The sequence below is a fragment of the Pithys albifrons genome, chromosome 28 (assembly GCF_047495875.1).
Source record: "Pithys albifrons albifrons isolate INPA30051 chromosome 28, PitAlb_v1, whole genome shotgun sequence".
In the NCBI taxonomy this organism is placed as follows: domain Eukaryota; kingdom Metazoa; phylum Chordata; class Aves; order Passeriformes; family Thamnophilidae; genus Pithys; species Pithys albifrons.
Genome location: NC_092485.1, coordinates 291841 through 418493, shown reverse-complemented (window position 1 = coordinate 418493; position 126653 = coordinate 291841). Strand labels below are relative to the sequence as shown.

The 126653-nt window shown below is 52.6% G+C and overlaps 2 protein-coding genes across 2 annotated transcripts; both read right to left on the bottom strand.

Annotated features, from left to right (window-relative positions):
* Positions 1–5414: 5414 nt before the first annotated feature.
* Positions 5415–66288, bottom strand: PKP1 (plakophilin 1). Its single transcript, XM_071578910.1, has 14 exons — positions 65885–66288; positions 55703–55803; positions 41420–41841; positions 32458–32602; positions 29908–30115; positions 28101–28278; positions 24697–24811; positions 23396–23551; positions 23116–23292; positions 20559–20712; positions 19877–20063; positions 12799–12883; positions 9680–9771; positions 5415–8638 (listed from the first exon to the last, which is right to left on the bottom strand). The coding sequence occupies exons 1-13, from the start codon at positions 66084–66086 to the stop codon at positions 9700–9702; spliced, it is 2202 nt and encodes a 733-aa protein (XP_071435011.1). The 5' UTR covers positions 66087–66288; the 3' UTR covers positions 5415–8638; positions 9680–9699.
* A 17929-nt stretch (positions 66289–84217) lies between these two features.
* IGFN1 (immunoglobulin like and fibronectin type III domain containing 1) lies at positions 84218–116621 on the bottom strand. Its single transcript, XM_071578660.1, has 25 exons — positions 116568–116621; positions 116037–116159; positions 114014–114153; positions 113168–113267; positions 112375–112422; positions 111187–111232; positions 109076–109250; positions 108423–108536; positions 107666–107837; positions 105940–106212; positions 102515–103843; positions 101375–102145; positions 99626–101296; positions 98610–98734; positions 97360–97501; positions 96516–96812; positions 94678–94977; positions 93629–93802; positions 92617–92745; positions 91250–91552; positions 89606–89694; positions 88222–88417; positions 86644–86943; positions 85379–85705; positions 84218–84594 (listed from the first exon to the last, which is right to left on the bottom strand). The coding sequence occupies exons 1-25, from the start codon at positions 116584–116586 to the stop codon at positions 84581–84583; spliced, it is 7377 nt and encodes a 2458-aa protein (XP_071434761.1). The 5' UTR covers positions 116587–116621; the 3' UTR covers positions 84218–84580.
* Between the last annotated feature and the right edge of the window lie 10032 nt (positions 116622–126653).

Below are 126653 nucleotides of genomic sequence, written 5' to 3'. Positions count from 1 at the left end.
AACCTTCAGCCTTCTCTCATAGTGAAAAGCTTATCCCCCAAAAAGGAGTTTCAGGGGCGTGTTCTCTTCTGAGAAGAGAAACTGGTGAATTTTCTTACAGGGAAAAGTTATGGGGACACAAAAGGTTCATGATCCTGGAGAGTGAGTGATGACAACACATCTGCATCTTAGATCCTTGCACTGCAGCTTTCTCTTGAGTGAAAAGCATATTTGTTAATTAGGAGACCCTTATCTCCCTAATGGAAGTTTAACTGGTGCGTTCTCTTCCAACAAGTGACACAGATGAAGTTTCTTCCAGAGAAATTGTATGAGGACACAAAATCTTATTGCTCTTGGAGAGTGAGAGAAGACAACACCTGCATCTGAGATCCCTGGCCTCCAACTCTCTCTCTGGGTTAAAAGCATAATCATTTATTACAAGAAGATTATTTTACAGGTTACATTTTAGTGGCTGAATTCTCTGCGAGAAGTAAAACTGTTATGGGTCTAAGTGGCCTAAATTTGGGCTCTGGAGTCTGGCCTAGGCTGAAGCTGTCAGGTGACCTGAGCTGGGCTGAGCCAACAGCTGACCCGAGCCGGGCTGAGCCAACAGCTGAGCTGAGCTGGGCTGAGCCAACAGCTGACCCTTCCAGCCAGTAACTTTGTACTCCATCCCACACTATGACATCATCTCCAGGGCAGCAGGAACCAGTGTGGGAGTGGTTAAGGCAGTGGCTTCTCAGCCTCCTCTTGGGAGGACACACGATGCTGTCCCAGGGGGGATGGAGAGGACCAGGCCCACCACTGGCTCACAGGGGATCTCAGGAAAGTAAAATGTGTTGTTCTGGGTCTCTCCTTTCTGCTTGAGTTTGTCTCCCTGGGGAATGAGTTTATTTTTAAGTAATGTGGAGTTAGGACAGTAGAATTTGTGTGTTTGTTACGAAGTGGGGAACTTGTTGTTGAGACTTGTGTGAGTGAATATTTGTACTCTCTTCTCATTGTCTCTTCCTTTCTATAAAAATATATGTAGTTTTAGTATAAACGTGGTTTGAAGTTTCTTTTTCCTTTCCCCTCTCTGTTCCTCCCTTTCCCTGGTGTCAGGAGGGAGCCTTTTCTCTCTCTGCTGGGGGGGTTGGCAGTTGCTGATCTCAAACCAAGACAAAAACAGATGATGTTTTGTCCAGAGAAAAGTTATGAGGACACAAAAAGGTTCTTGTTCTTGGAGAGTGAGAGAACATAACCCCAACCCTTGGGCTCTCAGGTGCCAATGATGCACCTTCCCTGAAACTCCAAAAGCAGGAAGCCCTTTGTGTCCTGGCACCTTTTGTCTGGGAAGAAATCTTGGTCTGTCTTGGATTCTTGTCTGAAAAATGTCCCCATTCATGACAAGGAACGGTTGAACTTTGTGCCAAGATCAAAGGTGGCAGCCTTGGGCTCTCGATGCCAACGATGCAGCTCCCCTAGCACTCCATAAGCAGCAAGGCCTCTGTGTCCTGGCACCTTTTGTCTGGGAGGAATCTTTGTCTGTCTTCAATTCTTGGCTGAAAAATGGCAATTTCCCAGACCCACTTTCCATTGAGAAAATATTCTCACTTCCTGTGCTGTCTGGTCTTTCAGCACTGGTCTCTGCTTGTCCCATCCCAGGGCAAAGCTCAGCATTCTGCTCCCTGTCCATGAGTACCCTCAGGCTCATCCTACCTCCTTCCTGCCTGCTGGAGTCCTGACAGTCACCACCAACCTGTCCCTCCATCCATCCCCATCACCCACGACGAATTCTGGGCCCGGCCTCACCCCTTGTTTAACTTCAGCTCCCGGGAATGGGCATGGAAGTGGGAGCTCTGTGGGCACCAACTGCCCTCTGGTGGGTATGACCCACCATCTCACGCTCTGCCTTTCTTTGGGTGCCTCTCTGCGGGTTCTGCTTCCTGCTGTGCCCAGCCAGGTGTGGCTCTGACTCATCTGCAGCTCCGGGACGTGCCACGGCCCCGTTGCTGTTCCCACGGTGCCCGAGCCCTGCAGGGATGATGCTGCTTCACCCCGGAGCTCCTGGTTGGAGGCTCCAGGGGCAGGAGGGCTCCAGGGGCAGGAGGGCTCCGGGAACGGGAGGGCTCCGGGGGCAGGAGGGCTCCGGGGGCAGGAGGGCTCCAGGGACGGGAGGGCTCCGGGGACGGGAGGGCTGCGGGGGCGGGAGGGCTCCGGGGGCGGAAGGGCTCCGGGGGCGGGAGGGTTCGGGGGACACGAGGGCTCCGGGGGCGGGAGGGCTCCGGGGGCGGGAGGGCTCCGGGGGCAGGAGGGCTCCGGGGACAGGAGGGCTCCAGGGGCAGGAAGGCTCCGGGGGGGCAGGAGGGCTCCGGGGGCAGGAGGGCTGGGGGGGTGGGAGGCCATGGGGAAGGGATTTGCTCCCTGTACCAAGGAGTCATCTCTTCCAACAGAATGAACACTCCCTGCACCATCTCCTCCTTCTCCCCTCTCTCCTGGCTCCTTAAACTCTCTCCTTCAATGCAATGTCTATGTTGCTCCTGGGTTACCCTTGGGAAAAACAAAAGCAAAAAATATTTGGGGTTGGCACTTCCAGTTTCTCATTGCACAGATGAGAAGGACAGAAGTCATTTAGGAGATGTGCCACTGCCTGGGAAATTCAGTCTGATTGAAACCCTGCCAGTGACTCTGCTCCTGCCCTTTCCAGTGCCTTTCCCCCTCCTGGATGTGTCTTCTCTCATGAAAGGAGACAAGAATCAGTTTTCATCACGGGTAAAACGTGCTAAAGAAAAGCTGAGGGTGAGACTCAGAGGCATTCAGACAATCTCCAGTTTTATCCTTTACATTTTTGGAGCATTTCTTTCAGTCCTGCTTTTCCTGTTCTGCCAGGAGTGCTCCCTGTTGATTGAAGCAGGAGTTACCTGTACTGTGAGATGAAGAGGCTTCCCAGAGAAAGAATAGGAAACACGAGTCAGAAAGCAACGAGAGGCACAAAGCAAATCCCTGCTGCCCTTCATCACACACACTGCTCTGGGTGTATGATGACTGAAACTTGGCACCCAGAAGCAGTTACAGTTATTGCCTGAGATCAGAGCTGTTGGGTAAGATCTGCAGGGCACTTGTGAGGCTTTTTGTGCAGAGAAGTGCCAGGGAAAGGCAGGAGGAACTCTTGTTCTCTGGGAAACTATTTGGGGTTTGCAGTGCCAGGACTTTCCAATAGATTTATGGTCTCTGAGAATTTCTACCTGCTTTTTTCCCATCACATTCCCTTGGGAAGCCAGAGAGGCCTCTGCACCAAGGTGGTTATTCACTGCAGCCCAGGCTGGGGGGTTTGGGCTTGTTTTCCCCCCACTTGCAGAAATGCAGCCAAGGCAGATCTCCTGCAAGTCTTGTGCTGCAGTGTGGGGGTCTGGAGCCACTGCCCCAGCCTCTCTCAGCTTTGGGACATCTGAGATGTCAGCCAAGACCTGGATGACTGACCAAAGTGTTAATCAGAACCAAACCTGCTGCCTGAAAAATGACTGTCAGCAACCCTCACCCTCCCAGTGACATTCCCTAGTACCCTGCAAGGATCCTACAGTCCTCTTCCTTGTGCTGAAGTGCCTTCTTGGACATCAGCAGCTGGGATGAGGAAGTTGGGAACATCAGGGGCCTCATTTCTGTTCCAGGGGTCTCATTTCTGCCCCAGGGAGTTCATTTCTGCCCCAGGGAGCTCATTTCTGCCCCAGGGAGCTCATTTCTGCCCCAGGGAGTTCATTTCTGCCCCAGGGAGCTCATTTCTCCCCCAGGGATCTCATTTCTGCCCCAGGGAGTTCATTTCTGCCCCAGGGAGCTCATTTCTGCCCCAGGGAGCTCATTTCTGCCCCAGGGAGTTCATTTCTGCCCCAGGGAGCTCATTTCTCCCCCAGGGAGCTCATTTCTGCCCCGGGGAGCTCATTTCTCCCCCAGGGATCTCATTTCTGCTCCGGGGATCTCATTTCTGCCCCAGGGAGCTCATTTCTGCCCCAGGGAGCTCATTTCTGCCATCAAGCACAGAGGTGAGGGCAGAAGGGAGGGAATTACATCAAAACCTCTTGCCAATGTTTTTTGGCATGAGATGATCAAGTTGCAGAGAGCTGTGATGGGGGTCTGAGCTAGAAAAGCACCTGTGGGGCTCAGCTGGGGCTCACCAGTGGATGCCACTTCCTGATCAACTGCACAGTTTCCTTTAAGTGGGAAATGTTGCTCTGAGTGTCACTATTCCCTTCACCCTGATGACAAAGAAGAGCTCCAAGGTTTTCCTGCATCCCAGCAGTGCAAGAAGAGACCTCCTGGTGTTGGATGGAAGACTCATGGTGCTGTTCTGGGAGTGCCTCATGGGGGTCCCTCAAAAGGCTTTCCTGAGACAAAGCCAAGCTTGGAAAGCACCGAGAAAGGACGTGTGACAACTCCCCTGGTGAGTGAGACTCAATCCACAGGGACAGGTAACTGTGGGGAAATACAAATGAGGTCTGTGGAACAGAGGAGCACAAAGTCAGCCACGTTACAGAGGAGTAACTGAGTCACTGTCTCGTGTGGAGCTCCTCCTGGCTGGGCCCCTGCAGCAGAGATGCCCTGGGGTGTGGGGGCACGAGGGCTGGGGGGCTCTGGGCTGGGGGTGCCACGCAAATCACAGAACCACAGAACATGCCAAGTTGGAAAGGACCCCTGAGGATCACTGAGTGCAACTCTTAGCCCTGCACGGGCCCATCCCTCTAATCCTGTGGTGGTCCCTTCTGGATTTGCTCCAGCTGATGTTCTTTCTGTACCAGGGACTCCAGAGCTGAAAAGGATTAAGAGCCAAGTATGTAGCTGTGTATCTGCTCCACTGCTGAGCAGCTCTTCATTTCCCAGCTGGGAACATCAATGACATGTCCTGCCCTCCTTCAGTGTCCAGAGAACCTGCTCAGGGACACACAGGTAGGACTCACCTGCTTTAGTTTTGGGTACTCAAGATCTTTGCGAGACCTGGTAAAAGGCAACTTGCTCTTGTGGCCTGTCCTTTATCTGACCTTCCTTAGATGTGCCTTCAGGTGTGGCTTGGTCCTGAAGAAGCTGCAGGATGGACATCACAATATATATGTGACATTTAATCCTCCCAAGGACTTGTGGATACCTCCTCCTTAATGGACTTTCCTAAGACAGTTCTCCAGCCACTGATACCCACTACAACTCCCCCTGGGCTGTGCCAGGGCCTGGGGGCAGTTTTAGGAAGGGCTGATCATGGTTACCAATACAGTTCAGCTTCTCAAGTGCCTCTGGGCCTGCCCAAAGCTGGTTAAGATGCCTTTGTGTGTAATCCTTTGGTGCTCAGCCCCCTTTCAACCAGCTGAGCTGCTCCTGGAGAGCAGCTCTGAGCCTTCCCACCAGATGCTTAATCCTTTCCCACCACTGGCAGAGACAACTGCAACAAAACCATTCACAAAGGGAAGCTTGAAGAAATTCCAGCAATTTTTATTGATTTCAGCTTTTCCAATGAAGCAAATACATACAGTACAGCCAAAACAAAACTCTGATACATTATTCTCACATACCTCTATCTTACAGAATACACTGTATAGCTCTGGACCTGAGGCTGAATTGGTCTCAAAGTGGTGTCTGGTCAGAGAGGAATTAAACTGCCTACTGCCTTCTACTCATCCATCAGGCTTCTGAAATGCTGGGGTGGGTTGGATTGCACAGACACAAAACAAAGCATTTCTAAGAAAACAGACCAAAAAAAAAAAGCTCTGCTACGCCCAGGACAAACAAGAGTGGTATTTATTTACATGGCTGTGTGTCCTGTGCACAAATCAGGCCCCAAGAGCTCTTGTTTCTGCTGCTGCTTGTGGTCCTTCCCTCCTCAGAAATCCTCCCTGTCTCCAACCAGAGTGTGTGTCACAGCCCTGCCCCTGTCCCTGTTACTGGGGGGGTGCCCAAGAGCCCCACCCTGGCTCTCAAAGGAGCAAGAATCAGGAAATCAGCTCATCAAAGAGGATGCCACAGTTAAAAACACGCCTTTAAGAAGCAAAACCTCTCTGGAATGAAAAAAAATTGTACTGGAGGTGGAAAGAGCATTAATTTGTGATGGAAGGAACCTCACTGAGCTCCCAAAAGTGCTGGTTCTGCACCTGCAGTAAGTCTGATTTCCCTTTCTCTTCTCACAATTGGGCATCAAAGTCGCTTCAGTGACTTGGGTGGAGTCTGGAGTGCAGATTTTCAACAGAGAGCTGAGAGGAAAACAGAGCTGGGAATCAGAGACAGTTCTGGGAAAGGAAACTGCAAAGCAGCCCTGGGGTGGCAGAGCAGTTGCAGCTCCTGCAGCCAACCAGTGTCTCGAGTTAGCTCTGCCTGAGGTATGAGAGCAGTAAAAACCAGCATCATGGAACCCATTCTGCTGGAAGGAACCTCTCTGGTGTGCCCAGCTCAAGGCAGGGACAATGTCAAAGCCAGGTGAGATTGCTCAGGGCTGTGCCCAGTCATGTTTGGAAGATCTCTGAGGCTGGAGACAGATTTTATTTTTATCATTTTATTGGCTTTGGAAAAACAACTGCAACCATTTTTTTTCTTGTAATAAAGTTTATGTGAATAAATGTGTATCTGTCTCTTGAAGTCCAAGACTTACTAATGAAATCTCCAGTGCCTGTAAATTTAATTGTGAGCTGACAATCATGTAGCTCCATCTCCTTGTGCCTTATACAGTGATTCAGTAACTGCACCACAGGGGAAGCAGCAGCAGAGGTTGAAAACAAAACCTAAATTAGACAGAATTTCCCCAAGATCCTGTTGTTCCAATTGGTTTTACAGAGAAAACCATCAACTCCCAGGACTCCTGTTGAACATGTAATTACAGGAACAAATCTGAATGGGAAATTGCACCCAACACACTTTTACAGCCAAACTGAAACAATCCAGGGGATGCTGCAACTGGTTTGGACATCCCAAGTCTTGGGTTCTGCTGAAAACATTTGGAACTGTGCATTTGGGAACACACATCCAGCAGGGGCCTGCCCACACTGCTGTGCTGCTCTTTAAACACCCCTGAAACTGTCCTACCTGGTTCTCCTGGTTCTAACTCTCCACTTCAAAGGTGCTTCCCCCTCCTCTCTCACTTGGCTGCAGAAAGCCCTCGACAGAACGTGGGTGGGGGCAAAGAGCTGCTGCTCATCCAAGTGCACAGGATGAAGCCACACTTTGCAGTCCAAGATTAAAACCAGCAGGAAGGTGGTCTCCCTCTGGGGACATGTGCTCCCTGTGCTCTAGAGGGGTGACCAACAATTGCCACCTTGTTTTCTTAGCTCTGGGGCTGTGTCAGAGCAGACCTGAACCTCTTGGGTGGTTCTTCCCTCGGCACAAGTCACCCTGTGGGTGTGAGCAGGGAGGTGCTGCTTCCCACCAGTCCAGGGGTCTGACTCTTGCCAAAAATGGGACTGGTTTTCCACTTCTTGGCTCATTATCCATCCTTCCCAAGCACCTCCTGAGCCCCCTGATCTTTGAAAAGGAGAGTCCTGTGCCCCTGCACTGCTTGAAGAAGAAGAGCCAGCACAAGGACCATGGGTGTGGGACAGGCAGCAGACACACCCTCAGCTGCTCCTTTCCCCCTGGATCTGAGCTGAGGCCCCTCCAGGGACAGGCAGAGGATATTTTCCTTCTGGAGTGAGGAAGATCATAAGGATTGGGTTGCCCTAAAAGAGGCTCAGCAGTGCCCTATCACAGCCTCAGCATCCCAGGGAGGTTCATGCAGTCAGAGATCCTGAGAAATAAAACACTTGCACACCTTGTGCCACACGAGTGCCCCCACTTCTCTGCATGTTATTTCCTTACACTGATGAACAAAACCAGACCATGATTCAAAGGGGCCACATCCCTCGTTTTTCATTCCCATGTGGCTGTCAGTGAACCACTTTGCCCATCCCTCTCAGCTCCTCAAATGCCAAGTTTGTCCAGGTGCACTCATTCTGTTGAGTTGTTCTGGTGCTCAGAGTGGATCAGGACCCAGGAATGTCCCTGCTCTGCAGATGTGTTGCAATTGTCCCCTTGCATTCAGCTTCAGAGAAGGGTTACTGAGACCCAGAGAGAACTTGCAGACATCAATTTACTTCTTGAGACAAAGAGTTCATGTGACAGGAAAGAAAATCCTAATAACTACCAGAGAAAAAAATTCTAAGCAGAGCAGAAACCAAATGTTGTGAATAACCAGCCTTGACAAGAAGAGCATCACTGTGTGTATCTGTTCATGTGCAATGGAGGAACTCAACTTAAACTCAACATTTTCTTTTGTATTTGTGGATACAAACAGGTGATGGAAGGGGTGTAGCAGGGCAGGATTTGGTGCATGTACTGGGTGGAATGGGAATAAAACTCTGCCAAGGGGTTGAACTGCACAGTCTGGGGAGGAGGGTGAGGGGCTAAGCCTGGGGAAGGGCAGCTCTTGGCGTGTGCCCCCAGCACACACAGACACACTCTGGGCCAAAAAAATAATTATGGACATCAAGAAAGTGTATAAAAGTCCCTTCTCCCGCTAAAAAGAAGAAAATGCTTAAAAATATCAGTATCATCCACATGAAATCCACGTGGTTAGTTTGCTTTACAGCTGAGTTAAACTCAGAGACACTCTACATCTTTTAACTTCCTAAGTAATCGTGGGAGGGTTGTCTTCCTGGACATGAACCAATTCCAAATTCTGAAATGGAAAAAAACCACAAAGAAAGAAACGAAAACCTGGAGAATTAAAACGTCCAACAAATCTTTTCATTACATTAAATCCCAACTTTTAACCTTCTTTGCTTGGCCTGCACCCATTTCTTTATTTTTGGCTGCCCATAACTTTTCACCCTGGACTTCCATGATCCACAGAGTCTCAGTGGAAACAGAATCCCAGAATGGAGGGGACCCACAAGGGTCGTCGAGTCCAACTCTACGTCCCAACAGAGCAAGAAGTGAAATCCCTGCCTGGGCAGAGGGGGAAAAATGGGCTGTGGCACCGTTTTCTCTTGCACCAGGACTCTGCTGAGTTTGTTTACAAGGAGCATGTCAGGGAAAGAAGCAAATAATTCACTCCTGGATAATCTCCCCCACCATCAAAGAGGCAACTGGTGTTTGCAAAGTGCTTAAAGCTTTTCCCTTCAGTGGGAATTATGAGTGAAAAATGCCTCTGGGATTCAACCCTCATTTCACAGTGAATATGAAGCCATAATGATGCCCCCAAAATTCTGCCCATGATTTCTCTATCCTGGTGTTTCTCTGTTGGGAGTTTGCAGCTGACAGCACATAATGCCCAATTTTGACATGGCACTTGCAGGTGGATTAAGGGCTCAAATAGTCCCTAAAGCCACAGCATGGGCTGGAATTAATTGCACATTATCCAGATAACTCTCCCCAAAGCTCAGGAATGAGAGCTCTGACAGGGAGAATCCTGTGAGAAGCCTCACCTGGGGCGACTTGGAAAAATGCAACAATCAGTTGCTGTTTGGCAAAGCAAGTGGGAGGCACAGCCAGGGGCAGCATCTGTGCTGGGCATCTCTGAAATGCACAGCTGGGGAGCACCTCCCCTGAGGGTGGGGACAGCACAGCTCCTGACCTTCCAGCACACAAGAGCTTTGCAAACTGGGCTGAGAAGGTTTGGGATGAAAATCCCCCAAACACACTTCAGGGGTGACTAAAGAGAGCAAAGAGCTCAGAGGACTCCTATGCTCAAATCCCCCCATGAGGGCTCCATTCTTACCTGCAGTGCATGGAGAGCTCCTAAAATCTGGAGGAGAGAGTCCTGAAGGTCGTTCCAGCTAAAGATCCCATCATGTTCTTGTCAAACCCTTGCTGAAAAAGCAGGAACATAAGAAGTGTAGTGAGTGCATAACAGTTGGCACTGAAGTTACCCAACTTCAGCCCCTGGCCTGCCCTTAAGGGTGTGCTTCCTTCTCAACTAGTCTCTCTGTCAGCCCTCTGTGTCCTCCTGGCATGTCACCTTTACTGATGGACATCACAGAGCAGTTTGGGTTGGAAGGGACCTTAAAGACCATCTCATTGCACCCCTTGCCATGGGCAGGGACACCTTCCACTAGACCCAGCTGCTCTTCCTTGCATTGCTTTTCATTGACCAAGAGCTGGACTTCTCCAGGCTTTGTTGGAGGAAACCTTTATTTAATCACTCACTGAGGATGATTTTCTTTGTTCCTCATCCTGAACAAGCAGCACAAGCACATGCAGGATGCATGGCCCCTTGCACACTGCCATCCTTCTCCTCTGATGTCTTGGTGGACATCTGTGTGAACACCAGAGTGACTCAGCCACATCACAAGGAGTTGGGACAGTTGGCAGAGCCTGGTGCAAGGCTGCACCAGCCCCTGTGCAGAAAGTCCCTAACTGTTAATATGAGATTCATATTTGGGTGCTCCCTGCCCTCCTGCCCCCAGGAACTCTCCTCTGGGGACAGCACTCCCTCTTTAATTTGGCCTTTTGCTCTCTGCAGATGCTCCTGAGTTGGGAAAATCCAGGATGTTCAAAGAAAGCCACGGGAAGCTGGGAGGTGAGAGCTGGGAGGGGGAAGCTGGGAGGTGGAAGCTGGGAACTGGGAGCTGAGGGCTGGGAACTGGGAGCTGGGAGCTGGGAACTGGGAGCTGGGAGCTGGGAACTGGGAGCTGGGAGCTGGGAACTGGGAACTGGGAGCTGAGAGCTGGGAACTGGGAGCTGGGAGCTGGGAACTGGGAACTGGGAGCTGAGAGCTGGGAACTGGGAGCTGGGAGCTGGGAACTGGGAACTGGGAGCTGAGAGCTGGGAACTGGGAGCTGGGAGCTGGGAACTGGGAACTGGGAGCTGAGAGCTGGGAACTGAGAGCTGAGGGCTGGGAACTGGGAGCTGGGAGCTGGGAACTAGGAGCTGAGGGCTGGGAACTGGGAGCTGGGAGCTGGGAACTGGGAGCTGGGAACTGGGAACTGGGAGCTGAGAGCTGGGAACTGAGAGCTGGGAACTGGGAGCTGAGGGCTGGGAACTGGGAGCTGAGGGCTGGGAACTGGGAGCTGAGGGCTGAGAGCTGGGAGCTGAGAGCTGAGGGCTGGGAACTGGGAGCTGAGAGCTGGGAACTGGGAGCTGAGAGCTGGGAACTGAGAGCTGAGGGCTGGGAACTGGGAGCTGGGAGCTGGGAACTGGGAGCTGGGAGCTGGAAACTGGGAGCTGAGAGCTGAGAGCTGGGAACTGGGAACTGGGAGCTGGGAGCTGGGAACTGGGAGCTGAGAGCTGGGAACTGGGAGCTGGGAGCTGGGAACTGGGAGCTGAGAGCTGGGAACTGAGAGCTGAGAGCTGGGAACTGGGAACTGGGAGCTGGGAACTGGGAGCTGAGAGCTGGGAACTGGGAGCTGAGAGCTGAGAGCTGGGAACTGGGAACTGGGAGCTGGGAGCTGGGAACTGGGAGCTGAGAGCTGAGAGCTGGGAACTGGGAACTGGGAGCTGAGAGCTGGGAACTGGGAACTGGGAGCTGAGGGCTGGGAACTGGGAGCTGGGAGCTGAGAGCTGAGAGCTGAGGGCTGGGAACTGGGAACTGGGAGCTGAGAGCTGGGAACTGGGAGCAGAGAGCTGGGAACTGGGAGCTGGGAGCTGGGAGCTGGGAACTGGGAGCTGAGAGCTGGGAACTGAGAGCTGAGAGCTGGGAGCTGGGAACTGGGAGCTGAGGGCTGGGAACTGGGAGCTGAGAGCTGAGAACTGGGAGCTGAGAGCTGGGAACTGGGAGCTGGGAGCTGGGAACTGGGAGCTGAGAGCTGGGAACTGAGAGCTGAGGGCTGGGAACTGGGAGCTGAGAGCTGGGAACTGGGAGCTGAGGGCTGGGAACTGGGAGCTGAGAGCTGGGAACTGGGAGCTGAGGGCTGGGAACTGGGAGCTGAGAGCTGGGAACTGAGAGCTGAGGGCTGGGAACTGGGAGCTGAGAGCTGGGAACTGGGAGCTGAGGGCTGGGAACTGGGAGCTGAGGGCTGGGAACTGGGAACTGGGAGCTGAGAGCTGAGAGCTGAGAGCTGAGGGCTGGGAACTGGGAGCTGGGAGCTGGGAACTGGGAGCTGGGAACTGGGAGCTGAGAGCTGAGAGCTGGGAACTGAGAGCTGAGGGCTGGGAACTGGGAGCTGGGAACTGGGAGCTGGGAGCTGAGAGCTGGGAACTGGGAACTGGGAGCTGAGGGCTGGGAACTGGGAGCTGGGAGCTGGGAACTGGGAGCTGAGAGCTGGGGGCTGGGAACTGGGAGCTGAGGATTTGGACATGGGAGCTGAGGGCTGGGAACTGGGAAATGGTAGCTGGGAATTGGTAGCTGGGAGCTGGAAGCTGAGGGTTTGGAGCTGGGAATTAGGAGCTGGCTCAGTGCCTGTCTCACTCTGCACTTTCACAGCTTCTCTTGCAGGAAGCAAAACAAATCCTGAAGGATTGTCTTGGTTTAAAAGCTCACCCTGAGTGCAGGGGTGATGTGACCACAGGGTAGGGTTATGGACACAGGAGAAAATGGAGGGAAAGAGAGAAGGAACCTTGTCAGGGATCTGCTGGGACACCCCACATGATGGGCTGCAATGAAGGAATCTCCTCAACTAGTGCAAAATGGCCAGGGCTGCCCCAGCCCATAGCGAGGTGGCAGAGCCCACCTAAACCAGCAGCAGCCCCAGGGAGGAGGGTGCAGAACACAGGCACACCACCCTCTCTTAGCCCCTAAAATCAGCTGCCTCCTCAGATCTCAGGTGGGTGCCAAAGTGCTGGGAGCATCGTGGTCCTCCCCACAGCCCCTGAGGACTGATGGCCTCTGCAAACCCACCAGCTCCAACAAGTGAGCCAAGACCAGGGTTGTGCTGTCCCCTCAAGCAGAAGGGCTCTTACCTGCTTGAGCACACTCTGGAGCTCCCTGTTGGACCACAGGTCTGTCAGGAGGAGACGAGCGGCCTCGGCTGCCTTTGGACAGGAGCTGGGAAGGGGAAAGCAAAGCCAGTGAATGATGGCAGGGCAGGGGCCAGAGACCCCCAGGCACTGCTGGCACAGCCCCAGGCACTGCTGGCACTGACCCCCAGGCACTGCTGGCACAGCCCCCCAGGCACTGCTGGCACAGCCCCAGGCACTGCTGGCAGAGACCCCCAGGCACTGCTGGCACTGACCCCCAGGCACTGCTGGCACTGACCCCCAGGCACTGCTGGTAGAGACCCCCAGGCACTGCTGGCACTGACCCCCAGGCACTGATGGCACTGACCCCCAGGTACTGCTGGCAGAGACCCCCAGGCACTGCTGGCAGAGACCCCCAGGCACTGCTGGCACAGCCCCAGGCACTGCTGGCACTGACCCCCAGGCACTGCTGGCAGAGACCCCCAGGCACTGCTGGCACTGACCCCCAGGCACTGCTGGCAGAGACCCCCAGGCACTGCTGGCACTGACCCCCAGGCACTGCTGGCAGAGACCCCCAGGCACTGCTGGCACAGCCCCAGGCACTGCTGGCACAGCCCCCCAGGCACTGATGGCAGGGACCCCCAGGCACTGCTGGCACTGACCCCCAGGCACTGCTGGCAGAGACCCCCAGGCACTGCTGGCACTGACCCCCAGGCACTGCTGGCAGAGACCCCCAGGCACTGCTGGCACAGCCCCAGGTACTGCTGGCAGGGACCCCCAGGCACTGCTGGCAGAGACCCCCAGGCACTGCTGGCAGGGACCCCCAGGCACTGCTGGCAGGGACCCCCAGGCACTGCTGGCACAGCCCCAGGCACTGCTGGCACAGCCCCCCAGGCACTGCTGGCACAGCCCCAGGCACTGCTGGCACAGCCCCAGGCACTGCTGGCAGAGACTCCCAGGCACTGCTGGCACAGACCCCCAGCCACTGCTGGCACAGCCCCAGGCACTGCTGGCACAGCCCCAGGCACTGCTGGCACTGACCCCCAGGTACTGCTGGCAGAGACCCCCAGGTACTGCTGGTACTGACCCCCAGGCACTGCTGGCACTGACCCCCAGGCACTGCTGGCAGAGACCCCCAGGTACTGCTGGTACTGACCCCCAGGCACTGCTGGCACTGACCCCCAGGCACTGCTGGCAGAGACCCCCAGGCACTGCTGTCAGGGACCCCCAGGCACTGCTGGCAGGGACCCCCAGGCACTGCTGGCACTGACCCCCAGGCACTGCTGACAGAGACCCCCAGGCACTGCTGGCAGAGACTCCCAGGCACTGCTGGCACTGACCCCCAGGCACTGCTGGCAGAGACCCCCAGGCACTGCTGGCACTGACCCCCAGGCACTGCTGACAGGGACCCCCAGGCACTGCTGGCAGAGACCCCCAGGCACTGCTGGCACGGACCCCCAGGCACTGCTGGCACTGACCCCCAGGCACTGATGGCAGAGACCCCCAGGCACTGTTGGCACTGACCCCCAGGCACTGCTGGCAGGGACCCCCAGGCACTGCTGGCACGGACCCCCAGGCACTGCTGGCACAGCCCCCCAGGCACTGCTGGCAGGGACCCCCAGGCACTGCTGGCAGAGACCCCCAGGCACTGCTGGCACAGCTCCCCAGGCACTGCTGGCAGGGACCCCCAGGCACTGCTGACAGGGACCCCCAGGCACTGCTGGCAGGGACCCCCAGGCACTGCTGTCAGGCCATTGCAGCTGAAGCCTGGCCAGACACAGCTGAGGACTATCCAAAATCCCTCTCTCAGCAATATCATGTCCTAATGACCTCTGGGACCACAACAGGATGAATGAAAGAGAGGGGAGGATCTGAGTGGGAAAATGAGCATTAAACTGAGCTGGAGGAGTGTTTGTGGAGTGTGGAGTTTGAGAGTGAAAGAGAAGGGCAGTGGTGCCAAGCCTTCTGCAGGGGCAGCGTGGGTTGATCTCCTGGGAGGGCAGCAGAGCAGAGAGAGGGCTCTGTGTGCCTGGGGAGGACCAAGGCATGGGAGCGTTTGCAACAACAACGTCTGCAACCAAAAGTCCTTACTCAGCACGAGTTAACAGATACTCCCTCACATAACAACTCCGAAACCGTGAGTCATAGCAGGGCCTTTCATGATTTTGGAACATTTCAGAGGACAGCCCAGATCCAAAGCTCCCTGCTGGCTCCTATCGCTGCTCCTCATCTCCTGGGCCTCATCCTGCTCTGTGTTCAGTGTCTCAGGCAGGGGGATGGAGAGGTGCAAAGCCAGGCTCAAGGCCCTCCCACTGGGACAGAGCTGCTCCAAACAGGCTGTCCTCAAACAGTCCTCACCAGGCTACAAGACTGGGGTCAGGAGGGACCTCAGGCAGCACCCTTGGAATGTGAGAGGGTAGGGATGTCACCACAGCCAGGAAATTTGGGGCACTCCTCTGACATGCACAGTAGTTGTTACCAAAGAAAGGATCTGACCAAGGAACTTGGTCAGAAAGTTCAGGGGGGTTGTGCAGCTCGTGGTGGGCACAACCAGAAACCCAAAGCTGTGCTTTGGGACAGAAAAATCAGGTTTTCTTGGAACGTTTCTTCTCTGGTTATGACCATCCTATGCTGTGTCACCAGAATGACTGTATTTTAAAATACTTTTTGGGCTGAATTAACCCAGTAAACCCAAGGGTGTCTCTGATTGGATGGTCAGTGCATGCCCTGGATATTCTCTTTCAAGGGTATGTTGTTTCATGGAGTTTCTCTCTTTCTAAAGCAGAGCAATTTTCTTTTATTTTTTTAAATAATCCCCTTCCAATGATGCTAAATATGTCCTTTGCACCATTATGTCTCCAGAGCACCTCTGAAAAGGTCTTTAGTTTCCAAACCAAAACTGGCACCCCCTGGTGCCTGAGCCATTTACAGAAGGATTTCTGAGCAGTTCATTGGAAGGACTGAAGCAAACTCTGTTCCACAGAGTTCAGGTGTAAAGAGATTAAGCCAGAGCTGCTGGAGCTGAGATGACAATTTGGTGGGGAAATAATGGATCCTGACCAAAAATGCTGGAATAGTGTGACTGGAGCAGTGGGAAACATGGAGCAGAATGTCAAGGATGGCTGAGCTGGGGGAAAAAATTCTGAATGGGAAGTTGCCTGAAAATCACTGTTGATTTTAGGGATAAATTGGGGTTTTTTTACAAATAGAATTATTCATAAAAAACTGTGAAAAGACAAAAAGGAACAAGTTTTCTGGTGGCAGCTGGAGGAGTCATCAAAAAAACAAAGCACAAACAAGAACTTCACCAGGAGGAGATAGTGGGGATTGGAGAGGAACATAAAGGGAACAAAAAGCACAAGAATTTTGTACATAAATCTCAAGGAATGGGGGGAAATCATTTTCCTCAAGGGGCAAAATTATAAAGAACTCATGCATGTCACAGATCATGCCAAGGAATTCCTGGAAGAAGGATTTCTGTTTATAAAACTGATATCAAGCTGCAGACTTTGGAGGAAATGGGAAGGAGGAGATGAGTGGGTGAGAATTCCCTTCCACAGGAAAGAATAAAGGGAAGGTCTAAGTGTCTTGAAAGATTAATTTTGGTAAAATGCTGAGGTGGAATTAAAATCTGAAATAAAATTTTGCAATAGAAAAGGAGTGGAAAATGAAGGAATAAAGAGAAATAGAAATAAGGCCACACAAGAAAGGGATTGTGAGGTGAAGTGCAAATCTGATGCTCAAAACTCCAGGGACACATTTTAGAAAAAAAGCTTTGAGTGCAGCCAGGAGAAAAAAGTTGTAATTTCACCAGTGACATAAATTTGCTTGATAATGAGCAGAAAAATCCTTTTCAGACAGTTGGAGAAGAAAGGAGAAAAGGAAATCAGACATCACAATAAACCAGGTAGAGTAGTTTGGGTTTTGGAAATAAAAACAACAAAAAGAAGGAAGTATTCAGTATATGGGCAACTTGAGTTAAAGATAAGAAAGAGGGAATGAGCACCATCAACACAAGGAACCCCAGGCCACAGATGGAGCAACTGCAGGATACAGAGACAACTCCTTAAGTGGGTCGCTCAGGAAGGAGAAGAAACCACATCTATCCAATAAACTGCTGAGCCATTCATGCCTTTCACTCAGAATTCAGCTACAACAAACACGAGGAGAAGGAAATGTGGCAAGAGAGGAGATGGTGGGAAGGGAAAAGATCCGCAGTTTCCTTGTTTGTGACGTGGAATCTCTTTCTAAAATGTGAATATAAAATGGTTTGAGCAAGTTAAACTCATGTTTTACAGCTTGAAATGCCATGAGAGACCAGGCCAGAAGTACAGGGAAGGGTTTGTTGGGTGGCACAAGAAACAAGTGGCAGGGAGGGACCCACCAACCCCCAGGTGAAGGGGCAGGAAAAGGTGTTCCCAGAAAAACTGAGGCAGGGAAAACTGTGCAAAATAACAACACGGTGCAGCTTGTCCTTGTCCTTGGTTTGGTCACCACTGGGATCTCCTCTGTTATTCTCTGTTCTCTGCTGGCTGTGGGGCTGGGAAGAAGGAGGAGGATGATGATGATGTGGGACTTTCCACCTGGGGAGTCTGGGCTCTTCTCCCAGCCCCAACAGAGGTGTTAAATCTACTTATTGCCATTAGGGAGAGGGTGAGGCTCTTTCTGATACAGGACTGGACAAATCCCACCTCAGTTTCTCTTGTTTATCTTCACACAAGACAGTGGGAAAGTCTGAACAAAGGGCTCTCTCCATCTGCTCTGTGGCAACAATCTCATATAAAATGGTTTGAATATGTCAGATTATTGTTCTTTTTTTTTCCTAAGAATTGAACAGCATAAAAATCTTTGAGGGCAGAAAAAATGAGTCATGGAGGAAAAGGACCAACTCAGGTTTTGGATACTGAAAGAACTGGGGAGTTCCTCAGGAGGAATGTGGGGTACAGAGAGCAGGGCCATGCAGAAGACATCTCCAGGGTTTGGTAACTCCTCACAGTTCAGTGAGTCACTGCCAGCAAAGCTGTTCACAGGCAGGACAATTAGATGAGCCCAAGCCCAGTTGTGCAACGTTGTGCTGAACTGGTAAATTAGCTGACAACTTGTCTGAGGGCTCCAAAGCGGGACTTTAGGCAGAACTAAACACCATTAAGACACAGAAGACTTAGAAGAGGGCGGGGTTGCACATTAATTGGGCTTGTTGGAGAGTGGAAGCCCATAAAAGACTGATGCTCCTTGGCCCAGGCCCAAACCAAACAAGGAGACCACGTCTGGTGGCTGAGAGGCTCCTGCTGCCAGGAAAGAAGTGGTGGGTTGGAAGTGGTTTATCAGAGGATGATGAAGGCATGCAAATGTCTTTTCAGAGCAGAAAACAATAGGTCACCTGGAGAAGGTATTTTCAAACAAAGGCAGAAGGGAGGAGAGATGAAAGTCTAGGGAGGAGAATACGTGGTCAAAGATAATGCCAGTTCAACACCAGTTTGCCCAGAAGGGAACACAGAGCTTGGAAAGGCTCAGCAAACCTGAGCACAGGGTTATAGGGAGTGTGGACAACAAACAGCACAGTTACCACCACAATCCAGCCCCAGCCCTAAACCAGAAAGTGGCAATACACGTTGAGATTGCTCAGTTGTTGTAAAATGTGTGAGTAGAGCAGGGAAGGTACTTTAAAAACTCAGGTTTATGTACCCTCCCAGGTGCACCCTGAGGGGGATGTCTCAGAGGAAACATGAGCACATCTGAGCAAAAATACTAAGCACAGTCCTTGTGAACCTGTGGTGTTGGAGTTCAGACCTGACCTTCATGATAAGGGTTGCAGGAGGCCACGAGCAGGAAGCTCAGAAATCACTGACATCCCCTGTCCTGAGGGATGGAATTTCCATAAATCGGAGAATCATGGAATGGTTTGGGTTGGAAGGGACCTTAAAGCTCGTCCAGTCCCACCCCCTGCCATGGGCAGGGACACCTCCCACCAGCCCAAGTTGCTCCAAGCCCCATCCAACCTGGCCTGGGACACTTCCAGGGATGGGGAGCCACAGCTTCTCTGGGCAACCTGTGCCAGGGCTCATCCCTGTCCCAGGTGTGATGGGATTGATCCTTGGCTTCCTCAGTAACCAGGTGGAATTAGCTAAGTGGACATTACATGAGTATTCCACACGTGTTTTCCACGTAACAGAGGAGGAGGGGAGATAGGAAGTTGTTTAGTCTTCCTGCTTCTGGCAAAGCTTGGAGGAGCAGGAGGAACCAGAGGGTCCCTTGTTTCAGTTGGTTTCCTCGTGACTCGTGGTGTAGCACTGAGACTATCTCGGCCACTTTCCCTCCTTTCTCAATTTTTTGACTGTGTTTGTCTGTTTTGTGTTTGGTTTTTTTTGTTTTTGTCCCTCCTTGTTCCTTGTTACCTGCTCCCTCTTCCCTTTTCCCCTGGGGGGGCCCAAATGGTATGTACAAATGGCACATGTGGTTGTAGATGTTAGAAAATATAATTTCTGTTCTAATTCAGTTCGGTTTCCTTTGAGGTTCTTGCTTCTCTTTTCAGGTTTTTTTTTCCCCCTTTGCTGGGAAGACTTTGGGAGGGAGGGAGGGAGGGAGGGAGGAGGGCAGTTCTGGCTTGGCAGGGGCGGTTGGGCTAAGCCTGACAACAGGGAAGAATTTCTTCCCAATATCCAGTATAAACCTCTCCTCTGTCAGTTTGAAGCCACTCCCCTTTGTCCTGTCACTACCTGCTTGTGTAGAAAGTCACTCTCCCTCTTCTCTTTAAGTTCTATAAGTACTATTTTTGAATAGTGCTATTTTTATTTCTTCAGCTCTTTTTAGAGTTTCCTAAAATTTAACCAGAAAATTTCCCAAGGCCCCTCTACAGATCCCTCCCTGGATGGCTCCTGCCTGGTTCCAAGAAACTGGCACTGAGGATTCCTGTCCACCAACACCCTGGGTATATCTGTCTCGTTTTACAAGCCCTGGGCAAGAATGATGCTTTCCTGTGGCTCTGGAGGGTGTTGGGAAGGCTCTGGGACTGACCTGCCTCGGCACAGACTGTGTGAACTCAGAAGTGTCTGCACATGCCCCTTTCCTGCCCCAAACTCACCCGTTTCTGCACAGGCTCACTACATTATTGAGCATGTTGCTTGTCAAGTAGGACTTTCCCAAGTGGGGGTTGGACATGATGAGGTTCCTCAGAGTGTAACAGGCTGATGTCATGATCTCGCTGTAGCTGGTGGTGTTCCCAGACTGGAACGACAGGAGACGGGACACATCTGGGAGCACCTGGTGAGCTAAAGAGGTGGAGGAATGATCCAATCAGCAACTCACCAAAACCTCTCACAACAGAACAACTCTATTCAGCACGAGAAGGGGGTGTTATCTCCGCAAGGAAGCACTGATGGTATTGGACATAACGGCCAGAGTTGATTATTTTCATGACCAAATGAGGGCTGCAGGCCTTTGGAAGGGCAATTTTGTTGGTCATGGGCAGTCAGGCCCAACTCAGTTCCCCAAACACTGTCATCCTTAGGATCCTGCAGACCTATTGCTGTCTGTAAAACATACCCTGTGCTTGCAGAGACTCCAGGATGACACATTGTGCTGGCTCAGCCTCAAGGCATCACTGCTCACTGTCTTTTGGGCCACCAAAATCTGACACTGCTCTGCCCAGTTTTGCAGCTTGGCTAAGCCTTCCTATGGGGTTCAGAAAACCAGATGGGCAGATACCACAGAGCCAGAAACTGGGCATGGTCCTGGTGGACTCCACTGCGGTGGTAAAGACTTACCCATGGTTTTGTGGAGAACAGGATGTCGGGACATGTTGCTGAGCAGAGAAGCCCCAGAGCGGACCACGTCGGAGCTGTTGGACTGGAGGAGCCGTGCAATGCGTGGCAGTCCCTTCTCCTTCAGGCCAATCAACTGGCTCATGGCATTGGACATCTGGGAGAGAGAACAGAGATGCCTCAGGACTCCTCATGCCTGGAGGACACAACAGGAATGATGTGCCGGGCTGGAGAAATACGACTCTGCTATAAAATAGGCATCTATTAAACCTTCTCCTGCTGCCATAATCCAACTTACTTTGTTAGTTACTCCTTTTCTCTACATTTATGTGAGCCTGGGGAAAAGGAGGCTCAGGGAGGACCTTCTCACTCTCTGCAACTCCCTGACACAAGGAGGGAGCTGGGGAGGATCAGGCTCTGCTCCCATGGAACAAGGGACAGGACAAGAGGAAAATGGCCTCAAGCTGTGCCAGGGGAGGTTTTAATTGGATATCAGGAAAAATTCCTTTCATGAAAGGGTGGTCAGGCCCTGGCACAGCTGCCCAGGGCAGTGGTGGTGTCACCACCCCTGGAAGTGTTCAAAAAACCTGCAGATGCAGCACGTGGGGATACAGTGGAGTTGTGAACATGGCAGTGCTGGGTTCAGTGTTGTTCTTGATGATCTTAGAGGGCTTTTCTACCTTCAGTGATTCCATGTCATTTGGAAAACCACCCTCATCTTCTGTGATACAACTGGTAATCTTTCTGGACACCAGGTGGGAGCAGTTGATCGTCCAACTGATATTCCCAAAAGCTGGAGGAGTTTTTCCTTCGTGCCCACATTGCCCTTGTCCTTCACAAGAGCCCTGCAGCTCTGCCATGCCACAGGTAACAGGCTGTGCTGGAGTAGGAACACTAATGGATGCCCTTAAAAGCACTTTGATGACCAAAAATACTCATCTTAGACCCTGACCTCATGCCTGCTTATGTGCCTCTGGAAGATCTCAGGATGCAGCCAAATGCAAAGGAGCTGAAGCTCATTGCCTGAGTAATCACCCTCCTATTGACAGTTTAAATGAAACTTCTCAGACACTGCCCCACCAGAAAGGCTGCTGGAGATTGTTGCACCACCAGTGACACATGCCCATCAACAGTGACATGGGAATGGAGAGAACAGGCTGGAAAACAACCCTCTTCTGGTGGGCTGAGAGCCAATTTCCTTCTCATGCTCCAGGAGGCACCTGTGCCTTGCTGCAGACTCACCCCAGGAGGACTGGGATGTGGAAGGCAGAGCTGAAGGAGGTTGAGAGCCATCTCCTATGAGCTACAGGATCCCAGCAAGCTCTGCAAGCTTATCCCCAGCTTCCCTTTGCATCAAGTGACAGCAAACCCAGCAACACACCCGAACTCCAGCTCTGAGCTGCAATAAGACCCTTGAAAGGAGGAGCCAGTTCTGCACATCCAAATTTCAGCCATTCCATCCCAAGAAGGCTGAATTAAGTTACTTCAGCACTTTCACAGCTGGGCTTTGTTTGTTTTACCCCCTGCCCAAAAGACCTCCTTGTGCAATGAAGTTGATTGTTGAAAGGCTTTTCATGTCCACAGAGCACAGAACTCCAGTCCCATTTCTCTGATCAGCTCTACCCAATCTGGGACAGCCTCTCTCCACCTCCTGTTTAATTAAACTGCAAAGAAATCAAGGCTTCTGAAGTATTTCACATGGAAATACTTGTCAAAAAAAGCTTCCAGGAGCTGGCAGGTGAATGCTGCCCCAGCAGTGAAGGCTCCTCCCGTGAGTCACTCCGTGTTTCGGGGTGGAACACTTCACACATGTGACACACCTCTCCTACGAATGGAATCATTATCTCTTTATCTCCCCATCCATCTTATTTAAATTGGAACTGATGGAGTTGGGCACAAACAGACAAGTCAGGGTTTGCCCACGTGAAGGCAGCCTGAGAGGACATGCCCGTGGCAGCGACGTAGGGGCACAGCAGAGCTGCTGTCGTGACATGTCACCTGCGCCTGCAATACCCCTGGCGTCACACCACCCCTGTCACCTCCACACTGCCATGCCCACGGGTGAGGACATCTGTCAGAGCCACTTTACAAGTGAGGACAAGCCACAAATCCACAGCACAACCCACCCTTCAATTAGAGCCACCTCCCACTTGGAGAACACGCAGAGACAGTGGCACACGTGGCCCTTCTCCCCCCTTCAGTGACATCTGGCCACATGTGCACATCTGGGCACATCCTCACTGCTGGCCTGGGGGCAACGTGCCAATTCCAGCAGTATGACCAACAGACTGTGGAAAACCTGGAAAGCAGTGTATGGATATGGGATAGACTCTGGGGGTGTCCATTAGAGACCTCCATGAGATGCTATTTTTGGAATGAATGAATATCCTACTGGAGCATCCACTGGCCATGACGCCCTGAGGTTTAAGGAGGACATTTCCCTTTGTGATGGCTATAAAATGATGCTGATCAGTGATCTCAGAGATCTTTTCCAGCCTTCCTGGTTCTGTGGCTTTGTGAAAGCACTGCCACATTGGGCAGAGGAGAGAGGAAAGCTCACCAGCCCTCGGCTTGCAGTGAGGTTCTGCAGAGCTCCAGCACAAGCTTCCAGGGTCGCATCCTTCTTGCTCTGCTCCATCAGGGCCAGGTAGGTGCGGATGGCATCAGAGTGGTAGAGCCAGCTGGGTCCTTTGGGTTTAAAATCCTCCTCGGGAAGGGGGACACCGTACTCATCATTCTACAAAGAGAGAAGAAACTGGAAGCTCAGCTCCTGCCCTTCCCTTGCAGCCCTTGCCTGGGGCTGACCATCCCATTCCCAGTCCTTCTGTGGCACATCTTACCTCCATTTTCCCACTCCTGCTGTTGAAACAGCCTGTGAGAGTTTTGTCCATGTAAACGCTCCGGGCCATGTGGTTGAGTTGGGTGTATTTGTTGGGCACCTCGGCATCCAGGCGGTAGGAGAGGTTGTGCAGGATGCAGATGCAGTTCTCCACAGACTGAATCACCCCCAGAATAAAAAATCAAACATCACATTAGGCAGAAAAACGCAGAGCAGCCCCTGCTGTAGCTCCAGAGAGGGCATGGGGAGTGCCATAATCAGCTTGTTTTAGCTGTTGCAGCACTTGTGCTCCTGATCCTGCCTCAGGAAGCCACGGATGGGAAGGAAGAGGAGGTGGGATGGGCATGAAGGAAGGCCACAGAGCCCAGATGCTGCAGTGTGGATCTCAGTGAGGTGACTGACTCAGGGAACCTTGTTAGGTGTCACTGCCACAGACGAGTTGGCAAACAGGAAAAGAGTGTGAGGGTGGTTAGAGCAAACTACAAAGAGCCAAATCTTGCAAGTCCTCCTCTTGCCATAGTCAGCTTTCAGTGACTTTATCCAAGTCACAGCTACAGATCAGGTGACATTTTTTACCCAGAACCTGCTTTTAGGCCTCCTTTACCTGGGTGTCAGAGTGCCCAATGGAAAGAGCAAGGGAGAATCTGAACTGGATACCCATCACCAACAGCAAAACACGTGGTTGCATTTCCAAAGGCTTGTGCTCTCTATGTGCTGCTGGAAAAGGTCTTCTTGAAAAGGCCATCCACAAAAGAGGATCTGAGACAATCTGAAATAATTTTGGCACTTTCCTGGACATTGAGGACTTTTGGGTGTTGAAGTCCTGAAAATGTGGCCATAAACACTATTTTAGCCAAGACAAATGTTGTTCACACACAGCAATGAGGGTCATGGTCAGGGGACTGGCAGAAAAATGCCAGTTCCTGATTCCACCCTGAGTGTGATGCCAATCAAGGGATTATACACTTGAGTCCTGCTGGATGGAGAGATGTGGTGGTGGGAAGAGCAAAGAGATGGAGATTAGGATACTGGAAGAATCCCAAGGTGGGAAGGGAAGGGAGGAAAACATTGGGGGCTCAGAAGCCAAAGTATTTTGGTGTGTCTTTGTGTTTGGCAATGGAATTTTGTAAACCCAGCTCTGCTTCAGACCCAGAGGATTTGTAATCTTACAACAGAACCCACTGGGGCTTAGAAGGAGCAGAGCAGCCATAGAGTCCCCTCTTCTGCTCATTTGAAAGGGATTTTGAGATATTAACTGTGAGGCTGAACTGCAGCAAACAGCTCTGGGTGAGCAGCTGGTACCTTGTCATCGGGTCGGTTGGAAGCCACGCAGTTCTGGGCATAAGTCATGACAGAATCAATCAAACCAGGGTAATTCCTCATGGTCTGGCGCCCCATGTCTGCAGAACTCAGGTTCCTGAAGGCAGTCACCGAGGAGCATGTCAGGAGAGAAGGACAGAGGGTTAGTTGGGCTCTGCTCTGGCTGTGGCTGTCCCTGAATTCAAGGATTTTTCTGCAGATTCAGCAGGGCTGATGTCCTGCTCTCATTCTGGAGGCCTTCTGGAGGCCTGTGCTGCTGCACAGCCCTCCTGTTGCTCTGTAAGAAGGATTTAATCTGGGAAAATGTCCTGTTAAGGAGTTCTGCATAGAAGACACTCTCCTAATGAGAGTAATCAGCAGGATTTTGCCTTGGAGGCTGTGCCTGTACCATGACACCAACACGGGGCCTCCTGCCAAAGGGAGGACTGGCTAAAGACCACCTGAGATTGTTGTGGTCACCAGGAAGGTGGATCTGGTTGTAAGCACAGAGCTACCAGGGCCACCAGCAACGTCTGAGCTGGGTGCAGGGCAGAGACACTGGGGAGCACCAACAGCTCTGACCAGAGGGACTGGCCAGTTTGTGAAGTTGTAGTGGATTCCTTGGCATTGGTGGCTGCCAGGACAGGGTTTTTTTCCAGTAATAGGAAATGGGGTTTGCTTGTTTTGCTGTGTTTTTTTTTCTCCAGTGTTTTCTTGCCTTGTAGCTTGCAAATGAAAAACAAAGAGAGCCTGGCAGTGGCTGTGACATATTCACTCCAGGCCTTCCAGAACTGGATTTGATGTTCACTGTGCTTTGCAGCCTCCTCATTAACATGAATTCATCTGCAATCCAGAAATGCTTGAGCAGCAATGGCTCGAGCCCAGGGCAAAGCCAGGGCTGTTCTCATCTCTGTTACGACGTGGCAGGGCAGTGAGTCACAGCCAGGCTGGCTCACCTCTCGGAGCAGGAGCTCCAGACTCCACTGCCCAGCTTTCCTCGCTCCCCAGTCCAGCTCCCTGTGGCCTTCTGAGCTCCCTCTCTGACCTGAGTTTTCATCAAGAGGTTGGAAGGTGTGGGAAACCTCAGGAGACAGAGTCTGCCTTGAGTTAAAATCCACAGGAAGCTCCTTTTACAAGCTGTCACCACACCCCTTCCCTCATTTTACTGGGATATTTTATGGCATTGGTGGGTTGAGAGGTAAAGTCAAGCATGAGGCATCCCACACATCCCAACCTGCAACTGCCTGGGCAAGGTGCCCTCCAGGACAGGGAAGGGAGCAGCACCCACTGGGTGCCAGGGAGCAGCACCCACTGTGTGTCAGGGAGCAGCACCCACTGTCAGGGAGCAGCACCCACTGTCAGGGAGCAGAACCCACTGTGTGTCAGGGAGCAGCACCCACTGCGTGTCAGGGAGCAGCACCCACTGGGTGTCAGGGAGCAGCACCCACTGTGTGTCAGGGAGCAGCACCCACTGTCAGGGAGCAGCACCCACTGGGTGTCAGGGAGCAGCACCCACTGGGTGTCAGGGAGCAGCACCCACTGTCAGGGAGCAGCACCCACTGCGTGTCAGGGAGCAGCACCCACTGTCAGGGAGCAGCACCCACTGCGTGTCAGGGAGCAGCACCCACTGTGTGTCAGGGAGCAGCACCCACTGTGTGCCAGGGAGCAGCACCCACTGTGTGTCAGGGAGCAGCACCCACTGTCAGGGAGCAGCACCCACTGTCAGGGAGCAGAACCCACTGTGTGTCAGGGAGCAGCACCCACTGTCAGGGAGCAGCACCCACTGTCAGGGAGCAGCACCCACTGTGTGTCAGGGAGCAGCACCCACTGTCAGGGAGCAGCACCCACTGTGTGTCAGGGAGCAGCACCCACTGCATGTCAGGGAGCAGCACCCACTGTGTGCCAGGGAGCAGCACCCACTGTGTGTCAGGGAGCAGCACCCACTGTCAGGGAGCAGCACCCACTGTGTGCCAGGGAGCAGCACCCACTGTGTGCCAGGGAGCAGCACCCACTGTCAGGGAGCAGCACCCACTGTGTGCCAGGGAGCAGCACCCACTGTCAGGGAGCAGCACCCACTGCACGTCAGGGAGCAGCACCCACTGTGTGTCAGGGAGCAGCACCCACTGGGTGTCAGGGAGCAGCACCCACTGTGTGCCAGGGAGCAGCACCCACTGTCAGGGAGCAGCACCCACTGTGTGTCAGGGAGCAGCACCCACTGTCAGGGAGCAGCACCCACTGCCAGGGAGCAGCACCCACTGTCAGGGAGCAGCATCCACTGTCAGGGAGCAGCACCCACTGTCAGGGAGCAGCACCCACTGTGTGTCAGGGAGCAGCACCCACTGTCAGGGAGCAGCACCCACTCTGTGCCAGGGAGCAGCACCCACTGTCAGGGAGCAGCACCCACTGTGTGTCAGGGAGCAGCACCCACTGTCAGGGAGCAGCACCCACTGGGTGTCAGGGAGCAGCACCCACTGCGTGTCAGGGAGCAGCACCCACTCTGTGCCAGGGAGCAGCACCCACTGTCAGGGAGCAGCACCCACTGTGTGTCAGGGAGCAGCACCCACTGGGTGCCAGACCCGGTTCCCAGCCCCAGCAGCCGATGGTGTCCCGTCTCTAGAGGGCCCCGCTGCCTTCCCCAGCTCGTTTCCCAGGCAGGCGCAGCTCCCGCGGGTCTGGGAAGGGCGAGGCCGGGGCTGCGCTCCCCGCGGCAGGGCTGCCCTGCATCAAAGTGCCTCATTACACAGGGGAGGTTCTCCCTCCCCGCTTGTTGCCACTGAGATGAGGAGCTGCCAATCCAAGTGGAGGAGGATGGTGGGAGAAGCAGCAAGTCGGGGCGAAGATTGTCTGCAAAAGGGCTCTGGCTTTGCTGTGGAAAAAATAAACTACTCTGGGCTCAGTCTGTGCCTTCTGTTTTGGAGCTGAGCTGCCTGATGGAAAGAGCCAGGAGAAGTCCAGGGTGTTGGGACTGATCTGTGCTAAACCAGTTATAAAAATAAGTAGGGAAATGCTTGTTTTTCCCACAGAGAAGAGTCTCTTTTTTGTCACCTAACACCCGAACCGGTGTGTTTCCCAGCAAAGGAAATTTTCCCCCTGGAAGCCTCAAAAAATCTAAAGGTAAAACGTGCCCAATTTCCTGGTCTCAGCTGAACACTGACAGGTTTCAGTATTGCATGAAGCAACTTAGTTTCTTTTGAGAAGAGATTTAGCAAGAACAATGTTAAAAAAAAAAGCTACTCCCATAGTATTTTACATGTAATTTTTTTCTGCACTTTCTCTGAGGTTAACTTTCTCAAGGAGAGGATCTAATTAACACAATTGCAGTGAGCAGCTTATTGTTAGAGGATTTAGAGGGCTTCATCTTTTGCCAGTAGACACAAGCTGCAGTAGGTCCATGCTTGGTGACTCACCTCAAACACCCTGTGGCATTGAAGAACACCTCTGGGTCAATAATTTCCCGTGTCCTGTTGCAGCTGCCATCAGACCAGCCAGAGAAAGGGATGATAACACAGTCTGTCAGCACAGGCAGGGCCTCTTGTATCAATTCTTCTTTTAATTCATCAGTGGAGGAGAGGTTCCAGAGCAATCCTAGGGTGGAGAGGAGAGACAAGCTCAAGCAGAGGGTCACCATGCACTAGACACTTCCTTTAGGGCAGAGTGAATTCCAGCAGCAAAGTCCTGCCTCACCCCACCCCTCTTTGAGCTGAGGGGGCAGAGGCTGCCCTGAACCCAGGCTCTGCCCATCTCTGTGAGAGACAGGCAGGAAATGGGCATCTAAACACCCTCCCTCCTCCCAAAGTTGGTGTTTATTGCCATTAGGTGGCAAGGGAAGGGCATCTCTCCAGGGATCTCCTACGGCCTTGCACATGAGACCTCAGGCATGGCTGAGGGTGATCTGCATCAAAAACCTCACATCAAGTCCTCAAGGAAAGGTGAGACATTAGAGAACCTGCCCAACCATTCTGGGGTTCCCATCACCCTTGAGTTTCCCTGTGAACAGCTCAGTGGCCAGGGCTGCAGGAAGGCATGGGAATGGCAGGATGACCACAACTGGGGGGGAAACCTGGGGCAGGGGCTTCCCCAGGGGGCACTTTGGAAGTGAGGAACCCTTATGGAGTACTGAAGGGCCAGCACCACCTCTGCCTTCTGATTTAGGTCACCATTTGGTGCAACAGGAACATAAAACACCCTCTCTGTGTTCACCCAGTAGTGGCCAAGCCCTCCACCGTTTTAACCAGACTGACAGATGATTTAGATGATTTAGTTCTTTCACCAGCTGATTTCCAAATATAGTTGGGCTATTTTTGAACCCTTGGGGTAGGACAGCCCAAGTGTGTGGAGCTCTTCTCCCTGTTGCAGGATTTTCCCATTTGAAAGCCCAAAACCTCTCGACTGTCTTATTCACAGGATTGCAGGAAAAGGCATCTTTAAGATCAAGCCCAGTAAACCATCTCAAATCATCTCTGTGCTCCAGCAGCGCCTCGGCTGCGGGGCTGGAGCGCCGTGGGGCACCAGCAGTGAGGGGCTGGGTGCTGCTCGGGCTGGGGGCTGGGTGCTGCTGGGGTTTGGGTGCTGCTGGGGGCTGGGTGCTGCTGGGGGCTGGGACTTGGGTGCTACTGGGGGCTGGGTGCTGCTGAGGGCTGGGGTTTGGGTGCTGCTGAGGGCTGGGGTTTGGGTGCTGCTGAGAGCTGGGTGCTGCTGAGGGCTGGGTGCTGCTGGGTTTTGGGTGCTGCTGGGGGCTGGGTGCTGCTGGGGTTTGGGTCCTACTGGGGGCTGGGTGCTGCTGGGGGCTGGGTGCTGCTGGGGTTTGGGTGCTGCTGGGGGCTGGGTGCTGCTGAGAGCTGGGTGCTGCTGAGGGCTGGGTGCTGCTGGGTTTTGGGTGCTGCTGGGGGCTGGGTGCTGCTGGGGTTTGGGTCCTGCTGGGGGCTGGGTGCTGCTGGGGGCTGGGTGCTGCTGGGTTTTGGGTGCTGCTGGGGGCTGGGTGCTGCTGGGGTTTGGGTCCTGCTGGGGGCTGGGTGCTGCTGGGGGCTGGGTGCTGCTGGGGTTTGGGTGCTGCTGAGGGCTGGGTGCTGCTGGGGGCTGGGTCCTGCTGGGGGCTGGGTGCTGCTGGGGGCTGGGTCCTGCTGGGGGCTGGGTGCTGCTGGGGGCTGGGTGCTGCTGGGGTTTGGGTGCTGCTGGGGGCTGGGTGCTGCTGGGGGCTGCCCATCTGGCGGGTACCTGTCAGCTGTTTCTGGATCTCGGTGTTGCCCGTCCTGCGCAGGAGGCTCACGCACTCCCTTATCCCGTTCTGCCGCCGCGTCTCGATCTTGTTGGTGGGGTTCTTGAAGACCAGGTTGCGCAGGGCACCCGCCGCCGCCCGCTGCACGTTCTGGTTCGTGCTGCGCAGCAGCTCCACCAGCTTGGCGATGCCCCCCAGCCGATAGACCTGTGCCAGAAGAGACAGGCCGCCATCAGGGGTGGCACAGGGACACCTGGCAGTGCCACAGCGGTGCAGGGAGTCACGGGGCACCTACCCAGGGGAGCTAGAGAAGCAGAGATGGCAAGGAAGGATGGCCAGAGATGGCATGTCACAGACTCACAGACTCACAGATGATGCTGAGCTGGGAGGGACCCAGAAGGATCAGCGAGTCCAAACCTCGGCCCTGCACAGGACCATCCCCCAGAGCATCATCCAAACACTCCTGGAGCTCTGGCAGCCTTGGGGCTCTGCCCACTGCCCTGGGGAGCCTGGTCAGTGGCCACCACCCTCTGGGGGAAGAATCTTTCCCTGAGATCCAACCCAACTCTGCCTTGGCACAGCTCCAGCCATTGCCTGGGTGCTGTCCCTGGTCCCCACAGAGCAGAGCTCAGTGTCTTCCCCTCCTCTGCCCCTGCCAAGGAAGTTGTACCTGCAATGAGGTCTCCCCTCAGTCTCCTCTTCTCCAGCTGAACACACCAAGTGCCCTCAGTGTCCTCACACGCTGCCCCTCCAGGCCCTGAACCATCTTCACTGCTCTCCTTTGGACACTCTCTAACAGCTCAACCTCTTCCTTACATTGTATCACCCCAATCTGCCTCAACATTGCAGGTAAGGCTGCCCCAGTGCAGAGCAGAGAACAACAATCCCCTCCCTCACCCAGCTGGTGATGCTGGGCCTGGTACCCCCAGGACAGGTGGTTCAAGCCACAGGTCATGAGCACAAAGCTGCTGGCCTGGAGGCTGGAGCTTAAGGCTTAAATTCTAGAAGTGGATGTGTCTGAGCAGTGGCCATGGACAGAGCCCTTTGGTGATGTAAATGTGCTCCCACGAACTTTCACCAGTCTCCACAGTTTGCATCAGGTGAAAATGTTGCTCTGCCCACCTGCAGAGGCCATTTATAGCTGTGTAATGACATGCTGTGGGAATTTATCTGCCTCCTGGAATCCTGGGCTGAGCTTAGAGGGCTGGTCATCCCCACCCTCGAGCTCAGGCCCTCTGGCTGCTCCAGCACTGAGAGTGCTGTAAGCCCAGACCTGCAGGACACCACACACTTGACAGGGAGGTTGGAAGAAAAATTCCTCCAGTTGAGCTCTCCAAAGTGATGAGTATTCCTGCTGCAGGGTGCCCTTTGTCCCAGGACATGATCCTGCCTGGAGCCCCTCCTGGCACAAACCAACCCCACTGACAATAGATAATGAAGACAAGTGTGTGCTCAGGTGACTCACAGACCTGCTCTGACACATCTTTCTGGGAAAACTTGGGACAGGCCAGTGCTCAGTGTGCTCTCAACAGGAATGAAGGGTGTGGCCACCCCACGAACAGCCACCTTAATGTGGGTTGGGGTACCTGCACTCAACTCAGACACAGCAAGGGCACAGGGGCACAGCCTCACATGTGCCAGCACATCCAGCTCTGCTGTTGTGCCAGGCAAGGGACAACCACCCCTACAGGGTTGGCATCTTGATAAACCCATGTTTGCATGGCTGCAGACACACCAGGGTGGGGAGGGCAGTCTTGCTGCAGCAGATCCATCCCTCAGGCTGCCTCCTTTGCTGCACGTGGGCAAAGTACTTGAAGGACAAGTGCATAAGAAGAATAATCTGTGCTGTAAGGAGGATGTCTGATCAAATATAGAATGATGGAATGGTTTGGGTTGGAAGGGACTGTAAAGCTCATTGAGTTCCACCCCCTGTTGTAGAGCAGGGATATCTTCCACTAGCCCAGGTTGCTCCAAGCCCCTTCCACCCTGGCCTTGGACACGTCCAGGGGTGGGGCAGCCACCACTATGGTTGTACACAGTATCTTGTACCCAATCACTAATTAATCCATTGGCTCAGGTGTCTGAAAATGGCTGCAGAGTCACTGAGGAAAATCCCAGTGGGATTTAGGGCAGCTTCGTCTGGTTCTGACACTGCAGCTCTGAGACAGCAAAAGGTTTATGTGAAATGGGAGCAGTTGCACACAGAAGACATTGGGTGGCTGCTTCCATATTGCAGATCCCATCAACTTGTGCCACAGCAGCTTCTGGTGATAATGGGAACACAATCCCTCTGCTGCCCTTGCTATAATCCTGCCCAACTGCTCCTGTGAGAAAGTGGCCACTAATAGTTGGAAAGTTGAACAATCTACTTAACTAATTCCTGAGTGTGTCTAATGAGGTGTAAGGCTCCTTGTGGGTCCCTTCCAACTCAGAACACTCTGTGATTCTGAAATTCATGAAAGTCTGGGGAACATGTGAATTCTTGGTACTGAGGAAAGCCAGTCCCACCCACCTCTTGTGCCAGCAGAGCCCAGGAGGAGTTTGCTCACCTCTTGCTTGGCAGACTCATCCTGGAAGCAGGTGTGCTGGAGGAAGTAAGCACCCATGGCCTGGTATTTGTCATCAGAGGAGCACAGGAGTTGTATGGCTTTCTGGATGGTCATTGTCCCGGCGTCTATCTCGTCCCCACAGATCCTGTGTGGGAGAGGAACATTGGTTGGGTGCTCAAGAGAGCTACACCAGCACTGGGAGTTATTGGAGTGAATCAGTGATAAAATGGACAATCATAGAATCACAGAATCATAGAATGGATTGGGTTGGAAAAGACCTCCAAGATCATCAAGTCCAACCCTTGGTCCAACTCCAGTCCCTTTACCAGATCATGGCACTCAGTGCCACGGCCAAGCTCAGTTGAAAAACCTCCAGGGATGGGGAATCCACCCCCTCTCTGGGCAGCCCATTCCAATGCCTGAGCACTCTCTCTGCAAAGAATTTTTTCTGATCTCCAACTTCAATTTCCCCTGGCAGAGCTTGAGCCCATCGTGCCCCCTTGTCCTATTGCTGAGTGCCTGGGAGAAGAGACCAACCCCCACCTGGCCAGAACTTCCCTTCAGGCAGTTCCAGACAGTGCTGAGGTCACCTCTGAGCCTCCTCTTCTCCAGGCTGAACACCCCCAGCTCCCTCAGCCTCTCCCCATAGGGCTTGTGCTCCAGTCCCTTCTCCAGCCTTGTTGCTCTCCTTCTCTGGACCTGCTCCAGCCCCTCAATGTCCTTTCTGAACTGAGGGGCCCAGAACTGAACACAACACTCAAGGTGTGGCCTCCCCAAGGCAGACAATGTTATCACACGCCACATAAAGCACACAGAGCATTTCTGACTCAAAAGAAGAAAGGGCAAAAGATGGAAAGGACACAGTGGAGGCCACTGAGAGTAATAAATTACAGATCCAGTTTACCCAGAAGTGAAGGAGGCAGAAAATGAAAGCTCAGTTGTGGCACTGGATGCCTGGTCATGTCTAAAGGGGAAGGTTTAATGAACCAAACTAACATTTGTTGTTCCTCAAATAAAAGAATGAGTGGACAGGAGCAAAACCATCAACCAGGTTATTAGGCCAATGTAATGTGGGCAGTTGGTTTTCCCAGTGTCTGATCCTTTGATGTGAGATGTGGTGGAAGTAAAAAGTGAGAGCAGTTGATGGTCTTGGAGGCCTGAGAGATCCCTTAGGAAAAGGCAACAGGCACAGTTGATGGAAGGGACAAACAGTGAGTTTATGAAGTGCTAATAACAGCCCTGACACATCCTGCTCCCAGGATATGTTCACACTGTGGGCTCCAAGCTCTGCACAAAGGTTGAGCACTGCCACCATCCCTTGTTGGACATAAAGAATGTGCCTGCAGACTCCAGAGGAAGGATGTGATACCTTTGGCTTGGGCCAGGACTGGAACCTTGGAAGAAATACAAGCACTGAAAGGTTTGTCCACTTATTTAGAAATATGAAGGCTCTGCTCTTTTTGGCTTGTACTTATTTAGCATCATCTGTGTCAGTTTTACCTGGAGATTGGGGAACCAGTTCCTGTTTGAGCCACATTTATTTACTGATATATAAATTTTGCTCCATGGGAGAGACAATGTAGAGGGACTGATGATCCTCAGATAACCAACAGACTAAAACAACATGGTGCTCTTGAATAAGCTCTTTAAATGAACCCATTACATTTGAAGTATTACATATCATAGTGAGGGAGTAGCACTCCTAGGCCTGGGATGTGGAATCACTGTGCCAAAGAGATGGTGAGAAGAAAGGTCTAGAAAGGACTCCCAAACATGGTCACCACCACCCCCAGCAAGTTACAACAAGATAAAATATTGTAACTTTAAGAATCTAAAGGTTCCATCCCACACAGCACATTCCAGTGAATAACACCCACAATTCCACAGCAAATTCCATACAAAATATGAAAAGCCAACAGTGAGGCTGTGGCATGGCAGGGCACCACCAGGGACTCAGCTCCACTGGCATAAGCTGCCCCCAGTTTTCATTACTCATTTAAGCACCTGTGGAGCCAATGGAGAGGATCAGGATCTTCCAAAAACCAGCTTGCCTTTGTGTCTTAGACATTTTTCCCAGGGCAGGGAGACCGCCCTCTGGAGGCATCTCTGCCTCTCTTGGAATGCAGGAGTGATACACAACAGCCTTGGCTTGGACCTTAAGTATTCAGTGTCTAAGGCTGGATGAACTTCATTCCACTTTGATTTCTACACCGACAGTAAAACCTCCCTTCATCACAGGGCTTTGCTTCAGTTTGAACCTCCATCAAAACCTGGCACCAAGAAACTGCCATTAAACTGGCAACAAGGAGGCACAAAACTGCAGAGGCAAAGTTTAAACCAGAAATTATGGAGCCTCAGAAACCTTTGGTTTGGATCCAGGACCTTGTGATCATCTCTCAGTTTTTGAGAGATGATAGAGTTGAGATTCTGATGGATCCTGCACCAGAGGAACTTCTCTTTTGAGAGTTGGGACCTGGGCTGGCAGTGTTTGGAGGGAGGAAAATCAGTAAAAATACCAGCTCAGTGGCCATGTAATCATGGGGATTTTTTCCCCTTTATATTTTTAAAATCAGGTGCATTTTTTAGTGAGAAAGAAGGAACTCCACACGGTCCAGCTACTCAAAGAAGGCAATTTTCTTCACACCCACTCCATTAGAGGGCCAAACCCTTCTTCAGCAGGAAAAAACTAGGGATGCACTTGTGGGGAAAGATGGAGAAGGTTTCATTTTCCCTGCTGGTGGATCAGCAACAGAAGTTCCAGCGGGTGAGCAGCCAGGCTTGGTCGTGCCCTTCAAGAAGCAGTGACTTCTCCCAGCTGAGAACATTCTCATCCTGGCAAAGCCCAGCTAGAGGGATATTGTTCATCAGCCAGTCAGGGATGTTCCTGACCAGATCTACACTGTGGGAACAACACCCTGCCCAAGGCTGTGGCTGTCTCTAGCCTGGGCCAATGTGCCTGGTAGGAAGAGCTCCAAAGGTTGTTCTTCCACAAGAAAGAAGCAACGAGAACAGGGGGAGACCTCAATTAGAAATGGTTCAAAGGAGACAAAGAAGGTGATCAGACTCTGGAATGGAAGATAAACAAATACTGCAAAGGATCAGTATCACAGAAAGGCAAATTCCCTCACGTTGCAGGTTGGTTTGTGTTGATCAAATCCAGATCTCCATCCTGGTTGTTGAGGCTGCACATCCCAGAAGAGGAAGAAGCCAGAAAACTCTTAACAAATTCCATTGTTCATTAATAAAATCCGAGTGAAGACACTCAAAGCAGAGTATTCAGCACATCCAACCCCGTGCTCCAAGAGAAACAGCAATGCCCATCTCTGGGACATGGCACTGAGGGTTTGACACCACTGAAAGCTCAGCTGGAACTTCCTCTCCAGCTTTGCTGCATGAGGAGACACCGGGGAGATGGGCACAGAGTGGCACTGAGCAGGGGACGAGCAGGGGTGGGGACCCTGCCAGGACAGCATCACACATCTCCTCAGCAATGCTCTGGGTGCCAACACAGCACAGGCAAGCTCACATCACAGGGAAACTACTGTGAAATGGCCATTTTTAGAGGTATTTTATCCCAGATAAGAACAAACCAAAATGAAGGTGCCTTTCATCCTGCTCTGTTCTGCTTTCATGAAGTGGCATAGCCCTGGAGAATTAATGTCTTGATGTTAATCACCTTTATTGATCCCCAAAAACAGGAGATTGATCAAAAAACACTCCCAGGAGCTTTTCAATAGTAGTTTCAATAACCTCAGGATGTTTTCACTCTCTGTTGTATTTCCAGGGAGAACGAGCTCAGCTGGGGAGTGAATGGCTGTGGGACACACTTACTGTCCCTGAACTTCAGCCATGGAGCACAGAGGCAGCTCAGCTGGGGACAAATCCCTGTCCCCACAGACAAACAGAAATGTCAGAGACCCCAAAGGGTTCCCCCAGTCTTTACTGCCTCCCCCTGAGCTGCCAGCCAAGGTATCCCAGACCTCTAACAGAGCAGCACCAAAACATCCCACACTTCCAGGTGCCTTGAGAGGCACTTGCTTTCACATGATCTCTGACGAGAGGTTTTAGGCTCTTTCTCCCAGAGAACTCCAGAGGGAAATGTGGATACATCTGGAAAGGAGGCCAAAGGTGCATGTGGGATTGTAGGTGTCCATTAACGGCTCCTGATCTGTATCAGCAACCCTTAAGCTGAGGAATGTCTGCAGACACCCCAGCTCACCTCTTCATCTTCCCAAACGAGAACAGCCTGACCCCTTCACCAGGGCTGGGGTTAGTCTGGTGTCTCACTCATGTCTCCATCTCAGACACCTGGAGCTCCCCTGAAGTCAACAAGGGCACTGACTTTGTTAGAGGGTAACTTGGTTACTGACCACCAAATTCAGCTCCACTGGTCCTCTGCAAGGGCCCCTCAGCCCTCAGCTCAGACACAGGGACGTCCTAAAGTGCTGGAACCAGCAGATCCCTGCCCAGGCTCCTGCAGGGCCACAACCTGCACAGCCACAGTCCAGGCTGGCCCAGGGCTGGCAGTGCCATGGGGCACCTCAAGCACAACATGCAACACATCTACAAACAGAACCAACACAGCGTCAGCTGGTGGTAGACACAGTTCTCTTGTACCTCAGGTTCCAGCTGGAGCAGGACAAAGACTCTAAAGCTTCTAGGAGGCATTAAACACCACGTCCTTTATGACCTCTTCTCGTTATCTGTGCCTGATGACCAAGCAAGAGGGAGACATTTTTTTCCTGACTGGGCATAAATGACATAAATAGAATTGCAACATGTAATTTAGCTGAAAGCTGCCGAGCTCAGGGTGACACCCTGTCACTTGGAGCAGGTTGCAAGTCCCACCCATCAGAGGAAGTGGTTAAAAATGAGCAAATATGGGTAGTCTTCACCAGCTGCTGAAATCACTGTTGCTGAGTCTGCAGATCTGAGGGATGTCACAAGAACCCAAAACAGGATGGGTTCTGGGGGAATGAGGGAGAAGCTGGGCACTGAGAAGACTCTCTCCAGCTCCATCAGATACCTGGGGTCACTCCAGAGGGCTCTATTTTGGCAACATGTGATTTCTGCTCATTGGGAGCTGCACTTGGGCAGGAGTCACCTGAGAAACCCATGGATGGACATGTGAGCCCAGGACAAAGATACTGAGTTTGGAAATGTAGATCTACATATGACACAGTGTTTGCAAAGGCTTGGGACCCTCAGTGATTATAGAGAAGTATGTCTGGAATCACAGAATCATTTAGGGTGGAAAAGACTTCTGGGATCAAGTCCATCCTGTGTCAAATCCCCACCTTGCCCCCCAGCTCAGAGCACTGAGTGCCACATCCAGTTGTTCCTTAGACACCTCCAGGGGTGGGGACTTCATTACCTCCCTGTGCAGCCCCTTTCAATGTTTAACAAACCTGTCCATGAAGAAATTCAAGGAAGGAACATCAGAAGGTCCCTCTCTGCTCACTGAGGCAGGATCATAACAATAGGACAATACACTTCAGGAGGAGTTTTCTCCAGGCAAGCCAAGAGTGCTCAACCTCCTGATGTGGCAAACTGTGCAAAACTCAAATGTCATCACCAGAGCCAGTGCTGTGGGATGAGTAAAACCCTATGTCATGGTTTAGTTTATCTGAGAATCAGAGAATGGCTTTTCCTGAAAAACATTGAGGTGTTGACCTGCTCCTCAGCCAGCTGGAGGAAAGATGACTTCTTCACAGGTGCTGCTGGAAGAGGAAGGACTCTCTGAGAGATAATCATCAAAGAAACTTCTCTCCCATGTCTCACACAGCCAAAGCCTGCTCAATAAACAGCAGCAGTCACACAGTCAAGAAGAGTTCCAGAAATGAGAGAACTTTGTTACCAAATGCAGAGGGACTGTTCAGGGCACTATTTGACACTGGTCAAACACTTGTCACACGCTCAGTATTTTGGTATCTCACTCCCTGAGAACACCCAAACACTCGTTTTTCATCTCACACCATCCAAGGAGATCAGATCCATAGCAGAGGACACCTGAGAAGCACCACTCTTGAATCAGCCCTGACACTGCACGGGCACTGCATTGCAGGGGAGTTTTGTGTGGCAGACAGACCCAGTGGATTGTAGGTGCCACCATAATCACTCTCACAGCACTGGAAATCACCCCCTGGATCTCCTCAGAAGGCATGGAAAGCCTCCAGCCCTTCCCTGGCTCATGCAGTGGATTGCAAACATTCAGACCAGACATCCACCCACACAGGAGATCTAAAGCATGAACACTGAACACGAAATTATCCCTGTTGCAAAGGAACAAATTCCACCTGGAGAATGTCTGGGAGAGAAGGACAGAGCCCCAAACTGGGAACTGCAGCAGCTGTGACCCTGCTGAGCATGCACTGGTTCATAATGGGGTTACCTACAAGCAAAGCTCTCCTTGCTCCAAGATCAGGTGACCCAAATGAAGACAGAGATCTCCCAGTGGAGAATCCTCCAAACACAACATTCCTACACAGCAAAGAGAGCCCAGACATGGTCCTAACCCACCTCTGGAGGCCCCTTCTCAACCAAAGCACACTGCAGGGCAAGGGTAACAGTCACCTGCCAGACACTTTCTAAGAGCTAATGGTCTTCTAAGTGAATAATTTCTCCAGAGTCCAACTCCTTCCTGCGTTTCCAAAGATTTAAGGACAACTGCTGCCAACCTCGTGCCCTTTGAGCAGAAATCCTTGTACCAGCTGCCCTCAGCACCAGTCCAGCTCTGCAGAGTCTCAGGTGGAGCAAGGGGTGTGCCCCAGCCAGATCAGATTTGCTCACGGGACACAGCCCCAGCTGAGCCTACACGACTCAGAGCCGCCATTTCCACATCAGAACCAGTTCTGCCAGATGGGCCATGCCCCAAGCCAGGAGAAGGACAGAAATAGGGCCACTCCCTAACCAAGGGGCATCCAGAGCTGGAGAAGATTCCTCTCACAACAGCAGTTCTCTTCCTCAGAAAACACCATCACTCTTCAAGTGGCCTTTCCAAAGCAGTGACCACAACCGCGGGCTCGCCGTGGACAGAACCTGTCTCTGACTGACTTCTCCAAAGCCCAGGAGAAGGCAGCTGCAGGCCTGTGTTTAGTCATCCTGCCACTCCTCCCACTACACTTTCATGCTCTTTAGTCATAAATTCCCTAGAACAAGTTATTTCCAGCTTATGGAACGTCCCTCTTTCCTGTTCCAGGGGATTTGCAAAGCTGCTCCCAGCAGCAGGTCAGTGCCACCAGTGCTCTGGGGTGGCCAGGGCTAATTTTGCACGTGTTGAACGAGAACTGGGCACACGGGCAGCCAAGGTTTGGTGATACCACACTGTTGGGTGGGTGACATTTCTTGGCACACACACTGTGGGACACACTTCTGCTCAGTGCAAAACCAGGGAGGCTTAGACAGAGAATCACAGACTGTTCTGAGTTGGAAGGGACCCACAAGGACCATCGAGTCCAACTCTTAAGTCAATGGCCCAAACAGGGGTTTGAACCCGTGACCTTGGCATTATTACAACCAAGTTTTGACCAACTGAGCCCATCTCAGAGCTGAGAGATCTGGAACATTCAGACGTGGAAAAGAGCCTGATTTTGGTGACAAACTGAGGACTGTGAGGGGGTTTTCTCAGTATCTATGTCATTCCTTGGGGCAACAGCTTGACACTTTCTGGCCTTTGGTGGGAGTTATGACAAAGCCTGTGAGACCTGTTAAATAGGCTCACACTTCTCCTGCAGTGTGCAAATCCTCTCTGGGACCAGGGACCACCAGGAATGAGCTTGAGACCTTCTAAGGTTTGCATGACAAGCTGTCACGTCTGTCTGGGGGTTGTGACAATTTCTGGGTTGCTGCAGAGCAAGCCCTGCGTGATGGTCATGCAGCACAGGCAGTGCAGGAGCCCCTGGAAAGGCTTGTTGGGAGCTGCAGACCCTCTTTCTCCAGCCCAGGAGAACAACCTTGCACTGCAGGGTTTTGCAGTTCAAAACATGCACACCATAGTCTTCCAAGACTAAGAATTCCAAGATTGTGGTTTGTGCAGACCAAGGCTGCAGCAGGACGTGGTTGGTGCTCTGGAGCTGGAGGCAGCTCAGCCATCAGCGTTGGGGCACCTTTCAACCAACGCCCCTGTAACACCCCCCAAAAGGCTGATTTTTGATGGGAGCATTGCACTGGTACATCCTTGGGAGTGTCTGAGCTCTGTGGAGTGTTTTACTTGCTCTGTTGTTGTAGGCAACATCTACAAGAAGGGATCTGATGCTGAGACACGTTGGACCATCCTCCACCCTTACATACTTCCTAACCCAAATGGGACTGGATGCTCTGGACAGGAAGGAATTAACTGCTTCCACTGACTTCTCTTTCCTGACCAGGCAAATTATTCCAATTAGGATTTTTATCTCAATTGTCGACTCTGTTTTTTTTCTGGAACCCAAATCAGACCTTTTGGGCAGAAGAGCACAGGTTGAATGAAAAGAAAAGAAGTAAATGCCACCACTCTGGAGGTTCTCAGCTCTGTTGAGTCAGATCCTCAGCAACCAACTCCTTCAAAACCAGCTGATTTTTTAAAGATATGTTTCCTGCCCAGGTGAAGCAGTCTGATGGCCAGGAGAGGCACCCAGACTGCCCGCCAGGCTTTCTGCTCTTCACCTCCCCACCCTCATCCTGCAAAGACCGCAGAGACTGAGAGATCATCTCTCCCAACATCCCAGAGATACAGCAGAGCCAGTTATATTGGTCTCCCAGTCATATTGCTTTCCCACTCGTATTGATTTCCCTCCACAGCCCAGGAGGAGACACAAACCCTTTGAGACGTGACTCATGTGACCCACTTTGCTGCTGGCCGCGATCCAGCCCGGGGCACACAGCTGGGCGCTCTCCAGTGGCTACCAAGCAGCCTAAGGTGGCTGGCACTGCTGGACAGCCCTCCCCACCACATCTCCACTCGCCCAGACCGCAGCAAACTTACTTGGAGCCGGACTGAGCCTGCCCATAAACCGCGTCCTGCTTACAGCTCATCACGGGCTGGGCATACACCACGTCGGGCTTGTTGCTGGAGGGGCAGGAGAGCGCCCGCGCTGGCATCTTTTTACTCGTCCTGGTGGTTCCTTGCTGGGTGCTGCAGCTGCTGTAGATGCTCTGGCGGTTCAGGGTGGTCTTGTGCTCGGCTCTGCCCCCGACCTGGCTCTTCCTGAGCGTGCCCCGAGGGGGTTCGCAGTACAGGTCGGGCTCGCTGCGGCTGCTCTTGATGTTCTGCACGAAGCAGTAGTCGCTGCCGGCGCGGGGGCCGCACACAGCCTTGCCGTAGTGTTTGCTGCCCCAGCCCTCCATCTGGCTGTAGGAGCTGTAGCGCCTGTTCTCCACGTCTCGCTTCAGGGTCCCGTTGTAGAGCTGGACAGAAGGAAAAAGGGGACACGGAGCGGTCAGCGGGGTCGCCAAGGACACGCCCCTCCCTGCCCAGGCGGTGGCTACAGAATCCCCACAACTCCCTGGAAGGGACCTGTGGGGTTGGATGGACAGGAGGCTGAACATGAGCCAGCACTGTGTGCCCAGGTGTGCCCAGGTGTACCCAGGTGGCCAAGAAGGCCAATGGGATCCTGGCCCAGGGCAGTGACCCTTCCCCTGTACTCAGAACTGGTGAGGCCACACCGTGAGTGTTGTGTTCAGTTCTGGGCCCCTCAGTTGAGGAAAGAGATTGAGGGGCTGGAGCGGGGCCAGAGAAGAGCAACGAGGCTGGAGAAGGGACTGGATGTGGCACTGAGTGTCCTCTGAAACACCTCCAGGGACAGAGAATCCAACATGGCTTGATCCAACCCCACTGGGATCACCAGCCCAGGGCACAGAGTGTCAGAGTGATCCCAGTGGGGTTGGATCAAGGGTTGGACTTGATGATCTCCGAGGTCTCTTGCAACCCAACTGAGAAGAGCAATGAGACTGGAGAAGGGACTGGAGCACAAGTGCTGTGGGGAGAGGCTGAGGGAGCTGGGGGTGTTCAGGCTGGAGAAGAGGAGGCTCAGAGGTGACCTCAGCACTGTCTGGAACTCCCTGATAGGAGGTTGTAGCCAGGTGGGGATTGGTTTCTCCTCTCAGGAAACCAACAGAAGGACAAGAGGGCATGGGCTTAGCTCTGTCAGGGGAAGTTCAGATTGGATATCAGAAATAAATTCTTCACAGAGAGAGTGCTCAGGCATTGGAATGGGCCCAGAGAGGGAGTGGATTCTCCATCCCTGGAGGTTTTTAAGTTGAGACTGGACATGGCACTGAGTGCCATGATCTGGTGATCACAGTGGGACTGGATCGAGGGTTAGACTTGATGACCTCAGAGGTCTCTTCCAACCCAATTGATTCTATGATTCTATGACTCCTTTTTTGTGGCTCCACATTTATGGGAGGTTATCCCACCTGCAGCCCAAGCAAACAGGTCAAAGCCCACCTTGATATTTCACAGAACAGACTGAGCTGGGAGGGACCCACAGGGATCATCCAGTCCAACCCTCAGCCCTGCACAGGCCCATCCCCAAGAGTCCCACCCTGTGCCCCAATGATTCATCCAGGCACTCCCTGAGTGCTGTGCCCACTGCCCTGGGGAGCCTGGTCAATGCCCACTGCCCTGGGGAGCCTGGTCAGTGCCCACTGCCCTGGGCTCAGTGCCCAGCTCTGGGGGAAGAGCCTTGTCCTGAGATCCAACCCAGACCTGCCCTGACACAACTTCAGGCCATCACAAAATCCCAGAATCTGCTTAGTTGGAAAGGATCATGGAGTCCCACCCTCAGTCCTGCACAGGCCCATCCCCAGGAGTCCCACCCTGTGCCCCAGAGGGTCATCCAGGCACTCCTGGAGCTCTGGCAGCCTTGGGGCTGTGCCCACTGCCCTGGGGAGCCTGGTCAGTGCCCACCACCCACTGGGGGAAGAACCTTTCCCTCATATCCAACCTAACTTTGGGACACTAACCTGATTTAGGACACTTAGTGATCAGGATGTGGCATCCAGGAGCTTTAAAGAAGATCTGAAAGCTCAAATGTGGGCCTGACTACAGCAAAAATGCCTTATTCCCAACAGACACGGGGTGCAGGGAGCTCACAGCACGTCTCTTGCCCTCACAACTGATGCCCCACCCTCACCTGCCAGCAGTGCCTGCATTTATTGTAATTTCCTTATGCTATTTTCTTCTCCTCCCATTTGTTAGTTCCTTAGGAAGGGAGCAAAGGGAGTGAAAAATGAGTAAGAAGTGATTCTTGAATCAAACTGTAACAAGAAACAAGTGGAGACAATGAACATTTGCTTATGAGTTACAAGGTGTGTACTATCAGCTCATATAATGGGATGCTCTGGGAACAATGAGGGATGTGCAATAAAAACTGAGGTGACTAAGCCAGGTTATAAAAGAAGGAAAGATAAAAGATGGTAAAGTAAATCAGCTGCAATTAACAAAACAAAAAATGGCTTTAGCTGTTCTACTGTCAGCTCAAAATGCCTTCACCACTTCACCAAAATTCCCCCGGATTTGCATCAAGTTTGCCACGCCAAGGTGGAATTCAATATTCTTCTGCAATATTAAACCTTCTGGATGTCAGTGCTGGCACTTGGAAGCCTGCAGGGTAGGTGTGTACTCCCTTAAGAAAAATAAATACAGCTACTTTCAAGCTGTTTGCTCCACCATCCTGAGTTTGTGCACTCTGGGAAGCAGATCTGCAAGACATGCAGCAAACAGGGATACAGAGAACTAAAGAATAAACCTGCCTGCCCCATACCCCTTTGGTTTGCCTCAGGAAAGCTCATCTGTCATTCCTTGTTGGGTCAAAGTGGCTTCTTCTCATCCAACTCTTACACCCTCTTTCTGCAAAGGCCACCCAAGAGTGCCTTTGGCTGGGAGAGAAAAGTCAACACTGGCACTTCATTATTTCCATGGAGATGTGAAAAGCCTGTGCCTGGTTCATGTCACTGAAAAAAAAATCCTATATCCAAACACAGAAACACCACAACAGAGAAACAGGAATTCTCTGCAGGCTCAGCCCAAGTCCCTCCGCTCTGCCCCAACTACAGCCCAGCCCTGAGCATCACTCCTGTCTCCAACACTCTGCAGAATTGCCATTATGTTAATTAATGAAGGCAAATATTTCCCTTAAGAAGCTGATCTTCAGGAATGCAGGGAATCCTCTCGACTGTGACCCAGAGGAGCTGCACAGGCAATGGCTGAACCCTCCCCAAGGGGTTCCCTTGTGGGCACAGCGTCTGGGCAAGGGCAGCCCAGCTGTGCCAGGACCCACATCCCTCTGCCATTTGAAGGAGTTTTCAGGTTTGCATCTCAACAGGGGAATTGCTGGGAGGGGAGGAAAGGGGAGCAAATGCTCTTTGTGTTTACTCCAGGGGCTCCAGGAACAAACCTGCTGGTGCTGCAGCACAGCAGGGCCATGCTTGGTGCCTGCTGTGGAGCTCCCAGGGAGTTGGGAGAACACTTTGGATGTGGTAAGAAGAGCAAGGATGAGGCACATCAGAGGGGCAGTGTGATGAGCCTCAGGGGCTCCCCTGGCAGTGGGGCAATCCCACTGAAGTGTGTGAGGGCACTGAGGGCACTTGGTGTGTTCAGCTGGAGAAGAGGAGTCTGAGGGGAGACCTCATTGCAGGTACAACTTCCTTGGCAGGGGCAGAGGAGGGGCAGACACTGAGCTGTGCTCTGTGGGGACCAGGGACAGCACCCAGGGAATGGCCTGGAGTTGTGTCAGGGCAGGTTTGGGTTGGGTATCAGGAAAAGGTTCTTCCCCCAGTGGGTGGTGGGCACTGACCAGGCTCCCCAGGGCAGTGGGCACAGCCCCAAGGCTGCCAGAGCTCCAGGAGTGATGGATGATACTCTGGGGCACAGGGTGGGACTCCTGGGGACGGGTCTGGGTAGGGCTGAGGGTTGGACTTGACCCCTGTGGGTCCCTTCCAGCTCAGCACATTCTGTGAGCCTGTGAAGTGTCCAGGGTGGCCATGCACAAGGGTCTCTCCATCCCAGTTTTGTTTGGGATGTGCAGCAACAGCAAAGCCACCTTTCATGAAGTCATGATCTACCAGGTATGTGCTTCTAAGGTGACACCATCCTCCTTTTTGATTCCTTTTTCTGTGTTTAGAAACCCCTGGGACAGTGAGGGGTGGGACAGTGAGGGATAGGACAGTGAGGGGTGGGACACTGAGGGGTGGGACAGTGAGGGATAGGACAGTGAGGGGTGGGACAGTGAGGGGTGGGACACTGAGGGGTGGGACAGTGAGGGGTGGGACAGTGAGGGATGGGACAGTGAGGGGTGGGACAGTGAGGGGTGGGACACTGAGGGGTGGGACAATGAGGGGTGGGACAGTGAGGGATGGGACAGTGAGGGATGGGACAGTGAGGGGTGGGACAGTGAGGGATAGGACAGTGAGGGGTGGGACAGTGAGGGGTGGGACAGTGAGGGGTGGGACAGTGAGGAATGGGACAGTGAGGGATGGGACAGTGAGGGGTGGGACAGTGAGGGATAGGACAGTGAGGGATGGGACAGTGAGGGATGGGACAGTGAGGGGTGGGACAGTGAGGGGTGGGACAGTGAGGGGTGGGACAGTGAGGAATGGGACAGTGAGGGATGGGACAGTGAGGGGTGGGACAGTGAGGGGTGGGACACTGAGGGGTGGGACAATGAGGGGTGGGACACTGAGGGATGGGACACTGAGGGATAGGACAGTGAGGGATAGGACAGTGAGGGATGGGACACTGAGGGGTGGGACAGTGAGGGATGGGACAGTGAGGGGTGGGACAGTGAGGGGTGGGACAGTGAGGGGTGGGACAGTGAGGGATGGGACACTGAGGGGTGGGACAGTGAGGGATGGGACAGTGAAGGATGGGACAGTGAGGGATGGGACAGTGAGGGGTGGGACAGTGAGGGATAGGACAGTGAGGGATAGGACAGTGAGGGATGGGACACTGAGGGGTGGGACAGTGAGGGATGGGACAGTGAGGGGTGGGACAGTGAGGGGTGGGACAGTGAGGGGTGGGACAGTGAGGGATGGGACACTGAGGGGTGGGACACTGAGGGGTGGGACAATGAGAGGTGGGACACTGAGGGATGGGACAGTGAGGGATAGGACAGTGAGGGATGGGACAGTGAGGGATGGGACAGTGAGGGGTGGGACAGTGAGGGATAAGACAGTGAGGGGTGGGACAGTGAGGGGTGGGACAGTGAGGGGTGGGACACTGAGGGGTGGGACAGTGAGGGATAGGACAGTGAGGGGTGGGACAGTGAGGGGTGGGACAGTGAGGGATGGGACAGTGAGGGATGGGACAGTGAGGGGTGGGAAAGTGAGGAATGGGACAGTGAGGGATGGGACAGTGAGGGATAGGACAGTGAGGAATGGGACAGTGAGGGATGGGACAGTGAGGGATGGGACAGTGAGGGGTGGGACAGTGAGGGGTGGGACAGTGAGGGATGGGACAGTGAGGGGTGGGACAGTGAGGGATGGGACAGTGAGGGGTGGGACAGTGAGGGGTGGGGCAGTGAGGGATGGGACAGTGAGGGGTGGGACAGTGATGGGCCAGGGCTGCTGTGGGAAGATGCAGGGTGGACTTGGCTGCCTGGTGGGGCAAGGAACCCCCTCCCAGGGCTCACCACTGGCAGCAGCCTCAGGACAGACAGCAGCTTGTTAGACGTGAGCCCTGTCGGCTTTCTTTGTGAGTCAGTGGAAGCTGGGATTATTCTGTGGGGCTGTCAGAAGCTTGGCAGAGCTGAGTTGCCCCTGGGCATCTGCTGAAACCGATTCAGCCAACCCTGGAAGAGTAACTTGTTTATCTAAGGCTTTTGTGTGCTCTGCAGTGCTCTCACACAGGCTGCCCGGGAAGGTGTGAGTGTGGCTCTGTTTACTGAGATAGAGTTATCAATTCTAGATTTCCTGCTGGGGTTTCCAGTGGCCTATAGCATTGTTCTCTTCCTTGCCAGCCCTGGGATGGGTGAAGCAAAGCCACTGCCTGTTTGGAAAGACACCTTTCTGCAACATAGGGAGCCCTGAGTGGCAAGTCAGTGCAGGTCCCAGCAGGGCGGGGAAGCCTTTTGCAAACTCATGGGAAAATAGTTCCCGTGTGATGTGAAGCTCATTACCAAAGTCAGTGCATGACTTTTATTGCTGATTCTACCAGATGCTTGGCTGAGCCCATTTTAATCTCTTTCAAGTGGCAGTGAACTAATTGGTATCTTAGAATTCCTCTTTGCAGCAGGAGCCTGATCCAAAGCCTCCAGATCGATGAGGAGTGTCCTGCAGCTCTGGGAGATTTCAGGAGCTCTTGCCAAACAGTCCCTAGGAATCCTCACACAGTGATCCCTTCTTGATCTCAGCAAAGTCTGTGCCTTAGGAGTGGCTTTCTCAGACAAAAACTTGCACCCCAATGTGGGATGCTGACCCAGCTGGGGCAGAGACTGTCACTTCTTCCCCTGGAGCAGCCGTGGCCAAGGCAAAGGAATCTCCTGAGCTGTGATCTCTTCCCTGGCTGCAGGGATCTCTGAGATGGGAAGCACAGCAAGGAAGGAGCAAGGTAATCTGTCTGGGGAGGAGGTGACACCTCTGAAGGTGAAGGTGATGCTGTTACACAGTCTGTGGTTTAAAGAGGACCTGACAACCATCTCACACGTTCTGCTGCTGCCATTCCATGTGTAGGGTGAGCTCCCCCTGTGCAGAGCACCATCAGTGCAAGGAAATCACCAATCTCTGGCCTCCAAACCTCCCCAGCCACCCAGGTTTCCCAACAGCCTGAATTGCATCTGCCCACTGCTCATGGGTGTTGGCACAGTGTGCCAGGGCCACATCTCTGCCCTTCAGGACTGCAGAGAAATCTGGAAAAAAACCAGGAATCCCTCAAAGTGGGGTGGGGATGGAAAGTGGTGATTCCCTCTGCACTGCGAGGTCTGGAAACCATTCTGAAGGGCCCAGGCTGCCACCAAGACTTCTCCCCATGGGAAGTGAGAAGTCAGGGCAGCTTGGTAGGTCTCCTTGCAGCACACAGGTCCTGTGGTAATGTGAGTTTGCAGCCCTGAAAGTCAACTGTGTCCTGGGCTCATCCCCACAGCATGGGCAGGAGGAGGCTGAGGGGATTGTCCCCCTCTACCCTCCTCACAGTTCTGGTGTCCCCACCACAAGGAGGACATGGAACTGTTGGAGCAAGTCCAGGGGAGGCCATGAAAATAATAATGAGACTGGAATACCTCCCTGGGGGATTTGAGGATGTTCAACCTTGAGAGGAAAAGGTTTGTGGAGATCTCATAGCACCTTCCAATATCTGAAGGGACCTACAGGAAAGCTTGAGAGAGATTGTTCATCAGGAACTGTAGGGATAAGACAAGGGAAAATGGCTTCACACTGACATAGAGTAGGTTTTGATTAGACACTGGGGAGAAATTCTTCCCTGTGAGGGTGGGCAGGTCCTGTCACAGGTTGCCCTGAGAAGCTGTGGCTGTCCTATCCCTGGAAGTGTCCAAGGTCAGGCTGGGTGGGGCTTGGAGCCACCTGGACAGTGGAAGGTGTCCCTGCCCATGGCAGGGAAAGAGATGAGCTTGAAGATCCCCTCCAACCCAAGCCATTCCATGATTCTGTGGTTCCAGCCATTCCATCTGGCACTGCCAGTCCCCTGTGCCTGTTGGATTCAGGAGGATGCTCATGTGCAGCCAGGCAGCCCCACATCCTCAATTTTAGCCTGAACTTCTCCTCCCTGCTGTGAAATGAGTCCATATGTTTGAGGCCAGGCCTTGGGAGCCATTCATTCATTCATTCATTCATTCATTCATTCATTCATTCATTCATTCATATTATAACAAGGTGGGCAGGGATGGGGGGAAAGGCAGCACTGGGAGCACTGGTGCCCCTGCCAGGCCCAGTAAGTGCTTCCCTTCACTGTCAGCAGCACAGAACTTCCTGCAAATTAATGAGCATTTCTGGCTCATTAGCTCTTAACCTGCAACATGTTTCAGCCACAATGATTGGAATGCCCATCCATCTCATAAAACAGGTAAATAAACATGTTTAACCCCTTTTTTTGAGCTGGCATAATACTGGTTTTAGGGAGAAACTGAAAATGGCACCATCCCAGCCAGTGAGGATAGAAAAGGACTCCCAGTGAGTCCTTTTCTGTCTTTGCCTCCCATAAACTCTTCAGCTAAACAGGACAAGTCTCTCCCCTCTTTGCAGAGCAGCAGAACCTCAGAGTGAGGTGTCCCAGCCCCAGGACTGGGTTCTGATGCCAGCTCTGCCTGTGCTCCCCATCAGGGTCCATGCCAGAGAGCTGCCCCTGCATCTCAGGACGCCTCCGGTTCAACACCCGCCCCTCCTTTCTTTTCCCCTCCCCTTGCCATCGGTTTGTTTCTGGAGCAGCAGACGGAGAGCAGCGAAGGGCTCGGTACAAACACGTCAGGAGCAGGTTTCTCCCAGGCTGGAGGGCACAGCACAGGCGATGCAACACGACAGGTCCCACCCTGAGTGATGGGTGGGAACAGCTCCTTGCTGCTGCTTGCGAAATGCTTCAGCTGCTGCCTCCTGCCCCCTCCATGCAGGGAGGAAAATTGCAAAACCAGCAGAAATACTGTTTATGTGTTGGTGAAATGCTCTTTCCCACTTCACTCGGGTGCTCCTTTTCCCTCTGATTTTTCATGGGCTTTTTTCATTCCCAGAGAAGGCAATGCCCATCTTGCTCCTCCAAAGTACAAAACCTCAGAGGGACACCAGGATCTGACTGAGCAATGAGGTGCAATGACTGTAAAACTTTGTTTTCTTTGATAAGATTGCCCAAACCACTCTATTTTGGGGTTCTTTTCAACTTGAATGCATCATCACAGAAAATGACAAATTTAGACCTGAAATCCCTATGGAACAAAGTTCCCACTGACCATGGGAGATGCTTGTCCAGGGAGGCAAAGCCAGGCAGGGACAGCAAAGTGGTGACACCTCTGATGCAGATAAAGCACTTGGGAGAGAAAGCTCTCCAATCTTCTCCTACTAAGGACATTTGGCTGAGGATTTTCATGCTCTCTAGAGCAGAGGGATCACCAAAGTGTCTGTTTTTCATTAGTGCCATAGTGGACATAATTGCTTCAGAAACTCAACAGAATGGGCAAGGCAGGGCAGGGCAGGGCAGGGCAGGGCCTGAGGCTCTGGCAGTGGGACCCGAGGAGTGCAGTGGTGAGCACTGCTGGACCAGGAGCCCCTGGTCCTCAGCTGGTCTGTGCCAGGATTCAGCTCAGTTAACTGCTTTAATTGGAGTACCATCAGCCCTGCCAAATATTCCAGGGCTGCTCTCAGAGGTTTTACTCACTTAAGTGATGTTTGAGCCCCTCACTGCAAGAAAGACACTGAGGGACTGGAGTGTGTGTAGGGCACGGAACGGAGCTGGGAAGGGGCTGGAGCAGCAGGAGGGGCTGAGGGAGATGGGGGGGCCAGGGGGTGTGTGTGCTCAACCTGGAGAAAAGAAGGCTCAGGGGGGACCTTCCACTCTCAACAGCTCCCTGCCAGGAGGATGGAATAGGTGAAGGTTGGGCTCTGCTCCCAGGGAACAAGGGACAGGAGGAGAGGGAATGGTCTCAAGTTATGCCAAAGGAGGGTCAGACTGGACATCAGGAGGAATCTCTTCATGGAAAGGGTGCTCAGACATTGGAAGGGGCTGCCCAGGGAGGTGGTGGAGTCCCCATCCCTGGACATGGCACTCAGTGCTCTGGACTGGGGGACAAGGTGGGGATCACTCAATGGTTATGCTCCATGCTCTTGCAGGTCTTTTCCAGCCTTAGGAGTTCTGTGACACTGTGAGAGCCCCAGGCTGGGTCAGCTCTGTGGGAACAAGGGTCTGCTCATCCCATGGGAAGCAGGGCACCCCAACATCCCAGATTCCCCACCCAGCACACCCGGACCTTGTTTGCTCCTTGTTTGGGGCAGTGCTCTGGGGACATGTTTTGACTTACACCCCCATCCTTCTGCTGTGTCTCCTTGTGGAAACAGCAGCACAGGGAGCCCAGGTGGGCATCTGCCCCTTGTCCTGGGACTGCCTCATCCTGATTGTGCCAGGACAGACATGGCAGCTGGGAACACCCTGACTCTTTGCAGGGCTGGACTTGCCAACCCAACAGACCCAGGGTGAGCATTGAACCCAGAGGCTGATGGCACTCCATGTACTGCCTTCCACGGTGTTTGGGATTTGGTTGTGTTTCTCCAAAGCTGTGCCTGCGGTTGGGGTGAGCACCACACTCGCTGCAACTCATGGACCACCAGGCTGTGCCTGTGGGTTGGAGCCCACTGATGAACAGACCCTATTTAAGAGGCAGTGTTGAGGTGTCAGAGTCAAGGGTGCAGCTCATCTGGGACTTCTCCTACTCTGGGTGCCCAGTTCAGCTTCCTTAAACCTGCCTCAGGTTTGTCTGTGTAAACCGTGGTCACCACTGAACCTCCTGAGGCACCACTCAGGTCTTACACAGGGACATCCTGTGGGATGGCTTTGGGAACTGGTGGCCACTCAGGACTCACATTGTCAGCAGGGTGACAAATGTCTCCAGGGGTCTTCAGGGCTTGACAGCACCTGGACTGAGACACCACCCAGCACTGAAAGGTTTGCAGTCACCAATGCACCTGTCAGTGCATCCCAAAACATGCTATTACTACTACAGGGAGTACCTACTTGGGTAGACTAAGAGGAATAAACAGAAAATAATCTTTACTAAAGGGTAAATCAGAGGTTTTAGTCAGCAGTGTTAGAATCACAGTCATGGATTTACACTCCCATGGAATAATTAGGGTTGGAAAAGCCCTCTGAGATCATTGAGTCCAACCATTCCCCCAGCACTGCCACGTTCACCGCTAGCCCATGTTCCCTGGGCCACATCCACACATTTTTGGACACTTCCAGGGGTGGTGACTCCAGCACTGCTGTGTGCAGCCTGTGCCACATTGACTGGTCCAGAGAGAGCTCCTCCTCCAGATCTGTTGTTTCTTTTGCTCTAATATTTGAACATTGGTATCATAAGGTTGGGAAGAAAAGGCAGAAGCAAAAAGGAAGACACATTTACAGGAAGACACAAGACAAGGCAAAAGGAGGAGCCCAGGGGCTTTTAAGAGCCATGGGTGAGACAGGAAGCCTCCTGTCCTTTAACATCACCATCTAAGGCATCTAAGACACTGCAATTTAAGGGCAGCTGCAGGTACTGTGGAGCAACAACACGGACATGGATTTCCTGCTACACCTTTTTAACTCCAGGTGTACTAAGAGCAAGCAATTTTCTTGAATTCTAAACTAGGTCATTTTCCTGAAATACCTGAATTTGGCTCTGCACCTCAAAGGACTCTGCTGCTGTTGAGACACATTCATCACTCTGGGTCCAGCTGGAAAGAAGTCCAGCAATTTTGTCTTCAAAAATACATTTGCTTTATCTTTGTTTTCACGTCTTACAATCCAGGATTTACAAACAGAAAACATTTTTTAAAAAGAACCTCCACAGACTTCAAAGAGGTCTGTAGACCAAAGCTGAGTTTAAGCCAAGCTGGAGGCTGCTCACAGATGTCTGGAAACATTTAAGAAGACGCAAAATGGAGGAGGTTCCTCAGTGTGGTTGTGGACTATGATGTCTGTTAAGCTTGTTAAGCAGATTTAGGCTTGAGGTTATGTGTTCCAATGTGCCAATGGCACTTGGGACTGAAGTGCAGCCTGTTATGTGACTGCTCCCATCCATCCCCGTGGCAGGAGATAGGAATCCAGAGGGGCTGATTCATCCTGACCTGACAGATCTCCAAGATAGAGGAGATGAATCACCTCCTCCTCGTACCTCTCTCTTTGTTGGCCAGGGGAGGAACCCAGACTACTTGTTAGGACTAGGTGGCTGATTTTCAGATAGACACAGTTAGGTAAGATGGATTTTCCCGTGAATCCTTCACAAGTGGTTGAGGTCCTGAACACCCTTAGCAAAAATTTCTAGAATGAAACACTTGAAAGACCCTTAAATTTAGAGGAAGACCTTCCTTCATCAGTGGCTGTAGAAGAGTCTTCCAGAGAACAGCCAGAGCTGCCTGAGCCCGTGGTCAACCACAGCAGACTGAGCTGCTGTGTCCATTGGCCTCTGGTGTCTCATGATCCTCCTCCTCACCTTCCAGGCTGTTCACCAGAGCACCAGCAGAGCTGACTGAAATCCCCAGCAGGCAGGGGCATTGCCACCTACCCAACATCTGTCCAGCTGTCCAGTGACTGGGGAGAAGACCAGGAATTAACAGGATTAAACAATAATCCTCACATGAGCAACACTGGCTGCAGTACCATGTTCCCAGCATGAGCATGAGCTGAAGGGGCTGCTGCAGAGCTGGGGTTTAGTTTCCTCTCTCTTGACCAAAAATATCCCTCCAGAAACTACTGGAGTGGCTGGAACAGCAATTTTGCTTACACAGAGTGTAACAAACTCCACTCAGGAATCACAAGAGAGAACAGCAACATACTATTGAAAGAAAACTTCACAAACATTTCACTTATGAAGCTCAGAGACTCCACCTCCGCCTCAGGAGGTGCCTCAGCTGTGAATTTCTGGTGGCCAAAAAACCATGCCCAGACCCTTCTGCAGGGCCCTGTCATCACCTTAGGAGTGGAGACAGGACAGTTAAATGGGTGGACCTTTGCTCTGGCCCATCACAGAAGCTCAGAACCTTAAAGATCATCTCATTCCACCCCCTGTCATGGGCAGGGACACCTCCCACCAGCCCAGGTTGCTCCAAGCCCCGTCCAACCTGGCCTTGGACACTCCCAGGGATGGGGCAGCCACAGCTTCTCTGGGCAACCTGTGCCAGGGCCTGCCCACCCTCACAGGGAGGGATTTTTCACCAATATCCCATCTAACCCTGCCCTCTGTCAGTTTGAAGCCATTCCCTGTGTCCTGTCACTCCAGGCCCTTGTGAACAGTCTTTCTCCATCTTTCTTACTGGCTCCTTCAGGTACCAAAGTGCTGCAATCAGGTCACCCCAGAGTGTTCTCTTCTCCAGGCTGAAAATCCCCAATTCCCTCAGCCTTTCCTCATGGCAGAGCTGTCCAATGCCCTTCACCATCTGGGGGGCCCCCTTTGAACTGGCTTTTCCAGTCACCCTTGTGGTGGCAGAAGCCCAAGTGCCTGGGGTTTAACCAGCAAAGCAAAGGCCATTGAAACAAGTCAACAGAGAGGATGTAAATCAAGATCCCAAAGGCACTCCAGTGCTCCCAGTTTTCCCACTGAACATGCAGCAAACACAGTGGGGCAAACCCAGCACGAGACACCCCTGCCTTGAAGCAAATGGGCTACACCAAGGCCATCAGGAATGGCACAGATAATAAGTCCTTCTGAAGCTCAGGAATGCTGATGCTGTGAGCAGGCAGAGGGTCCTGCACCTCCCAGGAAAAGCTGCAACCCTCTGTCTGTGTGCTTGAAGTCAATAGAAACACCTTTCCTGGTTCAAGCCTTTGATGGTTGACTTGGAGCTGCTTTGCAGTCCCAGAGTTGTTGAAAGGAGCCCTTTCCATCTCTCATATTCAAATCCTGGAGCTGAATTGCTCCTTTCCACTTTAGAGCTGATGAAAAGCAAGGGGAAAACAGGAAGCAGGTGGAAGGTGGAAGATGAGCACAAGTTGTGCCAGAAGGACACCAAGGACATGTCCAGAACCTCTGTGGGATGTGCAAACAGACTGCACAAAGACAAGGACCATCTCACCTGTGCTTTCTCTGGAAATGTGTAATGATCTTTTTGGAAATCACCAGGGAAGAACTGAACATTCTTTTCTGAGCACAGAGAATATCTGGGAAGGGTCTACACAAGCATGGGATTGGGAACAGCAACACAGTTATAATGCAGAACCCTTGGGCATCACTCTCCAGACACATTAATGTTCTTCTAAGGGAAACTTTGGGGCACAGAAATAAAAATGGGAACAGTTGCAGGTGAGCAATGGATGTGCTCCAAACCTGCAATGAATTTTAAGAGTCTGAACCCAACACTGATCCTTCAGACAGCCTCAAACCCCTCATGTGGATACCAATCCACCAACTAAAGCAAACTTTGTCCACAGTGAAACCCCCAAGCAATAAAACCCAGATGGAGGGTCCTCAACTATCCCCTTCCATTGCACTGAATCACTACCCAGGAGGACACAGTGATGTCTGATCTCTCCTGGGACAGTTTCTGAAGCACTGTGACCTTCCTGTGTGACTTTTAGAGAGTTGTCTCTGTGCAGACACCTCAGGGGGAGCCACAGCTCCCAGATGAAAGGGAATCTTACCGGATATCCCCAGCTGCTGTTTCCTGTTTGGGTTTTGGTGTAGTAGCTGCCCCGGGAGGTCCCGTAGCCATAACCATCAGCTAAACCATCATACATGGAACCTGCAAAGGGAAAAAAAAGGTGTTCAGCAGGAGGAAGTGTCCCCATCAAACACTTTTCAGAGCACAGAGCTAGTTTTTTTCCTGCAAGTTTAGTTATGGAACAGTGACAGGAGCTTGGGAAATACAAGCAGCAAATTGAGCCTTTGCCATTGCAGGCAACTCAGGGAAGATGTTCATTCCAGAGGAACTCTTGGAAGCTCCAGCCCTCAGATCACAGGTGACACCCTAAGGGTTCCAGCACAGAAGACCAGGTGCCATAAAATCTACAGCAGAGGAGGAGAAAGGGTCAGAGAGCAGGTCCCTGTGTTAGGTCATAGAACCATGGAGTGGTTTAGGTTGGAAGGGACCTTAAAGTCCATCTTATTCCACCCTCCCTGCTGTGGGCAGGGACACCTTCCACTCGCCCAGGTTGCTCCAATCTGGCCTTGGACACTTCCAGGGATGGGGCAGCCACAGCTTCTCTGGGTACCTGTGCCAGGGCCTGCCCACCCTCGTGGCAAAGAGTTTTTTCCCAATGCAGAATATAAACCTTCTCTCTGTCAGTGTGAAGCCGTTGGCCCTTGTCCTGTCACTCCTGGTCCTGTAGGGTCTCTTCAGCTACTGGAAGGCCACCCTGAAATTTCTCTTCTCCAGGCTGGACAACCCCAATTCCCTCCCTCAGCCTTTCCTCATAGCAGAGCTGCTCCATCCCTCTCCCCAACCTGGTGGCCTCCCCTTTGCTGTATGAGAGGAACTTGATGATATTTTGTGCTGCACAGCCTGGAAGGTCTGACCCTGGGACACACTTCTCTGCTCCTGACTTGGAGATCAACACAATTTCCCTCTCTGAAAGCAAACCCCACCCCTGACCCTTCCACCATTCTGCCTTTCTGTGTCTGAACCCAAGCAGCTCCCTCAGCACAAACGGCCTGGGCAAGGCTCACTAAATCCAATAGATAATCAATAACAGACACCACAGGCAAAGGATCATCAGGTCTATTTTAACACATGGGGATCTAAAATAGTAAAGCACTAAAAAGCCCAATTTCACTGCCTTAAATTTCAGTCTCATCTCAGAAAGATCACTTTGTGTGCTTGTACTTCCTGTTCCTGAAAACGTGTCAAGCTCCATCATTATTTTTGGGATGGTGGAGAGATAAGAGACACTAAATCTCAGATGTTTTTTAGACATTTGGATCAGGAGGAACCCATCAACCCTCCCTGATATTTCTCACTGCTTTAACCAGAGGGTTTGGCTTCCCCTATCTCAGCCCTTCCAAAATCTGTGTCTCTCCAGTAGCTTTTGGCAGTGCAAACCTCAGATCCCTCCCAAAAAGCTTTTCCTCAGTGCTACAATTCATCACTGCAAGAACTTTCCACAATGGGATTTCCTTAACCCCTTTCAGATGGTCCAAGAGAGCTGAAGGTCCTTGAAGGTTCATTTTCAGAAGGGCTTAATAATTGTGGTGTCTCAGGTCCCGTTATGAGGAAGTGCAAACCCAACACTCCAATTAACTTCCAGGGCAAGCTCTGAATGTCTAACAAAGTACAAGATCAGGATGTACCTGTCTCAGGTGATGCTCCTAAACTGGTGGGTAATGTCAGAAATACCCTAATCTCTGTGATTGTTTGATAAGACTCATCTCTTAGATAAACTGGATAAGCTCCACCACAAAGGCCCCGAAGCCACTCAGGTCTTCTCCAGCCACTGATCCTTGGAATAAACCTGATTTATTGCCTTGCCTGAGGCTCTCAGAACCTGTTATGGAGATCTGGTTTGTGGCTAAAAATTCTTGCATTTTCTCAGGAAGATGATTCCCATGGATGTGGTATAAACAGTGAGATCTGCTGTCAGCAGGAGAGTCTGCAGGGATGGGAGCACCTACAGAACATCACCCAGTGCAGAACAGCAGCAGTGCAGGAAACCACAGGACCTCATTTTCCACAGCCCAGAGCCTTGGTGGGCCACTCTCCTTATGGACATCTCTCCAGCCCTGATGGCTTCAGGTATCATAGAATCATAGAATCATAGAATCGATTGGGTTGGAAAAGACCTCCAAGATCATCGAGTCCAACCCTTGGTCCAACTCCAGTCCCTTTACCAGATCATGGCACTCAGTGCCATGGCCAATCTGTGTTTAAAAACCTCCAGGGATGGTGAATCCACCCCCTCTCTGGGCAGCCCATTCCAATCCCTGAGCACTCTCTCTGCAAAGAGTTTCCACCTGATCTCCAACTTAAATTTCCCCTGGCAGAGCTTGAGCCCATCGTGCCCCCTTGTCCTATTGCTGAGTGCCTGGGAGAAGACACCAGCCCCCACCTGGCTATAACTTCCCTTCAGGTAGTTATAGACAGTGCTGAGGTCACCTCTGAGCCTCCTCTTCTCCAGGCTGAACACCCCCAGCTCCCTCAGCCTCTCCCCACAGCACTTGTGCTCCAGTCCCTTCTCCAGCCTCGTTGCTCTTCTCTGGACCTGCTCCAGCCCCTCAATATCCTTTCTGAACTGAGGGGCCCAGAACTGAACACAACACTCAAGGTGTGGCCTCACCAATGCAGAGTACAGGGGAAGGGTCACTGCCCTGGGCCTGCTGGCCACGCTATTTTTGATCCAGGAAAGGATCCCATTGGCCTTCTTGGCCACCTGGGCACACTGTTGACTCATGTTGAGCTTCCTGTCAATTAGTACTCCAAGGTCCCTTTCTGCCTGGCTGCTCTCCAGCCACTCTGTGCCCAGCCTGGAGTGCTGCAGGGGGTTGTTGTGGCCAAAGGGCAGGACCTGCACTTGGCCTTCTTGAACTTCATCCCATTGGAATCAGCCCATCTCTCAAAGCTGCAGAGAACTTGCTGATAAATCAAGGCAATGGCCATGGACATGCCACGGGACATTGAGAGATGTCCTTCCCCTTGTACTCCCCTGGGATTTCCCATAAACTGCAGATCAGGAATTCCTGTTGGGCCTCAGCAGCAGAGAGGCAGGGCTGGAAATGGGAAGTGTGGGCCAGAGTTACCCAAGAACCATAATTCTGAGCACAAAGATAAAGCCACTCCCTGGGAATTCCTTCTTGGAATCAACCTCTTGTTCTCTGGAAACATCACGTAACAGCATTTTCCTGACCCCATGAGTGAGCAGAAAAGGGTTTCTAGGCCTGATTCAGGTCCATCTGACCAGTCCTTCCTGAGGACCACACTGTGCCTTTCAGGATCCTTTCTTGCCCTGCACTGCACTGAAGAATTTGGGGCTGAGCAAGGAGACACCAGAAAATGAGCCAGTTTAGGCACATCTCTAATTTTCTTGTATAAATTCATTGCTACACAGCTGAATTCAAGAGTTCTTCAGTTGTGGAAGAGTTGCCTTCACCTCCAAGAACTTGTATATAAGAGCTTATAAATGCATAATTATATAGAGCCTCAAATGTTCAAGGCATTTTGAAGTCACCTTGCTGGTTGGAGATGATGCTTCTCCTGGCACCACACAACTCTGATTTATTGCTTGAAGAGCTCAGTCTGAAGGCCAGGAAGAGCCTGAGGGGTTTCTGATGGAGGTGGCTGAAGAAAACATCATCTCTGATTGTTTCTGAAAGTTTGTTCATCTTGAGAACCATCTTGGATGTGTCACCAGCCCTCAGGGAGAGGAAGGACATTCCTCTTCTGAACTACCTCAAGAGTAAAGACCAGACAAGCTGGTCAAAGGTCCTCATAATCTGGGATAAAACCAGACAATCTCAAAAAACCATCCTGACAGGGGCTGGAAATGCTCTTTGGGGAGATACTTCCAGGCTCTTCTTTCTAACTATGTCCATGTATCTGTGTCCCATTTGTCATTGTCCTGTTGGGGTCTCTGAAGTGCCCACGTGCACTGGGACAAACACAGAGCCAACTGAACCCACTATATTCATGGCAGATAACAGAGGATCATGGAATTGTTAAGGTTGGAAAAGCCCTCCAAGATCAAAGATTCCAACCATTAACCCAGGACTGCCACTCACCACTAATGTCCCCAAGTGCCACATCCATATGTGTTTTCAGCACTTCCAGGGCTGGTGACTCCACCACTGCCCTTGGCAGCTGTGCCAGTGCCTGCCCACCCTTTCAGGGAAGAAATTTTCCCTTTATCTCCTCTGGAAGGACTTGAAGCCCTTTTGTCTCCTCCTGTCCTTGTTCCCTGGATCAGAGCCCGACCCCTCCCAGCTCCCCTCCTGTCAGGGAGTTGCAGAGACTGAAAAGGTCCCCCCTGAGCCTCCTTTTCTCCAGCTGAGCCGCCCCAGCTCCCTCAGCTGCTCCTCATACCAAAGGACTCCTCAACACATGGGACAAAGGCAGAAGAGATGTTGTCCAAATCACTCAGATGAAGCTCAGACTCCAAGTGATCACATTGTGGACAGAAAGTCCCCCTGAGGGCTCCTCAGGCTCCCCCCCTCCCCAGACTGTAATTCCACCCAAGGCATTTCCTTCAAAACTTGGCCAGTTTAAAATCTCATTTTCCTTCAGTGGGACAATCCATGAGGGTAAACTCTAATCACAACAGGTGAAAATTGCAAGATCTTGCACTTGAACCCCCGTGAGCCCCTTCAGCTTCCTCCCCTTGCCCTCCTCCTCCTCTTCCTCCCTATTATGGATCATTACAGAGCAAACTGAGACTTCCACAACCCAACATGCCTATTTTTTAAGGTATTTACTTTGTTCAAAGGCAACTTTTACCCCTTGAGAGGTTGAAGTCAAGGAAAAGACTTGGGTGAAAAGTGCCATTTTCCCAACAGGACAACAAAAGGCTCCAGCAGGACACACACAGAGCCAGAGTGGAGTGTTGTGGCAAAGGTGCATGTTAATAACTATTAATCTGTGGCAGGGAAAGGCAAGACAAGACCCAGGCACTGGCAGTGCAGGCTTGACAAGTTAAATCATAAACTATGCACGGCTTTCAAACAATAAGGATGATTAAACAGAGGAAAAACATAGTAGGAGGCACAAAGCAAAGCCTGCATGCCTTCTAGGAGAAGGTGGTAGTGAAAGCCCAGGTGTTGAGGTTCTTGTAGGAATGACCCAACTTCATTTCTGCCTCCTGGCCTATGAGCTAAAGGGTTTGGGTATTTTTTTTCTATCCCAGTAATCTGAGGTTTGTGGGAGACTCACTGAATCATCTCGTGGTGGAGGAAAAGTACAGAAGTCTTCAAAAGATCTGCTACCCCCAAAATCTCCTCCTCCCTTCACAGCAGAGTACTGACCCCCATCAAAACTAGGTGGGATCCCATCAGAGCTGGGTGGGCTTTCTCCCTCCTCAAGCACAGCCAGCACAGGAATCCTCTCAGTCCCAGCTCAGCTCAGGATGTGACACTCCTTGGCTGGGTGTCCTCGGTGACAAGTCACCAGCAGAGCTTTTCTGTAGCCAGAGGACGTTGCAGACCAGCACTGTTGGCTCCCAGGAGCTGGTGCAGCTTGGCCTGGCCTTTCCTCCTGCTGTGCCACTGAAATTCATGTTCCCTGGAAATTTGCATTACTCACAAATTCAGTGGGAGCCATCCAGTGAGGTGTTCCCATGGAGAGAAGGACAGACATGCCTTAGGGCAGAGCCCACAGACCCCAAACCCCAGGACAGATCCCATTGACCCAAAACTCCAGGAGGGCAGACCCCAGAGACCCAAAACCCAAGGAGGGCAAACCCCACAGACCCAAAACTGAAGGAGGGAAGACCCCACAGACCCAAAACTCAAGGACAGACTCCACAGACCCCAAACTCAAGGAGGGCAGACCCCAGAGACCCAAAACTGAAGGAGGGAAGACCCCACAGACCCAAAACTCAAGGGCAAACCCCACAGAACAAAGCTCGAAACCCGAGGCACACAGAACCCACAGACCCAAAACCCCAGGAGGGCAAACCCCGCAGACCCCACAGACCCCGCAGGCCCCACAGACCCCACAGACCCCACAGATCCCACAGACCCCGCAGACCCCACAGATCCCGCAGACCCCGCAGACCCCACAGATCCCGCAGACCCCACAGATCCCGCAGACCCCGCAGGCCCCACAGATCCCGCAGACCCCACAGACGCCACAGACCCCACCGATCCCACAGACCCCACAGACCCCACAGGCCCCACAGACCCTGCAGACCCCACAGACCCCACAGACCCCATAGATCCCACAGACCCCACAGACTCCAGAGACCCCACAGACCCCACAGACTCCAGAGACCCCACAGACCCCGCAGACCCAAAACTCAAGGACAGACCCCACAGAACAAAACTCGAAACCCGAGGCACACAGAACCCACAGATCCAAAACCCCAGGAGGGCAGACCCCGCAGACCCCACAGACCCCACAGATCCCACCGACCCCACAGACCCCGCAGACCCCACAGATCCCACAGATCCCACAGACCCCGCAGACCCCACAGTCCCCACTGATCCCACAGACCCCGCAGATCCTGCAGACCCCACAGACCCCTCAGACCCCGCAGACTCCACAGACCCCACACAGACCCCACAGATCCCACAGACCCCACAGACCCCACAGTCCCCACTGATCCCACAGACCCCACAGACCCCACAGACCCCATAGATCCCACAGACCCCACAGACCCCACAGTCCCCACTGATCCCACAGACCCCACAGACCCCACAGACCCCATAGATCCCACAGACCCCACAGACCCCACAGATCCCACAGACCCCACAGACCCCACAGATCCCACAGGCCCCTCAGACCCCACAGATCCCACTGATCCCACAGACCCCGCAGACTCCACAGACCCCACAGACCCCACAGTCCCCACTGATCCCACAGATCCCACAGACCTCACAGACCCCACCGATCCCACAGACTCCACAGACCCACACACCCCACAGACTCCACAGACCCCACAGATCCCACAGACCCCACCGATCCCACCGATCCCACAGATCCCACAGGCCCCACAGACCCCACAGACCCCACGGACCCCACGGACCCCACAGACCCCACAGACCCCACAGGCCCCGCAGGCCCCACAGACCCCACAGGCCCCACAGGCCCCACAGACTCCACAGACCCCACAGACCCCACAGGCCCCACAGACTCCACAGACCCCACAGACTCCACAGACTCCACAGACTCCACAGACTCCACAGTCCCCACTGATCCCACAGACTCCACAGACTCCACAGACTCCACAGACCCCACAGACCCCACAGACCCCACGGACCCCACAGACTCAGCAGACCCCACGGACCCCACAGACCCCACAGACCCCACAGGCCCCGCAGGCCCCACAGACCCCACAGGCCCCACAGGCCCCACAGACTCCACAGACCCCACGGACCCCACAGACCCCACAGACCCCACGGATCTCACGGACCTCACAGACCTCAGGCTCTGCAGTCATCCTTGGGAACACCTGAAGCTGCTGTGCTGAGACAAGGCCCCACTGTGGGTGCAGACAACTGGTCTCTTCTCACTGTCCTGCCCCAGCACACATCATTTTGAGCCCAGATGGGTCACCTTGCCCTGCTGTGGCTTGTGCCCATATTGAGTGGCACTAGATGTTCAGAAAGGGGCCACAACACCTTGACTTGCTGGACTCCAACTGACCAATTCATCTTCTGTATCCATCAATTACCAGGAATCTGAGGGAGTGTGTGTTGACCCTCCTAAGGCACTCCAGTTATGGGATACAACACCACCCATCCCTGCTACATGCAGGAGGGTTCCATGTCCACACTTAGCATCCTACACACACAGGAACACAGTTCCTGAAGGTGGGGCAAGCTCTGGGCTGTGCTTCAGCTCTGGCTCAAACACAGCAACACACACCTGGAGCTGGACCAACATCTGCCCAGACACACACAGGGAACTGTCTGAGTGCAGAGGGAACAAAGCACTTGGGAATTTATCCAGGGGTTTGGGGAATACCTCAGCCTTTGAGGAGCATCTTTGAGAAATGCCAGGTAGCTGGTGTTGGACAGGCAGCATCCGTGTAGTCTGGTTGTAGGAAGCATTAATTTTTCTTCTCATGTCTGCCCAGCTGATCTTTGGCCAACAGCAGTTAAAACCACTGTTTGACAGTTTAGTTTGACTCACTCTGGCACCAAACAGGAGAAAACCCTGAGAATAAATGGCAACCTCTCCCCCTTCTGGGATTCCATCCAGAAATTCACTGAGAGAGCAACTGCTGGGGTGAATTCACCACCAGGACCTTCGTGCTGGCCAGTCTCCCTGGGCTGGGAATGGGATGGCCTTGGCCTCCTGTTTGGAGGCAGCTCCTGGGAGTGGGATGTGACTCAGCTTCCCTGGGACACAGAAACCATCTCCACGCAATTCCCATTCCCAGACATTTCCAGGAGTGTCTGGAGGAGGGGTTTGGCTTGTTGGGCAGAGACAGACAGCTTGGGAATGTATTTTATTTTTTCCCCTGTCCCAGAAGTTTCACCTGGGATCCTCTCCCAGTAGAATAACCCCCTCTGCCTCCGTCTCTCCCTGCCTGTGGGCAGCAGTGGGAGATATCCCTCTGCCCTCTTCCCCTTGAAATGCCCCTCCACTGGAAGGGGAGGCTGGCAGTGCACAGATCACCACCCAGAGCCCCTCATTTCATCCTGGTGTGTATTTTATTTTGCCAAGTCAGGCACCATAACACCTTAAGCAATAAACCCTCTGGGTGGGAGGTGATTTCATCTCCCACGTTGGTGGCAGCAGAAAGTTCTGCTTGCCCTGGCCCTCCCTTCCCCCTTGGAGTCTGAGCCCACAAAAAAAGAGAGAGCAAAGATATTCCTGGTGGTGCCCAACATGGGACATGGCACTACAGGACATGGGGGACATGCCCCTCCACCATGAGCCTGCTCTGTCCCCTCATCACAACCATTCCAATGCCTGGAGCAGGGGGAGCTCCCATGGCAGCACCACCTCCACACTTCACCCAGCAGCCTCGTGCCACTCAGCTTCTCATGGCAAACCATCCCAAAACACATGTCTGGACCAGGACACCTCACCAGTGCTGGATTTGGCCTCACTGTCCAGCTTGGGGAAGCTGCCAGGCAAGGTCTAGCTCCTGGATGAGCCCGGCCCAGCTTTCCCAGGCTTCCAAAAAACTCCTTCTGTGCTCTGCTCACTCCAGACATGGCTGAATGTTCAATCCCAGCCCCAGCACCTCTGTCCTCCCCAGATCCTTGGGTTTTCCTCTCCCTGGAGGACTCAGTCAGGCCAGAGGTCTCTGCTGCTGCCAAAGCACCTCCAAGTCCAGGAGGTTTTGCACTGAGCCTGTCACACCCCTCTGGGTTTGTAGCTTTACCTCCAAATCAGTTTTCTCCAGACACAAAGATAGCAAAGAAAACCATTTGCCAAGCCTTGATCCGAAGAGGAAGATATTCCAGCATGAAACCTGCTCAGGGGCTCAGCTGGTGGCTTGTTTTTGGTGGCACAGGCTCAGTGCCCTGAGCTAGAAGGGCTGCCCAGACTCCACCACCCCTCTCTACCCACCTACACAATGGAGAGGGCTGTGAGACACCCCCACCAAACCAACACCAGGGGCACTTCTCCCAGCTCAGCTTCTTCCTGCCACTCACACCAGGCTGTCCTGGAGGCTCCCACACTTCCCAGTCTGCAAATGGGAGATGTGTTGGGAGCTCCAGAGGTGAATCCCGAGCCGAGGTTTGTGCCCTGTGAGTGGGCACAGCTGCCTGCTCTCCACCTGCCCAATGCTCAGGAGGCAGCAAACCCTGGAGCGAGGCTGGTTCCAGCCCCATGGCATGGTGGAAGAGCAGCTCTGTTAGCTTTGCCCATCCACAGGAGAGGATGGTGGAGAATTCCAACCAACCATGGGGGCACTTGCAGAGGAAGGATTCGCAAACTTAGGCAGCTACTCCAGCTTTAGAGCCAGGGAAAAACTGGTTAATGGCACCACACTGCCATGTCCAAGTGCCTCGGGGATGTGGAGCAGCACAGCATTCCCAGGGGATCAGCTCCACCGGGGAGAGAGTAGATACATCCAGCTCCGAGCATTGTCCTAACTCTTCCATCTAGTGCAAGAGACCTCAGCACCCCCTGCCTGGGGTGACCCACAAGAGAAGCAAACTGGTCTGTCCCCCCACAGCAAAAATCCCAAAACCCTCCAAGAGCAGCAGCCATGGGACGTTACCTCGGTTGGAGTGGCCCACACTGGACGACACGGACGACTTCTGCTTCTGCCGTTTCACCGTCATCATCACCTGCTCCTGCACCCGCTGTTTGCCCGTGCCTTTAGTTTTCAGCTTGTGGTCCGAGGGCAGAGCCAGAGTGGAGCTGGCCTGGTCCTGGAAGCACTCATATGCCAGGGCAGTTTTCAGCGGGGAGTGAAGCATGGCTGCTCACACCGAGGGCTGGGGGCACCGTGGGCTCTCTGCTCCTGACCGTGCACAACGCGGGGCGACCGCACTCCGGCTCGTGCTGGGTTCAGTGTGCCAGGCCCCTGCTTGCCATACGGCCCCTGTGGCCCAGGGTGTCTCAGGGCTGCTGCTCCCAGCTCGGCTCCGTGGCGTGTGAGCCGGCACACCCCCTGCCAGACTGGATATACAGCCCTGCCCGCACACACCCACGCACTGCCGCGGCTTCCCGTGGCCCTCGCCCCAAAAGTGCCTCCCCCAGACCCCGCCAGAGCAACCAGGGCAAGGGGGGCCAGTGGGTGGGTGCCAGTGGGCAAGGATGGGAGGTATGAGGTCCATCCTTGTCACTGCAAAGGACTGGTGGGTGAGGCTGTGTGGGTCTGGGTAGGGATCGGTGCTCTCTGGGAGCCCGAGGGCTGGTGGCCCCCCCCCCCCCCAGATGCTCGTCTTGGGTTCTGCTGTTTCCCCTCACCTAAACTGGATCAAAGTTTTATCTCAGTGCCAAGAGCCTGGGGACACCCCTGGTAGGGGGAGGCAGCATTGCACAGGCCATGGGTCAGAGGGGCAATGCTGCCAACAGTGCCTGATCCTGCCTGGGGTCCTGCCAATGTGCTCCTGGCTCATTGTGTGCAGCTCCCAGTCTGCAGAAATCTTCCTCTGCCTGCACAGGTTGCAAATCCCCCCCTCTGAGCCCAGGAATGCAGGATTCCTGCAGAACACCCAGTATGAGGTCAGGGAGAGTCCTGAGGAGATCCTCAGGATGGTCAGGGTGCTGCCCATGCGGGTGACACCTTTCTCCAAAGGGTATCCCACTCGTTTCGGGACAAAATTATGGAGAACTCTGCCAGGCAGAGTTGGGGCAACCTTTGCAAGGAGCCTGGAGCAGCAGGGAGAAAAACAGGACATTTAGCAAGCAGAGAGAAGTTAAAATGGCTGTGCAAGAAATGACATGCCAGGTTCTGAATGTGAGCAGAGTATTTTCTCTCTGCCAAGCCACACTGCAACAACTCGTTTGCAGAGAACTGAACACCTTGGTGCTGGTGGGACCAGTTTCAGGTCACAGCAAGCGCTGACAAAGCTCCTGCCAAGCCACAAGAGGCTGATAGAGAAGAAAAGGCAAAAACCCCATCAGGAGGGAGGCTGAGGGGAGGGTGCCCAAAGCAGTGGATTCCTGGGTCCCCCAGGACCATGTCCTGGGTGTTTGTGCCAGCACACAGCCTGGAGAAGGGCCAGGAAGAGCAGAGCCCTCTGTGCTTTCAAATGGAGAAAGGCAGAAAGGTAGAAAGTTGTAAGGTAGAAAAGACTTGTGTGGTTTCTTTTCAATAGGAATCATCGGCACCCAGGGCCTGGCTGTCTGCAGCCCTGGTGGTTTATTTCATCCCCATCCCTCAGATTTCATGTTTCCCTGGTGGTTTGTGCCCATGCAGGTGCCATATTTCATATTTTGTATGAACAAGGGTTAGGGTTAGGGTTAGGGCAGGCTCAGAAAGATCAGGGCAGGCTCCTGAGGAAGATGAGTGTTGTCCACTGTCCCTGTCTGATGCTCCAGGATGCTCCTCCCATGAAAGCCAAGAACAGAAAGCCAAATTTTACCAACGGGACACAGGACTAGAGCAACGGGAGGGTATTTGCCTTTGGTTCCCTCTCCCCTCTTTTCCTGACACCTCACCTGAGGGATGCTGAGGCTTCACTCTGCTCCGTCACCCAACCTGCCTGGACTTTTAAACCGTGCCCAAGCAAGTCCAGCCAGGAGGAGGGCTGAGTGCTACCCAAGCCTGGGTGGCTGCTGCCCAGTGAGACGGGGTGGGTGGAGCCCATGCCCTCCTTTCCTGCTGCTCCTGAGCGATAACTCTGCTTCCAGTCGGGGTAGGGAATACCAAAGCAACACCTGGGTGTTGTTTTCCTCTGTCCTACTTGTTTCTCCCGAGCGCTTGTTATCGATGCCAAACGATGTTTTCGCAAATCAATGACAGGCTGTCAGCGTCAGATGGCTCCTGCCCAACAAAGTGCCCAGCTCTTGCAAACCTGTAATGTCATTTCGCCCGCGGCAAGGACCAGCCCTCCCTCCCCTGTCCCCGCGCAGGGTGTTTATCACAGCCCGTCATTTGGCTCTGGCATCTGCCCTGTTTCATAACTCGCCCAAAATGCTGAGCTGGGCTGCGGAGTTGCGGACAGGGAGCTTAGAGAGGCTTTCCAGACACAATGGTTTCTTGGGGCGAGTTCGCGTGGTCTAGCCCAAGGCAGGGAATCTCCCAGGTTTCTGCAACAGACTCCAAATGTGGATGTGGACGAGCCAAAGATGCTGAAACAAAGGAGTTTATTGCAGCTTTGTGCAAACTGTTGTTCTGCTGTGGGTATCGGGGCTGGGGATGGTCCCTGAGCAGGGCACGGGGAGCGGCATCCCCGGCGAGCCCAGTGCAGCCCCAGCGCAGCAGCAGAGCCTGAATCCACCAGCGCCCGCAGCAAAATTCCCTGTCTGCCTGTCTGTCTGGAGCTCACGGGCAAAGCGGGGCAAGGCTGGAAAGAAAACAAAACCTGTGCCAGAAGGGGCACAGGAGCACAGAGGGGGCGATGGGCAAAAGATCGGAGGGCTAAAAACGATTCAGCTGAAATCGCCGGGCAAGGCGGTGATGTTTGAGGGCGAGGGGCACCCGCTGCGGTGCCGCCGCCGCCTGAGCACACCCCGAGCCCCGCATGGTGATGCCGTGACTCACCGCTCCGCACCCCACACGGGCACACGCCCTGCGCATCTGGCCGCTTCAAAGCATTTTTGCGCGAGTTCCTGGGATAGCTGCCAGCTGGCTGATGGCAATCTAAAGGCTCGCTGGGGCAGCGCTGCTCCACGAGCGCTGCGGGGTCGCTGTTCCAACTTGTCGGGCGCTCCTGAGCTGGAAGTGTCTATGGAGCGCTGGGGGGAAAAGAATTGCCCCCTAAAAAACGTGTCAGGGAGTCCAGCTGTGGGGTTTTCTTAGCCCCGAGGGTTGGTTCTTCCTCAGGGCAGGTGGGCATAGGAAGGACAGGGGTATTTTCTTGTGTTTCCTGGGTAATGCCATTTTCTGAGCGCTGACTCAGCCTCACTCCATCACAGATGAGATTTTGCAGGGCCTGACAAGGTTTATCCAGGAGGAAACGTACTCTTCAGTTTTTCTAACCTTAGTTTCTCTCTGCCTGCCATGAAAGTCTCTCTTCTGTGGAATCAGAAAGCACCTCGGGAATGGGCCAGATGGAGAGCTCAGATCCAACAGGGCAACCAGGATCCAGCTGAAAGGGAACATGGAGCTGCCATGCTGAGGAAAACCACCCAGGAGTCTGCTGAGACTTGTGAGCAGGTTGTTCTTGAGTAAAACTTTCCCTCCATTCCTTGCACACATGTGGCACTGAGATGTTTTTGGGATGGTGCTGTGGGAGGGTAAGAAGGTGACACCACCAGGCAGGTCATGGACTGGCCCTTGGCAAAGCAGGTAGACTTCACCAAGCCCTAGAGATCTCCCAGTGGACATGGGAGCCTAGGTGGGAACAGTAAGGAAATCCTTGATTGCTCCATGAAATAGAAGGATGGCTTACACAGAGCAGCTGAGAGGCCTCACACAGCCAGTTGGAAGTCTTGTGTAATGGAGATCAAGCACCTGGGAATATCTTTGAGGTGTTCCCTAAAAGGAACACGAGATGATTGTGATAGGAAGGGGCTGCCACTCTGCCCAAAGCAGGACCAGCTTTGCGGCACCAGGTCAGGACCCAGTTGCTCCAGACCTTGTCCAGTGGAGGTTGGATGGACACCCCAAAGCCTATCAGGCCTCTCCCAGTATTTGACTATCCTCGTAGTGAACTTCATTCCATGTATCCAAGAGGAATTTCCCTTATCCCAGCTTGTTCCAGCTGCCTCTCCTCCTCTCCCCATGTACCTTAGAAGGTGTGACTCCATCTTCATAGTAGCACAGAATGGATTTGGTTTGGACCACAAAGCCCATCTCCTTCCACCCCCTGCCATGGGCAGGGACACCTTCCACCAGCCCAGGTTGCTCCAAACCCTGTCCAACCTGGCCTTGGACACTTCCAGGGATGGGGCAGCCACAGCTTCTCTGGGAAACTTGTACCAGGGCCTCATCACCCTCACAGAGAAAAATTCCTGCCCACTATCCTATCTATCCCTGCCCTCTGGCAGTGGGAAGCCTTTCCCTGTGTTCTGTCACTCCAGGTACTTGTTCCAAGTCCCTCTCCAGCTCTTCTGGAACCCCTTTAGGCACTAGAAGGGGCTCTCAGGTCTTCCTGGAGCCTTCTGTTCTCCAGACTGAGCCCTCTGAGTTCTCCTGGCCTGTCTCCAGAGCAGAGAAGCTCTGGCTCCTGGAGCATCTCCATGGCCTCCTCTGGGCTCGCACCATCCTCTCTGCCTGCTCCACCAGCTGCAGAAAGCTGTACGATCCTCCAAACCTTCCCTTCTGCAATCCAAACAAGCCCAGCTCTCCCAGTCTCTCCTTGTGTGTGTCCTGTGATCCACTCCTGACCATCTTGGGGCTGAAGGGGAGGCCAAACCCTTGTTCCTGTCAGCTGGACGTCCATGGGCTCACCCTCCTGATTCCCCACCTTTACTGCCCATTGGTGGCAGATGGCACAAGTAACACATTCAAGGGGACACAACACAGGGCAGGGTGGGCTGTGGGCTGGAGACCAACCTCACAGCTGTGGGCAGGAGCCTGCAGGTGCCTGACAGCAGCTCCAGACTCAGCACTCTCAGGGCTGAGGGTGCAGGTTGTCCTGCTGCCCCTCCCTACCCTTGGACATCCCCTGCCAAACATCCTGGGTCCCACCTTTGATGAGCAACAGCATCACGAGTGTGAACTGCTGATGGCTCTGATGGCTAAGCAGCCTTGTCAGCAGAGAAAAAGGGACCTGGTCAGCAGGTCACTCTGGAAACAGGTCCCAGGAGTGGCCAGGGAAGGGCAGACATCAGGGAGGTGCCCTGGGAGGGGAGGATGGTGATGGAGAAGGAAGGATCTCTTCCTCCCCTCCAGGAGAATGCCATCCAGTTGGCCAACCCTCCCGGTTTTCATATCCTTGTGTCCTCATGTCACTTGAGCATTGTGAATGGACCGAGGAGCTGCTGCTCTCCTCCCATCCCTACTCAGGACTTTCTGTGAGGGCAGTGCCCAGGACAGGGGGAGCTCAGCCTGCAGTGGTGTCTTCAGGAGCTCTGGGAGGGGGATGCCCTGAGGGGGAGATGCTGCACACCCAGTCCCACCACAGGGCCCCTCCTTGCTGCAGACCTGGCCCAGCAGCCCAAGGGCAAAGCTTGTGATGGTGTTAGAGGGACAGTAGGCACAAACCCCTCCATGGTCCCAGGAGGCTGCAAAGGATCCCTGCTCAGGATCTCTGGGCCTGGTCCTCTCCCAGGGATTTCCCTGGTGCTGATGCACCTCAGGGACAGGTTGTGACATCCTCAGGAGAGGACACGTGGGAGGGAATGGGTGCAGTGAGGAACTCCTTGTGCTCATGGCACTTACCTTTGGTGGTGCAGCCTGTTCTCGGGCACCAATTACGTGGGGTTGCTGCAAGAGGCTTCCCTTGAAAGTGGGCAGTGCTGGTGAGGTCAGCGCAGGGCCTGGGCTGTCTCTGTGCCATGTGCTGCCCACCACGTCCAGCCCTGTGTTGGACCCCCTCAGGGTGGGGGTCTCCTGGCAGCCTGTGTAGGCATCAGCCCCTCAGCAAGGTGGTGTTCCCACGACAGGCTCCAAGAGACAATCCTGACTGACTGTGCCCAGAAGACCTGACAGACCTCTGTGATAGGCACTTTCTCCCTAATATCATCTCCCTGCTCCACTCCTCTAGGTCTTGAGGACCATCCAAGGACCTGTGTAGTGCCCTCCTTACTTCTAGATGTGTAAAGGATTGAAGAGTTCCCCCTCTCCATGCCATCCCATGCCTGGCAAGTCCATGTGGACCTGGCTGTCGATGGAGGCAGCGTTTGAGGATGGCTGTGGTTGGAACATCCCCACTCAGACAGAGGAGAAGAGCCCACATTGCCATGAAAACCCCTTAGATAACCTAAGTGTGTTCTGAGGGCCCTGTGGGGTGTATGAGCATTCCCTGGGTGGTGCCCTGCAAATGCAGCCAAGTCAGGTCCTGCCAGGTGCTGCTTCCAGGAGGGGCTGGAGGGAGGGCAGGGCTGTGGGGCACCATCCCCACAGGTGGTCCTGCCAGGCCCAGGAGCGTTACCAGTGCATGGCACAAGAAGTCAAGGAGAAGACTTTGTGCCCATGCCCACTGCAGGGCAAGACAGAATCCAGAGGGGTGTTTGGAATCAGATGGGTGTGAATGGTCTCTCACAGGTTGGCACTCAGGTGAAGGGTGGGCAGACAGGCCCCTCAGCCAGGATGACACTTGGACTCTTGGCCTCCCTGAGCCCATCACGGTCTGGACCAGCTCAGAAACACTTCAGGGAAGGGAGAGCTTGTTCCCACTGGGAAAGCTGCAGAAGTGACAGGGTGAAATTCAGGAAGGGAACAAGTGTGGGATTGGTTGGAGGATGCCCTCGATTCCACAGCATTGTGAAACCCCTGCGTGGCTTCTGGGGAGGGACCTCCCAGAGCAGCTCATGAAACCATTTAGCAACAGAGCCCAGTGTGACCTGACTCCTCACAGCAGCCCTGGCTGTCACGACACACAGCAGCTCCTGGCTGTCACGACACACAGCAGCTCCTGGCTGTCACGACACACAGCAGCTTCTGGCTGTCACGACACACACCAGCTCCTGGCTGTCACGACACACAGCAGCCCCAGCTGTCACGACACACAGCAGCCCCGGCTGCCACGACACACAGCAGCTTCTGGCTGTCACGACACACACCAGCTCCTGGCTGTCACGACACACAGCAGCCCCGGCTGTCACGACACACAGCAGCCCCAGCTGTCACAACACACAGCAGTCCCGTCTGTCACGACACACAGCAGCCCCGGCTGTCATGACACACAGCAGCTCCTGGCTGTCACGACACACAGCAGCCCCGGCTGTCACGACACACAGCAGCCCCAGCTGTCACGACACACAGCAGCCCCAGCTGTCACGACACACAGCAGCCCCTGGCTGTCATGACACACAGCAGCTCCTGGCTGTCACGACACACAGCAGCTCCAGCTGTCACGACACACAGCAGTCCCGGCTGTCACAACACACAGCAGCTCCAGCTGTCACGACACACAGCAGCCCCAGCTGTTATGACACACAGCAGCTCCAGCTGTCACGACACACAGCAGTCCCGGCTGTCACAACACACAGCAGCCCCGGCTGTCACGACACACAGCAGCCCCAGCTGTCACGACACACAGCAGACCCAGCTGTCATGACACACAGCAGCCCCAGCTGTCATGACACACAGCAGCTCCAGCTGTCACGACACACAGCAGCCCCGGCTGTCACGACACACAGCAGCTCCAGCTGTCACGACACACAGCAGCTCCTGGCTGTCATGACACACAGCAGCTCCTGGCTGTCACGACACACAGCAGACCCAGCTGTCACGACACACAGCAGCCCCAGCTGTCACGACACCTGATCTCCAGACACAGTTCTCAACTGAGCCTTTGAGGGGCTCTCAGAGGCTTCAGCCCCTGTCGTTAAATAAATCACTTGACTGATCTCATTTTATGGGGTTTCCTTTTTGGGTATTTTATTTCTCTCCTCTTCATCAAGGGTTACAGTTACTGGGTAGTTGTGGAGAGAAGGGAAGAGGAGCAGAAGAAGGGAAGAAGGTGCAACTGTGTTTACATTAACCATATTTAAACTATTCTTGTGCAAGAATATTCAAGGTCCAGGAGGGACCATATTCACAACTATTTTTTCACACAGTTACACACAACATTAAAACCCCCCCACACACCATGCAAACTATCCAACATCACACAGCCATAGCTAATTATTAAGTAATATATATCTCCTAAAAATTGCTAGATCTAAACAGCCTTAATGCAACTTATTTTAACTTTATAAAGGAGCTCCTTTGATGTCACTCTGGAGTTTCTGCAGGTTCATTTCTCACTTCTGCACCAGCTCAAGGTCTCGAGACCAATTCCATTCTTATCTCGGCAGCTTCACCTGCAAATTTGTCTTTGGTTTGCCAGCCTGAAAATGTACAAATACCAACACCTGGCGAGGGGAGTGGGCACAGGGGGGTGATCATGCCCTGGCACAGATGGAGAATACGGTCTGTGCCTGTGACCCCCATGATGTCAAACACTGGGTCATGTGCCCACACCATGCCTGGCAGTGCCATCACTCCCTCACCACGTGCTCTGCAGGGAGGTGCAGAGGCTCCTGGCAGCAGGGCAGCCTCTTCCCTTCCCTCCAGAGCACCATTCCATCACAGGGCTTTGGGAGAGGGACATCCCTGCCCTGGGGGGCATCAGGCCTGGCATCACCAGCTGGGTGAGGGAGGGGATTGTCCTGCTCTGCCCTGCACTGGGGCAGCCTCACCTGCAACGGTGGGGCAGTTTGGGGTGTCACAATGGAAGGAAGAGATTAAACCATTAGGGAGTGTCCAAAGGAGGGCAGTGAAGATGGTTCAGGGTCTGGAGGGGCAGCGTGTGAGGACACTGAGGGCACTTGGTGTGTTCAGCTGGAGAAGAGGAGGCTGAGGGGAGACCTCATTGTGCAACCAGAGTGGCCAAATACAGCAATTTCTAACTTGAGAGTCATTCCCAACATCCAGGGGACTGCAGACACCCCTGGGAGAGGATGGGAATGGGAAAACACAGCTGGGTCTGGGGTCACCACATCTGTTGGCCATTCCTGCTAAACTCAGGGTTGCAGAGTAGGTTCACCTCTCCTGTGACACCAAAGAGCAGTTTCACTTCCCTTGAAAGGCACAGCAACTGAGGTCGGAACACACACATAATTTCATTAAAATGACCTCATTAAGGACTGTTTTGCTGCTTAGGAGTGACTGAAAAAAGTCTTACCTTGCTCCTGTAGATCAAAGTGCTTCGTGTTCCTCTTGTAATCAAACCAGGCTGACCTTTGTCCAAGTGCTGGACCTCGAGAACCAGAGAGGATGTTTCAGGAGTCACCAAACAGCAGCTGTCCTGGATGGATTTTAATGTCTGACTTAAGTTGGTTTGACTCAAAACAGTAACACTTAAAGCTTTCTGTGCAGAAGTTGGTTTGAGCACAGGTTTCCCAGACCTCTCTGCTCCATATTCCACTGGAGGCCTCCTGTCCTGGAAATTTCCTGCCATTGCAGGCAACTAAACAGGAGAGGGAAGAGCTCTTTGCTGGAGCCCAGCAGCAGTTTTGGGAGCAGGGAATCTCCCTGGGAAGGGAAACTGCTTGTCCTTGGCACAGCAGATGGCATCCAAAGCATCTGCCCTGGCTGTGGGAAGGCAAAGAGGACAAATGTGCAACTAGGACACCTTTGCAACATTGGCAAGTACAAAAAGTTCCTGGAAAAAAGACAAAGAAACGTTGGCACAGCTCCTCACTCAGGGGTCTGAAAAGCACAAATCCTCCCTCAGAGGGGTCTGAAAGGCACAACTCCTCACACAGAGGGGTCTGAAAAGCACAAATCCTCCCTCAGAGGGGTCTGAAAGGCACAACTCCTCACTCAGAGGGGTCTGAAAGGCACAACTCCTCACACAGAGGGGTCTGAAAGGCACAACTCCTCACTCAGGGGTCTGAAAAGCACAACTCCTCCCTCAGAGGGGTCTGAAGGGCACAACTCCTCACTCAGAGGGGTCTGAAAGGCACAACTCACACAGAGGGGTCTGAAAAGCACAAATCCTCACTCAGAGGGGTCTGAAAAGCACAAATCCTCACTCAGAGGGGTCTGAAAGGCACAACTCCTCACTCAGAGGGGTCTGAAAGGCACAACTCCTCACACAGAGGGGTCCACAGGCTGCACCAAGGCAGGGACAGCCCCTGAGGGCAGACACAGGTGAGGTCCCCTGTCACATGTCCTGCTGTGCTCCCTCCATGCCGTGCTCAGCTCTGATGTGTGGTGGAGGGTGGAGAGATCTGGGAGCAGAGTGGGGGGCACACAAGCCTCTCTGGGTTGTTTGAACCTGACCCTGTGGTCCCCAGCCCCAGGCAGCACCACCCTGGGACAGTCTGGCCAGTGAGGGATGTTTCATGCTGGAGGAAGCTGTTCTGGGACATGGTCCTCCTGAGGAGGGTGAGTGGGATCCCAGTGGGATGCTGGGATGTCCCATGGCTTGCTGGGGGCATGGTATGGAGACCACTCAGCAGGGTCAGCTCAGCCTGGTTTGCTCGTGGGACATTAAAAAACTGGATCTTTCCCTCCACCACATCTGTCTGGGACAGGATGGGCACAGGACTAGAGGCAGGACATGAGAGAGCCACTTTCTGACTCCCTTAGTCCTACACTGGGTGCAACTTCCCTCATTGGAGCACTGGGATGCTCCATGTGCAGGGATGATGCTCCAAGGGGGAAGCTGTGAAAGTCTTTCCCTCTGTCCTTGCAGGTTTGGGGTGCCATGGGGTGTGGGTGCCCCCACGATGCCTTCCCAGTCCTGGGGTCCCTGCTGTGCCTTTCCAGTGCCCTCCAAACTGGCACCCCTGTGTGTCTGTGGGTGCCTTAGAGGGGTGCAGGCACCCAGAGCTCCTCTTGCCTGGCTGAGTCACCCCCAAATGCCCTGGGAGGTCTGGCTGAAACTGCTGTGACTGGCACAGCAAAGAAGTCCAACTGGGCAAGCCTGGAGTGTTTCTAAACCCTCTGCAGGTCTCAGCAGTGACTCAGCCCTGATGGGAGCTCAGCATTGCCCATCTCAGCTGAACCTCTGGTGGTCTGGGCAGTTGGGGCAGAGCTGCAGCTGCCAGGGCACTTCCCCACCCAGGGCAGGTTCCCTACAGGGCAGCACGAGCTTCTCCAGCTCTGTCCCACCCATGGGGACCTGTCAGCAACGGGCAAAGCTGGATGGAGGTGTCCACCAGACCCCAACCTCCTGCCTAGGCCTACTTCAGGGCCTGGTAAGGTGGAACACAAACCAAAAACACTGCAGCAGGATCATGCTGGTCCTTCCCTGGTGGAGGCAGGTCAGGTGAATGCAGTGGGGACTGAGTTCCTTCTGTGTTACCACTGAACATGGTCTGTGGGACTGAACCAGACACTGCTGTGTCTGTGGAGCTCCCTGGTGTTCAAGGAGCTTCCTTTGAAGGCAGAATGCAGCCCCAGTTCAGTCAAAGGTGATGCTGTGTGTGCTCAGTCCCTCTGACAGCAGCCTTGGGAGGCACCTTGATCCCTGGAAAAGATCCTGTTACACCACAAGGTGTTGGGGTGTTTGTTTGGTAAGGAAATAATCTCCCCATCTGCAGTTCAGCTGCACACCTTGCTGTATACAGGAATTCTTGAGGCCTCCAGCTTCTGTTCTTGGTCTGTGCCCAGACCTGGCACTGCCAAAGGATTGGGGGTCTGCCCAGGGGCTGTGCTCTTCCAGGGGCCAGAGCTATCCAAGAGCTGATCATGCTGATAATGGGGCTGTTCAGCCTGGAGAAGAGAAGGATCTGGGAAGACCTGAGAGCCCCTTCCAGTGCCTAAAGGGGCTCCAGGAGAACTGGACAGTGACCTGGGACATGGGATGGAGGGATATGACAAGAGGGAATGGGTTCCCACTGCCAGAGGGCAGGGAGAGCTGGGATATGGGTAAGAAATTTTTCCCTCTGAGGGTGGGCAGGCCCTGGCACAGGTTGCCCAGAGAAGCTGTGGCTGCCCCATCCCTGGAACTGTCCAAGGCCAGGCTGGACAGGGTTTGGAGCAACCTGGGCTTGTGGAAGGTGTCCCTGCCCATGGCAGGGCATGGAACCAGCCTGTAAGATCCCTTCCAACCCAATCAAACCATTCTGTTGTTCACATGATTCCGTGAAATGCGACTGGAGTAAAATCCTGAGGAGCTCCAAACCACAGCTGGCACTGCCTTCCCTCAGCCTTAGGGGTGCCACAGGCTCCTCCTTGCCCTCAGCAGGCTCAGCCTCTCCAGCAGATGCACATTTGCATGGCAGACCCAGCGGCAGTGGCCTGTGAAGTTCTGTTACTCTGCACAAGACATTCCCTCTCCTTTGCTCCCTGCTGGGCAATGGAACCACTCTCTGACCTGCCCAAACTCTGGCTTGGGCAATGCTGTTCTCTCTGGGGGGCCTTGGAGAAGTTGGAGGTTCTAGAGGTGATGCTTGTGCAGCTTTTTGTTTTCTGTGCCCTCAGCTCTGCCTTTGTCCCCTCTTGGGTCCATGTCCAGCCACCTCTGTGTGATCCCTTTGGTGGGGACGGTGCTGCCTCATAGAACCACAGAACATTCTGAGCTGGAAGGGACCCACAAGGACCATCCAGTCCCACTCCTGGCCCTGCACAGACACACCAGCAATCCCACCCTGTCCCTCAGAGCATTGTCCAAACACTCCTGGAGTTCTGGCAGCCCTGGGGCTGTGCCCACTGCCCTGGGGAGCCTGTTCAGTGCCTACCACCCTCTGGGGAAAGACCCTTCTCCTAAGATCCAACCTAACCCTGCCCTGACACAGCTCCAGCCATTCCCTGGGACCTGTCACTTCTCATGGAGCAGAGACTGGAGCTGCCCATCTGCTGTCCCTCCTGAGGAAGCTGCAGAGACCAGCGAGCTCCGGCCTCAGTCTCCTCCAGGCTGAACAAACCAAGTGCCCTCAGTCACTCCTGGTTCCCCTCTGGACTCTTCACCACCTCAACCTCCCCTTTTCCTGATGCTGCTGTTGCTGCTGCAGCTGCTCAGCACCACAAAGGCAAACCCAGATTCCTGTGCTCTCTTTGCCCTCTGTATCGGGAATTGAGTATTGACATTTTGGTCTGTGTTTTTGCTTATGTCACCTGTGAGAGATTTACTCTTTTCCTGCCCAGTTCTGGGGAACAGAAGCTGAGAGAGTGAAGGCTTTGTCCTTGAAGACAGACTTTTCATGAACTAAAGTTACTTGAGTCTCTCCTACTGGTTGACAGCCTTTGGAGGGGAGCTGAGGAGGGGAGAGCAGGGAGGGAGAGAGAGCAGCAGGGTCTGTGGCCTCTTCCTGGGGAGGATGGTGACCTCATTTCCCCAGGCAGAAACTCTCTTGCAGGCTCAAAAAAAATAAAGGTGAGAGGGCTCATGCACGTGGTGTTGTTGGCTTTTCCCCCAAAAAGATGATGGGGACACCTTCTGTCTGCCAGTGCCTGGAGGATGCAGCCTCTGCCCTTGGTGGAGTGTCCTGAGTTGGTCAAACAACCTTAGGTGAGTAACTTTTAGGTGAGTGGGTGCTGACACTTTTGGGTTATTGCTTTGGTCTCCTTCTCTCTCTCCCTTCTCTTTGGGTTCCTGCTATTGGGTCACTCCTGTTAATAAAGACACTGTTTTCTAAACTCTACGGTGCTCACCTCACTTTTCCAGCACCTGTAGAACCCACCCTATTACCCCTCCTGTCCCTCACCCCCAGCCCCAGCTCCTTTGCTTTCCCCATCCCCGCGGAAGGGCTGGCACGTTGTTTTGCTTCCCCCAGCAGCCCGTGCCCGCCTTGCCCTGTCCACACCCGGCTCCTCCCGGCTCCTCTGCCTTGGCGTGGCACCCCGTGGCCCTTTGTTCCCTCCCGCTGCCCGGCGAGCAGATGAAAGCCGCCCGGGAAGCCTAATTTATAGCTGCCTTGAAACTTTGGCAGGGCAGAGCACGCCGAGAGATGTGGCAATGCCCAGGGAGCCACGCTCGCAGTGCTTATCAAACGCTGCTGGAAAGGCTCCGGAATGCAAGAGGAGGGTTGAGTTGCTTCATTCCAGCAGGGGCTGAGCTGCCTCTGTTGCAGGGACACGTGTTGGAGAGCAGGAGCTGAGAGCTGCCTTTTCCAACTTGCCCAGAGAGGCAGCTCAGCTCGGCAGATCTCCATCCTCCCCACACACCAGAGCTGAGCACGGCATGGAGGGGACACAGCAGGACATGTGACAGGGGACCTCACCTGTGTCTGCCCTCAGGGGCTGTCCCTGCCTTGGTGCAGCCTGTGGGCCCCTCTGTGTGAGGAGTTGTGCCTTTCAGACCCCTCTGTGTGAGGAGTTGTGCCTTTCAGACCCCTCTGTGTGAGTTGTGCCTTTCAGACCCCTCTGTGTGAGGAGTTGTGCCTTTCAGACCCCTCTGTGAGTTGTGCCTTTCAGACCCCTCTGAGTTGTGCCTTTCAGACCCCTCTGAGTGAGGAGTTGTGCCTTTCAGACCCCTCTGAGTTATGCCTTTCAGACCCCTCTGAGTGAGGAGTTGTGCCTTTCAGACCCCTCTGTGTGAGGAGTTGTGCCTTTCAGACCCCTCTGAGTTGTGCCTTTCAGACCCCTCTGAGTTGTGCCTTTCAGACCCCTCTGTGTGAGGAGTTGTGCCTTTCAGACCCCTCTGTGTGAGGAGTTGTGCCTTTCAGACCCCTCTGAGTGAGGAGTTGTGTAGGTTTTAAAAGGAAAAGGGTCTCTTCTGTGCGGCGTGGAGGGAAAGGGAGAAGGGTTTCCCTGCTATCCCCTTTGTTCCATGGGGGCAGAGAAGGGAGGGAGAGATAAGAAGCTCTAAGCAGTTGCAAGGCGGAGAATAATCTGTTTATTCAAAAAACCACGAGGTAATGTCCAGTCCTGGGGGCGGTCCCCAGGTCTGGCAGGATTGGGTGAAAACTGAGGAAAAGTCCGGGTCAAAGGTCCCGTAACCAACAGAACTGGGACAGGGGCAGGGCCGGCTGGGCCCTGGCACTGCCCCCCCAGCCCCGAGGGATAACAGAAGGGAGAGGGGAGAAGGGCCAAGGAGCCCCCACCAGAGCACCGGGGGAGGAGGAGAACTGCCCAATGGCTGACCCATCAACAGAACAAAAGGGCCTGGGCGACACAAAGAGAACTGGCAGGGTGTGAACAACGACCCATCACAACTGAAACGCGGGCAGGGGAACAGAACCAGAAACTGCTTTTTAAAACTTCAACTGAGTCTCTGAGTTTAAAGTGTTTGTCCAGTGCTGGTTTTGGAATTCATTTCAGCATCTTCCCACAGATTTGTGCCTTTCAAACCCCTCTCAGTGAGGATTTGTGCCTTTCAAACCCCTCTCAGTGAGGATTTGTGCCTTTCAAGCCCCTCTCAGTGAGGATTTGTGCCTTTCAAGCCCCTCAGTGAGGATTTGTGCCTTTCAAACCCCTCTCGGTGAGGATTTGTGCCTTTCAAGCCCCTCTCAGTGAGGATTTGTGCCTCTCAAACCCCTCTCAGTGAGGATTTGTGCCTTTCAAACCCCTCTCGGTGAGGATTTGTGCCTTTCAAGCCCCTCTCAGTGAGGATTTGTGCCTTTCAAACCCCTCTCAGTGAGGATTTGTGCCTCTCAAGCCCCTCTCAGTGAGGATTTGTGCCTTTCAAACCCCTCTCAGTGAGGATTTGTGCCTTTCTCCCCTCCTCTGGTTGCTCCAGCAACCACCTCCTGGTCTGCAGCTCCAGACCATCTGCACTTCTCCACACAGAAGCCAAGGCAGAGACAGGCTTTGGAAGCAGAGATGATGTTTGGAATCTACAGGAGAGCACCACCCTCAGAGATTTGGGGGTGACACTGCCAGGGCACCCTTGAGTTTGCGGCTGCTCCTGCCGTCATCTCATGACCCAGGGAAGAAAAGCTCCTTCCTTGGCTCCAGGGGGTCATGCCAAGGGCTCGTGGGGGCTCTAAAACGTCTCCAGCCTCTGAAGGAGCCGGAATTGCGGCACCTCCTGCGCTGGCAAACCCTCCCTGCGCTGGCAAACCCTCCCTGCGCTGTCCCTGGGGACACCTGGGCAGCTCCGCGGTGCTGCAGCTCCACTCCCTGGAGGTGAAGGGATGGCACCGGCTGCGGGCCGGGAGAGGAGGAGGGCAGGGGCTGCTCCAAAGGTTGCCCATCCCTACTGAGCTCTTCCACCTCCACAGGGAGCCCGGGACCCTCCTGCAGCGCCCGGATCGAGGAGGTGGGCATGAAATTTGGCTGCCAGTGCTGCCAGGGGGTCAATCCATCACCGTCATGCCCTGCCAAGTGCATGGGCTGAGAATTCCTGCAGCCAGAGGGGAGTTATCCTTCCCAAAGGGAAAAGGGACCCTCAATTCAACCTCAGGGGCTGCTCGTGGTCTTCCACCATCACCACAACTCTCTGTGGTGGGAGGTCCCCAAGGACACCAGCACAGATCCCACACTCTCTCCTGTCCCAGCAGAGCCAGGGCAGCACCCAAACACCCTTAACCTTACAGGAGCACACAGTGACAGGGCTGAGCAGCACCTCCTTCCACAGGAGTTCTTCCCAAAGCTGAGGCTCCCAGCGCTGAGCAGCTCTGTCCTGGAGGGAAAGGACTGGGAAATGCCCAGGGCAAACGCTGGGCATCCCCAGCACACAGCAGGGCAGGAGGGGCAAGCAGGGGCCTCCTGCTGCTCAGAGCCTTGGTGGCTGTGCTGGATGGAGAAAAACCCTCACCAAGCAGGGCCTGAGAAGGGAAAATCAGAGAGGAAGGAACATCCAGTGAGTCCCTCTCAGAAAACAGCTTGGGAAGCCACTGCTCATTAATGAGCAGACCTGACCTCGCTCCCCAAGTCAGCAAAGATCACAGGTTTTGGAGTTCAAACAAAAGAATTAGAGTTTGGGTTTTGTTTTTTTTTTTTTTGCTGCAAATCAGCCAAATACACCAACCAGTCTCCTGCTGGGGGTGCCTGGTGGCTCTGCCCAGAGTCTGAAGGTCCATCCAAACCCAGCTCTGCCCCTTTGGTCCCTCCTGCAGCCACAGAAGGGGTTGGGTTGGAAGGACCTTCAGTCCCATCCCAGGGACAACTTTCATAGACCAGGTTGCTCCAGCCTGGCCTTGGCCACTTCCAGAGGTGGGGCAGCCACAAACATCTGCTCTTGCACTTTGGAAGGTGGTTCCTGGGAGGGGAATCACCACTTTGCTGCCATCAGAATAAACCAGCAGAGTTGCTGATGCCAACACTCCCTCCCTGCCCCTCGTGCTGCCTTGGCCATTCCTGGTGTTCTCTTCCCTGTGCTCTCCTGTCCCTGTGGAATTCCTGAGCTCTGGCTCAGCCCCATCCCAGCTTTCCAGCTGGGCCCGGAATACAAAACATTCCAGGAGGTCAGAGCAGAGGATGTGCAGGAGGCGGTGCTGACACCCAGGCATGGCACAGGGATGAGCCTGCAGCTCTCAGCAAGGTTAGCAGGAGCCTCTTGGTGTTCCAGAGCCATCCTGAGGTCCCTCAGGCTCCAATTCCCAACATTCAGCTCCTTCCATCTATCCCTTGTACTTATGAGCCAAGGAGAAAACCTGCCCTGCTCAGGTGAGGCCCCACCTGCAGCTCCCACAGGAGGAGGACATGGAGCTGCTGGAGGGAATCCACAGCCAGGGGTGACCTTGTCCAGCCTTGAGCTGTGCCAGCTGCAGGCAGCAGGAGCTGCCTGGGCAAAGTGAACACGTACCCGTGGTGTTTTACAGAACTACAGTTTAATTTCCTAATCTGCAGTTTGTCTGTACAACAGTGTACAAAATGTAACCCAAAGGAACATTTCAGCCCCACGGAAGGGTTTGGCTGTCTGAGAATCCAGGGAATTTGGGGGTTTCACCTGTTCTTCCCTGTCTCCTGGATGCTCAGGCTGTGCCACCTTCCCACACTCCCCAGAACATTTTGCTTTCCAGCCTCCCCCTCTCAGAGATGGAATCCTTTACCATGGCAGAAAGTCTCTGCTGGGGCCTCTCCTTTCTGCTCAGACATGAAAGATTTTGGCCCTCTTTTTGCACCAGGCCAAACCATGCCAGCAGTGCCGTGAGACAGGGGCAGTGAGGATGCCAAGGTGGCACTGGTGTGGCAGTTTAGGACTTGCTGCAGGTTTGCTCTGCTCACCCTAATCCAACTGGTGGTGGATTTCCAGTCCTTCCCATCAGGGCATTTTTACTGTGGGTGGCACTACCCCGGGCCAGGCTGGTCTGAGGATTTCTCTCTTGCCCAGATAAAATGAGCAGGAAGGTATTTTAACTTAGAAGTTAAGGCAAATAACATATTTAGCTGCTCCTGGTAGTGCAGTACATGCAGAACTGCTTCTCCCAGCACCAGGAAACCTGCTGAGAATCCCCTGGAGTCCAAAGTCATTGTCTGGGCTTAGGAAACCACGTGGGAAAGGCCAAATTCAGAGACCTCTGGTGTCCAGAAATATCCCTGTTGCAGGGGTGTGGGTGGGTGGTCTCTCCTGCCTGTGCTCTCCATGGAAACTTTAATTTCCTCTCATTTTCTGTGTTCCCAAAGCTTCTAATCTGTGTTTTAAAGGGCAAGTGGAAAGCCAAGACCATGACAAAAACACAATTCCCTTAAAGCTTTTCCTCTCTGATCTGGACTACAATGCAGCTTCGTTTTCAAAATGCAGTTACTGGCTGTGCAAAATAAAGCCCTCAGTCTATCATGAAAATCTGAAAATAAATGCACAGGCTTGGTATGGGTGAGTCCTCAGTGAAACCCTCTCAGTCACAGAGGGATGTTCTCAGGAGGGTCACTCTACAGACTGGAGTCTGAAAAGAAGAGAAGGAGAGAAGTGGTTCAATATTACAGAGTGTGAGGGTTGGGAGAAGATAAATGGTCTGAAAGGCTCCCTGAAAGGGGAGCTGAAACCTTCATTACAGGGCCAAAAAGACCAATAGCTGCAAAAGGATGGTCCTTGTGGGTCCCTTTCAACTCAGAAATATGTGAACTCTGTGGATTTTCTCCCCTCATAAAATCTCACCGAGGTATTTTTGCATTAAAAGGAAAATGTTTGACTCAAAGTCAAGGATATTTCACTGAGTGCAACCACCAGCAATATTTATCCATAGGTGTATTTACAAATCCATCCTCAGTCAATCCCACTGTCCTCCACTCACATCAGGACTCTGACCACGTCCCTCTCTTTCCTCCCCTCCCTTGTCTTTGGCCACCAAAGCTCAGCTGTTCCTTCTCTCCTTCTCCACCCCTTGCACATCTGAAGGGTCTTTTTCCTGAAGCTGCTGCCCTGGAGATAAATCTGACCAAGGGATGGTCTTACCCAATGAACATGGGATTGTTCTGCCTAAAAGATTTGCTCAAGGTCAGACCAAACCTTTGGCCTCCTGTAGAAATCAAGTGTTTTTCTCACATCTACAATTCAATTCCTAGTTCTCTCCCATATTGATCACCAGGAAGGTAATTAGGAGTTCCATAAAGCAGCCCAAACATCACTGCCTTGGCCAGGTGGGGCTGCATGGGGACCATTGTTGAGGCACTTGGCAGCAGTGGCACACCTTGGCATGCCCAGGGAAGGAAGGGCACTGCAGAGCTCACCTTTGATGGCCAGGAAGGCTCTGCTGAAGACACTCCCCACTTCATTGGTAGCTTCCACCATATACTCCCCTGCATCCTGCTTGGTGACCCCCAGGATGACCAGGGAGCAGACCCCAAAGTCGTTGGTGCAGAAGTAGCTGGGATCTTTGGAGAGGTCTCTGCTGTCCTTGTACCAGGTGATTTTTGGGGGGGGGTGGCCCCCGACTGCACAGCTCATGCGACACTCACTGCCTGTCACCACCACGTGGGGCCTCAGCGGGACGAGGAATCTCGGGGGCTGGTTTGGATTCACTCCTCTGTATTTCTGGGCTCTGACTCGGAATTCAGCTGGAAAAAAACAAACCACACCCCCTCAGATGCAGCTCCCAGGCAGGGTTTGCAGGACTGGTTTGCAGTCAGACACTTGGGGGTGCAGGGTCTGGAATTCTGCTCTGCCAGAGATCCTGTGCATGCTCAGATTGCACCCTGGGCTGCTTCCCAGAGCCCCTAGAATTTAGCTTTGAAGGCAGAAACTTTGGTTTCTGCAAAACTTAAGCTTTAGATTTTGCTGGGAATTCATTTTGGGGCAAATTGCACCACACAAGGGCTGGGAATGAAGGATTTCTGCAGAAAGGACAACCCTTTCCTGCCCAGCTGGAATTCGTCAGAGCGTCTCTGTGCATTCCTGCTCTGGGCAGCTCAATGTTCACAGAATCATGGAATGAACTGTGTTGGAAGAGACCTCTGAGATCATCAAGTCCAACCCTTGATCCAATCCTGCTGTGGTCACCAGATCATGACACTCAGTGCCACATCCAGTCTCATCTTAAAAACCTCCAGGGATGGGGAATCCACCCCCTCTCTGGGCAGCCCATGCCAATCCCTGAGCACTCTCTCTGCAAAGAATTTCCTTCTGATACCCAACCTAAACCTCCCCTGGCAGAGCTCAAGCTAAGCCCTCTTGTTCTACTGCCTGTGAGAAGGGACCAACCCCCACCTGGCTACAAACTCCTTACAGGGAGTTTTAGAGTGACAAGGTCACCTCTGAGCCTCCTCTTCTCCAGGCTGAACACCCCCAGCTCCCTCAGCCTCTCCCCACAGCACTTGTGCTCCAGTCCCTTCTCCAGCCTTGTTGCTCTTCTCTGGCCCTGCTCCAGCCCCTCAATCTCTTTCCTGAACTGAGGGGCCCAGAACTGAACAATTCCTGGGGCAGAGACCCACTCCAGGACAAGGTGTTAGAGACAACAAAAGCAACACACAGAAACACTTTGCAAAAGCTGCTTCACCCTTTGTTTTTCGGATCCTCCAGGGCTGCAGAGTTTCTGAGGGAGCACTGGCCCCCAGGCTGTTCTTTGCCACCACCCTGAAGAAGTAATCCCTGCCTGGGACCACGGTGGTGAATGTGAACTTGTTGTTGTAGATCAGGTCCCCCACCACGCCCCACAGGCCCTTGGGGGACTCCCGTTTCAGGACGGTGTAGTGCAGGTTCTTCTCCCACTTCTCAGATGCTGATGGTTCCCAGGCCACTGTCACTGTGTTGGGCACGTTCTCCTCCAGCTGAAGTGGCCCAGGAGGCTGTGGGACATCTGGGAGGTGAGGACAAACAATGTCACCCATGGAGGGACAGTGGCACAGTGCAGAACCTTAAACCCCTGGACGCTGCTCCACACGGGCTCAGGAAACACTCTGGACATGGGAAGGGTCAAACTTTGGTTCCTTCTCCAGCAACACAAACTCCTTTGCTGTGACCTGAGCTGCTGCTGCAGAACATCTGCATTGCTGGTCCCTGCCCTTCTTGTGGGAAGGAGAAGGGGGTGGTACAGCTGAAGTGTTTCCCTCTTGGGGACAGAGCTCAGAATGCAGCTGGAGCTGTGGCTCGGTGTCTCAGTCTCCTCAGTGACCCCTCAGGCTCTTCCAGAGCAGGAACTGCTCCTGGGGTTTACACTGTCCCCCTGTGGGACCTGGCCTGGCCCATCTCAGTAGGGTCACTCTGGAAGTACAGTTTTAATCAGCTCTGTCCTGCACAAAGTGTCCAGACTGAATCCCAGAGAAAATTGTGCCCTGGTTCTCTCTCTGCCTGAAGGGCCAAACTGCAGCAGAGCTCTCCCTGCCAACCTCAGCTTGCTGCCTGCTGCCTGTTCACAGAAAATCACAGAATCCAAGACTGGTTTGGGTTGGAAGGACCTTAAAGCTCATCCAGTCCACCCCCTGCCATGGGCAGGGACACCTCCCACGAGCCCAGGTTGCTCCAAGCCCTGTCCAACCCGCCCTTGGACACTTCCAGGGATGGGGCAGCCACAGCTTCTCTGAGCAACCTGTGTCAGGGCCTGCCCACCTCACAGAGAAGAATTCCTTCCCAATAACCCATCTAACCCTGCCCCCTGTCAGTTTGAAGCCTTTCCCTGTGTTCTGTCGCTCCATCCCTTGTCACATGTCCCTCTCCAGCTCTTCTGGAGCCACTTTAGGCACTGGAAGGGGCTCTCAGGTCTCCCTGGGCTCTTCTCTTCTCCAGGTGATCTGCCCCAGCTCTCCCAGCCTGGCTCCAGAGCACAGGGGCCCCAGCCCTTGGAGCATCTCTGTGGCCTCCTCTGTACTTGCTCCAGCAACTCCACATCTTTCTGATGTTGGTGCCCCAGGGCTGGAGGCAGGGGGGGTCTCACCTGAGTGGGGCAGAGTGGCAGAATCCCCCCCTGCCCTGCTGCCCACACTGTGGGACCAGCCCAGCACCCATGGCCAGAGCATGTCCAGCCTCTCCCCCACCAACACCCCCAAGTCCTTCCCCTGAGGGCTGCTCTCAATCCCCTCATCCCCCAGCCTGGACTGACCCTGGGAGCTGCTGGTACCTACAGGTGGGAGTGAGTTACCTGTAATTTGGACCTGGAAGCTGAAGGTCTCCCCCTTGCTCAGCCCATTGTGGAGCTCCACACTGTAGGTGCCACTGTGGGCAAGCTCGGCCATGCCAATCAGCAGCTGGGTGGTTCCCCCCTCGGTTTTTATGGTGGTTCCACTGGGAAGGGGAAGCCCATCCTTCAGCCAGACCACCACAGGGGCTGGAGATCCCTGGGAAGAACAACAGGAGTCACAGCCCACCTTGTTTCACCTCCACATCATGTCTTTACATCTGTAGTTTCGTTGCCTCATCCCAAACCTGGATCTACTCAACACATATTTAAAAATACAGGTCTAAGGTGGATCTAAGAGCCCTCATGTGCTCTGGAGGTTCTTTGTTTTCTTTCCCAGTGTCTTTTAAGGATGTTTTTGCAGTAAGGTGTTCAATAAGGCTTAACCAGGCTATGCATAGAGTAAGTCCAATGTCAGCCAAAGTATTCTGCACCGAGAGCAGATGACACCAGGAATTAATATTTTCAACTATTTAAAAAAGGTCTGCTCAGTTTGAAAAGAAAAAACATCCTCAAGGTCTTTATTTCCCTCGTGCCATCTTTGGCCTTCATTTTCCCAGAAACAAGGAGAAAGGTCAGCAAATATCCCACTTTGCCTTCATCACCCTCCTCCTGACACCCCAAACTTTACAGAGTCACAGGAGGTTGGAAAGACCTCCAAGATCATCAAATCCACCCTGTGACTAAACCCCACCTTGTGCCTTTCAAACCTCTCCATGTGAGAATTTGTGCCTTCCAAACCCCTCTGTGTGAGAATTTGTGCCTTCCAAACCCCTCTGAGTGAGAATTTGTGCCTTTCAGACCCCTCTGGCTGAGGATTTGTGCCTCAGTCCAGAGCCCTGAGTGACACATCCAGTCATTCCTTGGACACCTCCAGGGGTGGGGACTCCAAACCTCCCTGGGCAGCCCCTTCCAATGTCTGACCACCCTTTCAGTGACTAAAAACCCCTTGGTTGTTCCCAGCTGATTCCAAAGCCCTCAGGATTTCTGTCAGTGCCTGTTTCTCAAGCCACAGTTCTGCTGCTTGGTGAGACAGTCAGGGAGAGGCTCTTGAGGGAAATCAGTGACTTTTAAGCCTGACAGAGCAGTGGAGATGATGCTCACACTGCTGGGGTTGGATGGATGGCTTTGCCAGAGTCAATGGATGACTTTAATCCCCTCAAACACTGATGCCAACGGTGCCAGCTGAATTCCTGCCCGTGTTCTCCTCGCCCAGGAAGTGCACACAGACCAAAGTGGTTGTAAAGTAAATTCCAGGACATGAAAACAGGAGCTCAGTTTTCAAGTCTGCTGCTGACTTAGAGCATAAAACCAGACAGGGGATTCCACCAACCCCTGGAACACTCACCTCAAAGGGAATATTCACCCGGAGGGGGTTTCCTGCTCTTAGAACCAGGAGGTTTTTCACTGTGTCATCAATTAATAACCTGGGAGGAACTGGAAAAGACAGGGATGGCATAAATAATTGTACATTCACTGTCACTGGTGACAGTCCCACGTGGTGGATACCCCAGTGCCTTCTCCAGAAAGGGCTGGAGCTGGGAAGGAGCTCCTGACCCACTCCAAGACTTTACACCTTTCAAATTCCATTACTATTGAGTACAATGACTAAACAAGGAGAAATGAGGTACAAATACAGTCACTGTGCTCACGTGATGTCCCAATCACAGAGAAATTGGCTCTTTCACACCCTTCACCCAAACCCAGGGGTGACATTTTGGGTTTAGTAACACCTGGGGAAAAGGGAACTCCAAGGGACACTTATAAAATATACCCACAGGAAACCAGCCTTTATTTAAATAATTTTATGTAATTATATATATAATATATAGTTATATAGTTATAGTTATATAGTTATATAGTTATAGTTATATATTATAAATAACTATATAATATATAATATATATATTATATAGTTTATATATATTATATATCATATAGTTTATAATATATATAGTTTATATATATAGTTTATAATATATATTATAATATAGAATACAATTATATAATAATATATAATATATATTATATATAATATATTATACTATAATATATTATATATTATATTATATATTATATATTATATTATATATTATATTATATATTATATTATATATATTATATTATATATTATATTATATATTATTATATATATACTATATATAATATATTATACTATATACAATATATATTATATTATATATATAACTATGTATATTATATAATTTTATAAGTTTATTTAAAATAATATTCTTCTAGCATTCAAAATCTTTCTGGTTTTTAATCAATATAATATAGTATTATATTTAGTGTTTTTCTAAAAATGCCCAGCACAGTGGGGCTAAATTATTGTTTCCAGTATAAAACTGAAAAAACTCCTTCCCACATAGACTTATTTTATCTGTTTACTGATCAATTATAAAGGGAGTCTCCATCAATGGGAGATATTTTCCTGTAGGTCCTCACAGAATTCTCTCTTCCTTCTGTAATTCTGCACCATTCCCAAACAGCAGGAAAGAAGGCAGAGCTTCAGCTTGTGAACAAAGTGGAAAAGTGGAAGTGGTGAAAACTTCCAAACTAGGCAATTAAATAAAATAAAGTATCCAAAAACCAACGCAAAAAATGATAATTTAAGAGGATGAAATACAATGTTTAGTTCCAGAGGACTGTGTAAAAATAGACTGAAAACTGTTTTTGACTGGAAGGGGTGTGTTGGGATAAGGGATGTTGGGTTCCTGCCTCGTGGCTGTGACAGAGCTCTCCAAAAGGGGCGAAAATCCAGGGAGAAAATAACAGTTTTGGGACTTCTTTTCTGCTGGTGGCTCTCCAGCACGGGCTGAATGACCATCTAACACCAGTGAAATATCCAGAATTTCCTGGGGAGGTGCAGAGGGGAAAGGGATGCTCATCCCTTCGTGTCTGTGGGATGTGGAAGAAGCTCATCCCATCGACCCCGAGAGCTGCTGCTCCCATTCCCTGTCCACTGACTCACCCACGGGGGCAGCCGCCTCCAGGAGGGCCTCCAGCTCTGTGGCTTCTCCTGGCCCGCTGTCATTGATGGCCCTCACACGGAGGAGATACTTCTCCTTGGCCTGGAGACCCTTGAGGGTGCAGGTGGTGGCCTCTGCGGGCAGGGTGAGGCACCTGCTCCAGGTGGGGCTCTGGGGAAGCCTCATCTCCACCTCATAGCCCTTCACATCGTTCCCATCCTTGACTTCAGGTCTGCTCCACGTCAGGGTGATGCTGGTGCTGTTGCAGCTGCTCACTTTGAGGTCCTGCACTTGACCTGGAGATTCTGAGAAGGGAAAAAAATTAATTTAAACTATTTTTTCTAAGATTTCTGTCCACTCAATCACTTCCTGCGATTCCCCAACATTCTTGGAGCACACTGGATATCCACCCTGCTGTCCTGCCCACACCTTGTCCCGGTTCTTCAGAGCTGAATTCAGGTCCCTGCTCCATCCAGCCCTGCAGGACAACCCTCACCACCTCCAGCATGGTCTGCATCCCCTCTGGAGACCTCCACACTGCACATAACCCCACCCAGGGAATCTGCCACACCTTCCCTTGGACACCCCATGGGAAATCCTTCCATCCCTTCCTCGAGCTGATTCTCAGCCATGAAACATCCCCCAGTTATTCGATCTTTGTGTTCACACACATTTCAGGAGTGTTTAAGACCATCCCCTCTCCACTGACACCCCCAGGGTGTGTTCAGCTCCCCCAGGGTCAGCAGGGCAGTGTCACGACACCTGATCTCCAGACACAGTTCTCAACTGAGCCTTTGAGGGGCTCTCAGGGGCTTCAGCCCCTGTCGTTAAATAAATCACTTGACTGATCTCATTTTATGGGGTTTCCTTTTTGGGTATTTTATTTCTCTCCTCTTCATCAAGGGTTACAGTTACTGGGTAGTTGTGGAGAGAAGGGAAGAGGAGCAGAAGAAGGAAGAAGGTGCAACTGTGTTTACATTAACCATATTTAAACTATTCTTGTGCAAGAATATTCAAGGTCCAGGAGGGACCATATTCACAACTATTTTTTCACACAGTTACACACAACCTTAAAACCCCCCCACACCATGCAAACTATCCAACATCACACAGCCATAGCTAATTATTAAGTAATATATATCTCCTAAAAATTGCTAGATCTAAACAGTCTTAATGCAACTTATTTTAACTTTATAAAGGAGCTCCATTAACGTTACTCTGTGGAGTTTCTGCAGGTTCATTTCTCGCTTCTGCACCAGCTCAAGGTCTCGAGACCAATTCCATTCTTATCTCGGCAGCTTCACCTGCAAATTTGTCTTTGGTTTGCCAGCCTGAAAATGTATGAACCCTAACAGGGCAGGGCACTTACTGGTGGGATCCCATGCAGAGACAGGCTGGGAGGGGGCACTGCTGTCCCCTGTGCCAGCAGCGTTGACAGCGGCCACCCGGAACTCGTACTGCACCCCCTTCTTCAGGCTGGGCACCTTCAGCTTCTTGTCTGCACAAAGGAAAGGAGAGGAGAGTGTTGGCACAGCTGAGCTGCTGCCCAGCAGGAGAGGGGAGACAACAGCCTTCCCCCAGGGAGATTTATGGACTGAGTGATTCTCAGGAGACATTGATTTCCCTGCTCTTCCCTCTCCCAGTGCATGTGTGCTCCTGGGATGTGTTCATCGTGTTCCCTTTGGAGGCAAACAGCACTTGAATCACAGGATCTTGGAATCATTAGGGTTGGAAAAGACCTGCAAGGCCACGGAGTCCAACCTGTGCCCAAACCCCACCTTGTCCCCCAGCCCAGAGCACTGAGTGCCACGTTCAGGCATTCCTTGGGCACCTCCAGGTGTGGGGACTCCAAACCTCCCTGGGCAGCCCCTTCCAGTGCGTGACCACTCATTTCATGAGGAAATTCCTCCTGATGTCCAACCTGTCCCTGCCCTGGCCCAGCCTGAGGCCGTTCCCTCCTCCTGTCCCTGTTCCTGGAGCAGAGCCCGACCCCCCACCCCGGCCCTCCTGGCAGGGACTCCTGGAGAGGAAGAAGGTCCCCCCTGAGCCTCCTTTTCTCCAGCTGAGCCCCCCCAGCTCCCTCAGCCCCTCCTGCTGCTCCAGACCCTTCCCAGCTCTGTTCCCTTCTCTGGACATGCTCCAGCCCCTCAGTGTCTTCTTGAACTGGGAGATGCAGAGCTGGACACAGCACCCCATCCCTGGAGGTTTTTAAGGTGAGACTGGATGTGGCACTGAGTGCCATGATCTGGTGATCACAATGGGGTTGGATCAAGGGTTGGACTTGATGGTCTCAGAGGTCTCTTCCAACCCAGATGATTCTATGATTCCATGATTCAATGATTCTGAGTCTTTCAGCCTGTTCCAGGATTCAGGATACCCACCTTTTACAGGCCCACTGGTGACTGGCAGCCAGGTCATGGTGCCCTTCTTGCGTTTCTGGATGATGTATCCCACAATTTGGGAAGTGCCAGTCTTACGAGGTGGCTTCCAGGATATTGTGACGCTGTCCCTGCTGGCACTGATGACCTCAGGGGGCTCTGGGGAGCCAGGGGTAGCTGGGAAGAGATTAGGGTTCCATTATTAGCCAGTACATTTTTATTGCAAGATAAGATAATGTTCTGTGTCATTTCTTCTTCTGCTTTACCCAAGGTATTTACATGGATGTGCTTGGAAAACCTGCCTGGGACCTGGAGCTTGGAATTCTGTTCCACACACAAACTGGATCCAGAGTGGACCTTGTTCCTGAATTTTTATTTCAAAAATGACCTGCTCTCATCAGGACTGACAATTCCACTCTCAGCCAGTGGAGTGAGGTGTGTCATTGTTACCTGGTGAGAAGGGTCAGCATCACTCCTGCTTTTAATGGCAGAAACTGGTACCAGAATGGATTTTCTCAGCCCTCTGCTAAAGCTTTCAAACTCCATAACCATGGGAACAAGAACATGGAGAGAACTAGAATGTGGTGTTGCTCTCTCTCTAGTACTTCATTTGTGCCCATGGAAAAACTGTTCTGGTATTTAAATTCCTTGAAGGACAGAGAATGTGTTCAGTTGTGTGGAAATCAGAGCAATGGAGTGGCCACACTGAAAAATATGGAACCTGCAGAGACACTGCTTTGCCTGTGGAGACAAGAAAAGGCCTCACACGTTCCCTCTGAAGCCACACCAGGAAAAATTGCCTTTGATCTGGATGCATTTTCCACTTCCCCTCTGGAACTTGCTTTCCAGTTCAGGATGGAGCACAGCCAAGAAGGCAACTCCACCTCAGCATCACCAGAGCCTACAACGCACTGCTGGTCCTGCTGTGCCACCCCCACAGATTTGAGTGAAGATTCCACAGCCACATCCAAAACATCCACAAGTTTTCTTCCACATCAGCTTGATAATGAATTTCCCAATGACAGTTTTGGATTGGGTGAAGTTCTGCTCACCTTTACCAAGAGCCTTCACCTCTCCCGATTCCAGCGCGTCGCTTGTTCCCTCCGCATTCCTGGCTCTCACCCTGAAGTAGTAGCTCATGTCTTCTTCCACTTTGTTAGTTGTAAAGGTGGTGCAGCTCCTAGGGGTTTCTCCCAGGGTTTCCCACTCCTTCTTTCCCACTTGCTGCCTCTCCACAATGTACCTTTGCACCGGTTTGCCCCCGTCGTCCTTCGGGGGCTGCCACTGGATGGTGATGCTGTTTGTGGAGCTCTCGATGACTTTGAGGGGTCCTGACGGTGGCTGTGGCTTGTCTGGGAAGATGGACAGAGAGGTGATGGGTTGGCTGCAGAGCCAGATGTGCTCCTGGATTTGGAGCAGACACTGTCCCTTGCTCACCAGCCTGTTCCTGGTGGGGTACAGGCACAGTTGAAGAACAAGGGTTGAGCACTTGAACTGCCCTCTCCAAATTTCCACTCCTCTATGATGAAGTGGGAGCCAGGACCCTGCTCTCCCTGGGCCAACTCTTCCCATAGGAATTGCACCAGTTCAGCTGGATAATACAGAAGGAACATAATTTCTGGTCTCCCAAAAGGGCCCAAACATTTATGGTAGGGCTGAACTGGGCATTTCAGATGTGCATGTGGTGCACAGTCCCACCTCCCACAGCCTCACAACACCCAAAACTCAGCACTGAGGCTGTGAAAAACCACACTAGACTCGTGTACCCTTGTTCTAAAGGGCAGGAAGCTCATCAGAAGCTGCTGAAATACAAAACTGAAAAACACCAAGACCCAAGAAGCCTCCCCAGATGATAAGACTTAATCCAGTTTGCAGACATGGCTTATCTTTTGCATTTGAAAAAGAAATGTAGTTCCTGTGTGTTCCTTGCTCTGTAGCAAATCATTCATTGTCCCCTTCTGCCTTGTGTTCATGAATAATGGCTTAGCTCTGGGTATCTGCTCTTCTCAGGATAAACAAACAGGAATCCCTTAGTTAGCATGAACCCTCCCATGTTTAAAATAACCCAGCCTCTTAATTATACTAACCCTATATTAACTGAAAGTTTTTACAATAAATTGTCTTTCTTCTTCCCTCCAAATGAAGTTCATTTTTTGACTGTTGCAAGAAACCTTTTGTGGTAGTTTTGGCTTTAGTTTCAGCCAGGCCTCAGTTCAGCAGGCCCAGAGGATGTGACAGAGATCAGAAGGGATGAGCATCACCTGGTTAAGCAACTAAAGAGATATTTCATATCCTCTGACATCATCAAGAGGTATAAAAGGAGAGGGAGGTGGAGCTTTTCTCTCCTTTGGTCTTTGCCTCAGCCCCTGAGGCCGCCCTGCCCTGCCCTGCCCTGCCCTGCCCAGATCAGGCCTTGCTGCCATCCCTGCTCTGTTATCCAGAGTGGGGAACATTTTCTTGTTAATTTTTCTCCTCTCTTGCTGGGCGGTTTCTCTGGAAGAGTTTTTGGGAGGATTTGTGGGGTTTGGGTGGTTGGAATCTGTTATTTGGTTGGGTGACTCAGTAGTTATTGCTGTTAGTTTGTTTTTTTCTCACATTTGTGTAATATATATGTATTATATCATATTCTGTTTTAATTGTCCTTCTTTTGTATAAGATAAGAGCCTTGCTATTTCGGGTTTGGGGGTTTTTTCCTCCCTCCTCTTCCCTTGGTGAGGGTGGACTCTTTCTGTCTGTGTTGGGCAGTTGGCATCTTGCCAGCTAAACCTCACACCCCTTTTGTAGAGGCAAACTCCACAGTGCAGCTCCTCTGGGAATGCCCAATATCTCCAAACAGGATGGTCAGCAGCCTCAATGAGTTCCCCACACAGTGGCTTTGTGGAGCCCTTACCCATCACCACAAGCTTCAAGTTGATCTCCAGGACGCCACTGTCGTTCTTCAGCCTGACCTTGTAGTCCCCACCATCCTTCCTCTGGCAGCTGGGGATGGACAGCATGGTGAAGGTGTCAGTTTTGTCCACACGGATCCTGCTGTCATCTGCCAGCTCCATGCTGTCCTTGAGCCACGTGGCCCTGATGGGCAGGCGACCCTCGAAGGGGATCCTCAGCTTCACCCCCTGCCCCGCCCTGGCCACCGTGGGGACACGGGTCAGGTTCTTGAGGAGCATCTTGTCAACCTGTGGAGGGTCTAATCAAGGGGATACAAGGTCATTAAAACCCACAATTCAGAGAGGACAAGGCTCACCTTGGGGGGAAGGCCTGGTGGCAACACTCTGAGTGTCACAACACTTGGACCTTCACCAGTTTCATGTTCAGAGCTTCACAACACTTGGACCTTCACTAGTTCATACTTAGGGCTTCACAACACTTGGACCTTCACCAGTTTCATGCTCAGAGTGTCACAAAATAATTATCACAAGGTTTTGTGGTGTCACACTGTCCTTCCCCTGGAGAAAGGTTCTCCTTAGCAACTCACTAAGCACAAGGAGGAAGAATCTGCTCTGATAAAGTGTTCTGTGCACCCCAAAATCTCTAATAGTTACTCTGTGGGAAGGTTCCCTGCTTAAATTAGTAAATACAAAATGCACCCACTTGTACAAAACCATCTCCCATTTATCTTGCAATTCTATATAATGAAGTTATCTCAAGAACCCACTGTTGGTCTCTGATAAAACACATCCCTTTTAAAGCCCCTCAAGGCTCAGGTGCTGAGCTGGTGGATTGAACAGACTCACCTTCCACAAAAATTGAAGCTTCAGTTTTTACATCTCCACCTTCAAACCTGTATTTCCCAGCATGAATATCTTGGGCTTTGTTAATCATTAGTTTGTGGACTAGACCTTTCTTCTCAAACACCACTCCTTCCATGCTGGTCAGCTGCAAGGTAAAGGACAGAGACTCATTCTTTAAATAAAAAAAGGAGGAAAAAAGCAATTCAAACTGAAACTAACTTAAGCATCATTAACAATTCCCCCCCAAAGTCCAGGAAAATACATGTTAGTGCAACCTCCAAGCTCTCTTTCTGTTCCTAATGGCAAAACCTTTGATCAGTGTTTGAATAGGACACCTCAGACAGTATCAACTGGACCCCACAACTGGAATACTCTTCAGGGTTCTTTTGGAACACAGAATATCTCCCAAAGGATGTAGACAATGGAATAACCAGGTGGGGGTTGGTCTCTGTTCCCAGGAAACAAGGGACAGGACAAGAAGAAACAGCCTCAGGTTGGGCCAGGAGAGGTTTAGGTTGGTTATTAAGGAAAATTTCTTCAAGGGAAGGGTTGTAACTTTGGAACAGGCTGCCAGGAGTCACCATCAAGGCCTGTGGATGTGGCACTTCAGGACACAGTTTGGTGGTGAATGTGGTGGTGGTGATGGGTCTGAGGCTGGAGTGGATGACCTTAGAGGTCTTTTCCAACCTAAACAACCCTGTAATTCTCTGTGATGTCTGTGCTTGTCCTTAAGCACTAATCTGAATGAACACTCTTCACATCTTGCAGCCTGGAGGATCCCTTGAAGGTTTTTCCCTTGCTTTTGGCATTTTTCTCTCATTCACCAAGGAAAAGAAAAAGGCTTGTATGGGAAAGAAGGGACCACATCATCTCCCTCCATGAAAAATAATGGAAACACAAAGCTGCCTGTTGTCAGCAAGAATGGGATGTCTTGCAGCAGGAAGGGGGAGAGATCTTGCTGGGTTTCCATCAAGAAATAGATGCCCCAACCCTGGGAGTGTCCAAAGCCAGGTTGGACAGGGCTTGGAGCAACCTGGAATAGTGGGAAGTGTCCTGCCCATGGCAGAAGAGTGAAACAAGGTGGTCTTTAAGGTCCCTTCCAGCCCAACCCATTCTGGGACTCTGGGATTCTATGAATCCTTTCAGGGTCACACTCAGAATGCAGAGGACTGGCAGAGGGAAGGACATGAAGCTTAGAGACAGAGAGCAGAGCATTTCCAACCCAAGGAAACAGTGAGTGAAAGGACCCCCACCTTCAGTCCATCCTTGAACCAGGTTCCTGTCACATCATCTTTGCTGACAGTGCAGGACAGCTCAGCTGGTTCCCCCTTCACCACCCTGACTGTGGCCAGCTGCTTGTTGAGGTAACAGCGTGGGACTGGAGGTCACAGAGAGAAGTGGGGAGAACATGGAAGTGGGTGTGCATGTGAAGAGAAAAGAGAGCTTTTTAAAGTGTGTATCCTGTGGTGGTGACAGGCTTTTGTGCCCCAATCCTGTGGCCAGCTGGGCACACTCGCTGCCAACTAATCTGGGCATGGGACATGGGACATGGGACATCTTCCTCCTGGGCAATGGGTTCCTCACAAATCACATTATCCAGCTACAGATCTGCTGCTTGATGTCTGTGCTGATTGTCTTGGCTCCCTCTACAGCCAGTGGGGAAAACCAGGCTGTTCCAGTGTGTGGATATGCTGCTTCATCCTCCTCTTCCTCTGCATTGACCAGACTGCCCAACCACATCCCCCTGCACAGCCCCAGGAACACTGTTCTCCAGCCCTGTATTCCTCTTTCCCTTCCCAAGGTCTTCTCCATTAGCATCCTCATCCCCTCTCCAACAAACACCCCACTCCTTCCCCGTGAACTCCAGTTTTGATGATTTCACTTCCTTACTTATGTCTGTGTTTTGTTGCCTTGATAATCCCTGACCTGTCCTCCATCCCATCAGGTGAATATTCCCCTTTGGTTGTACATTTGAAGTTTCTCATTTCCACAATTTTCACATCAGCATTTTGCTAGTGGAGCCACAGACCCTACTCAAACAGCACATTAGTCCCCTCTCACCTAATCATGATGTTCCAAGGGAAGAGAGCTCTTTACATTATATCATCACTTTAGGCCCAATGTACATATTAATCAAACAGAAGAAAAAATTGTTCCCAGAACTTGGAAAATCACAATTCTTGATGGTAGAAAAATAAAGTGAAGCAACAAGTTTTAAACTGTAACAGTGTCAAAGAAATATGATGATGATGTTCCTGGAGCCACTCACCTTTGAGATCATCCAGGCAGGAGCGTCTTTTCTGGCCTGCACTTTCTGTTTTGGTCACGAGATCCTTTGCCTTCACATCCAAGTCAGGCTCCTCCTTTCTCTGGTTTGTTGGAGGAAGTTCACCAAAAAGACCTGACATCTGGCCAGAACTCGATGTGCCTTGACCAAAGCCCCCTGAGCTAGTCCCATCAACAGGTCTATCATGGGATTTACTCCCTGCCCCTCCCCAGGCAGAGGTTTTGCCATAAAGGGAGCCCAGTTGTCCCAAATCCCTGCCCTCACCCCTGGCATCTCCGTGACCTGCCAGTGACCCTCTCTCACCAGCTGAACCTTTGTTCCCTGATCCTCTGACATCACTGGCAGTGCCCTTTCCATATTCCCCACCTGGCCCAGCAGCACCTTCCCCACCTCCTTTCCCAAGGAATGAATCCCTTTCATCTCCTCCCCATCTCCCAGCACCACCCACACCAGCCCTGGCTCCAGCTGATCCCATGTCCTTGCCATAGGGAGACCCAGCACCCCACCCTGCAGAGCCACCAACACCCCCACCTTCCATGGAAAAACCCTCTCCTCCTGCTCCACCTGGATATCCTGGAGCTCTGCTCAGCACCCTGTCCCTGCCATGCTGAGATCCCATCGCTCCCTCACCTCCAAAAGGGAAATGAGCAGCTCCTTCCCCAGCCCCAGCTGGGAGACCATCCTTTCCATAGGGAGACCCAACTCCTGCTCCAGCTACACCAGCCCCACCAACCCCTGCTCCAGCTGGGAGACCATCCTTTCCATATGGAGATCCAACTCCTCCTGCTCCAGCTACACCAACCCCACCAACCCCTGCTCCAGCTGGGAGACCATCCTTTCCATATGGAGATCCGACCCCTCCTGCTCCAGCTACACCAACCCCACCAGCCCCTTCTCCAGCTGGGAGACCATCCTTTCCATAGGGAGACCCAACTCCTGCATCAGCCACACCAGCCCCACCAACACCTGCTCCAGCTGGGAGACCATCTTTTCCATAGGGAGAACCAACTCCTCCTGCACCACCAGCCCCACCAATACCAGTCCCACCAACACCAGCTCCAGTCCCAGCTGGGAAACCATCCTTTCCAAAAGGAGAACCAATTCCTGCTGCACCACCAGCACCATCACCAGCTCCACCAACACCTGCTCCAGCTGGGAGACCATCCTTTCCATAGGGAGATCCAACTCCTCCTGCAGCACCAGCAATACCAGCTCCAGCCCCAGCCCCAGATGGGAGACCATCCTTTCCATAGGGAGACCCAACTCCCCCTGCACCACCAGTAACAGCAGCACCACCAGTACCAACCCCAGCTGGGAGACCATCCATTCCATAGGGAGAACAAACTCCTCCTGCACCAGCTACACCAGCCCCACAAGCAGCTGCTCCAGCTGGGAGACCATCCTTTCCATAGTGAGAACCAACTCCTCCTGCACCACCAACACCTGCTCCAACTGGGAGACCATCCTTTCCATAGGGAGACCCAACTCCCCCTGCACCACCAGCCCCACCAACGCCTGATCCAGCTGGGACACCATCCTTTCCATATGGAGATCCAAATGCCCCTGCACCAGCTCCACCAAGACCAGCCCCAGCTGGGACACCATCCTTTCCATATGGAGATCCAAATCCCACTGCACCAGCCCCACCAACACCTGATCCAGCTTGGAGACCATCCTTTCCATATGGAGATCCAAATCCCTCTGCACCCGAACCATCAGCCCCACCAACACCTACTCCAACTGGAAGACCATCCTTTCCATAGGGAGATCCAAGTCCCCCTGCACCAGCACCACCAACACCACCAAGACCAACCCCAGTAGGGACACCATCCTTTCCATAAGGAGCCTCAAATCCCCCTGCACCAGCTCCACCAGCTCCTCCAACACCAGCTCCAGTTGGGAGACCATCCTTTCCATACAGATACCCAAGTGTCCCTGCACCAGCAGCACCAGCACCACCAGCACCTCCAACACCAGCTCCAGCTGGGAGACCATCCTTTCCATACAGATACCCAAGTGTCCCTGCACCAGCACCACCAGCACCACCAGCACCTTCAACACCAGCTCCAGCTGGGAGACCATCCTTTCCATACAGATACCCAAGTGTCCCTGCACCAGCAGCACCAGCACCACCAGCACCTCCAACACCAGCTCCAGCTGGGAGACCATCCTTTCCATAGAAAGCCCCCAGTTCCCCTGCACCAGCAGCACCTGCTCCAGCTGGGAGACCATCCTTGCCATAAGGAGATCCAACACCTCCAAAACTGCCACCTGGAGCTCCACCAGTGCCTAGACCAGCAGGAAGGCCATCTTTTCCATATGGATACCCAGATCCCCCTGCACCAGCACCACCAGCACCACCAAGACCAGCTCCAGCTGGAAGACCATCCTTTCCATAGGGAGAACTGCCTGCTCCTATACCAGCTACACCAGCCCCACCAACACCTGCTCCAGGTGGGAGGCCATCCTTTCCATATGGAGATCCCAATCCCCCTGGACCAACTCCACCAAGACCAGCTCCAGCTGGAAGACCATCTTTTCCATAGGGAGAACCACCTGCTCCTATACCAGCTACACCAGCTCCACCAACACCATCTCCAGCTAGGAGACCATCCTTTCCATACAGAGATCCAACACCTCCTGCACCACCATCTGCAGCTCCACCAACACCAAACCCAGATGGAAGACCATCTTTTCCATATGGATACCCAAGTGGCCCTGCACCAGCACCACCAGCACCACCAAGACCAGCCCCAGCTAGAAGGCCATCCTTTCCATAAGGAGACCCAAATCCCCTTGCACCAGCTCCATCAACCCCTGCTCCAGCTGGAAGACCATCCTTTCCATAAGGAGCCCCAAATCCCCCTGCACCAGCTCCATCAGCCCCTGCTCCAGCTGGAAGACCATCCTTTCCATAAGGAGCCCCAAATCCCCCTGCACCAGCTCCATCAACCCCTGCTCCAGCTGGAAGACCATCCTTTCCATAAGGAGCCCCAAATCCTCCTGCACCACCACCACCAGCACCTCCAACAGCAGCTCCAGCTGGGAGACCATCCTTTCCATATGGAGATCCCAAACCCCCTGGACCAACTCCACCAACACCAGCTCCAGCTGGGAGACCATCCTTTCCATAGGGAGCCCCAAATCCCCCTGCACCTGAACCATCAGCACCACCACCAGCAGCTCCAACTGGCTGACCATCTGGACCATACAAGGCTCCCATTTTTCCTATAGAAGTCCCACCTGCACCAGGTATAGCCCCATCTCCACCTGGAAGGCCACCTGGGCCATACAGTGAGCTGGACCTCCCCCCCTGACCCAACTGAGCACTGGCAGGAGGTGTCAGGCCACCCTTGCCATAGAGAGTGCCTGTTTGTCCCTCTCTGTTTCCACCTGCTCCATTCATATCACCCACAGCTGGATGACCATCCTTGCCATGGGGGTACCTCCTTCCTCCTGCCATCTCGGTACCTGCAGTGCTCCCCCACACTCCAGTGCCTGGGCCAGTCCTGCTGTGCAGGTCACCCACACCATCTGCCACTCTGGTTGAACCAGGATCAAGCCCATCTAGCACAGAACTTCCATCAGTGGCACCAAATCTCCCAACACCCCCAAAGCCAGCACCAAAATTCCCATCCTTGTCATGCTGAGAGCCCAAACCTTTTCCATCACCCATGTCAGTGTTACCAGCACCCAGCACCCCCTCACCTCTGCCACCCACAGAAGCCCATTCACCTGCTCCTCTTACTCCATCACCAGGACCTGCTCTGCCTGTCACAGAGTCCTGGCCATGCACAGGCCTTAACCCACTCTGGCCTTTTGATCCAAAGATGCTGCCATCATTTGTCACCGAGTCTCCATCTATCCCTGCTCCAGGGAACTGCCCAGGCCCCACCCCTCCATTTAGGTGGGTTTTGCGCAGCCCCTCTTTGCCCAGATATCTTTGGCTCCCATCACCAGTATCCATGGAGTGGCCTTGGCTGCTCCCTGGGCCACTGCCTTGGCTGCTGCCTTGCCCCTTCCTGTACCAGGCAGTTTTTCCCACCCCGGTGTCCATGGTTTGATCTTCATCCCCGGCACGTTCTTGGCGCCGAAGCTTCCTCGCCCTCTCGTTGTCTGCCATTGTTTCTTTCAGCCACTCAGATGTTTCCCTTTCGACCATTTCAGGTTCTTCATCCTGTCTCCTCTTCCCTTTGGCATCTGTGTGGGAGTTGCATTGTTTGATTGGAGCAGAGATAGTTTACAGAAAAAAATATAACAGACAATCAATGTTCTGCATCAACAATCAAAGAAAACGTGTTATCATTTCATTTTAGGACACACACACACAGAGAACACATTTAAATTAATTTAAATTCATTTCAAATCTTGATTTTTTTCAGTGTCACATTCAGAGAATGAAAAGTTAATTAGAGACAATTTTTAGTTAAAACAATTTTTTTTTTGTAAAAATGTGTTTGTTACAACAAACAAATGAAACAAAAATAACAGGAAAATGAATTTCCAGCATGACTGGTCTGGTTTAGAGGCATCTGGGATTCATGAATTCCATCTGCCTTCTCCCTGCAACCCTGGAGGAGTTACAGAACATTCCATGCACAGTTCCATCAGTTCCCTTGAACTGAGATCTCACTGCTGTGGGGGCACCTTGCACATCTGGATCCAGCTGTTCTAGGGGTACCAAGGACTGAAGAGTCCAGACCTGTGAGCAGCTCCCAAATTAATCCCAAATTCAGGCTGTTCTGAGAGCAGTGCTTTGATTTCCAGGCTGGATATCACTGATCAGAGCATTAACAGCTCAGTGAAAGCCATGGGCAGTCTCTTTGTTCCAGAGAGGATCCCAAAGGAAACCAAAGGCAAAGGAAACCAAAGGCAAAGGAAACCTGAGCAACCACCTTTCAGAAGCAAAGAAATGTGAGCCATGGGACTGTTAATGTGCTGGCACTGAAAGGAATGTTTCCCATCCTCCCAGTTTCCTCTGAGCTCCTTCTACCATGTTTAACCTCCACTTTGGACAGGGAAATATGATCTGGCAGGACAGTGTTGAATGGTTTGGACTGATGCCAAAGGGGTTTTTGGTTTTTTGATTTTCACATTTTGTAGATTTTAGGAACACAGTAACTGTAGCAAATGTAGTGTTCATATTTGTAACAGCCTAAGTTCATTGTTTGTATATCCTAACCCCTGCCACAGATCAGTAGCTCAAATTCTTTTAGCTGTTTAAGGCAGAAAAGCTGAGGACTAATCAGAAAGGCCTGCAGAACAAGGCCAAACATAAGCCAACAACCTTGAGTCTAAGAACACTGGAAGAACTCCAAAAACCAGAGGAAGAGAAGAACTGATGAAGACAGAGGGTCCCAGTAACCCCAAACTCAAATCTTCAGGAGGTGTAACCAGGGGCTGGACTGAGAAATGTGTAAAGCAATGATTGGAAGGATCATATTATAAAGGCCATGGAATCCAGTGTTCGTGGGCTGTGCACGGAGATGTCATGATGTATTCCCAAAAGCCCTAAGCCTGGACATTAAAGAAGGTGCCTTTTTATCTTATCCCACATTAACTTGGCTCAGAGTCCTGTTTTTGGGTTCTCTCACAGCATCAGGACATTGTAGAATTGAGAGTACAGAACTGACAGTGTGGGAAGCTCCCTGACCCCTTGCCTGGTGGTCCCATTGGCAGCTTCCTCAAAAACACATGGAGAGATATGGAGCAGTTTTTGGTAACTGAGAACATGCTACTTCATGGTAGCTGTAGAGCAACAAGTCAATAGGATTTGTCAGGATTAATTACAAAGAGAAAAAGTGGTCTCCTTTGAAGAGGACAGAGAGTGCCCAGACAGAGAGTCTGCCCAGACCTTCATTTTCCCAAAGAGAATTTAGAGGCACAAAATGGTTTGGGTTGGAAGGGACCTTAAAGCTCATCCAGTCCAACTCCCTGCCATGAACAGAGATACCTCCCACCAGCCCAGGTTGCTCCAAGTTTATCCAGCCTGGCCTTGGACACTTCCAGGGATGGGGCAGCCACAGCTTCTCTGGGCACCTGTGCCAGGGTCTCACCACCCTCCCGGGGAAGCATTTCCCCTCAGTATCCCACCTAACCCTGCTCTCTGGCAGCGGGAAGCCATTGCCCTTTGTCCCGTCACACCACACATTGTCCAAAGTCCCTGTTTATAAACCAGAGGCTCAGCCATTCATTCCTCAGCATGAAAACACCTCTTGGAGCCACCAGGCAGCGAGAGGACGGTCCCTGTGCTGCCACCCCTTGGGCCACCCCCTGGGGACAGCAGTGCCACTCACGCTCCACGACGAGCCAGGCGCTGCAGGAGCCGTGCCCCGTCTCCAGCGTGTACATCCCGCTGTCGGAGGGCTCCACTTTGGTGACAACGAGCTCGTGGGTGAGCCCGTCGGGGCTCACGGAGATGTGGTGCCTCTGTCTGCCCTCCAGGACGTGGGTTCTGTGCAGCCACGTGGCATCGTGGCACGGCGCCCGCAGGACACAGCGGAAGGCGGCATCGCTGCCCTCGGCGCAGCGCACGTCGCTGATGGGCTGCTGGAACCGCACAGGGATGGCTGCGGAGGGAAAGCAACAGCTGTGGGGGCACAGAGTGGCCAGGACATGCTGGCAGGGTGTTATGGGTGTAGGCCTAAATTCAGGCTTTGGATTTCAGACTGAGCCTGAGACTCTCAGCTGACTTGAGCTGGGCTGGGCCGGGCCGGCTGACACTGCTGGCCAAGGGTATTCCAGACCATATTCCAACATCATCTCAAAACATAAAAGCCAGTGTGGGAGTGGCTCGGGCAGTTCCTCCAAGCTGTGGGCCCAGCAGGACACGCTGTGCTGTCCCAGGAGGGACAGGAGGCCCAGGCCCAGCACCCCTTCCCACCATGTTATCCTGGGGGAGTAAAATGTTTGGTCTTAGTCCTTCTCTCTGCTTGGCTCTGTCTGTGGGGACTGAGTTCTCTGGAGTGATTTGTAGCTAAAATGGTGGGATTTGTGTTCCATAGGGAGTGGGGAGTTATTTTTGTTATATCTAACTTGTGTAACTGTGTGTTATACTGTAGTTTTCTTTTAATTTTCTCCTTTCTGTATAAATATATATTAGTTTAAGTTTAAACCTGTTTTGAGTTTCCAGTCTTTTTCCAGTCTTGGGCTACATATTGGGTGTTAGAGAACCCTGTGAGACAGGGGAGTGTCCCAAGGTGGGTGTGACAGACAGGGGAGTGTCCCAGGTGGGTGTCACAGAGCCCTGTGGGACAGGGGAATGTTCCAAGGTGGGTGTCACAGGGCCCTGTGGGACAGGGGAGTGTTCCAAGGTGGGTGTCACAGGGCCCTGTGGGACAGGGGAGTGTTCCAGGTGGGTGTCACAGGGCCCTGTGGGACAGGGGAGTGTTCCAGGTGGGTGTCACAGGGCCTTGTGGGACAGGGTAGTGTTCCAGGTGGGTGTCACAGGGCCCTGTGGGACAGGGGAGTGTCCCAGGTGGGTGTCACAGGGCCCTGTGGGACAGGAGAGTGTTCCAAGGTGGGTGTCACAGAGCCCTGTGGGACAGGGGAGTGTCCCAGGTGGGTGTCACAGGGCCCTGTGGGACAGGGGAGTGTCCCAGGTGGGTGTCACAGGGCCCTGTGGGACAGGGGAACGTTCCAAGGTGGGTGTCACAGGGCCCTGTGGGACAGGGTATTCCTGTAGCACCATCCTTGTATTGAGTGATATCTTTATTTTGAGCTTACAGAAGGAAACTGTAGCATCGGGTAAGTTGAGTCACCCACAAGTCAGAGTCAAACTGGTCCTGGAACCCAGACTTAGTCGTTTGGACTACAAGTGCAGCACCTAAATCACATATTCACCCTCCTGCTCTTTTTCACCTGTGCCATAAGAGGAGTTCCTGTTTGGCAACCCCAAAACAGTCCTCTGTAGCTGTCAGGAGTTACTTCTGAGCTTTGCTCTTGTTCTGAGATAAAATTTTCCAGCCAAAAAATGAACTTTTGTTACAGGTGCACATCACATGCATCAAACTCCACTCTTACCTTCAGCATCCAGTTCAGTGGAGAAGACAGGGACATCCTCCACCCTGACCTGGTACAGGCCTGCATCCTCTGGCTGCACATCATTGATGATGAACTGGTACCTCCTCCCAATTCTCCTCAGGGAGTGCTTCCTGTACTCATCGCCCGTCCCGTACCGGAGCCTCTCGCCGTCCTGGGGAGAGAGGGAGGTTTCTCAGGAGGGTTCTCACAAAGGCTCAGCTGGTGCTGAGACCTGGGTCAGAGGGCATGCCAAGCTGGAAGGGACCCACAGAGATCAGCGAGTCCACCTCCTGTCCTGTTAGGATGGTTTTAAACTGAAAGAGAGTCATTTTAGATTGGAGATAAGAAAGTAGCTTTTTACAGGCTGGGCAGAGAAGCTGTGGCTGCCCCATCCCTGGAGGTGTCCAAGGCCAGGCTGGATGGGGCTTGGAGCAACCTGGGCTAGTGGAAAGTGCCCCTGACCATGGCAGGGGGTGGCACTGGGTGACCATTTGAAGGTACCTTCCAACTCTATGAATTTCCTCTTCCTGTGAGAGCTCTTGAAGTCACGAGGACCTCAGTAACTGACTGTGTGCCCTGTGCTTGGATCTACAAATCCCAAGGGCCATTCACCACCAAAGGTTACCCCTCACCAACAATCCTTCTGGACCAAACAGAGATTATGGAAAGGACAGACAACTTTATCTGCTCTCAGGCACTGCCGAGCAGGTGAAGCATTTGTTGGAGAAGACCCTCAACTGCTCCTCTGCCCCCTCACCTTGAGCAGGTACACGTTGCTGTTTTTATTTTTCAGCTCCATTTCCAGGCTGAACGTGGCATTTCCCTCCTTGTTGACTCTGATGTGTTCAAAGTTTTTGATGCTGTGGATTAACTGCAAAGAAATATCCAAGAACAGTAAATGGCAAAGCTGCCAAGGCAGAAGTTCCTGAGCTGTTGGATTAATGTGAAATCTCCATTTTATCTGCAAATAAAGGGCTACCTCTAATGGTGTATGTGTAGAAGGTGTATCTGGAAGTCTCCACAGTTTCCTCCTGTACATAAGTTACATTTTATGTGCTGTCTCCTGTTCATTCTCAGTCTCCATCCATTTCTACTTGTCTCTGTGTGTGAAGGCCAGTTTGGACTGTTGGGCATAAAACTCTTCAATTTAGGGTCCAAATTCTCCTAAGAGGCAACTGAACCCCCCTACAGTCAGTATCTCCTAAAATCTGTGTATTCAACTTCAGAAAAGCCATCAGCATTTTCGTTTGCAGGAGTAAAGAAGTGGGACTTCTTTCAAAGACTGTCATCAATCACTGCCATCCATTAAGATTTTCATCTACAGAGCAATTTAGGAAGATTCAGGCTGTTTTCAGAAGCTGCTGAAGGCTCTGCAGATCGTTAGAAATGGGTGGTTTGAGCTCATTTTACCTCATCCTGCTCACTCTCCGTGTCCTTCCTCAGCTCCTGCAGCTTCCTCAGCATTCCACGGAAGTCGACAATTCCATATTTAATGCAGATTTTCTCATAGTCTCTCCTGTCTGCATGAAGCAGCAGCTGCCACACAGCTTCTTTGTCCAGGGGTTTTGGTTTGGATACTGCAACCCTTAGAGGGAAAAAAAAATCCAGGTGTTTTGACAGACAACAAGATGTCTTGTTTATTCTATCCTTGATTCTCTTCCATCTCACTCCATCATTGTGGTAGTTCACTTGGCCCTGGAGTTGTGGGCAAGAGAGAATGGGGCTCCTCCAGAACAGGTTTTCTGTGTCTGTGTGTCCCAGTTCAGCAGGTGGGACCAGTTTATCCCTGTGTGGGTGGGAACAAAGCTGGGCATTCTAAACCCTCTGGGCCATTGCCCAGAACTGTTCCCAATGGCCCATTGGCAGCAGCTGCCCAGGGCACAGCTGAGCCCTCAGGCTGGGAGCTGGCTGGGAAAGAAGCCTGGCAGAGGAGCTGGGAGAACTGCCCTGCAGGGACTCCTTGGCACCTCCACACCCACCTGAGGGCTCAGCTCTGCCCATGGGCCAGCAACGAGTCCAAAATCCCCCCTGACTCCCAGAGTCAGATCCCCCAGTGTGGAACTCCCTGCCCTGGGGGAGGCACTGGGGGCTCCCACCCAAACCTGAGGGGCAGGGGATTCTGGGACCACTGATTGGATCCAGAGGAGGAGCAGACCCTGGACAGGAGGAGCCCACCACTCTCCACCAAACTGTGCCATCATCTGCACCAACAGGTTTTTCACCTCCTTTTCCTTTGGCCTCGGGGGACCCACGTGGGGCTCAGCACAGGGGCCACCAAACCCCCCAGTGTTTGTGCCCTGGGGGTGGGTTACACTGCTGGGTTTGGGGATTAAATCCAATTTCTCTTTGTGCCATTGCATTCATTGTAATATTGTTATTAAATTGGAACTCTGACTTATAATCTCTTTGTGTTGGGTTCATTTCTCCTGCCAGTTCACCTTTAAACCAGCACATTGTGCTAGGAATTAAATGATGCAAAGCAACAACTGCCCACACTATTAAACTCTCAGCAGAGTCACTGGCACATTTTGGCCCAAGGGTTCTGCACAGGCCAGGGATATTCCCATCAGGGAATGTTTGGAGGTTCCCAGCTGGGATTCTGCCATGGACACCGGCCAGGGAGCCAATGGCTCACCCTGCCCAGCCAGAGCCACCAGGACATGAAGATCTGTCACTTGGCCAGGAGGTCACTTGTGAGCTGAACAGGAAAACAAAGAAATAGATCCTTTAAATCAAAATCTCCAGGTGAGGCTGCTCCTCACAGGCAGTGCTGAGGTGTCCTGGGGTGTCTCCACACAGGGAGTCTCACAACAGCTCTGGAAACCAGGAGTGTTGCTTTGCAGGCTTGGGAGGCTTCCCCTTGTTAGGGTTCATACATTTTCAGGCTGGCAAACCAAAGACAAATTTTCAGGTGCAGCTGCTGAGATAAGAATGGAATTGGTCTCGAGACCCTGAGCTGGTGCAGAAGCAAGAAATGAACCTGCAGAAACTCCAGAGTGACATCAAAGGAGCTCTTTTGTAAAGTTGAAATAAGTTGTGTTAAGACTTTAGATCTAGCAATTTTGGGAAATATGTGTTACTTAATAATTAGCTATGGCTGTGTGAGGTTGGATAGTTTGCATGGTGTGTGTAGGTCTTAAGATTGTGTGTAACTGTGTGAAAAAATAGTTGTGAATATAGTCCCTCCTGGACCTTGAATATTCTTGCACAAGAATAGTTTAAATATTGTTAATGTAAACACAGTTGCCCCCCTTTGCCCCTTTTTCCTTCTCTGCCCCTCTTCCCTTCTCTCCACAACTACTGTAACCGTTGATGAAGAGGAGAGAGATATAAAATACCCAAAAAGGAAACCCCATAAAATGAGATGCATGAAGTGATTTATTTAACGACAGGGACTGAAGCCCCTGAGAGCCCCCAAAAGGCTCAGTTGAGAACCGTGTCTGTGGAGTTCAGGTGTTGTGACATCCCCTGTCCCCAGCAAATACAGAAGTGTGACAATGGCCCTCACTGAGGACACTCACCTCTTCCTCAGCAGCCTCTTGGAGTCCTGGAGTGTCTTCCTTAGCTCTGTTAGAGGGGTGGGGGAAACAACAAACATTCAGACACTCAGCACCGGAAAATACATCCCCAAAAAGGAGATCATGCAACACAACCACAGACAAACAGCAGCTCTGCCCTGCTCTGCCCTGCCCTGCTCTGCTCTGCCCTGCCCTGCTCTGCCCTGCCCTGCTCTGCCCTGCCCTGCTCTGCCCTGCCCTGCCCTGCCCTGCCCTGCTCTGCCCTGCCCTGCTCTGCCCTGCCCTGCTCTGCCCTGCTCTGCCTGTCCCTGCCCTGCCCTGCCCTGCCCTGCTCTGCCCTGCTCTGCCCTGCCCTGCCTGTCCCTGCCCTGCCCTGCCCTGCCCTGCCTGTCCCTGCCCTGCCCTGCCCTGCCCTGCCCTGCCCTGCTCTGCCCTGCCCTGCCCTGCCCTGCCCTGCTCTGCCCTGCTCTGCCTGTCCCTGCCCTGCCCTGCCCTGCCCTGCCTGTCCCTGCCCTGCCCTGCCCTGCCTGTCCCTGCTCTGCTCTGCTCTGCCCTGCCCTGCCCTGCCCTGCCTGTCCCTGCTCTGCCCTGCCCTGCCCTGCCCTGCCCTGCTCTGCCCTGCCCTGCCCTGCTCTGCCCTGCCCTGCCCTGCCCTGCCTGTCCCTGCTCTGCCCTGCCCTGCCTGTCCCTGCTCTGCCCTGCCCTGCCCTGCCCTGCCCTGCTCTGCCCTGCTCTGCCCTGCCCTGCCCTGCCCTGCCCTGCCTGTCCCTGCTCTGCCCTGCCCTGCCCTGCTCTGCCCTGCCCAGCCCTGCCCTGCCCTGCTCTGCAGATTCTTCCATACTTTGCAAAGAGCTGCCATGAAACCCAGAGTCAGCTCTTGCTGCCCTTTGAGTGCTAATGAAGTTCACTCCTCCCCAAGGCTCTTTCCCCCAGTTTTCCAGCCACGTTAACAGGGTTGATCCAGCTGTGTTTGACATCCCCAAATCCTTTCCTTGCACTAATGATTCCACAGTCACTAATCAGAGGAGCTCCAAGCCATATTTAACAAACACCTTCACTTTGCCCAAAGGTAAAGAGCAAGCAGAGGTGACAGAACATTCACCAGTTACAGGTTTGGGATAGCACTGATGTAGCAGACAGAGAATTATTAACTATGCCCCCAATAATTTAATATATGTATCTTTAACTCACCATCAGCAGGATGAACAGGAACATATTTCTCTTTCCTCTTAAAGCCAACTGGGAGTTTAAAAGAGAAAACAAAAGGAAAACACGACACAAGATGAACAAGATGAGACAAACCCCAGTAAACTTCTGTGTCTGTTCCCAGTGCATGAGGAAACCCCAGTTTGGAATTCTTTGTCAATCTGATTCCCAGGAACCTCCACCCCTCAGTGTGATACGTTTATTGCAGATGACTCTGTGCTCAGGGGATGCTCCACACAGAGGTGGAGAATGTCTGTGCCCTGTGAATTTTATGGCTTGAGGAAGGGGAGGAAACAACGTCTTGTTTTAGAGATGGGGAGCCCTGGTGGAAATGGCCAACTGGAGAGAGGGGCCTTCTAAACCTGATGTGCAGGCACAGAGGTGACATGGACACTTCCAACACAGTCCACATTCTGCTCCAATGGATTCCAAGAGTATCAGTCATATTTGCTCCACAAAGTGCCCATTTCCCTCTCCACTGACTACAAAAGGAACAGCTGACCAGGAGCAGAGCTGAAGTGGAATGGAGCCCTCCCAAAGGACTGATTTGTTCAGCAGGACAAAGAGAGGCAACACTAAACCCAGAGTGTCAGTGCAGTGACCACATCCCACTTTCTCCCCCCTTGCCTTCAAGCTCACAATGTGGAGCCGCCAAAAACCCTCCAGTCTTCAGCGAGGGGAATGACAGACCTTCACACCAAGGATACTCCAAGTCCTGAGCACCCACCCAGGGGCACCAAAGGCCAAGAGCTCTGGAGCCCAGCCCTGCCAGTCCCACCTTGGATGATCCTGAGGCCAACAGAGCAGGAAGCTTCTCCGTATTCGTTGAGGGCACAGCACCGATACAGGTCACTGTCGTCCATGACCAGGTTTTTGATCTTCAGAAGGAGAGCACAGTTATTGCTCACCCACCCTGCTGGTTGGGGGTCAGGCCACACACTTGCAGCTCTTCATAAAGCAGCTGCTCAGTGGCACCTCAGAGCTATCTGCTGTTTCCAGAAGGATCTAAAAAGCTTTCCTTATCTTTGTGTTATCTTAGATCTGAGGACGTACAGAATCACAGAATCTTCTGAGTTGAGAGGGACCCACAGGGACCAACCCCAGCAATGCCACCCTGTGCCCCAGAGCATCATCCAGTCACTCCTGGAGCTCTGGCAGCCTTGGTGCTGTGCCCACTGCCCTGGGGAGCCTGGTCAGTGCCCACCACCCTCTGGGGGAAGAACCTTTTCCTGAGATCCAACCCAACCCTGCCCTGACACAGCTCCAGCCATTAGAGAACCACAGAATCTGCTGAGGTGGAAGTGACCCACCAGGATCAAGTCCAACCCTCAGCCCTGCTCAGGACCATCCCCAGCAATGCCACCCTGTGCCCCAGAGCATCATCTAAACACTCCTGAAGCTCTGGCAGCCTTGGGGCTGTGCCCACTGCCCTGGGGAGCCTGGTCAGTGCCCACCACCCTCTGGGGGAAGAACCTTCTCCAATATCCAACCCAAACCTGCCCTGGCACAGCTCCTGCCTTTCCCTCAGGTCACAGAGAGCAGAGCTCAGTGTTTGCCCCTCTGCTGCCCCTCAGCAGGTTTTTCCTCTCCATTTCTCTCTCTTTCTGAAAGACTTGAGCTTTACCTGCAGGATGAATTCATTGGTGGTGTTATTGAAGGACATTTCATACTTGGAAGGATCATCCATCCCTTTCCGTGTCCGTGACCATTTCAGCTCTGGGGTTGGGACACCTTTGACCACACCTCTGAAAGTGGCATTTTTACCTTTGAAAAGAGAGGAGAAATGAGTTCTTTAAGACAGGTTTGACCACAATGACCCTCCTGGCCCCACCTTGGACCCCAAACACACCAGCTCTGCTGTTTGAAGAGGAAAGGAAGAGAGGAGAAGATGGACTTCTTCTCCTTCCCCTCTGCTCCCCAAGAACCTGAAATCCTCAACAGCTTTCCCACTGCCTTGTGCAATCCTCTGCTTCCAGAAGGCTGCAAAAATGTAGGATGCATGAGGAAAGAACCTGGATGAGTGACCAGTGTGGGCAAGTGGGACTGGAAATGGATATCAGTTATCAACAGACATGGCTCAGGGTGGGAATGATGATTGTCTTTCCCTCGCAATAGTTTTGGTCTTCAGGTGTCCAACACTGTTAAAATTCTCACCAGAAAGTCTTGCAATGTTTCCCACATCCTCCTGCAGCCACCACCAACAAACTCATTTGAGGGAAAAAATGGATTCTTAGCAAAAGGCATTTTGCACCTTTTGAGGCCACAGCACTTTGGATCAAGTCTGATTCCAATTTATGGTCCCTGTGTCCAATTTTAGCCATTTTAGCACTTTCATGTTCCATCTGTCACAGGCCACAGTTCCACAGCTGAGGGAATCACTGAACACAACGTGGTGATGATGACACACAGTTAAAGACACTCTTTGTGCCTCTGCACAGGCACTGAATTCACTTTACAGTGACCTGAGCACACAAACAAAACAAAAAAAACAAAAAAAATTGTAGAGGAACTACGAGGAGCCTCCTGCAAGTGAAACAACCTGGAGGGGAACTTACAGACAAGTGAAAATTTAGTCAGGGGGCTTTGGCTGAAGTGAAAGTTGAAGGAGGAGGAGACAGGGGGAGGCTCCAGTAGAGGCCACTGTTCTCCTTCAGAAAATCTCGGGAAAATCAAGAGATAAATGCGAAACAGTGAAGTCAGAGTTCGGTGCTGGGAGGGAAGAGGAGACACACGAGCTCCTCAGGCTGTTTCACTCCAAGAAAATTAAAATAGAAATACATAAATATTTATGACTCTGCAGGTGCAGAGAGACCACTGGAAGGCTTTGCACTGATGTTCTGTCTCACCTCCTCAGCTGCTTTCCCTCTGCTCTGTGCAAGATCCATATTGCTCCTTGAACAAGTGTACAGAACCATCATATGGATGACCTGGATGGGGAGGGACCTCAAAACTCACCTTGTTTCACACCCTGCCATGGGCAGGGACCCCTCCCCCAGCCCAGGGGGCTCCAAGTTTATCCAGCCTGGCCTCGGGCACTGCCAGGGCTGGGCATCCTCTGGGAATTCCATGCCAGCCCCTCCCCACCCTCCCAGCCAGCAATTCCTTCCCCATCTCCCCCCTCTCCCTGCCCTCTGGCAGTGGGAAGCCATTCCCTGGGGCCTGGCCCTCCAGCCCTTGGCCCCAGTCCCTCTCCAGCTCTCCTGGAGCCCCTTTAGGCACAGAAAAGCTGCTGAAGCCCAAAGAGCCCCTGAAGTCAGAACATCTTCCTTTAAAAAGCATCTAATTTGGTGCTGAAGACTCATAACACGAGTTAGTTCATCAGAAAAAAAGCAAAACAGTTTTTTCAATGTGCTTCATCTTTGGCTGCAGAACACTTGGAGAGCTTCCTGCAGGTTCACAGGATTTGCTGCACACTTTGGGCGTGGTCTTGGATACACTGGTGAGAACTCAGGAGACCTCTGTCAGTAGTGATGGGATTTGCACCAATGTAACAAAGACTTGGGCCACACAAAGCCTTTTCTGGTCATATCAGATCACTTTAGAAAGTAGTTTGATTTAATGATGATAACACTGTGATGTAGATGAGAGGTGGAATCAAACCTCCAGGTCTGTGCCTTGTCCTGTTCTTCAAGAATCTCAAATCTCACCTTCCTGCAGTGTCAGAGTGAGAGGTTTCTTCTCAAAGTCAGGTGTACTGCATCCTTTTGGAATGTCGTTCACAAACTGGGTGATAAGGACTCCTGGAATTGCAGATTTCTTGAAGGTTTTTACTAGAAAGAAAAGAAAAAAATACATGATCACGTTTGTCCTTCAGAAACAACCTCTCAGCTCTGCTCCTCCTGGACTAAAAAGGTCCCATCCACTTCAGAACCACAGGCTGTAGGTGTGTCCCAAGACTGGAGCATTAAAGTCCTGGCTTTGCAAAGCTCCTGCCCAAGTGGGGAAATGTGTAACCAAAATCCTGATCCAGGCCTGGACTCAGCTCTGGGGGTGGTTTGGACAGGGAAAGCTTTGCATCATCCTAGTTCCAAATAACCCTTCTAAAGGAGACTGGAGAAAGACCCTCTTGCCAAGGTCAGCAGGCCTGAGGTGTGTCTCCTTGGGGAGGAGAGACAGACACCCCCAAAACAGGGGTTTGCTCTCAGGGGTGGTTTCCACAGCTGGGAGTGTCCTCTCACCTGGCTGATGGCTCGTCATGGTGCTCTGCTCAGCTTCCTGTGCTCAGCACGGGCAGATCAGTGGCTCTGCTGGGGAAAAGACAAATAATTTAATCATTCACAGCTCACATGGGAAATGACAGACCTTGGCACAGCTCTTTGAGTGCCACAGCTCCTCATTTGCAGCTCAGACAGAGCTGCCAATCAACACACCATGACGTGTCTCCTCAGAACACACCAGAAACAACACAAACCGGGCAGGAGAGTGACAAGCAGGGCTAAATGTCCCCATCCAGCAGCATCCCTCCATGCCCCTTCCATGCCCATGCCACCTGGCTCTCCTCCAGACACCTCCTCTCGTGTTTCAGGCAGATATTCCACCCCATGGCACTCACGTGGTGAGTTCTGATGGATGGCGAGAGCAGTTGCTGAGGAGAAAGCCACAGACGTGGTTGGCTAAACTGGGGCATGAAGCAGCAGCACATCCTGATCTAAATCAACTTGTTTTAATTAGCAACAGACCTGAGAGCAGATCAGGAGACTTCAGAAGGAAATGGTGAAGTGTGAGCTCGGCATCGAGGAGTTATTGCTGTGGGTCACTGATGTGACCTTGGCCACAGGTGTCCCTTTCACCGTGTTTTGGACTGGACAATGTGTAATGTTACACATCCTTGCCCTGCAGGGACACTGGGAAGGCAGAGCCTCATCACATGAGGGATGCTCAGAACCTCTAGAGTTACTGCAGCCCTGAAAGAGCAGCTAGATTGGATTCCCCCGTGGGATTAATGCTGCTCTCAGCTTACCCCCTGCACCCCCTCAGCCACCAGAGAACCCAGGAACAGGCACCTTCCTCCAGCTTGGACAGGGCACAGGGGCTTTGGGGGCACCCTCTCTCTGGGCACTCACCCAGTTGAGCATGGCAGAGGCACCTGGTGAGAACATGGGGGGTGACCTCATCATCTCCCTGTCACACGCTCTGCTTGGAGCTGCATCACTTGGCTGACACTCACCTTCAGCTAAAGGTAAACCCAACCAAGCTCCCCAAAATCACCTGTGCTGTGTCCCACCAACAGGCCAAAGAAAGTACAACTCACAGCACTCCTGGAGCAAACCCTGAATCAGAAGTTGCTTCTCCATTACTCAGCAGTTGCAAAGAGCCACAGACACCTCCCTGCACAGAATCACTGGCTCCACTCTTGCCTTAAAATAAAGTCTTATTTTGGGGCTCTGCACACTCCACAGAGCTCATCAGTAATTAATATCACTCTTGAGACTCACTGACCTCAGTGGGAATGAACTGAGACAACAGACATGGGAAATGATCCCGGGGCTGTGTGAGCACCAGGCAGGTCCCCCCTCTCTGTCCCCCCTGCCTGTCCCCTGCCTGTCCCCTCCTTGTCCCCCCTGCCTGTCCCTTTTCTGACCCCTCTCTGTCCCCCCTGCCTGTCCCCTGCCTGTCCCCTCCTTGTCTCCCCTGCTTGTGCCCTGCCTTTCCCCTCTCTGTCTCCCCTGCCTGTCCCCTGCCTGTCCCCTCCTTGTCTCCCCTGCCTGTCCCTTTCCTGACCCCTGTCCCCCCTCCCTGTCCCCTCCCTGTCCCCTGCCTGTCCCTTCCCTGTCTCCTTCCTGTCCCCTCCCTGTCCTCTGCCTGTCCCTTCCCTGTCCCCCCTACCTGTCCCCTGCCTGTCCCCTCCCCGTCCCCCCTCCCTGTCCTCTGCCTGTCCCTTCCCTGTCACCTCTCTGTCCCCCCTCCCTGTCCCCTCCCTGTCCCCTGCCTGTCCCTTCCCTGTCCCCTCCCTGTCCCCCGTCCCTGTCCCCCCTGCCTGACCCCTCCCTGTCCCCTCCCCGGGTCACTCCTGCTGCTCCCCACCCCAGCGAGAGCTTTCGGTCTCACTGGTGTGCTGCTGTTTCAGCATCACAGAATTACTTCTGTAAACCCTTGGGAGACACTTGAAGACTTGCAAATGAAGGGAAGGAACAGCTTGTGGGAGGAGAAAGGCATAAAACTGAGAGGAGAAGCAGCTGATTGCAGGGCACGGTGCCCTGCCCTGCCCTGCCCCGGGCAGAGCTTTGCACAGGGCATGGCTGAGATTCTGAGAGACTCTTGATCACCCTCTTCTGATGGATTTTATTTGTCCTCCCAGCAAACATTATAATCCCTGATTGCCTCTTGTGTCTTCCTTGTCACCTAAACATGTCACCACTCCTGGGGCTGGAATGCCTGATGCTTACAGGGTTCCTCAAACAGGATTACCAGACACCAGCCTGCAGCAGCTTCCACTAAGCTCTGTTTATGTTGCACTCACATCTATTCTGTGCTGCTCCCAAGTTCCTCCCTCCACACCAGGCAATGGGGTCAAACATCAACACTGAAACTCACCCATGGGCCAAATTCTCAGGTCCAAGGCCATCAGGAAACTTATTATCATCTTCCATTACCCAAAGTTTCATGCCAGACTGTTGTTCTCAGCTCCAGGTGACTGTGGGTTTTTGTTAATACACTTCAAACCCATCGAGAAATGGCCACATTCAAGTCTAATTTTGAAAAAAGTCCAAATATTAACAATATTTGGACAGAGAGTAATGGGCTCCTCTCAGTGCACAACATGCACCATGTGCTCTATGGATAAACTGCTGAGTTTACAGGGCCTTAAATATTTCAGAAATTCCCATGGATTAAAGATAAGCTGCTGTGAGGCCTAAAAGTGCTGTGAATTCCTGACTTCTGGAGAATGAGAATGAAGAATGTTAATGCCACACACTGATTGCACAGTCAGGATAACAGTGCCAGGGTATGCAAGGGGACATTCCTTCAGCGTAATTAATCCAACCACATCACATTTTCTGATGTCCTGTGTGTGAAATAAGGACCAGAAAATAACACATTGCTTGGCACAGAGTCATTAAACCCTGCCCTGCTTACTTTTAAAATTTCTCCTCCCTTGGTACATGAATGTTTGTGCTTTGACTCCAGTTCAATCCAGAAAAAGAAATCACAGGATTTCTGTGGTGAGACAGCAAAAATGGTCACAGTGTAAGTCACATTTTCACTCACAGTTCGTAGGACATTGGTGTCCACACTGGGATGATTTATCCAACGGAGGCAGGGAAATGCTTCCAAGAGGGAGTCACCCTCCCCAGGTGAGTGCTGTTGACCAACACCCCCAGCACAACAGGGAGGCACTGGAAGGAGCTCAACACTCACCTCCCTGTAAAACACACCACTGTTACAGAATCATAGAATAAACTGGTTTAGAAGAAACCTCTGAGATCATCAAGTCCAACCCTTGATCCAACCCCACTGTGACTACCAGATCATGGCACTTAAAAACCTCCAGGGATGGGGAATCCACCCCCTGTCTGGGCAGCCCATTCCAATGCCTGAGCACTCTCTCTGCAAAGAATTTCTTTCTATATCCAACCCAAACCTCCCCTGGCAGAGCTTAAGCCCCTCTTGTTCTACTGTCTGGGAGAAGAGACCAACCCCCACCTGGGTACAATCTCCTTTCAGGGAGTTTTAGGGAGTGCTGAGGTCCCTCTGAGCCTCCTCTTCTCCACACTAAACACCCCCAGCTCCCTCAGCCTCTCCTCATGGCACTTGTGCTCCAGTCCCTTCTCCAGCCTCGTTGCTCTTCTCTGGACTATGCATTAACCTTGTCCAGGTGTCCAAGACTTGGCCACCCCCCAGCCCAGGCAGAATTCTGTTCTGCAGCTGCAGAGACATCCCCTCTGGTTCAGTGGCAAAGCTTCCATGGCTGTGGATGCAGAGCCAGAGCAAGCCCTTGGCTACTGACAGCGTGTGATGTACCAAAATAGTCCAGGGCTGGGAGGGCTGCCCTTCACCCTGTCTGCCCATCAGTCTGTCTGGGTGAGCCACAGCAGGAGCCCTTGCCCTGGGAGTGTGACTGGGCACCAGCACTGGGGCTGTAAATCAGGGGCGTGAATAAGCGAAACATTCGGAGTCACAGGATTCGTGGGTGCTACTGGTGGCACAAGGAGTTATTTATGGGCTTCAGACAGTGGGAAACACAGACAAGCTGTGAATTGCTGGCAGAGACTGGGCAGCAAAATTAGCCAAACCTGGAGGGAAGCGGCGGGCAGGGAGAGGTTCACAGGGAGGTGGTGGCTCCAGGGGCACAGGAGGAGGCACAAGACAAGCACAGAGGTGTGGGGACAAAGCCACCAGCACAGGCTCAAACCAGCACTGATGAAAGAGGCAGCAGCAGCAGAGCCAGCACTGTATTTCATAAGGACATAGAACCATGGAATCATGGAATCTCCTGAGCTGGAAGAGACCCCAAGGGTCATTCACTCCAACTCCTGGCCCTGCACAGGCACCCCAACAATCCCATCCTGTCCCAAAATTTATGGGATGTTATCCCACCTGCAGCCCAAGAAAAACTGTCAAAACCCACCTTGATATTTCACAGGATGTGCTGAGCTGGAAGGGACCCACAGGGACCAGCAAGTCCCACCCTCAGCCCTGCACAGGCCCATCCCCAAGAGTCCCAGCCTGTGCCCCAGAGGGTCATCCAGGCACTCCCTGAGTGCTGTGCCCACTGCCCTGGGGAGCCTGGTCAGTGCCCACTGCCCTGGGCTCAGTGCCCAGCTCTGGGGGAAGAACCTTCTCCTGAGATCCAACCCAGACCTGCCCTGACACAACTTCAGGCCATCACAAAATCCCAGAATCTGCTGAGCTGGAAGGGATCATGGAGTCCCACCCTCAGTCCTGCACAGGCCCATCCCCAGGAGTCCCACCCTGTGCCCCAGAGGGTCATCCAAACACTCCTGGAGCTCTGGCAGCCTTGGGGCTGTGCCCACTGCCCTGAGGAGCCTGGTCAGTGCCCACCACCCTCTGAGGGAAGGACCTTTCCCTCATATCCAACCCAAACCTCCCCTGACCTCTTTTTCTCTTTGTATCTCTCTTTGAATTTCTAATGCATAAAAATAAGGGCAGTCCTGACACAGGAAATGCAAACAAAATGCCAAATTGTTGTGTGCTCAGTCCCAAATTCCAGCTGTGCTTCACCCCAGAGACCCAGATACTCCCTGAGAAGAAAGATCTCTCACTCAAATTTCTCTTTTAGTTGTGTGCTGGTTTGTTAACTTGAAGCAACCTTTTGAGCTTGAGCCTCCCCATGTCAGATTTCCAAAGGACAATCTCAAAGACCTTGGTTGGAACACAGAACTGAGGAGCAGCAACTGCAGAAGTTCAGCTTCATGAGGAGTTCTGAGCAGGTCACAGGGAGGGAACATCATAAGGTCTGCAGTGATGAATGGAGGTGTTGTGCAGAGTGGGGAGGAATGCCCAAGGATCAGGTTTTGTGTGACTTATCCCTCTGGTAAATCTATCCTTGCCCTGATCTTCTCCTCTGCCCCAGGGATGACGAACACAACATGAGTGGCTGCTCCTGCTGTCCACCATCCACGTGCACAAACACCAGACACTCTGCACCCATTTATTCAGGAAAGGGGCACAGACACCAAAGGCCAAAAGGCAACACACACCACCTGTATTTTCTAAGGCACTGAAAGCCATTGAGCCCTCCCAGAGGTGAGCAGGAGGTGAATCTATGTCTGTTTGGTGAAGCAGCTGAAACAGGTCACTCTGTGCCCTCCCACGGCCACAGCTCAGCCAGGAATCCTTTCACAACACAGACAGGCACTTCCATACACAAACAGATTTAAAACAAGTCTCACAGGGCAAATACAACAGAGTTTTACTGCTAGGAAGAAAAAATAACACATCCCCACTTGCTGTCCAAAGAAATGCTGAGTCCAAGATAAAAAGCTTTAGGAACCACAGTGTACCTGTGCCACAGGTCCTGTGCCAGCTCCGTGGGACAGTTACAGCAGGTCTTCAACAGCCTGGCATCTTCCCAGGGAAATCAGTGTGTGCTGAAGGAGCACAAACCACAGAAACCCAACAGAGCAGGAACCCAACACTGCAGGAGCTCAACACTGCAGACCCAACAGTGCAGGAACCCAACAGAGCAGGAACCCAACAGTGCAGGAACCCAACAGTGCAGGAACCCAACAGTGCAGACCCAACAGTGCAGGAACCCAACAGAGCAGGAACCCAACTGTGCAGGAACCCAACAGAGCAGGAACCCAACTGTGCAGGAACCCAACAGAGCAGGAACCCAACAGTGCAGGAACCCAACAGAGCAGGAACCCAACAGAGCAGGAACCCAACAGTGCAGGAACCCAACACTGCAGGAACCCAACAGAGCAGGAACCCAACACTGCAGGAGCCCAACTGTGCAGGAACCCAACAGAGCAGGAACCCAACAGTGCAGAACCCAACAGTGCAGGAGCCAAACAAAACAGGAACCCAACACTGCAGGAGCTCAACACTGCAGACCCAACAGTGCTGGAACCCAGCAGTGCAGGAACTCAACAGAGCAGGATCTCAACAGTGCAGGGACCCAACAGAGGAGGAACCCAACTGTGCAGGAACCCAACTGTGCAGGAACCCAACAGAGGAGGAACCCAATACTGCAGAACCCAACAGTGCAGGAGCCAAACAAAACAGGAACCCAAAAAACCAGGAACCCAACACTGCAGGATCTCAACACTGAAGAACCCAACAGTGCAGGAACAAAACCACTGCAGAACCCCAAAAAACAGGAACCCAACACTGTAGAAATGCAACACTGCAGAAACCCAACACTGGAGGGACCCAGCAGTGCAGGAACCCAACAAAACAGGAACCCAACAAAACAGGAGCCCAACAGTGATGGAACCCAACAGTGCAGGAGCCCAACACTGCAGACCCAACACTGTAGGAACCCAAGAAAACAGGAACCCAACAAAACAGGAACCCAACAGTGCAGGAACCCAACAGTGCAGGAACCAAACCCAGCACTGCAGGAACCAAACCCAGCACTGCAGGAACCCAACAGTGCAGGAGCCCAACAGTGCAGGAACCCAACAGTGCAGGAGCCCAATACCACAGCAACCAAACACTGCAGGAACCCAACACTGCAGGAGCCCAACAGTGCAGGAACCAAACCCAGCACTGCAGGAGCCCAACAGTGCAGGAACCCAACAGTGCAAGAGCCCAACAGTGCAGGAGCCCAACAGTGCAGGAACCAAACCCAGCACTGCAGGAGCCCAACAGTGCAGGAGCCCAACAGTGCAGGAACCCAACAGTGCAGGAGCCCAATACCACAGCAACCAAACACTGCAGGAGCCCAACTCTCCTCTCACAACATTTACAACAATTTTCAGACCTACTGCACCACAAAGCAATGCTCACTGTGACAGTGAAGGTGACACCTCACCCCCCTGGCTCTGTATCACCCCCACACAACCCTCAGGGGTGACACGACCACCTCATTACCTTGCAGGTCGAGCTTCTGAGATTCCTGCTTGGAGTCACTGCTGTGTTTCTGGGGACCCTGGTGGCTCTGTCTGGTGACTCAGAGCACAGAGGTTCTCATGACTGTCCAATAGGTCCCTTGGTCACAGACATTGGTGACCTGCAGGAAAGAAGACACACCCGTAATTAGCCCATTGCAAATGTCACTAAATGGCAAAAGAAACAACAAATTCTCGTCCCTCCCCCACCTCTCCACTGTCCCAGGAGCTGCTGATGTTCCCAGGGTGTCTCCACACTGTGCTGTGAGCAGTTGTAGGGGGGTCCTTATAGCCCCCCAGTGCCCCACCCCAGGGGAGGCAGAGCCCTTGACAAGGCACGGCCACGGCACCGCGCCAGCCTGGCCAGGTGCAACCATCAGTCAGGGCAATGCTGGAGCTCCAAGTGCAAGCCCTTGGGCCTCAGAAAAGGCCAAACATCTGTGCAGATCCAAGGAAAGGACAGGCTGTCCCTCAGGTTGTGTTGGACACACCAGCAGAGTCCATGAGTTCTTAGGAGATGTCTCATAATCCCTTAGCAGAGGTAAAACCAGCAGATCTGTGTTTGGGCCAACCATGCCTGGGCTTGGCCTTCATCAGCAGAGTCTCTCAGTCTGTGCTGTCCCGAGAGGTCTGAAAGAAATCCAGTTCCTCTTGGAGGAGCTTCACTGCTACAACCAAAAGACACCATTTTGGCTTCCAACACAGCCCTGGGCTGAGTCCTTTCCTGTGAACAGCAACAAGACCACTTATTCCACCAGTGGAAGGTTCCCTGCCCAGGGCAGGGGGTTGGAACCAGATGATCTTTAAGGACCCTTCCAACACAAACCATCCTGTGATTTCCATGGACAGATTTACCCTGGAAGTGCATATTGTGCCCCAAGATCTGTTACTGCCAGCCTGCAACTTGTAAACCTTCCTTGCTCCTCTCAGAACTCTCTCCTAGAAGCAAAGGAACCTCTGTTTAGTTCCTGAGGTCCAAGAGGTGGCCAGTGTGGGACTGAGGGCTCTCATCTCCCAGCAGCACCACGTGCTGGCAACAAACCTGCTGAGTCTGAAGGATCCTTTCATTCACTTCTGGCTGAGAGCAGACAGGGATTTCTTTCCTTTGCATTGTGTGAATATGTTCATATTAAATCCTCATGTTCAGCTTGGGGGAGAAGGGTTGGCTCCAGGGAAGGGTTTTTACCATCATGGCCATGGTTCACATGTCTGGGCTGGTAGAATGAGAACAAGGTTGTCCTCTGGTTTCCTCTCAGGAGGTGATAATTCTAAAACCTGAGGTTGGTGGGGAAGGGAACACACAGAAAGACCTGAGACTCATCTTAGACAGGATGAAGACACAATAACCTCCAAGAACAACATTTCCACTGGTCTGAGAGAAGATTCTCATCCAGGTATCAAAACCTTCTCCCTTGCAGGGCTGGGACTCACCATTTCAACAAACAATTCAAAAGATAAATGTGAAAATGAAATTCTAGAGTCATTTTCTTCCTTCCTTCTTTCTTTTTGACCACTGTTGCTGGTGACAGTGTTTGTACCTCACCAGTTCCCAAGAAAACCACATCAATAGAGGAAAATGGGGTTCCAAAAGCTGCCTGGAGGAGATCTCTCACTTCTCCATCCCCTGTGACATTTGCACTGATATGAAAGGAGAAGCAATTCCAAACACTTTGAAAGTTGATGAGCCAAGAAAATCAAACAACAAGGATTTGGAAAATCAGGATTTCTGTAGGAAAATCCTCTCAGTGGCAGCCACTGGTTTCTAACAGTGTCTGGTGGGTTTCCCACAGCACTGCTTTGGCCAATGACCATCCCAAGGGTCACTCCTTGGACATTAATCTTGCTGGTCCAGCACAGCAGTTTGTTCCTCTGTTCACTGGATGCTGTAACCTTAAAATTAATAAAATCAGTCTCTAGAAAAGTCCCTAAAGATGGTAACACTTCATGTAGGCCACGGGAATGCTCCCACAGGAAGCTTTTATTGGGTTCCCCTGAGACCTGAGTTCAGCTCTCACCACCTGCAGCAGGAGCAGAGTTATCCCAAAGGGTCTGAGCCACTCAGAGTCACAGGGATTGCTGCTGGTCCTCTGCTCCCTTCCCACTCCTCTGTTCCCACAGAAAAGTGGTTTCAGTCTCCAGAGGAATTTAGCTGTGGGGTTATGAATAACTGGGAATTCCTAATTAGACAGACAGTTGGGTTTAGGAAGCACCAGGAGAGCCACAATTTTGCCTGTTCAGGCTTTGACTGATTTCCAGCCCTGGTTTTACAGTTTTCTTAGGAGGGAGGAGTGGAGACCTCTCCACAGGATAACCTAAAAGCATCAGGGACAGAGCAAACCCCTCCAGGAGCCTGACCTTCCATTTCACAGCTTGGTTTCCACCCAAAGCCCTGTTAACCCCTGGCTGCCAGTGGGGAGCCCCTGGGCACCTGCCAGGGTGGCACACCAGGGGTGGCACCTGCAGGGTGACACAGGAAGGATGGCACAGTCAGCAGCAGAGAGGACTCATTTTTCCTTGGATGTCCATTCCCCTAAGGAAGGGCAGTGAGGAAGTGCAAGAGGCAGCAGCTGCAGGACAGGGATTTCAGGACTAAGTTTAAAAGTTTAACTGGAAAAAACCTCTTCCACTCTTCTGTTTTCCCCTTCTTTGATATATCAGTATGAAGTCTACCCTCTCTGACTGGCACAGCTGTTGGCACTCACCACGTGGGTCAGACAGAGCAAGAACTGAAGAACCCAAGACCTGGTA

Coding starts and splice junctions, on each gene's coding strand:
- PKP1 (XM_071578910.1), bottom strand. CDS start 66,086: ATGCTTCACTCCCCGCTGAAAACTGCCCTGGCATATGAGTGCTTCCAG. Junction 32,603..41,419: donor CAGGCTCAGTCCGGCTCCAA/GTAAGTTTGCTG, acceptor TCTCCCACACAG/GATCTGTGGGGACGAGATAG. Junction 30,116..32,457: donor ATGAGTCTGCCAAGCAAGAG/GTGAGCAAACTC, acceptor CTTCTGGCACAG/GTCTATCGGCTGGGGGGCAT.
- IGFN1 (XM_071578660.1), bottom strand. Junction 107,838..108,422: donor GCAACGTGTACCTGCTCAAG/GTGAGGGGGCAG, acceptor CTCTCTCCCCAG/GACGGCGAGAGGCTCCGGTA. Junction 101,297..101,374: donor TGGTCTTCCAGTTGGAGTAG/GTGTTGGTGGGG, acceptor AAGCTGGATCAG/GTGTTGGTGGGGCTGGTGCA.